Here is a 140,043-nt window from a genome sequence, read left to right on the forward strand (position 1 = left end):
GCCACCAGTGGCATCTAAGCCACACAATTTTCTTTCTCTTGCTAAAGCAAGTTTAGCTTGAGCCAAGGCTACCTCTTCCCTTTCTATTTGGAGTTGGACAGCCCTCATCCTGGCCCTATGCTCTTTTCTCTGGGAGGAAGTCATTCCTCTTTGAGATTCTCTTGAGGCACTAGAAAGATGAGAGTCCCCTGATAGAGATCTCACCCTCCTGTTGCCTGGGAGAATTTGGTTATGAGATCTGGAGTGGTGCTGGCCCTCTCCATTCCCATGTAGGTCCAAGTTGGCCTGGTTAAGCCTGGCAACCTGTACCTGGTTTCCCCCCTGATCCTGATCTTCAGGCTCTTCTACATCAGAGCCTTCCTCTTCCTCTTCCTCCTCCTCTTCTTCTTCTGGAAGATTCTCATTCTCAGGGGAGTGTATCCCTTCACCTGATTCTAAGGGAGCCTGACTCACCTTATCTAGGTCATCCTTTTCTAGGAGAGCTACTAGGGAAGGAATGGTAGGGCCTCTGCCCTTTTTTAGCCCCCTGGCTGTGCACAAGGCACTCAGGTCTTTGTGGCTAAGGTTGTCATATCTGGATGTTGTCCCTATAGGATCAACTATTACAGGAGCAGAGCCTGAGGCTCTACCTGTATCAGACATGACTGCTAGTGAGGTGTAAGTGATGCACTTACCTACACTAAGTGGTTTCCTACTGTACCTTGCTAGTGAGTTGTAGTCAGGGTGTGCTAATCCCTTTAATCTACAACTACTAAGTTCAGTAGAACTTAATATGCTAAGCTTTTGATTTATATGTACCTAGAGGTACTTGATGTGATCTTTCAATTTGATAAAGATTGCAATGGTAAAACAAACAGCAAGCTCAAATCCGCACCGCTGCACACCAATGTGAGAAGTTGGCCTGATATGTAGTGTTTCCAATTCTGGAACCACTGGGTATCAGTCCAAACAAACCCCAAAGATGTCAGGTTGTAAGTCAACCTTGTTAGACAAGCTATCCTAGTGGTAGCATGGACTAAGCAGCCTTAAAGGCTTAACTTAAGAGGTCGTGTTAAGCGAGCTGTTTTACCACATACAATCCTGTAATCAAATGAAAGGACACCACACAAGTATATATTATAAAAATATATGTATTTATTTCTAAATTACTCCCCAGTACTCTTTATGAGGAAAGGGGCACAAGCGTTAAATCAAAAGCACTGTTACACATATAAAGTTGCACAATTATGGATGAGGGCGGGTGGCCACTCAGACCATATATTAAAAAAGTGGTATAAGTAACACTTATCGAACAATGGTTAGGCCTAGGGCCTAGAGATTCGCTGGGAGCAGTCAGGACTAGCAATGATGAAGTCGGGAGTAGCCCACAGGAGACGGGTGCAGCACGGAAAGTGCGGCGCGCACCAATGCACTGTCAATGGTGCGTAAAAGTCAGTTAAAGTGAATTTAAAGATACTTCCGCTGAACCTAGGAACACAAAACTTTAGACACAGACCCTAGAGGTGTGTACCAGTGTATAGACACCGGCGTTGCAATGTTACCTCACCCACAGGCCGTGGGTGCACAGGGTCGAAGTGGCGTCGGGTTCTGTCACGCAGGTTCTTGGTGCTTGAAGCTGTTGCAGCTGCAGGCGCTGTGAAGCAGAAGTGTCCGGTGCGATCCAAGGGTGGATCGAAGTAGAAAAGTACCTGAAAGCAGAGGGGACAGAGTCTGGGTCACTCAGCAGTGACCAGGGTGGAACCAGGACGGAACCAGGCAATGTCGGGCGCAATCAGGCGGTTGTCGATAGGCTTCTCTCCGCTGTCACGTGGGCTCTGGGGCATCTGCGACGTCCAGGAGCAGGTCACGATCTGTCCCATGTAGGCTCTCGCCGTCAGCACCGTCGGCTTCAAGATTGCAGCAAACAGCACTTGGCAAAAGCAATCCACGCGGAACCGGGAGATTGCTTATCACTCGAACCAGGAGGGTCAGAGTGGGTGCTCCTTTTCACAGGAGCTGGTGCAGATCTGGAGCAACCAGAAAAGCGAGTCGTATTTCAAGTTTCGTCGGCACAGGGGCCACAAGCCAGCTGGCAAGTGACCGGGCCAACGCGTCGAGCGCACACAAGCAGAAGGGCCCCACGCAGCACTCGTCGAGTGTGGAGGGGTGAGCTTTGGTGCAAGTGGAGCTCGGGGCTGGGGCTTCTCAAACCCCGGTGCACAGCTTCGAGGATCACTCGTGGGCTGCACGGTCAGCGTCTCGTGGCCTTTTCAAGATGGCGTGCCCCACGCTTCCGGTCGCCTCCACGGGTCTCAGCTCTGCAGGGACTGTGGATCGGGCAGGTAGAAGGCAGGCAAGCTTGATCTCGTCGATCTCTGTCGCTCGAGTTTCGGCGGGAACTGCAACAAAGCAAGGGTCGAGGGCTGGATGGTGCCTGTTTGCACAGGGTGGTCACTCCTTGACCACAAGGGAGATTCTTCAGTCTTCTCACGTCGTGTAGAAAGTCGAAGGGTCCAGAATTCGTTTCTTATGTTTCTTCAGGATGATCTGAGTTCCATTGGGACTGCTCCCCCTCTTATTCGAATCTCGGGGGTTGGACATCCTGCTAGGTCCCCTCCTATGGGTGGGACCCAGGAAGGGGGTGGTTACACCCCTCTCCTTTGATCCTGGCCGCGCTGGGACAGGGGCTGGGAGGCCCCAGAACCGGTTTGGCCGGATCCTGCAAGGGGCAGCCTTGTGCTCCCCAGGCAGTGTCTGGTTTCTTTGAAACCTCCCTACTCCAATCCACTATCTCCTGTCTGGGGTGGTTTGACACCGCCCTGTGACAGGAAACTCTTTGTCCAGGCCTCCTCTGCCGAGTTTCGGTCAGCAGCAGGAGGCCAGACCCGTGTCTGTGGCAGGGGCATCCATTTTGTGGATCTGAGGCTCATTTTAAATCAACCGCGTTTCAGTAAAGTAACATGTCTTCTCCCTCTAGAAGGGTGGAATGCTACCCCCGTCGCCAGAACTGGCGAGGGGGTAGTATTCCAATTCGTATGACACCTTACACGACATGTTTTGATAAAGCCAAACCAAAGTTGCTATATAACCGCGAGGATTATAAGGCGCTTAAGAGTATATGGTATGGCGTTATCCCAGATCAGCTTAGGGAGTTGTTCCCGACAGCTGCAGACAGGCTCAGCTCATGCCAGAGCACCATCTCACATAAAACCACGCACTCTGCCTCCAGGATTGATGAGGCCTTCCATAGGAGTGGCTTACAGGCTATATATGTGTCCAGATATAGGTTTAGATATAGGTATACTATATCTAAGCAAGGGGTGATTACACCCACTTGCCCCAGCTGAGTGATCAGCCAGTTGTGTCAATTTAAGAACCGGCCAGGGGTGGCAAAAGCTATGCTTCAGCCCCTGGTAGGCCTTGGTGGCACCTATGCCCTGAGCACCTATAGTGCATGGTACAGGGGCTGACAAGGAGTCCATTTCCAATTGTGGTATGTACCTATAGCACATGTATCATAAATTTAGAGAGAGAACAGCAGGCTGGGGGTCTGATTAGCAGGCCCACAGCCTCAGTAAGTCGAAAACCAGTGAAGCAAAAAGCAAAAATTGGGGTGACCATAGGATAGCAGACCCTACTCTCCTACACCCATGTTTCCTGCATGGCTACTGTATAGTGTTCTTTCAGCTTACCCAGCCAGATTGGGTCATTTCGTTTGGCTCGAAGGCCCGCAATGTTCCAGGACATGATTTTAATATTTCTATTACTATTGTCTCCCTCTATCATTGTCTCCCCCTCAATACATGCCACATTGCATGAGGTAGAGTTGTTAGTAGTGTTAGCAATGTTACAGCGGATAGGGGTCTCAGTGAGGTCATCCAGTACAATGACTGGCTGGTTAGTTAGCGAGGGCTCTAGTCAGTCCATAACATCCTGATCGGCAAGAGCCGCAAATCTATTTGAAAGAGGCAGGTTATCTGGGTGTGTATTCATTACTGATGTGGCTGCGCCACCACCCCTGACCTTCTTAGTCACCCACTCATTTCCTATCAAAGGGAGATTTTGTTTGCCGTGAAAGCCAGGATTATTATTTGGCTGGGGCCTGCCATATCCATCTCCAGTTCCCCTGAATGTAGGTGGGTAGAAAAAACCCAGCGGCATGGCGCGCACACCCTTACCTAAAGAATCTAAAGGAGAGGCATCCCAGAAGAGGCGGCTTGTGACATCACGCGATTTAAAGTTGACTATTACACAATCGCCTGACACACATTTCTTGGTTTTGCCAACCCAATTTACCCTTCTGCATATCAATATGTTAGCTGCGACATTACTTTCACCCGTACAATTTGCATTACACCAGTTTTCCGTGTGCTTTCGCAGTGTTTCATGGTGTTCAACCTCCCCCACTTCTAGTTTGGGAACATTAACAAGTACAGCCACAAAAGGTGTTGCCTCGGGAGGGAGATGTACTGGGGGGACCCTAGCCCTCTGGTCTCCCAGAGGACCCAATGGGTTTCCCTGTAAAGGCTTATCCAATAGAACACGATTTGACACGGCTTGCGGTAAAGGTGTATATCTGCCATTTATAACTTTCCCTTTAGCTGGCATAGAGTTTTCTACCGGTAAGTTAGATACTAGGGTGATAGGAGGGTCAATTTCTATGGGTACTGAAACCGGAACCCGGCTATCCAAAAAATTGTTAATGCGTTCACATTTATTTAACAGTTTACTGACACAGTCCTTCAATGTTTCAGTAATGTCTGTTGCAATTTGGATTAAAGCTGATTCTAGCCTGGAGAAGTGTGGCTCAGGGGTTAGAGGCGGCAGACCTGGAGCTTGAGTTCGGCCCGGGACCAGGGTTCAATTCCCCGCCTCGGCGGGTCTTGGGCTCAAAATTCCACGGACTCGTTAATTCTCGCTCTGGTGCCTTCTCGACTCACGGGTTCACACTCTGCGACTCTGGGCAATAGCTTGCTTAATCTCCACAACGGCCCCTCGCGGTGGGATGCCTGGCTTTCACCTTGTGGATACCCTGCCAGGGTATCTCACAGGGGAATACCAGGACGGGTTCCCTAAGCAAGTGCTGAGATGCCCCAGGGTAAGTCGTGCGCTATATAAAATCTCATTCATTTCATTTCATTTCATTTCAGCCTCTCGGTAAAAAGTTTTTCCAGGAGATCCGTAAGACCCTCCTCGGTGACATAGGAAGCCTGCAATCCCCCAGAATGAATGGTGGCCACACCGTCTCCAACACATGTTGCCTCACTAACAGGAGGTATTACGGTGATAGGGAGTTCTGGGGAAGGCAGGACAGTAGGGGTCTGTGCCACATTTGCCCAACATGATTCGATTATGACCCTCGGCTCAAGAGGTACACAACTAATGGGCGGAGAAAGAACAGTAGTAATGCTTTCAGGAGTAGATTCCAGCCCCAGTGCACGTTCCGAGACAGCTATCTGTGAGGATAATTCATCCACTTTAGAAGTCAGATAGGTAATTATGCTGGTCGTGTATTTCGGGACCTTGGCCTTCGCTTCTCCCGTCACCGGAGTGGCCAGTTTTCTCTTACCCATGTTGTTACAGGTGTGGCCCGTCCCGTCCCTGGTCGTCCTTGGACGGCCTTAGACGGCCCGCCCTCTGCCCGGGCTCCGCCCGGCGTCGCCCGCGCGCGTCCCGCGACGCGGGAGGAAGGGCTTGTTCTTGTACGCCTTCCCGGCGGAAGTCCCAGCTGGCAGGCGGCGGCGTCCCCGTGGAGCAGGGGGCGCTGGGAGATGTAGTTCACCTGCTCAGCCCCTCTCGGCAGCCGCGGGTGTTGAGCGGCGGCGGGGGCGGCAGGGAAGCAAGCAGGCTACTGTCCGAGGTCCGAGGTCACAGGGGTGAGTTACGCTGCAGCAGAGGTCCTGTACATTGGTAGTATTCTTTTAAAAAAAATCTTTTTATTATAAACCAAAGAACAGGCTTAAGATACAAGCAAATCCCATATACAGGTTATGTCGCACACACAGTTGTCACCAGACTCTGCATTGCAATCCGCAGGTTCATTTGACGCAGTTCTGGACACAGTCAAATTGAAATAGTCTCTTACCCTTCCCCGGATAGCCTATGCGGCACCCCCCTCCCCGAATCCCATCACAAGCCTCTATACAATGTCCAGGCCCCCCATTTTTCTCCCACTTACGCAGGCATCCACAAATTTGATAGGCCACCCGCTCTGCATTATGACACCAGTCCATATCACACAGCCATGCTGCTACTGTCCGAGGCTCTGCCACCCGCATGCACGAGCAATGTTCCTTTTTGTGACCCCCCCCAGCTAAGGCCAGCCACAGCTTGGCCCACTGTGGCCATGGGAACTTACCTGTAACCCCGAAGATGTGCCACCCGGACCTGCTCGCCCACTACAGCCTCCATTATGTGGATTAAGCCCCTCCAGTACTTCTGAATCCTGGGACAATACCACAATATATGAAAGAATTACCCCTTCTCACCACATCCCCTGGCACATAACTCGGAACCACACCCATTAATACATACCTGCACCATCCTCGAGGCATAAGACCTGTAAAGGATGCGGAGTTGAACAAGCCTAAAATGTGCCCTGATGGCTATTCATCTGGGGCTCTGAAGGGCCTCTGCCCAATCATCATCCTCCAGCAGACCCACATCCGATTCCCAGCCCTCCCTCAGGGAACCCAGACAATCTGAGGAGTTGTTTACCAGTTTCTTGTAAGTGAGTGACACCACTTCCTCAATCATGGGGTCTAAGAGGAGTCTGTCCTCCAGGGGGGAATATTCTGGAATCGTTGTCCCTTCTTTCAAATGGCATTGTAGTGCCGAGCGCAGCTGTTGGTATCTGCCCCGGCACCTCCAGGTTGTAACTGTCAAGGTTGAAGCTTCGCTGCACTAATGAACGTACTATCTATTGTTGCATACCTTTGCCGTTAGTTAAACTCGTTCCCACATCTTATAATGGTAAACACCGGCTGAGTGGCCTTGGGATCGAGATAGCATGTACCCAGCTCTGTGCCACCTCTCATCCTTGTTCGCCTCCTTTGTTCATCATGGCCTGAGCTGGAAAATTCCAGTTTGGGCAGGACTTTAGAGGTGTGGGAATGTATATTTTGTGCTACCAAGCGGATGGGATTCAGACCCCTCGGCAGTCATCTAAGGAGACTGGTCAGACTGGGCTCCGCAGCAGCGTATTTTTTAATAAACTAACTGGTTTGTAGTCTCTGTTGTCTGACCCTCTTCATTATTGGAAGGGTGGCAAGGTGGTTGTGAGTGACCCGGGTGACTCTATTCGGGTCACTTCCCTCAAAGTGGAAGGTTGAACTAGTTCTCCAATGAGTAACATGAAACAGTCCGAGAATGATTGGTAACAGTGTCTTTGGAAGAGAAGAGTTTTAAGTTCCTTTTTGGAGATGTGGAAAAAGGTGGTAGAGAGGAAGTAAGTTCCACATTTTGGTTGCACTTCCTGAGAAACATAGTGACATAAGTCTTTCCCTTTTGAAAGACGGACGATCGAGCAGTATGTTTTCAGTATTCCGTGAGGGTCTCGATCCACCAGAAATTTTGAGTTTGTTAGCTAGATAGCACGGAGTGGAAGTTTGAATAGCTTTATGCGTAATACAAGCTGTCTTATGTATTGACCTGGCTTCAACAGGAAGCCAGCAAAGAATTATCAGCATTGGCACAATATGATCGTTTTTATTGCCCCTTAGATGAAGCGGACCGCTCAACTAAAGGATGGATTTTAAAGGAGAAAGATGGGTCTTGGCGAGGCCTGCAAGGAGTGAATTACAATAGTCAAGTCTTGGGAGTACCACAAATTGAACAGTGCTTTTCAGGTCTTGTTCGAGAATGAGACGACGGATGCCCCTGAGAAGGCGTAATTGGTAGCATGCAGTTTTGGCCATGGTGTTGATTTGGGAGGTTATGTCTCTTGTCCAGGATGAATCCTAGGGCTTTAGCACTGTCAACTGTATTAGGTTTGCAGTTAAGAATATTCAGATTATCCATCCAAGATTGTACAGGAGTTGGGGAGTTTGAGGTGGAGATAAAATGGGACTCAGGTTTCAAAGGATTTAGTTTTAGGTGGTGAGATGTCATCCATTCATGGATAGAGATGAGGGTGGTGGTGAGGACTGAAATTTCATGTGTGGAGGACACCTTAAGATAGAGTTGAGTGTTGTCAGCATAGAGGTGATAACAGATCCCAGTCTTTTGTAGTAGTTCTCCTAGAGGTTCCATGTAGAGACTGAATATTGTGGGAGCAAGGATAGAGCCTTGAGGGACACCATGATCGACAGCCTGTGATGTTGAGAAACAGTTTTCAATTTTGATCATTTCAGATCAGCCTGTAAGTTATGACTCAAACCATTTTAAAAATGCGCCTTCGACCCCCATTCACTGCTTTAGTGTCTTGAAAAGTGTGTAATGGTATACAGTGTCAAAGGCTGCAGAGAGGTCAAGCAGGTATATCTAAATAATAATTTCCCTCATTGACCAAAAAGTTTACTTTGAAAGTATGCCAGTACCAAAATAAGGATTATTTCAACATTTTTTAAATTAATTTTTTTATCAAAACAGTTAATTTCTTCTGTTTATATATTTCTCATTATATCATTTTGCACAAAATCCAAAATTCATTTCATAAGACAAAGATCCAATTACAGCTAATTATTGGTACATTTCTTTTATACCCACGATTATTGCCTACAAATTTATCACATACAAAATTATATATACATATAAAAAACATCCTTCTGAATCACAACCAACTACACATACCCATTCCAATCATACTCACTCACTCATCCTTATTCATTTATAACATAACATCTGTTAATGGTAAGGAAAGAATTTTTAGACAGAGAGAAGGGAAGATATTGTTAATTCTCTACTGCCAAAGTTTGGGTCTCAGAACCAGACTTCTATGAGCCCCGGCACTGGGTCGACGCGCGTTTCGGTGGAATAACCTTCCTCAGGACCACTTCAGATATAACACAATCAGTTCTCAGGGGACCTAATATGAGAGTCTGTTTAATAGGACTGACTTTTGACACATTGCCGTCGGTATAGAGCTCATCCACTTTGCCGAATAAAGATTTAATAAGACACCATTATCAATTTTCTTCTGGATGAAAGGATCACTTTGCCTCTACTAAGTTGCAGACGAACCAGTAAAAATATTTTAGCTTAGAAAATAGGTTAATACCCTTCTCCTTAATTCCTCCTTTTATTTCTTATGCTTGGCCGTAATCTGTAGTTTCCCAAGTTTAGAATGAAAAATAATGTATCGCTATGCAGAAATAGTGTGACCATCATATACTGGCTCCCATACTGCAACCGAGAAGAGGTCAAGCAGGATCAAGAGGCATGAGCTACCTGAGTTGTTTACTCAGAGGACATTGTTGATAACATGTAGCAGTGCTGTTTCGAGCCTGCAGTCTTGCTTGATTGAAGCCAGATTGAAATGCATCAAGAAGGTTATTATCCTTGATGTGTCGGGTGAGTTGCTCTACTACACATCTTTCATTCATTTTAGTGAGGAAAGGGAGGTTGGTGATAGGGCGAATGTTATTAAGGTCGTTCACATCAGCAGATGGTTTCCTTATAGTGGGGTCACCTGACCTATTTTGAGGAAATCAAGAAATGAACCACGGCTGAGAAAGAGGTTAATCAGATCAGACCAAAAGAGGAGCATGTGGGTGTAAAGGTCTATTGAAAGGTCGCTTGGGATAGGGTCCAAAGAGTGGTTTGAAGGTTTTCTTTCGATACTTTTCTTGAGGAGGGTGTTATAGGGGATGAAGTCAAAGCTGTGCTAGGAGTCTTTGGATTTGCATTCCTCATGTGGGATTGAATGTAACATATGGTCTAGGAGCAAATTAACTTTTGTATCAAAGAATTGAAGACATTCTGCTGATTTCTTGGGAGGGTCATCAAATTTGATGTTTGAAGAAGAGGGGGCATTAGTGGTAGTTCTGATTGTCAAAAAGTTTCTTTGGTCTGTTCTTGGCAGAGTTCTGAAATAATTTGTTTTTTGCAGAAAATGTGCTTGTGGTAGCGTGATCTGGCACATAAGAGACTAGAAAGATTAATAGTAGAGGGTGACTGTCTCCATTTCTTCTCCAGATATCTTAGATGTTTTCTTTTGTCATAGAGAGACTTATTGAACCATGGGGCAGAAGGTATGGAACTTTTCCTTTTGCTTTGAAATGGAGCTAAATTGTCTATCAAGACAGAAAGGTTGGTGAAAATTGGGTAGTCGTGTCATTAACGTCAGAGTTGGGGCTGATGTCTGAAAGAGCTATCTTAGCTAAACTGCTGAGAGTGTTAAGATTTATGTTTTTTTGTGGCGCGAAACCAGGTAGTGGTCCTTTTAGATTGACCCAGAGTTACAACAAGAGAGAGGTGAAGTGAGAAGGGGGTGATGAAATGGCCAGGCCAGTCTTCTGGTACAGGATCATCTACTGTTAACATGTTCATTTTGGAGATGGAAAGGTCAAGGGTAGAGCTCTTGGAATGTGTTGGTTTAGAATTATGTTGCACAAGCTCATTTCTGTGGAGAAATGAGGCAAGCTGGATGGCGGTCAAACCAACTGAGTGAAAGTCTCCTAGAATATCAGTCTATCGCTTTGTGAATATTGGCCATTTGCAAAGTCAATAAATTCCTCCATGAAGGCGGAGTTGTCACCTGGCGGGTGGTAAGTGATTGGGGAGCTGTGCTGACCAAGAAATTCCACGGTAAGGCACTTGAATGTAGAGAAAGAGATTATGAGTAGTTCTCTGCATTGAAGAGAATTTCTGAATATGATTGCGAAAACTCGGCCAACTGTGCCAAACATGTCAATCTGAAAAATAGAATAGTTAGAGGGGAGAAGAATATCGAAGATAGTGTGGGAAGTGTCATTAGACCATGTCTCAGTCAGTATGAGTGGATCAAGCTTGTATTGAGTGATGGTTTCTGAGATTTCAAGCTCCTGTTTTGTTGCCGATCTGCAGTTGTGAAGCATACAACGCATCTCAGAGGTTACTGTTTTGTTAATGGGGTGTCATGGCTTTTAGTAATGATGGGAATGAGGTTTCGATGGGTCAGTGTCTGGGTTGAAAATGGTTGGGTTTGGGTTCGTACTAGGAAGATGATAGGTATAGTGCATTGATTTGTGTTGTCAGGAGAAGAAATGGTTGGGGAGTAAGAGGTACTATAGCTAGAAAGTAGATTGGTAATTTTAGTTAGTGACATATTATGCACAGCTCTTTGGGGTGAGGGAGAAGCGAACTTCTCAAGTTAAGTATGTGGGGTACTGTGTTTTCACCAACAGGAGGAAAGAGTCAAGTCCAGTTGACATTTTAGAGCTTAAGCGGGAGATAGTGACTTCAAGCTGGGAGTTTCAAGTTTAGTTTAGTTAGTTTACTTTGTTATAGTGTTTAGTCTTTTAAAACCATTACACTAAAATACATTCATAAAAACCTTTTAAACACTTATTTTACACACATTTTAAATATAAAAATGTAAATATAGACAAGAATTGAAAATAGAATCTTATTAAAATACATAATATGCCAGGCTTGTCTCTACTGAGACAGAGTATTATCAAACAATGTCTTTACAGAATTCAGGATAAGTTCATTTGTAATCAGGATTTTTGTATAGGAGATGTTGAGCGCCTTCTATACTCCTTCAAAGTTTGGAGGTAATGTAGGGCTAATTTGATCCTGTGAAGTTCATAGTTTGTGCCTAATTGAGTAGTGATCCCGGAGTTTCTTCTTAGTAAAGTGTGAATGCTTTGTGCAATCAGTGATCTTAAAGATTGATCTTGCTATAGTCACTAGGTCATTGAGTGATGTGACTGATGTTTGCATATTCTTTAAAGAGCCTGTCTATCTTGTGCACGTTTTGTGTTGTTAGACCTTTGTTTGGTCTATTTGTTTTAGATTCAGTTTTAAAATGTTTACCCCCCTGCAGACAAGGGGTTGTGAAGAACCTCCTAACCAGGTTGTTACCACTTGCCTGCAGGTGGGGATTTTCAATTTTATAACATTTGCTTTCAATTGTTTTTTCCTTCTGTTCTAAACATTGGGCACATGGAGAGAATATATGTTAAAGATGTTTGCCTATATTTGCACAGTCAACATTCTTGGCTTTGAAACTGATATTTCCAGTTAGAGATGAGGTTTTTGGTTTGCCACATGCCAAAATGGAATTGCATAAACTGCTGTTTTATGGTCAGTGAAAAATGAGCTGAAAGGTGTTCCTGATGCTGAAATTTTTTATATGAATTGATCACTGCCCAGGAATATCGTCTTCGTGTGAAGGTGTTCTTGTCTATTATATGAGACACATTTTTGGTTGTAGTATTAATTGCTTGATAAAATGCTGCTTTACCTATGCTCGCAATCCAAACTTTTTGTACACCTAATTCCTCAATTGCCTGATTTAAATAGAATCCACAGGAAACTTTTTTGTTGGTCTGTTTTTGCTCCTCAATTTCCTGCCGGCACAGATCATCGATGGAGCCTCTTTCAGATGTGTGCAGCCTCCAACATAATTAAATTAAAGCATTTTTGCTTTGAAATGTTTGATTTATCAAACTGAACTTCAGGCGAACTTGGGCAGGTGAGGCTGATTCCTAGATGTTTAACACAGATTTGTACACTCTTGTTTAAATTTTGTTTAAGGTGGGTGCTTCATGACCCCTCATCATTTCCGTGGCATACGTCACAATTGCCATTAACTTGGTATTCATGACGGATTCAGGTGGCAGAATGACGGGCAACTAAATTTCTTTTTTAGTAGAATAAAACCATAGGTTAACAATTGAGCTTTTGCCATCATGGCTGCTAAGTGCTGTTTGTAATTTATTTGGTGTTCAACGTTGAATCCAAGGTATTGATATGTTTCTGCTACCTCATCTTTTTTTCCTTCCAAAAACTAGGAGTATAAAAAAAGTCAAGGTAGCAGAAACATATAAATGCCTATAATATAAACTGGAGGATTGTGGAGTTAAGGAGGCCTAGTTAGTTTATTGTGGAAGGTGCAGAGTCAAGTAATGTAGGTTGAAACTGAGAGTGGGTACTGCTGTGTAGAGAAAGAGATTCTCAGGGCATTCTTTGAAAGAAGCAGACATATAGGGGCCGATTCCGATTCGGGAAAAACCGCTCCGAATAGCCGTTCGGAGCCTTTTTCCCGTATGAATCGTACCCTGCAACGTCCCCCATATGTACGCTGAAGTACAATTCGTACCAGGAGCCATACAGAGACCGTACGACTCTAATCTCCGTACGATTCTCCCTCGGAAGCCGCTGTACGCGACATCTGTACGGTTCAAGGCTGGTTTTTACGACCCAGCAAGTACGATACGTGTCGGGTACGCACCGTACGACCCTTTTTCTACGGGAGCTAAAAACGGCCGTAAAAAAGCAGAGTTCGCGCCGAAACAGTTACGGAACGGACCCCCCGGGTACGGTGCGTACCCCCCATGATCGCAGGGGTACGCACCGTACCCCTGCGATCATGGGGTGTACGAGCCGTAGCCCATGTACGATGGGTGTACGAGCCATACCCCATGTACGATGGGTGTACGAGCCATACCCCATGTACGATGGGTGTACGAGCCGTACCCCATGTATGATCCATCGTACATGGGGTACGGCTCGTACACCCATCGTACATGGGATACGGCTCGTACACCCATCGTACATGGGGTACGGCTCGTACACCCCATGATCGCAGGGGTACGCACTGTACCCCTGCGATCATGAGGTGTACGGACCGTACGGTGTGTATGTGTTTGTGTGCTTTTCCATACGACTCGCCCTTACCTGACGTGGACCGTACGAATCGCGTCCTCATACCCCGGTCCGGATGGTACTCGTCGGGTCGTACAGCATGTGTACGAGTCGTACGGCATGTGTACGAGTCGTACGGTTCACGGTTTCAACCTTGCAATACGTACGGATCGCGACGATTCAGACGGATTCACGGAATACGGATCGTACTACGCGACTCGGACGGACGGGTACGATTCGTACGGAGAGGGCTCCGGATACAAATCGTACGGACGTTTTTTTTCCTGAATCGGAATCGACCCCATAGTGTATTGGTTGAGGAGAGGAAGAAGAGAGCTGTGATAGGAAGAACGTATGTGGGCTAGAGGGTAGGGATAGGAAGAAAAGAGGGACAAAGGGTCTGAGTAGTAGGGAGTTGAGAGAGGGGAGTAGAGTGGTGGCACACAAGCTGGGGTGAATGAATGTAAGCGGTGAGTGGCAAGAGCGGTGTGAGAAATTGTATAGGATGGAGGAGGGAGAATATGGAAAGTAATTCTTGATTAGAAAAAAGGGGAGGGGAAGGGTAAAGAATATCATAGGGGAGTAAGTGGCTGAGTGACAGTAAAGGAAAAAGGGTGTGAGTAGGAGTGGTGTAGGGAGTATGGGGAAGATTCGGAGAGAGAGTAGAGTGAGCAGGGTATAAAAGAAGGTGGACAAGGAGGGGGGAAAGGAAGAAGGTCAGATGGTGGAGAGGTCCCTATGTGAGCAGGGAGGTTTGGCTTTTGAAAAACAGATCTGGTTAAGTGGGTGAATAATCTGTTTGGGGGAGGGTTCTTTAAAATCCCAGGAAGATGCATGGGGGCAAAGAAAAGTACTGGCCAAATGCTGAGGGTGAAGTCCTAGTTGGAGACATTGGGAGGAAGGGTGGCTGAGGGGGATAGGTGGGAGCGGGTGGGTCTGAAGGGAAACCAGTTACTCTTGTGGGAATGGCGTTATGGAACCATGGCGGAGTGGGAAAAAGGAATGTGTAGTGAGGTTGGAGTCCGTAGAAGAGTAGGAGAGATTGGAGAGATTGGAGAGTCAGAGTGTGAGAGTATAGAGGTGGAAATGGATGGTCAAAAAGAGAGAGACACTTGTCTTTAGCTTGAATCATAACTTTGCCGTTATTATATAGGGAAATAGTGATTGAACCATTGATAAGTGCTGAAAGGGAATTTTTTAAGTGGTAGCCGTGTGGGATTTTGGAGGAGAATCTTACGTTGAGTAAGTTGTTGAAGACAGTATACCAAGATGAAATGTTGTGGATGAAGAAGATGTGGTCGGTTTTGAGTCTCCTGTACCAGCCGCTGTAGTACTAGTCGACAGAGAGTGAATCTGTAAATTATTTGAGGGTGTTGTTTTTTAACCTTTTTTTCAAGGATTTGAAGATGGTTGGGAGCGTAAATAATCTTCTAATGGTTGGCACCAGCTTCCACACAAGGATTTGAAGATGGTTGGGAGCTTAAATAATCTTCTAATGGTTGGCACCAGCTTTTACATGCTTGGTCGACATTGTTGTGACGTAGTGTGGGAGCAGAGGGAATGGAGGTAGGGAGAGAGCCAGGAGGAAAGTGGAAGCATGGAGAAGTATAAGGAGGCAACGGCACATAGCTCAGGCGAGCCCAGATTAGACAGGCAAAAGTAGAGAAAATAGAAGAATGGGTGGCATAGAGGTCAATACCATGGGCTATGGTAATAGTAGTAGAAACAAAGAAATGGGGAGGGGCGATAAGATCACAACAGTACAAGCATAATATAGGCAACATTATACTATGAAAAATAGAAGAAGGGGCAATTGAATGACAACAGTACAAGCATAATATAGGAAAGATTATAATCTATATTTTTGCCCTAACTGGTGTCTGCTGATCAGTCAACTTGATCCACCCATTAGTAGTGGGGCTTGAAGATGAAGTCTTTCAGCAAAACTCCATTGGGGGGGATTCTTTAGCAAGAAATGGGTTTTGCTGAATTTTCAGATTCCCTGAACATACTGCTTGCGAGCAGTTGCAAACACTGTACAATCTAGCTCACCTCATACCACAGCAAAGTGAGTATGTATCCCAGGATTACAGCGCCTGGTCAGTGGTGCACAGTGAGGCACGTCAAGGTTTGGGGAGAGGCAAGAGGCACCACAGAGCCGGATCAGGTAGCTGCTTCTCTAAATCAAAGGCAGGCAGTTGAAATGTCCATATCGGCTGCACATCGTACCATATAGAGATCTTAATACGGAAGATACCCATTGATTGAGGCCCCAAAAGGGAGCTCCAAGCACTGCACAGAGTGAAAACTCACAGATGCAGGACAATACTTGCAGCAGCCCTGAGCCTCTGAGAGAGCCTTTGCCCCTGCCTACAGTGCAAACCAGCCAGCACTCAAGCCGCACAGCGGGCACTGGCAGAGACCAGTGGCAACCCCACGCCATTTCGGAATGGTGAGTCACCCCTCAAGTACTGGAGCTCAGGACCTGTGTACTACTGCAGTTTAGGCGATTATCAAAAATCGCCAGTCCAGCCCGAATGTAAAGAGTCTCTGCCTTGTGATTATTTTCTGTGAGTAACTTTTTATCCCGAAATATTGCGCGTACGGGACTTGTAGATTTCTCTTTTTCCCATCATACTAAATGGGCATGATACAAATCCCAGCATTCAAAGGACACCTGGCTTCCATTAAAAAATTATTTGACTTTCTGATCATGTTGGCTGCTTCTTCTCTGCGCTACTGGAGTATGAAAAGCTCCAGGCAACACCTGACCTTCCATTTCAAGTGCTTTGAGGCAGTTTCAAGATCTTTTTAGAGCTTCTCATGGCTCAAAATAATGTCATTTCGGATGTGCATCTCTTTCCATTGACTTCATTACTTAGTTTTACTAGCCAGAAAGTGTCACTCTAAGTGTCACACACTTGCCCATTGAGCATCACTCATAGGTATGAAAGAGACCAGCTAAAAGTTATTCATAAGCAATCTGAAAACTTGGAAGCAGTGTTAGTGGTATGCTTCACCATTAGCTTACTCACCCCACCGCGGTAAAATTATACTACGGGGAGGGTGAAGGGCGGTAGTTGGCGTGGACGGCTATGCCTCAGTATAAGGGAGGTATTTATATAAGACACTGGATAAAAGTGGGATCCAGAAAAAATCGAACTAAACATACCTTGAGTTAAACCTCAAGAAGCTCCTTTAATAGCCGATACCTAGGGTATAGTTTAAAAATACAAGTGGACAAAAACTTGGTCTAATATCCAGTTCATCTGATTAAGGCCAACATGTTTCTGCCCACACAACATACAAAGGAAGGTGGATTTGCTATTAGTGACCTGCACATCAAATAGTGTCCCCTTATTGTAAAGATTTTGAGTACTAAATACAAAGCATCAAATAATGATTGCAACTTTGGTGTATGACACTCATCCACCTTCGGCGTCAAAGACTCTGTGTCCACTGGAAGTGCAACAAATATCACATTAACAAGAACATAACACCAGCGCACATCACATGTAGTAACTTTCATCCTTTGTGCAATCAATACTCTTCTCCAATCAAAATTCTTGCAGGATCACTCTTTTTCAATCCAAAAAAATCACGTGGCACAGACCATTCAGACTTTATTTCTTTTAAACCACAATCCCCCAGATGCATCAAGCCCAGATTCTGCGAATTTTAAATTGTGAAAAATACCGAATCGCAATTTAGAATTCGCAGAATGGGATGCATCAAGAAAAGCGACTAAAAAAGCGAATCGCAGTCGGCCGCAATTGCCGATTGTGATTTTCACGAAATCGCACAAAAATCGCAGAATCGCCCGTTTCCCATGTTCAAATTGCGAACTCGCAATTAACGAAATTGCAAATTGCGATCTCGCTAATTGCGAGATCGCAAAAACGGGAAGTCTCATTTCGAGCACAATGATGACATCACAACCAGGAAGTAGGCAGTTCCCTCACTCATTCAGAACACAGAGCCTGAGATTGGAAGAAGCACAACCCAGAGCTCCACAAGACACATCCTGCAGCACCACAACAGGACACAAACACCAAAATAGAATGTCCCAGGAAGCAGCAGGAAGCAGTGCACCTGGCAGAAAGCGAAAAATTAAATTTTCGGAACAGGAGTTAGAGCTCCTCATCGAGGGAGTATCCAAGGACCATGACAGGCTGTTTGGCAAGGAATCCCGGAGGGTATCTGAAGCCGACAAGAGGCGCATTTGGCTGTGCATCCGGTCCAAAGTGAACTCTGTTGGAGTGACCCAGCGCTCCATTGATGAGCTTAAAAAGAGGTGGTACGACCTCAGAGGTCGTGCCAAAGAACGCATTGCTGAGCGGCTGGGGGAGCAACATTCCACCGGAGGAGGAGACTCCACAGTAGCACCCAACACTCCGCTTGAAGACCTGGTGGAGGACACACCCAACCCTGCAGCCTGCGTGGGGGTCACCCGGCTGGACACCTCCCGACCCACCAAACAATCCCAAGGTAAGTGCCATGCAACGGCGACCCCGTCCCCTAACAATGCCCATGACTCCAGAGCTAGCCATTTGATAACCCCAGTAATACAGGCCATGCACACCTGAAATGCCCTATTGCATTGTGGGACCTGTAGTGTGACAATATTTCCCGGATAGCCACACACGCCAGTCCTGTCAAGTGAAACATATACCTAAAGCCAGTCAGGGAATGCAAGCCTGCATGCATGTTGCAACATCCCATGAGCAAGATACATATCATTAATCATGCACCCATTTACATCGCAGGTGCGTCAGAACAACCCAGCACAGACAGCGAGGCACTCCAGATTGAGGAGAACCCTGAGGACACCGAGGGAGAGGGCCATCCTTCCCCACGACCTGGACCATCACAACCACCAGCACCAGTACCACCACCTCCCCATGTCGACAGGATCAACCCTTGCAGCCACAGGAGGTCAGCAACCACCCCATGTGACACCCATAGCAGTGGTACAGGCCACACCACCCCCCAGGAGGCAGACACGGCGCACAGCCACTGTGCGATCGCAGTCCAGAGGACTGATGAGGCAGCAGCGCAACGTGTCAACACGTGCTGGCAGGGGGGAATATGTCCGAGATCCTGGGCTGGGCATAGAACGCCAGATGCTTGCTGTCCACCAAAAGCAGGCACGGCACTTGGCAGCCATCCAGCTACAGCTTTATAAGACAGCGCGAAACGTGAGCCAGCTCACGGAAAGCATGCAGGTGATGAGAGCTGCTGTCAGGGAGAACAGCCAGATCCTGGTGTCACAGCAGGACATCACCCGCCACCGCCACCGCCAGCTACTGACCTTCCTGTCAGCATACACAAGATCCAACCATCTGATTGGTAATGCGACCTCCCAAGTTTCGCGCCGCTCCTTTGCGATGCAAATTCAGATGGTACAATGCTGCCAGGACGTCGCCAGGGCCTTGGAACAGGTCACAACAGCTGTCCAGAATCAGCAGGCGTGTGGCCATGGCCAAGCAAGTGGGGGGATGATGCCAGTGAGGGCACATCAAGTCACAGCAGCCTGTCCTTGCCGGTGGTAACCGCACGCCGTCGCAGCACCAGACCCACTGCAGCATCACGGGCCAATACTGGCGTGGAGGACGTGGAGAGGCGACTGGGTGCGTCCAGCCGGAGGCGCCAGTTGTCATATCGTTGTGCCTGAGCACAGTTAGGGACAGAGCAGGCAGCACAGGAAAGGGCGGGGACTCAGACAGGAAAGGGAAAGTTAGTTTTAGTTTTAGGAGCAACACGAGTGAATAAAGACGTGTTGAGAACTGCTCCTGGTTCCTGTGGTTCTTTGGGGGAAGGCAACACTGGCCACGAGGATGGGATCCCCACTAGAACCCCACATGCCTTAAAGCCCCACCGTCTGTGAACGGCCAGAAACAGCGAGCCTGCAGCCTGTGTCGGCGCGGCGTGCAAGAGCGCGAAAAAAAGGAAGGAAGACGCTCTGCATGTTGCGCTTGAATGCTGCCCCAGAGCGCGACGATCGACACCCGCCCACAGAGGGCCCGCGCTGCCTGAACGTTGCCTTGAGCATACCTGACTCGGCAACCGCCCAGAGACTGCCCGCCTGGAAGTAAAATCGGCGCGAAGCGGCAACGACGTCGGAGAGCGTCCCAGAAGCGACTGGCTGAGGCTGAGAGTGTGAGGGTGAGTCCCGAGCTCCAGAAAAGCCTGCCTGGAACCAATTTGAATGTGGCCAAGCTGAATGAGAGACTTTTTTTTTTTCAGAACAAATGAATGAGAGACTTTTAAAAGTGGCAATTGCAAAATAAAAGGAACCCACGTGTCCCGAACGGCGGCCATCTTAGAATCAGGTGCCAGCCATAGGCACCCATCGGGTTTTTAGTGTCGGCCATTTTGAAGTCAGGCAACATTGCATCTAAGAGTCAAAAACTGCTGGAAAGTCATTGGAACCAAGCGATACTGACTCACACGCTCGCTTGTGGTAGAATAAATTAATTATGTGCTTATATAGCGCTGGAATCACTCCCGAAGGGGTACCTCCGCGCTTCGACCGCTGCGAAACCCTTCCTGGCTTCCCTGAGAGATGGTCCCTTAATGGGTATCTCCAGGGTGAGACCAGGCATCCCCGGCGGTCTGGTGGGGCCGTTAGTGAAGATGAGGCAAGCTAGTGCCCAGAGTTGCCGAGTGTGATCGCTGATCAGAGTGGGCACCGAGGCGAGAGAATTATCGAGTCCGCTGACCCTGGTCCAGAAACCTGCCGCGTCGGGAATCGAACCCTGGTCCCGGGCCGTCCTCTGCTCTCGGGTCTGCCGCCTCTAACCAGTGAGCCACACAAAACCGAACAATATCCTGCTGAGTGGCCTGATCAAGCCACGATGTCCGTCACGAACCCGACAGGCGCTCCAGGAGGAGGAGCAGCATCTCTGGCCACGCCACCACCACCACCACTTGCACCGTCTCTACACACACTCATGGGAGTACCCTACCTGCGGCCACCAGACCCTTTAGAGTTGACGTCCGGAAATAGTATGGGGCCCAAGTGGAAGAGCTGGGCTGAGGACTTCAAAGGACTATATAACCGGGTCTCAGGTGCAAGATCCTAAGCAAAAATGAATAGCTTTGCGAAATTTAGTGGGAAAAGACATTGGTCAAATCATTAAAGAACTACCTGCCGAAAATGCCACTTCCTACGATGACGTAAAAGGAGCTCTTGATTGGAGGGTTCTACATAAGCGCAACTTAGACTACGAGCGTTACACCTTTAATCTAGCTACCCAGGAAAAGGATGAACACATGTGCGATTTCATCTTGCGCATCCGGCGGTTAGCCCGACATTGCGAGATTGACGCTTTTAACACTGAAGACGCGCTGTGACTGCGCATAATTGAAGGTTGCCAGTCTGAATCACTTCGTCGGCGACTACTAAAGAAACACTACACTCTTGAGGAAATCGAGGAAATTACACGAATCAACGATCAAGCAGAGGACCATGCAAAGAAAATGGAAGTCAACAAGACTGGAAGGAAGGAACAAGCCTTCATACTGCAAGAACACAAGGAAAAAAAACACTGGACGGACCGTCGCAAGTCAAGTAAACCTACTCGTGCCACGACCTCCCGAAGAACGTCGTCACGTCACGAGTCGCGACACTCCAAGTCTCACAAGACGGCACCAACATGCTACCGGTGCGGCCAAGACTACCCTCACTCAGGACAGTGTCCAGCCATTGGTCAGCGATGTCACCGCTGTGGAAGAGAGAACCACTTTGAAATAGCCTGCCAAACTCGACAGTCAGGGTGAAGATCGTCCACATCGCGGTCAAACATGCACCACCACGATCGTGCAGTGAAAGGGAGAGATGGTCGCTCCTCAAGCTCATCTCGGTCAAGTGTCCGTTCCGCCAGCTCATATCGATCACGAAGATCGACATCTAGTGAATCATCACTGCCCACATCTGTGTCACAAGACAGTGATGAATATATCTGTATGGTCTCGGATCTGGACTGACTAAAAAGATACCCGTAACTAGATATCAAGATAGGAGATCATCCTGCAAAATTCGTATTGGACTCAGGAGCTTCTTTAAACTACATCTGTGCTCTTGAATATCAAAGCATGAAGCCACGACCGAAGCTAGAACCTGCGGCCATACGGGTATATACCTGGATGTCCAGGAAACCATTACCCTGCCTAGGCCGTTTCAGCACGACTCTGTCTTACAAGGACCGACAGATTCCCGCCTACGTTCACGTTGTGGAAGGCTCGGATCTGGCCGACTGTCTACTCAGGTTGCCGACGGCGGAACGTCTGAAACTTGTGGACCTCCTTTACATGACCGAAGATGCCCCGGACATCGTCTCAAAATTTCCAAACCTCTTCAAGGGACTGGGAAAACTTAATCAATTTAAAGTGAAACTACACATTGACGAACGAGTGACCCCAGTGGCACAACACCACAGGAAGGTGCCCTTCCACCTACAACAAGCAGTAGATGATGAACTCCAAGATCTCCTAAAAACAGACATCATTGAGCGCACATCAGGACCATCCCCATGGGTGTCACCGGTGGTGGTGGTGCCCAAGAAAGGACAGGACAATAAAGTGCGCCTGTGTGTGGACATGCGCGCACCCAATACAGCTATCGAGAGGGAACTTCATCCCGGACCACACATTAGCGACATGATCGCTCGCCTCAATGGGGCCACAGTGTTCTCAAAACTCGATCTCAATAACGGTTACCATCAATTGGAACTACACGAGAAGTCACGGTACATCACGACTTTTACAACCCACCAAGGACTCTTCCATTACAAACGCCTAAACTTCCAAGAGGCAATCCGGCGAGTGATCTTCTAAGAGATCTTCCGAGAGATCTTCCAAGAGGCAATACGGCGAGTGATTCAAGGGATCCCAAACGCTTTCAATTATAGCGATGATCTCCTAGTATTCGGAAAGGATCAAACTGAGCATGACACCGCTCTGGACTGAGTGTGCCATGCGCTACTAAACGCCAACTTGACCCTGAACTCAGACAAGTGCGAGTTCCACAGATCGACCCTGAAATTCTATGGTCACATCTTCTCCAAAGATGGCATGAAACCTGACCCAGAAAAGGAGTCCGCCCTTGCAGATACCCCAACACCACGTGATGTCAGTGACCTTCGATCGTTCTTAGGGATGGCAAGCTACTGTGCACGTTACATTAGGGACTACGCTACCATCAGCCACCCCCTTAGGGAGCTCACCCATCAAGGCCAGCAATTCCTATGGACAGATGCCTGTGAGCACTCCTTCAACAAAATAAAAAGAACTGTCAGCGCTGCCATCAACCTAGCCTATTTTGACACCAAGAAAAAGACTGAAATCACTGTCGATGCCAGTCCGGTGGGTCTGGGTGCCATCTTGGTGCAATATCAGGAAGACTCTGATCAACGCCACATCATCGCTTACGCCAGCCGCAGCCTCACCGACACCGAGAAGGCACATTCCCAACCTGAAAAGGAGAGTCTTGCGGTGGTATGGGCCTGCAAGCATTTCCACCTCTTCGTATATGGTAAACATTTCACCATCATCACAGACCACCAGGCTCTCATCACCATCTTTGGCAATCCAAAAGCTAAAATGCCCCCGCGCATTGATCGGTGGGGACTACGGCTCCAAGACTATGTGTACACAATCATCCACAAACCAGGAAAGTCGGAAAATCCAGCGGACTACATGTCCCGACACCCTCAGACACACACCAGCGAGAAGTGCTCGTTAGCAGAGGAGTACATCCATTTCGTCATTGACTCTGCGTGTCTGCCTACAGTACCCCTGGAAGCAATCCGTGAAGCATCCAGCCAAGATCCTGTTTTCCAAGAGGTCATAACTCGCATACGCAACAATTCATGGAGACATGTGAAAGACACAGCCCAGATCTCGGCTCAGAGCGTCCAGAAACTTGTAGCATTCAAGCAAATCCAGGAAGAACTATCTATCAGCGAGGATGGTTTGCTGCTAAGAGGGGGGAGAATAGTAATCCCACAAAGACTACGGCAAGGAGTGATCAACTTGGCTCACGAGGGCCACAGAGGAATAAGCGCTACCAAAAAGGCCCTACGAGAACGCGTCTGGTTTCCGTCACTGGATCAGATGGTGGAGGCCACTCTCAATGATTGCACCTCTTGTCAACTAGTGAGCCGTGATGAACCGCCAGCCCCTCTGCAAATGTCAGAGTTACCAGATGGAGTCTGGCAACAAATCGCCATTGACTTATTTGGGCCGTTGAAATCAGGCCAATATATCGTTGTCATTATGGACGAATATTCTCGATTCCCGATTGTGCACCTAGTGTCATCCACCAAAGCAACAGCAGTAATACCAGTTCTTGATGAGACCTTTGCGGCATGGGGTATTCCGCAGGGAGTCAAATCCGACAATGGGCTACCGTTCAATGGTCATGAATTCGCTGAATTCGCAAAACACCTCAATTTCAAACACAAGAAGATCACACCCCTATGGCCTCAAGCCAATTGCATGGTGGAGCGCTTTATGGGAACTCTGAAGAAAGCGTTCCAGCAAGCAGAACTGGCCTGCCGAGACATCCAGCAAGCTTTAAATGAAGTACTGCGAGCTTATCGCACCACACCCCATAACACCACGAACCAATGTCCAGCCACCCTGATGCTGGGGGGGATCCCTCGCACCCGGCTACCCACACTAGACAATGCGCTACCATCTCGAACTGTGACCATCGATCACGACACTCTGGTTAAAATAGACCACGAAAAGAAACTGAAAATGAAGGCCTTCGCCGACCACCGTAGACATGCGAAACACAGAGACATCCGATAAGGAGATTGGGTGATGGTTAGGCGTGACCGAAGAACGAAAGCAGACAGTTGTTATCTCGCTCATCCGTTGAGAGTTTGCAGCCGGAAAGGGACCATGATTACAGCAGAGGCTGATCACAAGCGGATAACCCGAAATAGCTCACACTTCAAGAAATGCAACTCCAGCGGCCACAATGAGATCCGGAGACGTGAATCATCCACTGACCCGGTGAGCCAAAGTGAGAACAGTGACAGAGAGCATCCCAGTCCAGCAAGACATGAAGAATCTGCGAGCCCCCGAAGCAGGACTCCAGAACAGCTTGGTCACCCCCGACGACATGCCAAGCGACCAGCGCGTCTCATTGAAGAAATCTGAGAGACAGTAAGACTCTTGTACAAAGGGGGGAGGTGTCATATCGTTGTGCCTGACCACAGTTAGGGACAGAGCAGGCAGCACAGGAAAAGGCGGGGACTCAGACAGGAAAGGGAAAGTTAGTTTTAGTTTTAGGAGCAACACGAGTGAATAAAGACGTGTTGAGAACTGCTCCTGGCTCCTGTGGTTCTTTGGGGGAAGGCGACACCAGTGACTCTATGTACTCTAGCAGCAGGGCCATGCTGATAAGCCAAGTACGACTGCTTCGCTATCATGGGGCTGTATGAGGAAATACAGTTGTCATGTATTTTGAAAAAAAACATTTAAAGACACATTATTGTGAAAATAACACTAAGAATTTATGTCACACGTAAATCCGACTCATCTCATTATTACATTTGTCATGCGTGAGTGCAGTGTTGTGTTAGGGGTATGGGTGCACTAGAAACAGTTCATTGTTATTTGGTTGAGGCGCCTGTGTCCTTCTGCAGGATTCTCCCGCGTGCATGATGCACAAGTGCAGGTGGGCGGCGGTCCCCTTCCGACTCACTGCCAGAGATCTCCACAGGTATCCTCCGCTTGGTAGCAATATTGTGGAGTATTGCACACACGGCCACGATGCGGCAGCAGACCTCAGGCTGGTATTTGAGGGCCCCACCAGTCTTATGTAGGATGCGGAATTGGCTCTTTAACAGCCCAAATATCCGTTCAATGCAATTTCTAGTGTAAATGTGTGCAGCATTGTAACGCCGTTGCTGTGGTGTGGCAGGGTTGAGGTATGGGGTGAGGAGGTACTCACGGAGGCCATTGGCGCTGTCACCTGAATGAAAGGAGCAGAGGGTCAGTGCCTGTTATGCGCAGCTACATGGTCTTGACGTACTGTTTATGGGCATGTGTACTTACCTAGGAGGTGTCCTTCGCCAAAGTCACCCCCGACCAGGCGTGTTTGCATGTCGCTGTGCCGGAATATGAAGGAATCATGCGTGCTCCCCGGGTATTGTGCCACTATGTCGGTGATGATTGTCTTTGCGTTGCAGACCATCTGGATATTCAGTGAGTGGTAGGACTTGCGGTGACAGTACATGTATTCTGTCTCAGCGGGTGGGCAGATGTGGATGTGGGTACAGTCAATGCATCCAATTACTTGGGGGAATTGCGCAATGTTGTAAAATTGTAGCTTTGTTTGATTAAAGTCCTGTTGGGTGGTTGGGAATGTAATGTAATGGTGTATCCGGGTCAGCATGGCGTCCAGGAAACTCCTTAGGCAGCGGGACAGTGTGCTCTGGGAGATCCCCCCTGCAACTGCAACTATACCCTGGAAGCTTCCGGAGGCCAGGAGGTGCAGGCAGCACAAGACCTGGACATAGGTGGGCACGGCATTGGTCCTCCTTGTTGGGTGCTGCATCAGGGGGTCAAGGTCCCGGATGAGCTTGGTAATCATTGCCCCATTCAGCCTGTACTTCGAGTAGATTTCCTCCTCAGTCTGGCCCAGGAGTGTGATCCGCTGCCGGAAAATGCGCTCCTGGATCCTGCGTCTGTTCCTGGCTGCAGCCTGGAGCCTTTGCCGCCTTACCACAATGTGGAGTCCTGGCATGCTCCTACTGTGTCTCCTTAAGTGTGTTTGTTCAGCCCCGCACCTGTATCTAGTTTAAATTTTTTTTAAATGTTGGGAACTTTATGGTTACCACCTGGTTTGTGTTCCCCTTAAATTGCGCCTTGCAATTTGCGATTTTTAGCTTTTTCGCTAATTGCGATTTTTCATGCATTTGGTTTGCGATTTTTTTCGAATTCTCAAATGAATTCGCAGAATCAGTGGAAATTCGCTATTTCAGAATTGCAGAGGGGGTTCCACCTTGATTCTGCAATTTTATTTACGAAGTCGCGAAATTTATTTTGCGATTTCGCAATTTGGTTGTTTTTCATTTCATGAATTGCTGTTCATGGAATTGCGATCGCAATAGCTGTTTCGCAACTATTGCGATCGAAATTTGTGTTGATGAATCTATCTGAATGTTCCACGCTAGTGCCAAAGAAATGGCATGGGGCATTTGTTAGTGCTGAAAGGATCCCTATCTCAAGTTGTCAATAGTATACATACATGCTTTGGGAAAAAGGAATTCCTACCCTAACTTTGGGGGAATAGCTTTAAAGCCTGGTTTGATTGTGGTACCCCCTGCAGTTCCAAATTCGTCAAGGGGCATACTCTTATTTGGTAAACAGTGTTTACAACGCTGTAAATTTAAAATGCGGTTGATACAACGACCGCGTTGTTACCACGCGTGCCATTACATCGTAAGTCATATCAACGACTTGCTGTAGCAGGCGTGCAACCAACACCTTCCCTACCAGCCCTGCCAAGCATCACACAGTAGGTGTGACGCTCACGCATTTCAGTGCGGTGTTCCGCGACACCGCACTGAAATGCATTGTCACGCATTTTGCAAGCCACCCACAAGCGCGCGCCACCGGCATCGCCTGTGCCCTAACTCTGCTGCTCTGAAAAACGTGCTGCCAGCAGCTGCTTGCTGAGTTGAGTTCATAAATAGTTAAAGACTGAGCCATGATCTGCTCTCTGCCCTGGAGTGGCTGAGAGCGTTACAGTGTAACAAATCTGCCTAGCGGCGCCGCGCGGTTTACGCACTCACTGCTGCCAATTACCGATGGGGGAGTGGGGCTTGCCCTCTCAGCAGTGGATGCTATTGGCTGCAGTCACTGCTTCACATGGATTATAATCCGGATGTGACCGCTCTACTCACTGTCCGTCCCGCCTGCAGGAAGAGGAAGTAAGGCAGAACGGCGGGGGATTTAATCTGAGTCAGTCCTCGCCATGTGCACAGTGCTGACTGACTTCATTCTGCAATGCGCAGTGCTGCAATAACCCCGGGCGTGCCACGTTCACGTAACTATTTGCCAGCCAGACCGGCAGGGAGTCGAGAGTTACCCAGGGAATTAATTTCAGTCACCGGCGACGACACATGACACTCACTGAGTGACTCAGGCTTTATTTGTTAATCGTAATATGTTTAAATTAATTCTGCGTAGAAGAGCAGCCTGTCAAGAGTGGTAAATAAAAAAAAAATTCCTGAGATCAGCCAAGCCCCGTCCTCCGCAACAACGTGAATCCTGAGTCTGCAGCATAAGCATGTCGGAACTATCAGGTAGTCCGAACCAGCCTGCCTCTTGTCTGAGCCGGGTTGCAAGGAAATGCTCACTTGGCCCAAAGTGTTTAAATTGGTTTCTGAGCCTGCCGGCACCTGGGCCTACTCGTATCTGCTCACATAAATTGGTGCAGTAGTGCCTCACAGCCCCTGTGTAGCAAAGTGGGTACGGATCTAGAGGACTTTGCTTTCGTCGTGGCGGGCACCACAAGGAAGTCAGGCGAGGGCATATCTTTTACACGGCTCTCGTGCTCCTGACCTCCTCTGCCCCTAAACAACATAATGACGGTGTCTCTGCTTGCTTTTCAATTCACACCAAAGTGTCACATCCAAGGAGATGAGAGGCCCTCTGTACGTCGTCAGCAGCAAAACACGAGAACAGCTGCCATCCTGGGACCGCAATAATGAGGTTAGTTAAAAAAATGATCATGTCCCAAAGAGCAGCAGTGTGTTTGCGTAATATATTTTCCGTTCTTTGTCTAATGAATTTTATCAGAATTGAGTTATCTCATGACTTGGTCTTAATGAGTGGCACTGCTTTAAAATAGTAACTACTTCTGCAGCTATCAAGAATGTTAACATATTTTGGGCCTGTAAAGGAGAAGGAATATTGGTGAAGCTTTTGTCAAAGGGGTTCTTACTTTGCACTGCAGGCAATGGGTTATGAGAAGGGCTGGTTATAAGAAGTTGTTATGAAAAAAGTAAAATTGCAAGAAAAAACTATTGATAGCTTTCTTTAATTCCTTACAACGTGTCAAACATAAACCAGTGAAATGTTACTCATAAATACCCTGAAAGCCTATAAATGTCACACATGGCCGGCAAACTGAAAACCTGTCGGCTATGCCCATACCATCCGGAAACCAGAGCACCCACCCCCTAACTTAAAGAATTATGGAAACTACAGAAAATGAGTTAACTGGCTGACGAGATCCATTTTCTCTGTGCAGGGAGAGACACAACAAACTAATCACAGGGCTCTCCCTCACACAGTTAAACAACATCCTGTAACTTCCTCCAGCGGCAATTGCTCTGACCAACTGCCATCACCAGTCAACCTGGTGTACTCAATACCAATTTTGCATAATCTGCATGGTGGGGCTGAGATTATGTTCTGAGCACCTATAGGGCCTGTCTTCTGTTGCTAAGCACTGCTGTTGTGCAGTCTATGTCCCATTAGTGTTCTTCCATTTCTGGTGCCTTGAAGCAATTTTAAGATACAATTAGAGCTTTTTGTTGCTCAGTGGGTAGCAATTTCTAATAGTTGTAGGTTTCCTTCATCTTCATTGCTTGATTTTGCTTGCGAGAAAGTGTCACTCATAGTCTTTGAAATGTCACTCATTATTACACTGAAATTATGAAAATGTCACACATCGCAATCTGAAACCTTGGCAGCTATGCCCTGCTGTTGCACAAACTGGAGTAGAAAAAGTAATTAATACTATTCCTAAGTTCAGCGTGCCCCCTACAGCAAGTCGTTGATATGACTTGCGATGTAATGGCACACGAACAACTGCATTGTAAAGGCATGCGTTGTAACGTCACATATTCACTCTATTTCCGTATGACCAGCTGTCCTCGTGTCAATTAATGGGGCAGTAGGAATTTCAATTTGTGAATGGTTAATGACATTGTGGTAGTGGAAATACAATTATAACTGAATAAAGTTCCCTTAGAGCTATTTGTGTAACAAGACCACAGGTTATTCCAAGATGGCCGCCATACCGACCAGCCCTCTCCTTCTTTGGTCGGGATCAACTTGTAGACCTTTCACGCGACCTTTACGCCTCATTTGTAGTATTAAAAAGTCAACGGATCACACTTGGGTACACCTTGCTTTTATTAGTGCTTTACAAATCCAGCCCAGGGTGCACGAGACAGCACCCCGAGTCACCCTGTGTCCTATGTTATGATCTTTGACTCCGCCCCGAACAGGCGGAATTTGTATCTTTCGATTCATATTATTGGCTGAATGGCTCAGCGGTATGCCAATGTGTGCCACTCACTGACGTTCCGTTCGAGAAGTAGCCAATGGTACGTGTGGCGTGGGATGAGCCGAGGTTCGTCCTCTCGCCAGACACGGGTGGAGGGAATATATTGCAGACTAGAGCGCTGACTCTGTTCTTATCCCGATCACTGAACATGTCTGCAGAGAAGAGTGTCAAAACGGTAACTTGCACTGCCCCAGTCAACATCGCCGTTATTAAATACTGTGAGTATTCTGTAGATGTTTAATGTCACAATTGCAGTGGCGGGAACGTCGATTTATGTAGGTTTGCCCTTTGGTACGGCTGATGTGAATGCACGTGCAATACGTGTCTGTTTTGAGTTTTACACTGCATTGACTATTAGTCTTGTGAGTATTCTGGTGTTCAGTAATACTTTTACGAGTAATATTTAGCTACGTTACTGTCCAGTACTCTGACATGATTAGTATCGGGAACTTGCGAATTCGTTATGTAGGTGATATTAAGCCTGAGGGTGTTAGAGGTGTGAGTATTGTCATTCACCTTTTATGTCCGTACTGTTTATTGTTATCAGTTAATAATACTGTCTCTCAGTTTTAGTGCCGTGATACACATATAATGAACGAGTTCTATGGCAGAGGTTATCGCTGCTGTGGGAATTTCTGTCATTGAGCACTTGAGTATTGTGTGATCTTGTGCATGGTTTATGATGTCACAGAGTGGAATGCTCCTCCTCTGGCTTCCCCGTTCACTGTTGCCAGGGTACTAGACTGCGAGGCTGAGCAGGAAAGTCACTAGCCTCGTACTGGGCCATAGACCGGTCTCTACCTATATTAACCTATATTTGAAGTAAACTGAAGCAACTTGCGTGATGACCTGTACCACCTGGTAACCTGCATTATAATAATTGCCTTTAAATGATTCCAATTAGTAGCAGTGTTATGAAAAGTGTTGTCATGGAGTACAGATGAAGTGTGTTTTCTGTCATTGAGCGGTATTGATGCAGCTGCCTTCTGTCACTAACTACTGATGATACCTGTACTGTTGTTGTTCTCTAGAGGAAGGGGGGTATGTGGCTGAGTTGTTGACCTTGAATAGGCTGAGCTCCAGCACTTGACCAACAACTGCGTCCCTCTGGACACACCACTGTACCATTTTGAACCAATAGTAAATTAATGTGCTGTGTAAGTTATTATCCCATTTATCACCATAACCACTTCTTTATGTAACCATTTGTCCTTAGTGGTAGACATGGGTAATATATTTAAGCAGTTATGCAACCGATCCTACACTGAGTATTGGAGGTTAGTGTGCTATTATTGAGTATACACTTGGATGGGATTAGGTGACAAAACAGCATAAGCCTGACTGCACATTGGCGAGACACGCTCAGCTGGTGCCAAATTACTTGTGTTTAGTGAGTGAGGGAAAAAACATTTAAATACAGAATAGTGAGGACATATTATTAAATGAGATCTTTTTTTCTGCACCAACTCCCCTTGTGCCACATACAGAACCCGTACCAAGGTTGGGATTCCTCAGAATGTGTTTATAAGGGCTGTCCTAGGCTTGACACAGAACAGACTAGGACTCCTAATGAGTAAACGATCTGTACACTCGAAATCACATATTTAAACTGTATGCCTGGATCTGGAGCTGCATGTATAATGTTGTTTCCTTCTACAGCTTACATCATCCGATTGCTTGCTATCTCAAAAAGATCCCCCCCCCTATACTCCTAAAACCCTGCATGGAAAATTGACCTTGACATACTTCTACTTGACATACTTCCTCCCTTTTCTTTTTTCAGTGACCTTCTTCTAACCTTCTGTCCTCTGCATGCCGTCTATTTCTGAGTATAATCTTCTCTCAGTCTCATACATGCCACAATCTTTCTCATTGTAACTCTGTAAATACTTGCCATTTTTTCATACAAGCACGTGACTAATCACAACCAATAGATTGGCCAGTAAACTTGGGTTCTGGAGCAACATGCTACTCGCCGTAAAGCATTTCAATGTTCAGTAATGACGTAAGCATTTTTCCATGATACTGCCTGGGAGTGCAGTGTCTTGGTGATGTAGACAGTTGGTTGTCGGGCATTAGCGCTGCAAGTACTATCATGCTTTGAGTAAGGTTTTGTTGCTTAGTCGTAATGCTGGGGTTCTTTCATAACTAATAGGACTGTGAGTATTCTGCCTCTACATATTATTTCTGAGTGTTCTGTCACATTAAGCACAGTTAATACATCAACTTTCAATGTTTTCAGAAGGGATATATGTGCTTGGGGCTTTCCTTTCCCACATCTTGAGTTCACCACAGCCAAGCCTTTGAACCCCTCTCAGATCCTTTCACACTGCTGTTTGTGTAATAATAATGTATAGGTAATGTGTTGCAAAACAGAAATTATCAAATTTTATCCCTGCGTACAGGATCAGGATACTATTGATCCCAGCACTGATCACCAATATAATAAATCAGGTTATTAGTTGTGATGGATAGAAGTTCTTCACAAGTAATAGGTCCACAGTGGTCTCCTTACTGGGAACCAAGTAGCCCATTGTAGCACTTGACTCTCTCATGGTAGCGAAGCTCAGCAGTTCAAGTCCTACTCAGCAGAAGTGGTGTAGGTTAATAATCTTCATTTGCTGGCACGCAACAATAATGTATTTAAAGAACGTTGGTTAGTAGGAAAGTGATGCACAGAGTCGAAGCTCACATCTATGCTTTCTTATTTTGCTCATCCCTATTAATTGTAGTCAGAAAGTTTATTCAACACTAGTTACTTTTAGGCCTGGTCGCTTTGCTTACTGGGCAGTCACCTCATAGGATGCATCGGAGTGAATTGATCTAATGTGTTAGTGGTATTCGTCCATGTTGACCTCATGCTATATCTTCTCTTTCAATTGGAATGGTGCTCTCCGTCAGTGGTCCAATTGAAAAGCAGCACTTTACTCAGTACAGCTTTATACCTCAAGTGAAGATAATCCCAGAAACGTTTTCCCTTTTGATGCTGAACATAACCTGTGTAATGTCTTGCAGGGGGTAAAAGAGATGAAGAGCTGATTTTACCAATCAATTCATCACTCAGTGTAACACTGCACCAGGATCAGGTAGGTATCTGGTCGTGCACATTGCAATGTTAAAGCTCCTTTTTTTTTTACTTGTGCACCCACATTCTAATGTTGGATTCTTCTATGTTTTTTAGACATCATTCACTTATCTGATTTTTTATATTTGTTAGTAATTCCTTTGTATAATAAACATGGCTAATCCTCAGACTGGATTTTGTTGGTATGTCTGGGGTAAACCTAGCAGCGTATACTGTTACTGCATAGTTATTGGCAAACCAAGGTAACAACCATATTACCTCCAGAACATATAACTGAAAGTTTCTATTGGTCTAGAAGGGATCATAATTGGCGTAGATTTTGAACAAGGTGGGAGGATGGCCTTGGCGGTGGCCCGTAAGGCTTCATGCTGCCAAGTGCAATGTCCGACACTCGGGACACAGAAATCCAGAAGAGGGGAATGGGTATGTGAGATGAGGTGAACTCTTAAAAATATATCAACTAGAAGCAGTAACCTGAGTTTGTTACAGTGTATGGCCTTACATTAAAACGTTGTCAAAGCTGTGGGGAAAAGAGTCGGAATGGGTGAGGTGGAGATATAGAGCTAGAAAAAGGGAGGATGTGTACCTCCTGCATAGAGCAATAGGAGTGTCTATTTGGAGTATTGTGTCTAGTTCTGAATCTTAAAGGCCTATAAATGTCGATACTAAGTAGATGGGCATCAAAAGTGGTCTGTTAATGATTAGCTCTTAGGTAGTTTTTCATGCTGAAGTACCTATAGTATGTATGTATTGTAACCTACACTTTAAAAGATGAGAAAATAATTAAAAAAAATAGACAAACAAGTGCACTCGCATGCAGCTGCACTGTTAACTGACTGAATCAACCATCAGCTTGTCAACCTTTACTTCTAGCAGCCCTTCGTGCTTGGTTGAAATTTGGAACTGTAACTCACTCATGATCAGCTTAAGGAGAGAATGTGGTTAATTGAGATTTGAAATAGAAGGACTCTTGCCTTCCGTTGTTTTAGGTCTTCCAAATTGTTTGCAGCATTTCCTTTATTCAATTGGGGTCGAGTGTGTTTTTGGGGAGTGAACATATTTTTCTCTTCTAGTTGAAAACCACCACCACTGCTGCTATCAGCCGAGATTTTAAAGAGGACCGTATATGGTTGAATGGTGCAGAGGACAACATTAACCACCCACGTTTGCAGTCGTGCTTGCGAGAGGGTGAGTAACGTTTGAAAGGAAGGTCCCCTTCACGTAGTGTGCAGAAAAACCAATGGCATTATTGTTAATTGAGTTACACCACGCCTGCAAAATTCAGCTAACTGTAACGGAAATGTGGCCTTGTGACTGAGTTCTCAAATGTGGGATCTCGTAACCCAAGTAGTTACCTGTGGCTGACATTAATTCAAGAATTCGATGCATCACTTTTTGTGCTGTGTATACTGCAGTCATATCCGGCTTTCGATTTGCCCAAATTGAGTGACCATGGACAAAACCCATTATTACCCTATGTTCCAGTTCTCTTATTTTCTAATAACTACCTGTTGTTCAAACCTGCTCTTCCCCCACAATTACGCATTATATAGACAAACTCTGTGCTGTACTGGCTTACTGAAGCCATTATAATATCTTTTAGCAGATATATCCTTGTTGAATGAGCCTTCAGAGCTCTATATGCAGGATGGGACCCCATGAAAGAAACAAAAGTGATAGTAAACTAGTCTGCACTAGAAGGTATTTGTATTCCATTAAACTCCTCCAATTAAAGAGGTCTTTATCAACATCGTCCTTTACATTGTTCCAGGTCTTTTCCACCTCAGTCAGCAACTATTTGTAAACCTTGAATAGTTCAACCTTGTATCAGGCAGTGTGTAGTATCCAGTGTGTCCCCATTCTCTGTATGTCTGAGCTGGTGTCCGTAATGCTGCGAGTGAATGATGTAATACAATGCAGGTGTGGAGTGGAAGCTAGGATTTGAGGATGGAGCGGTGACGGGACCTACCTGCTGTTGCTGTAACCAATGGGCCAAACGTGTAATCATACTGCGTGGCTCCAGACTCTTTTATGAACGCGCTGCCCTACAGCTAAAACATTTTGGCGTCATGCGAAGGAAGCTAGCCCTGTGACCATGGAGGACTAGTTGTTCTCTATGTATGCAAAGTTGGGGAACTGTAGTACCCTCTTGTGTTGTGGCTGATATACCACAAGCTTCACTGGAGTGTGGTCTGGGCCGAGTCATCTTTTTGTACAAATAGGAACATTTGTTAGAAGTGTGATGCAGGAGGCAGAGTATGTTTGTAATTGTTTTGTGGTGTGTTTTATTCAGTTGCATCTAATGAAGTTGGCCTGTTTGAACTGTATTGTTTGATGTAGGTCTGCTGTGCTGTACGTGAGCAATTCTTCACCTATTGACGTGCTCTTTTGTTAATTGTGGTATAGCTGGACTGCTCTAGAGTTTGATTCTTGTTTTGTGTAAATTTTTCAGTATGCATCCACTGGAGCCTGCCGTCATTGTATTCTCAAGACGCTCTGACTTTTTTTTGTTCAGTTTCCAGGGGGTGTGATACTGGGTGCCGATTACGTGCTTTTTTTGGCCTGAATCCTGGTCACGTTGATTTGACCAGCTAGTATGACTGGGTGTTAGGAGTGTTGCAGGGCGGTGCCCTCCTGGGGTTATGTGTGTTTCTTGTTGAAGATGGAAAAAAATTGAGAGTTGTCTGTGTCACCTCCGTAGTTCATTGATGTGAGGTGGATGTCCACGTACATTGTAAATGAGTTGTACATCAGAACACTTCATGCAGACTATACAACTTTCCCTCTGCTACAGTGAAAATCTGTTATTGGTTGCTGCCCTTGCTGGAGTCCGTGTCAGCCAGGGTCTACAAGCCCCAGTATGCTCTGCCAACAAGGAGACCGGGATAACTGCTTAGCACCAGTCTGACATGTGAAAAAGGCTGTTTGTCAAAAGCGAGGCGTGACTGGGCCAAGAGCAGGCCCTTCTTCCCCCATCATCGTCAGGAAGAGGCTGGGCTGGGCCAACCTGCTTGGCGCCCCGTAGGTTTCTTCATAGCTGCTCCTGGAAATCATTCAGGGTAGTTAAGTTTTGTGGCATACATGCATGGGGCTTTATGCTTTTCTTCCTCCTTCTTTACATTGTGCTGGTAGTCATGTACTAAAAGGAGTGCCATTTGTGGGTCTTTCCCCTGACACTATTTTGCAATTGAAGGGGTGCTGTGCCTGTTTTTGCTGCTGCTGATTTCCCCATATTATTATCCAAGTACTATGGTAAGTGGAAAGTTCCCCCTGCGGCACCATAAACTCAAGTCGAGAAAGCTATGGACCGCTTTCTTTCCTGTGCCGTAGGTGTTTTCTCTAAGGAAATTACATTAGCTGAACACCAACTCTCACTCTCAGTTGACAAAGTTGCTTCATCTTTGTTGCCCGCCCCACAGACCCTTAGTGATGGCTTGACTGGCGACCATGCTTGTCCTGGAGTGTGTTCAGTTACAGAAAGCGGTTCTAATGGAGGAGAGGGCTTTAACATTGTTGAATATGAAACTAGCTCTCCTGGCCCTGCCGTGGTGGCTAAGCAAAGGAGAAGAGCCCTGAAGCCTAAGAAGAAGAGCTAAAAAGCCAGATAATCTCCAACTCGCCTGGCATGGCTTCAAACCCCAACCCACCGCTGCCTACAGCATCAGATTGCTCACACCGACGAACACAAACCCCAAGCACCTGATCATCCACAGGGACCCTCTCACAACTCTAGTTTAATTAGTCTTTATTCGTTTTTTTTTAGCAGTGCAAAACCATAAAAGTTATCACAACATACAAAATACACCAATATTTATAAAAACAGTTATTACAAACATTTTTAAAACATATGACCAGATTCCGTGCAAATTGAGTGAATGGTAGAGCAATAGTAACCCTCTGAGGTTTTTCTTCTATTTCAAAGGTTAGTCCTATGTCTCATAATGCACTTTAGGAAGTTGAGTACGTGGTAACAGGTACATTCAGAATCCAACATCTGTAGTGCTAACATGGCTGGGCGACACTGTCTATAACCCCACCTTTTTAATAAAGGGATTATCCAGATTTTTCTATGGGTGTGGAAAAATTTGCAAAACAAAATTGTATGAATGGTTGACTGTTGGGACAAATCGTCACATGGACAAGGGGCCAAGTTTGAGTTCCAATTGTTTTTTTCAGGAAAAGTCACTAGTCTGTAAAAAAGATTCAGTCTGAACCTTGTTAGGAGCATCTTGTCGTATGCTGTAAATTCCAGAGTCAAATAAAGCTGGATTTTCGGGGAATGCTGTATTATATTCGCATGAATCACAGATTTTTTGGTCGACAGCAAGGTCAGTCTCAAGGACTCTAGATGGCTCAGCGCGATTAGTTTCAGATCTTTCTTGGATATTTCTTTTAGTTTTTCTGGGGTGAAGTAATACTTTTGTAGTCCCAGGTCAGAAAAGAAGTGTCTGATATAGGAGAGCCATGCTATTTTATGTGCATGATCCAGTTCCATGGAGTCCTGTAAGATGTTTTTGGTCAGCCGGTTTTTGTCCGACAACCAGACGCGCCTCCAAAGTAAGAGTGGCTGGATCTTTATTAAGTCTTCTATATATGGGATTCCCAATTCCATATGTGAGGCATAGATGGAAGAGCCTTTTGGCGTGGACAAAAGGAATCTCATGAACACATTTTCTTCTTTTTGCAGTGAACCAGTGGCTGTGTGTCCCCAAATCCCTGCCCCGTATAGGGCGATGGCTTGGCATTTTTGCAGCATAAATTTGTAACAGTTCTACTGATGGTCTTTTTCCAAGTCTATTTGAGAAATTCATCAGTGCTAGGATTGCTCGTTTGAACAGATGTCTCCTGGCCTCAACAGCTGCTTTCCAATTTAGTCTGTCATCAATCATGATGCCGAAGTATGGATACTGTGAGGTCTTTTCAATTTTTTGGTCTTTTAGGTAGATGGTCTTTGTGGCTTTTCGTTGTCCACCCGCTACCATGACAAATGTTTTTTTTACATTAATATGTAAGTCCAGGGCACCCATGAAGTCAGCATACTTGGATAAAGATTTCTGAAGCTCGATAGGAGTGCGTGCTAAAATAACTGCGTCATCCGCATAGAGCAGTGAGGGGATCAGGCGATGTTTCAGTCTGGGCAGATCCTGCCCCCCCCCCTCAACATAGTCTCCTCTAGTCCGTTGGTATACAGGGAGAAGAGGAAGGGGGCTAGGACACAACCTTGCCTTACTCCTCGCTCTACCCTAAACGGTGCAGTTAGCTCTCCTTTTGTCCCATATCTCACTCTTGCGGAGGCTTCACCGTATAGCTCCCTCAAAAAGTCCAGAAGGGGAGGATCAACCCCTAATGTACCCAGCAGAGACCAAAGCTTTGCGTGCGACACGCAGTCAAACGCGGAGGACAAATCCACGTAGACCATGTATATTGTCCCTGGCTTTGCGTGGATGTATTTCGAAACTAGCATGCTTAAGTTAAGGGCCTGTTCGACTGTTCCAAAGTCTTCCCTAAATCCAAACTGGAGATCCGAAAGGATATTTTTATCTTTTGCCCATTGCTGGAGTTTTTCCAGGACGACTCTGCCGACTACTTTGCCTAGGGAGTCAAGCAGCGATATAGGTCGGTAACATTTCGTATCTTGGCGGTCCCCCTTTTTAAAGATAGGGACCATGATGGAACATGACCATGACTCCAACAGTCCGAGTTTCGCTGCTGCTGTACAAACTCTTGTGAGTATTGGTGCCCAAAGGTCAGGAAGATGTTTAAATAGATCCACTGGGACCCCATCGGGGCCGGGTGCTTTGCCACTCTTACTCATCAATAGTGCCATTTCGACGTCTTGTAGTTCAAAGTCTATCGGTATTGGAAATACTACCGGGGGAAGATTGATATGGCGTTCTTCTATTAACGATGTTAGTTCAAATATTTTTGAAAAATGATTCACCCAGGTTTCCTCATTGATGGCAACGTCGATCTGAGGAATGTTAAGGTCCGATAGCAGGGGAGACTTAACAATTCGCCAAAATGACTGACTATCTTTCATGAGTGCACTTTTATGCAGAGCGTTCCACAAGGACAGTTTCAGCTCTTTTTTTCCTTGTCTTTCTGGCGTTATTATACTCTCGCCGAAGGTGTTGGATCTCTAGGTGATCTCTGTTTGATTTTCCGAGTGCTTTTCTTAAGTTGGTCTGTGCCTTTGTGCAATCATGATTAAACCAACCTGTGGTACTTGGTTTGTTTTGTTTGGGTAATCTGGTCAGCAGTGTTTTTACTTGTTCTAGTATCATCTTAAAATTTTCCAGGATTTGTTTGGGATCTGCTTGAGGGTCCAGGCATATCATTATATTGTTATAGGCAGTCTTTATTAAGGTGTTAGTGAGCTTGTTAGGATCCACTTTTTCCCATTTTATAGTGTATCCGTTGTTTTTGCCCAGTTCAAGCCTATTTTGTGATAGGGTATTTGCTATTGTTGCCATAAGAGATCTTGGTTGGTTCAGCTGTAGGTTCAACCTTAGAGCAGAGTGGTCGCTTAGGATATTTTCCAGAATTTTAAAGTTCCTGGTTATCTCTTTTAGACCTTCTGTAATGATTATATAGTCGACTGTGGTCTTGTGCCCCCTTCCTCGATAGGTAGGTTCTAGTTGGTTCTTTGGTGGTAAAGTTGGGTTTATTATTATTAGTTCCAAATCTGAGAGGATCTTGTTCATGGCTAACCCCGTTCGTGAGTGGAGGAAGTGGACGAGAGGGTTCTCGTATTCGTCCACCATTCCACAGGTCTGATTGTTCGTCGAAGGGCAGGGGTGTAAGTTGAAGTCCCCTCCCCATATTATATGAACATTACCCTTTCTCTCATAAAGGTGTCGATGATGGGTGATTTTTTCTTGAATTAAAAGGAGGATGTTCAAGAAATTATCGTCGTCTAAATTATTGTATAAATTGATTAATATGATGATATGTTTTTTCCCTATTATGAGTGTAAGCAATTGGAAATTTGGAAAAAGATCTGCCTCTAAAACCTTCATGTCAGTTATTGTGTTGGCTATGTAGGTTACCAGCCCCCCCCTCGGTCTACCTGAGTTGCTTGAAAGGGCGGGGGATGAATATGCCCTATATCCTACAAGATGTAGGGGCGTCGTGGCCCATGTCTCCTGTAAGCATATAATTTCTCCTTCCTCCAAAAATCGGGCGGCAGAACCATCCTCTATTTTTGGTCGGAGGCCTGCAATGTTCCAGAAGATCACCGGGAGCTGTAGGGTTTTCTTTTCTGAGTCTGCCATTTTAAGTTCTGGTGGGTCTGGGGGAGCTTTGGATAGGACCGGGCTTGCCTGTGGGGGCTTCGGGGATTCGACTCGTGGTCAGTCGACCATTTCCAGGCTGCTAAACCGGTTCATGGTCGGTATGCCTGGCCAATTTTGCCAATGTGGTGTATCTCTATAGATGGGTCTGTATGATCGGTAGGGCGGTCTGTCCCACTGTTCCCAGTTTCTGCCTCTGTTCTGTGATCCCACAGTCTGCCACGGGCCCTCTTGTTGTTGATAATTCTGGTTTGCTGTCCACCAAGAATTGTCAGGATCACTATGTCGCTGAAATTTTTTAGGCCCAGCGAAGTCTAGTTCCCATGGTTGTGGGATTGCTTTTCGCCAGATATTATCGAATTCATTTGAGTAGTTATTATTATATCTTTTTGGGTAAAAGTAGGAAAGGGATCTTGTAGCGATCCCTCCAGTTGTGCTATTATAATCCCAGGAACAGATATACTCGACTATACTAGGATCCTTGAAAGTGATCACTATACAATCTCCCTGAATGATTTTTTTTCCTGTGCCCCACCCAAGGGGTCCTACAAACTGATGTTATCCTGCTTTTCCAGGTTGGCGGAAAAGGTCGATTAGTGTTCAGCCAATACTGTACTTTGTTTTTCAACGACCAATTGGGTTCCGCCCCCTCTCCCGTTAGTTCGGGGACCCCCGTCATCACTACCACATATGGGCATGCCTCAGGTGGCATGTTTAGCGGATGCCTGTTATCAGTGGTCCCTCTCAAAACTCCTTTGTTGTTTGGGAGATTTGTTTTTTTTGGTGGCAGGAGTTTTGGGGGCCGGTGTATTGGTGGTTGGCGTGTTTACTTTAGGTGTATTTGGTATGATGTTGGACTGCGGGGGAATTGTAAGGACCTTAGGCGTGGGTTTCTGTACAGAGGGAGCCTTTGGTGCTGTAGAGGCCTTTGCTGAGGGTTGCTGTTTGGGCGACGGGCGGGCTAAAGTTATGGCTTTCTTTTGTGTAAGCAATGTAGCCGAGGTGTTTGTACCCGTTTTTGGTGGTCCCTGTAAAGGTATTACCTTGGGACAACTAGCAAGGTTTGTCAGTTGAGCCTCGATGTTAAGCAGTCTAGTTTCTATTGGGCGAATAAAGGAATCTAGAAGGGAAGCTATCTCCTTTATTAGCCTTGATGCTTCTCTTTCCATGCCCGTTGTTAGTGGGGGGGGGGGGGGGGGGGGGATTCTAAGGTGGTGATATATTGGATGTTCTGTAGTGGGTGATGAATCGTTATCAAATTATTGGTTGGGTCAGCAATTTGACGAGATATTCCTGCCGGATTTGTGGTGTCGATCAGATCTATATGATCGACCACTTTGTTATTTGCAGTGTTGTCTACCTTTTCCCTATCCTTCCTTTTCTTTATGGCTCCCTCCCTCCTCCCTCTAGCTTGCCTTACTTCTTCCGGGGTGTGGTCAGGGAAAATTTCGGGAGTTTTTTCTAACTCTTTTTCTGAGAATGTTACAGAAAGTTGAGAGGCAGAAAGATCTACATTATTTGGGAGACTGAGTCTGTTTGTGGTCGCTGTGATTTGGGTTGGGGCAGACTGTATTTCTGGGGTTCTTGCGGTTGCTAGTAGACCCATTGAGGATCGCCTTGCGATTGCGAGTTCGGTTGATACTCTACCCTCGATCAGACTGATACTTTGGTCAATGAATGTGTTTGCTTTAGAAATAAAATCATCCATTGGACCTAGCAGTTTTTCTCCTACCCCAATTTTTTTGAGTTTTTTTTTGCTTACTTCCTCTCGTGTTCATTTTCAGTAGATGGGGTATGTAAAGTCTTTTGGTAATAATGCTACGTCGTCGCTAGTTTCAGGGAGATGGTAAGTACCTGTAGTAGATGTCCGAAGATGTAATGCTTAGAGCAGGGGCCCGGACCGGACTCTCACGTTCTCGAACGGCCTCAAACGGCCCGCTCTTTGCCCGGTCTTCGCCCCGTTCTCCGCCCCGCGAGCGTCCCGCGACGCGGGTGGAGTGATGTCAGTTAAGTACTTGTAGGCGGTGGGCGTGTCTGTGGGCGTGGCCGCCGGGGGAAGAGGAACCAGCTGAGCAGCGTGGAGATTGCTGGTCCTCGCAGTCCCCCGGCTCGCAGATGGTGATTGCCCAAGCCTCTACCCAGGGGTCTCAAGCTGGGAGCGCTACGCTGGCCCTGCCGATTGCAGGGCTCGCTCACACCAGCGAGTCCTCGTTGAGGGGAGGCGGCACCCAAAAGGGCAGGTTGTGAAGTTGCACGGACTTTTGATCCGACCTGGATACAACAAGTAGCACGCTTCAATACAGCAGAGTGAGTGGCACCCGCGGAGCGGGTGTCACGAAAGGTTATGAACCGGTAGGCGGTGGGCGTGTCCGTGGGCGTGGCCGCCTGGGGAAGAAGAACCAGCTGAGCAGCGTGGAGATTGCTGGTCCTCGCAGTCCCCCGGCTCGCAGATGGTGATTGCCCAAGCCTCTACCCAGGGGTCTCAAGCTGGGAGCGCTACGCTGGCCCTGCCGATTGCAGGGCTCGCTCACACCAGCGAGTCCAAGTTGAGGGGAGGCGGCACCCAAAAGGGCAGGTTGTGAAGTTGCACGGACTTTTGATCCGACCTGGATACAACAAGTAGCACGCTTCAATACAGCAGAGTGAGTGGCACCCTCTAGTTACTATTTCCATCATGAACTCTGTGCACTTGAGTATACCCATGGACCCCTGGCCTTACCATGTCTTCAACCTCGAAAGCAAGACAATTGGCGACGAACTCAAGAAAGTCCTGAACACCTCCAACTTCATGGCCTTCTTCCCTGAGGACTGTAAACACGCTCAAGTCAGACCACATCCTGAGGAAACCATCCTCTGACCCAGCAGAACCAAGGATTTTGAGCTAACCACAGCACAGAGATAGCCCTGATTGTAGCCACCGATGACATAAGAGCCCTCCTGGGCCGTGGCGAAACAGCAGTCCTCATCCACCTGGACCTGTCAGCTGCCTTCTTCTCCCATCACATCTTGATCAACAGACTCCACCACATTGGAATCTAGGGAGATGCCCTCAAATGGAGCGCCTCATACCTCATTGAACGAACCCAGAGAATCAGTCTCCCACAATTCACATCGGAACCCAAGAAGATCATCTGCGGCGTCCCTTGGGGAACATCCCTGAGTCCCACCATCTTCAACTCAAATGAGCAGAGACTTTCTGACTCTTCTGGCCCATCTTCCAGTTCCAGCGTCATGAGGGGGGGGGGGATGAGTCATACGACGGCTCTGCCCCAAGAGGGCAAACATCCAGTTCCTATTAGAGTCGATACCTGTTAAGTTCCCCTTCTTTTGATTAATCTTCCTCCTGCCTCATGTCCATACATTGCCATCCTGGCAAATGTGCCTAGACTGGTTCCCGGGGATGATGCAGTCTATGCTTGAATTGAAAAATAAGGTGAGTCATCGGCTCGACATAAATGTGAGATGTAATTTAAACCTCCATGAGGAGATCCTTTTTGTGCATAGAGTTGAGGGGGTGGGCCCCTTACCCAAGAATTTTGATGGATACTGCATAATTGTAACTTACCACCGTCCTATGGTTGATGGCAAAATTCTGGCTCAAGCTAGGGCTGGTGCAGTAAGGTCCAGATCAATAAAGATCTTACTTTTGGGTTTTTTCTACAAGCACCTGGCTCTTACCATCTCTGTGCTGGAGGCTTAACATGCCTCATTCCATTGCCTTCAATATGTGGCCCAGTCTTTAATTGGGAATAGATTTATGATGTTATCTGGACTAGAGGATACTGACTGGCGGAGCGGAGCACGATTGTACTATTGTCATGGGCTCCCTGATGTCTGCGATAACAGGCAGCGTGTCCTCTGGTTGTCAGATTATTCTCCCCACACTGGAAACTTCGGCCAGTCTAGGCCTGCTCACTGGATATGAAAACTTGAGCAGTGAGTCTTGCCACCAGTCCTCCATATTAAGTCCAATGGAAGAGGAAAATCAGCCCCCTGTTTGTATTTCTCCCACCCTGCGGTTTAGATTGTTATGCTGGAATATTGCTGGGTTGGCATCCATTGATGGGCATACATGTTTCAATCTTCCAGCTTTCCCTCACCCTCAGGATGGGCCTGGGGGTGGCTGGCAACTTGGTTTAACATTGATTTTGGCTGCAAAATAATGAAGATACAGACAGTGGGAGAAAATATGCAGCATTTGGCTGAGTTGGGGCTCCACTCTTAGTATAATCCTGATTAGCTTGTGCAATAATTATTTTTGTCCAAGTGATAGCCAGAATTTCCACGGGCTATTCACTCTTGTGGGAAAATTAGCAGATGGGAATGTTAACCTTGGTGTACCATTTAATTTAAAAATAGCAGGAGATGTTATGTTATGTTATAGACCTTTGTAACGCGCTCTGTTACTAGCAAGTATCCTGGCGTGGAGAGAGAGGTGGCAGAAATAACGAGGGGGGGGGGGCAGTTACAGGTTCCTATTAAACAGATGGGTTTTCAGCCTTTTCTTAAAGGCGGCAGTGGTCTGGGCAGCCCTAAGATGTAATGGAAGAGCGTTCAAGGCCCTGGCAGCCCTAACTGAAATGGACTGGCCTCCAACTCTGGAGAGCTTAAATCTGGGCACTGTCATTTGGCACTGATTAGCCGAGTGGAGACAGCGCTTCGGAACTTACAGGGTAAACCATTTCCTCAAGTACACAGGTCCGAGCTGATGGATCGCTCGGAAAGAGAGAACCAAAGTTTTAAACCTAATCCGGTGCGCCACCGGAAGCCAATGGAGGCTGCGTAAGTGAGGGCGGACGCTAGACCTCCTAGGCAATTTAAACAGGAGCCGCGCAGCCGCATTTTGAATAACCCGAAGCCGTTGGATCAAATAAGCAGGTAAGCCGCTAAACAGGGCATTCGCGTAGTCAAGCCTAGAAAGGATTAAAGCACGCAACACAGTCTCTTTGGCCTCTCTTGGAAGGAGTGGAAAGAACCTGCGTAAGGCTTTGAGAGAAGCAAAACGCACACCCGTGAGTTTTTTGATGTGGTCCTCAAACTTGAGATCACTCCCAAACCAGACCCCCAGGTTCTTAGCAGGGCCGCCCATGGAATTGGGGCAAGGGAGATCTGGTGGCCATAGGAGGTTTCTAAAATTATCCGGAAAGGAACCATAAAAGAGAACCTCAGACTTGTCTTCATTGCACTTGAGCTGGGCAAGTGCTAGCCAGCGAAAGACAGATGAAAGGCAAAGCCGAACGGTCGACGTGTCCAAGTTGTCCTTTGGCCAGGTGAACAAGAGCTGGGTGTCATCGGCTTAAGCCATTATTTTAGCCCCCAACTGTTCGGCCAAATGAATCAAAGGCGTCAGATACACGTTGAAAAGCAGGGGGCTCAAGGTAGACCCCTGTGGGACACCTGTAATAAGTTTCTTAGGCATGGAGGCATGGGGTGGCATCCAGACCTGTTGCGTCCTGTCATCCAGGAATGACGTCAGCCAATCAAGAGCTAATCCAGAGATGCCAACGACAGCCAATCTGGTGAGGAGTAGGGCATGGGGCACCGTATCGAAGGCGGCAGAGAGGTCTAGTAAAATCAGAACCGCTCTGCCACCTCCATCTAGGCATTAATCCCAAGATCGGTTTGAATGTCCCCGCAATGTAACTTCGTACTATGTCTCAAATCTTTAGCGAGGGTCCTGGTTAAAATTATAACAAATCCAGAAAGCCAGGGCTAATAATGTTGCTTGTGCCTCAGGAGAATTCGGCAGTGTAATCACCCCTTAGAAAGAAGCACTGCTAGTTCTAAGCTGATTATGAAGCTTGCTCCCAGTTGACCTCAGTAGCTCTTACAGTGGGATTAAAAAGTCGTCCTGCTTATCTTCCCTTTAATAATTACGGTCGAAATTCCAATACCCGGCAAAGCCTGTCAACATCTTAAAGTTAACCACTTTGTGTAAAACAGATACAATGTAAAAAACACTGTGGCTTGAGAACCTTGCGCTTCAGGTGCCTTGTCGTCAACAAGTGTCCGTAGCTGGTAATCCAGATTCGTGAATGAACGAGGGGATAGTCACTGCCGTCCCCGGAACAACCTTGAGTGGGTTTTTACTTAGGGATGATGGGGAAAGCCCTTGTCAAAGGAAGCCTGCGAGTTCCGTGCCGTTGCCGTCATGTGACTGAGCACCTATGACTGAATGTCCTGTGTACATAAATGTTGTATGTGGTCATTGTGAGTGTGGAGACATGTGGTGGAAGGACCTCATGTCTGAGGAGATCGCAAGAGGCGCACATCTTTGACCTTTTTGCGATTGTAGTCATTACCTATTTGTAGTCTTATTTCTTCTTTGTGTGACATGAGGTGTTGAAAGCATCATGTCTTGACCCATCTCTCAGTTTCTGTGACTTCTATTTTTTTTGTTTTGTGGGTATTGAAGAGTTTAACAAGATGTGAGATAAATGTGCCAGCTAGACATGGAGATTGAGTGATTGTGAATGAATATGCGCAAGGCAATCACTGTTCTTTGTTTTGTTGCTTACAAGAAAGGGAGGTGTGTAGTATCCTGTGTATCCCCATTCCCTGTGTGTCTGAACTGGTGTCTTCAATGCTTAGAGTGAAAGATTTAATAGAAGGTTGGTGTGTGGTGTCGAGTGGAAGTTAGGAGATGGAGTTCTGACTGGGCCTACGTGCTGTTGCTGTAACCCAAGGGCCTATCATGTAATATAGAACTTTAATCCTACTTGAGTGGCTCCGGACTATTGTATGAAGACCCTGCCCACCAAGTTCGATAGGTTGCTAAGACTGGAATGGCGTTATTTAGACTCGAATATCTCTGTAAACGGGAAAGTATACTTTTTAGAATCCAAATAAATGCAAAAGATCTACATATTCAGCTTAGTTACATGAATAACACTGTGCAAGTCTAGACTCTGTGGTTGTGCTGCACATTGTGGGAGTTCAAGTTGTGTTTGTACATTAACAGCCGGGAAGCCGAAGAGGCTATGTAGTGTTGTTCTACAACACCCAGTCACCATGTCCTGTAACTCCTTACCCCTCAGCCTAGTACAAGTATGCGTCTTTTCCTCCATTATGGAGGGGCCTGAGCCATTGGTCCACAGAGGTCCTTCTTCAGATAAGTTGGGCGAGTTATCAAAGCTGGATTCCAACCTGTGAGGCTGTTAGTGGCTCACTGAGACGCTCCTGGTATGGTGAGCCACGTGCTTTTTTGGTGCCTCCTGCAGGCTAGCTGCAGCCCTCCCAACTCTGCTGGATAGGTAGAAATGGGAGTATACGTTAGTTGAATCTGTGATCGTTTATTAATTAAACCCTTGATTAGTTGAAAAAATGCATACTCTGCCCCCTGCATTTATTCCTGATGAGTAGCCTTAAGCAACATGACCGCAGAGAGGCCGAACATTTATTCAAGGTTGATCACATTAGTCATTATCACTTGAAGACACATTTACAAAGATTAGTTGATAGGAATGTAATTCCCAAAGAGTAGGTCAAAGCTCAACTACTGACTGAAATACTCTTCCTTTAGGATCATATAAGAAGTTTAAAGATCAGGTTTACATCCCAAGGAGCGAGATTTGTTGGTAATAAAGTTAGTACAGCACGAGCAAGTGCGCTGAGGCTCAGGTTGTGCACATGAGTCCTTTGTTGCATTACATGGCTGCAAACTAACATAAAACGTTGTTGGTGTGGTGGAGTCCAAGAGTGATTAGAGGGGAGAACAAATAAGGCTGTGACTCCCTTATTGCCTTAGTGTAAATTTGAAGCTCACACTGCTCCCCAGATCACCAAGCCAGTAGGACCATCCTTTTACAACATGGCACAATGCTCTTCAACTTCTCACACTGTCAAATTGTTCAGGTTGGGAGTACCTGGGGGGGGGCATTAAAACTGTTGTGGGATGAGCTATGCAGACAGGGCTGAGCAGACAAGGAAGGAGTCTTAGTGGTCTAATAGATAATTTGCTGAACTTGGAACATTTAGACTTGTATTCCAATCTCATCTTCGGCACTAGACGAAACATTATGGGATTCTGGGCAAACAACTTACGCTCTCTGAAATCCCAAGTGTATTTAACGTATGTATACGCTACTTTTGTAGGGCAAAATTTATGTAATTGAGTAGTGCAAATCGGTAAAGCCTCACTTGAGTTGAAAAATCGAAAATCATCTCCCAGCCCCTCCATTTATATACAGTACTCCATTAACACTGATTAGGTTCATCTTGCATATAAGAACCTTTAATATTGCAATACTTATAAAAGTAAAAAGGGTAGTGATCAGAAAATGGCAATGGCCTTCTACAGTCAGGCACATTGTGTGCCTACTTGGTGTGTTCAGAGAATAATGTCTGCAATGCTCAGGGCAACCTCTGCCCTATGCAAGTTCCTAATATAGTTCCTCACTTTGTTAGCTCATGTGAAGGAGCATTCTAGACTCCAGGCACAACAAAGAAAACTATACCCAAACAATGACAACTTGCCCTTGTTTGATAGGATCAGGACAATAACTCCTTCCTGCACATAGCAGCCAGCAGTGTGTTAACTCAAAAGGCCCAACAGGTGAATGAGGGAAAGAGTGACAGAATGGACAGAGACAATCCACTGGAAAATTCAGAAGACAACATCTGAGCAAACTTACAGACACGTAACTCAAGAAATACTAAGAAAGACACCATGAGGGCTACCTGCTGCTAAAAATGGACCAAGAAAGAGAAGAGCGTAAAGGATAAGATTGATGTACAGAGCACTGTCCAACTACATATGAAACGTACCTATAGGGACCAGCGTGTAAAGTTAAATCCTGGAGTGGATTTTAGCAACTATGGCTTGACCAGCGCAGAATGAGAACACTGGGATGTACATTGATGTGGAGAGCCAGCATGAGCAGGAGATGCACAAAGGGAATTCACTGGCTCTGACTGGCATTTTCAATGAGGGGAGACAGCCGTTACAAAGCAGACAGAGCAACGCATGCGTTTCCCTGCCTTAACCACACATGTCTTAACCAAGCATATGGGCAGGAACAGGAAGCGTCAGGACAGAAAGCTTGACGTGGACAGGTAAGAGGGGCAGTTTTAGATTCTAGGAGTTCAGAGTAATAATTAGGGCTCGGGGGGGGGGGGTGTTGGGTTGTTTATAGGGCACGAGCCATGGATTTAGGGTTTAGGGCAGAGGGGCTGGGGTGTGATCTTTACCACACATCCCTTTACCAATCATGCCTTGACCACAAAATTGCATGGTAAAGGAATGCGTTGTTCAGATGCATTCGTTGTTCGGGCTGCATTGTGGAGGCACTCCTGGTTTAGCCATGCATGCTTCTGTCATACAACCCTTCGTGAGTGGCAGGTACACCAGTGGCATCAGCAATAAGTGTGAAGATTGGTAGCAGCAGGTTAGAGCAATGGAAACCGGGAGTAAGACCACTGGAGACAGAAACACACCTGAAAAGGCAGAGGGGCTTTGCAAGTTCAGTGATATTTTGAATCCTGCTACTTAAAAGCATTTCTTCAAAGGGAAACTATAACCGCCTCGGGTTGTATCTAGAGAACCACTGCTGACACAGATCGTGTTACTTCGGAAAAGGAAGCAAGGTCATCAAACATCGTTTTGACTTCTCTGGACCTCCCCGAAATTATTATTCGAAGCCTGGGACCCTCGGCCTAAGCATTTTCGATGAAATATTTAATTTAATTCCCAAAGAAGTTAAAAAAGAAATACAATTTTAAATTTTAATGTGAGCAGTCAGTCAGTCATTAAGATTTATTTAGACTGTTCAAGTCATAAAGGCTACACAAAACTTATATAGTAAAACACAGTTAAAAATATAAAAGAAGAAAAATTCAAACAAGGCAACCCACAATAGACATGCAAAAACGTATACCTCAAAATTGTAATTTGACGGCAAATTACCTGCATGGCTAAAACATGTTAGATCAATGTGATCAAAATTGCATATGGAGCTCAGTTCAACTACTCACAACAGTTAGAATAATAAACACACCCCTGAAACAACCTGCAAATGCATACCTTCTCAGTTCGACAGCAGCCAGCTAAGAGTTGTACATCATCAAAATATTTAGTACATTTAAAAATCAGATTCAATAATTAAAAACGTGTGTGGAATATAAAACTAGTGAAAGATGGTAAAAGCATCTATCAGAAGAAGTCACAGGTTGACTTTAACCACATGAATGCTACAGCAATTCCCCTCCTGTGCTGCAGATCCTCGTACAACAGTGTTTCATGACGAGCTCAGCTCGTCATGAGCACACAAGCAGTGTACTGCATGACGAGCTGAGCTCGTCATGAGCAGGGAAGGGGTTAAGGTACACCTCTAGCAATACGGTTATGCAATCAATCTACAATAAAGTGCTTGTGCAATGTCTAAAACAAGTAGGGGTAACCTAGGTTTAGTCACTGGAACCTAAAAGGCAACTCAAACTAAGGGTCAACCTAGCCCTTACTAAGATGATCTCATAAGTGCCTTCCTTCTAATGCCCCAAATGTGGCTTAGGAACTTGGCCATAGCACAGGCAGAAAGGGGCCTTGCGTCCGACTTCAGTATGCGATGTGCATCCCAGTGTTACCTTGTGCCCAGTTGACAACAGACTGGTTTGAGCCACTTGTACCTGGGCTGCATAGATGCAGGACATGCAAACAACATATGGGCTACGGACTCCACTGAGGCGTTCCAACCAGGGCAATTGCTTAAACTTGAAGAGTTAGGGTGCCACTTCGCTGTTATCTCGCCCACAGGAAGGGTACCAAACCTGAATTGAATGTATAATGTTCTGTCCTGGGGACCTGGATTGTCTAGATAGGGTTCCAACGATCTAACCTGTTTATGGAGCAAAAATTCCTCTGTAAGTTTCCCCAGAGTTGGCTTGGTAAGCTCACGTTGCTCCACCCATTTCCAGTAATATTGCTTCAGGACACCTTTTCGTAGCAGGGTGGGATCTGGCTTGTCCCAAAGACCCTTGAGTCCGACATCTGACACCAAATTCCTGAAATTTTTAATCCACCCTACCTTATTGCACGTGTCAAGACGTGTGACCTCTGCCAGGGCATCCACACAGGGCAGTATCTCCGGTGTCCTCCTAATGCGTGCCCAGTAAAGCAGTGGGCGGAGCTTTGCTCTGTCACTAATAGTGCGTCTGCCGATAACGAGCATTAGTGGTATAAGCGGGATACTTTGGGAAAGCATCACAAGATCCCTGAGAAATTTATTCTCTGAGGTACTAACCTCCGGTGTCTTATCAAAGGCCTACAACTCTGCGCCATACAGCACTGCTCTAACCGCCTTCAGATCATAGACCTGCAGGGCTGCAGTGACCAGTCTACTATGCGAGGAGCGATGTTCCCTCTCTAGCTCTCCGTGACACGCTTGTGGCCCAGTAACATCTTGGTTATGTGAGGATTCCAGGACATTCTATCTGAGAGGCGGACACCTTGGTAGTTCAAGGTACTGACTCTTTCCAGGGGGACCCATCTAGCACTACATTGCCTTTGAAGGACCTATGTGGGTTAAAGGCCATGAATTTGGTTTTGGTAGTATTAATGACCAAACCCCTGGTATCACAGAACAATTCAAATCTTTTGATCAGAAGCTGAAGTCCTGCCGGAGTCTTGGACACCAGCAGGGTATCGTCTGCAAACAATAGGGTTGGTACCTTGTCTGCAGGTTCTTGTTGCAGAAAGCTGACCACCCCGTTCATGTACAATGAAAAAAGGGTGAGGCTAGGATGCAACCTTGGCGCACTCTCCTACTAACTGGGATACGCTCTGTAAGTTGTCCGTGTGGCCCCCATCCGACCTGTGCATAGTTCCCCACATGCAATCGAACTAGCAAGCTGAGGACAGGTGGCGGAATCCCCTTGTCATTAAGCACAAGCCATAGCTTATGCCTGGGAACTAAGTCGAAGGCAGTCTTTAGATCGATAAAAGTTAGATAAAGACTGCCTCGAATGATCACAACCACTTTCCAGTAGAGAAGGAGAAGAAATATTTGATCGATAGTCCCTGTCATTTCCCTAAAACCTGCTTGGTAATACAGAAGACCTTTTGGAGGGCATCCAGCAAGCTCTGTAATTTGAGGGTTTACCTCTGTCCCCTTTTTAGGTCGAGCCTAGCGTTGCAGCGCATGCTAGGCATGCTGTAGTAGGGTATGTTTTAGAAGTGGAGTAGAAGCACCGCCCATATTTTTCATCAATCAATCAGTCATTTGTTAAGCGCATTACATACCTGCGAGGGTCTCAAGGCGCTGGGGGGGGGGGGCGCTCCTGATCGAACTTTCAGGACTTTAGTGTCCTGAAGGTCAACAGGTCTTGGGTCTGTCGTAGGCTCAGTGGGAGGGTGTTCCATGTCTTGGCGGCGAGGTGGGAGAAGGGTCTCCCGCTGGTGGTTGTTCTTCGGATGCGCAGGACGGTGGCGAGTAAAAGGTCGGCGGAGCGTAGCTGGTGGTTGGGGGTGTAGAAGGAGAGCTGTCTGTTGAGGTAGGCTGGGCCGGTTTTGTGAAGTGCCTTGTGTGCGTGGATGAGGAGCTTGAAGGATATCCTCTTGCTGACGGGGAGCTAGTGCAGGTTTCTCAGGTGGGGGGTGATGTGGCCGTGTCGTGGTACATCAAGGATCAGTCGTGCAGAGGCGTTTTGGATGCATTGAAGTCGATTGATGAGCTTGATCGGGTCTCCCGCGTAGAGGGCGTTTCCGTACTCTAGTCTGCTGCTGACGAGGGCCTGGGTGACTGTCTTTCTTGTAACTGTCGGGATCCATCTGTAGATCTAGAGGAGCATGCAGAGGGTGTTGACGCAGGAGGAGGAGACGGCTTTGAATTGCTTGGTCATTGAGAGCTTTGAGTCGAGGATGATTCCCAGGTTGCGTGCATAGTCGGTGGAGGTCGGGGCTGCCCCCAGTGCCGTTGGCCACCAGGAGTCGTCCCAGACTGACAGGTTGAAGCCGAGGATGAGGACCTCCCTCTTGTCCGAGTTCAGCTTCAGATGGCTGATCTTCATCCAGTCGGTGACGGCCTTCATTCCTTCATGAAGGTTGGCTTTGGCGTTGATTGGGTCCTTGGTGAGGGAGAGGATCAGTTGAGTGTCGTTGGCGTAGGAGATTATGTTGAGGTTGTGCTGTCGGGCAACGTGTGCAAGCGGGGCCATGTAAATGTTAAACTGTGTCGGGCTGAGGGAGGATCCTTGGGGTACGCCGCAGATGGTCTCGGAGGCTTCAGAACGGAACAGGAGGAGGCGGACGCTCTGGGTTCTGCCGGAGAGAAAGGAGGTGGTCCATTCCAGAGCCTTGTCTCGGATCACTGCGGCGTGGAGGCGTGCGCGTAGTGTGCGGTGGCAGACTGTGTCGAAGGCGGCAGAGAGGTCTGGGAGGATGAGTGCTGCAGTCTCCCCGTTGTCTAGCAAGGTCCTGATGTCGTCGTCGGCGGCGGCGATGGGGACGTTCTCAGTGCTGTGGTTGCTGTGGAACCCTGACTGGGAAGGGTCCAGGAATCTGTTCTCTTCGAGGTATCGGGTTAGCTGTCTGTTAACGATTTTCTCGATGACCTTGGCCGGGAAGGGGAGCAGAGAGATGGGTCGGAAGTTCTTGAGGTCTCTTGGGTCTGCCTTGGGTTTTTTGAGTAGGGCATTGATCTTGGCGTGTTTCCAGCTCTCTGGGGAAGGTCGCGGTCTCAAGGGAGAGATTGATGACATTGCGTAGGTGGGGTGCGATGAAGCTGCTTGTTTTGTTGAAGATGTGATGTGGGAATGGGTCTGACGGAGAGCCAGAGTGGATTGTGCTCATGGTCTTGATGGTGTCATTGACGCTCACGCTGGTCCAAGGGGACGTGGTCGATGGTGTGCGGAGGGTCTGTTGTGTTGCTGTCTGTTGGGGCTGTCTGGGTGTTGAAGCTGTTGTGGATGTCTTCTATCCTGTGGTGGAAGAAGGTGGCGAGGGAGTCAAACAGGGCTTGCGACAGTGGAATGTCTACAGTGTGGGTTGGAGAGTTCCTTCACGATGTTAAAGAGCATCTTGCTTTCGTGTACGTTGTTGTCGAGGCGGTCTTTGAAGGAGGTCTTCTTGGCAGCCCTGATAAGGTGGTGGTGGTTGCGGACGGCATCCTTGTGTGCTGCGTGGCTGTCATGAGTTTGTTCACAGTGCCAGATTTCAAGCAGGCTTGCTTTGAATCTAGGAGTTCTGCGGTGAACCAGCTGGCCCTCTTGCTGGTGTCTCTGTGGGGGGGTTTCTTCAGTGGGGCGAGGGTGTTGGCGCGGTCCTCGATCCAGCGCCTGAGGTTGTGGGCCGCGACGTCGGTGTTGGAGGGTTCGGTGGGTGGGCTGAGAGCGAGGTTTGCATGTAGTTGGTCTTCAGTGATTTTTCTCCAGCGGCAGTGGGGGATCTGTTGGGTGCGGTGGTGTGTGGTGCGTTTCTGGAAGGTGAAGTGGATGCAGCGGTGGTCGGTCCAGAGGAGTTCGGTGGTGTAGCTGACTGAGACGTGCGGGCTTGAGGAGAACACTGGTTTGAGCGTGTGGCCGGTGGAGTGGGTGGGCGTTGTGACGAGTTGTCTCAGTCCAAGGTTGGAGAGGTTATCGATCAGGGTTGTGGAGTTGTTGTTCTCAAGGTGAAAGTTCAGGTCTCCGAGGAGGATGTAGTCGGTGGAGGTCAGGGCGTGCGTGCTGATGAAGTCAGCGATGGAGTCGATGAACTGGGGGCGTGTTCTGGGGGGTCAGTAGACGAGGGAGCCTCTGTGGGTGGAGTTGGGGTCTTTGTGGATCTGGAAATGCATGTGTTCGGCGGTGCTGAGCGCGTCGTCGGTGCTAGTCGAGACCCTGATGCTGTTCTTGTGGACGATGGCGATTCCTCCTCCGACTCCGTTAGTGCGGTCTTTGCGGGTGAAATTGTAGCTGTCTGGGATGGCAATGACGATGTTGGGTGCGGAAGAGTTGTTCAACCAGGTCTCTGTCAGGAAGGCAACGTCCGAGGAGGTTGTGTTGAGCAGGTCCCAGAGCTCGACGGTGTGTTTGCGTGCGGAGCGGGTGTTCAGTAGTATGCATCGGAGGGGGTTGAGGTCTTTCTTGGCGGGTGGTTCGTCGGCTCTGTGGCTGGTGTAGCTGCAGTTCCGGCAGGTGAAGGGACCGTGTGTATGTTTCGGGGCGGCCTTGAAGCAGCTGTGGGTCTGTCCGGGGTTGAGAGCGTGCAGAGTGCTGGTGTCGGTCGTCATGGCGGGTGCGGGGACCAGGGGTTCTGGCGCTGGGCACGGTCCAGGCGCAGACGGGCTTGCCGCGCGCCAGCGGCCGGCATGTATGGGGAGGTGGGAGTGAGGAGCCGCTGGGAGGCGGGGGAAGCGAATGGGCAGTCAGGAGGGCGTCGCCGCAGGGGACGCAGCAGCGGGGGCGGTGAGGGGTGACGAAGGAAACAGAAGGCATAAAGGAACAACAATTGAGGGGGAAACGAGTGGCACAGAGGGCAGAAAGGTCACAACAGGGCAAAAGTCACAGAAAAACGGGGGGAAACTAGTGGCACAGAAGGCAAAAGTCACAAGAAAAGGGCAGAAAGGTCACAAAAAATGGGGGTAAACGAGTGGCACAGAAGGCAGAAAGGTCACTGAAATGCAGGGGCAGCTAAGCAACAGAAGGCAAAAAACGGGCAGAGAGATACGGGGCCGTGAGGAGAGCAGAAGGAAAAACCGGGCAGAGAGACACGGGGGCAGCGAGGGGAGCAGAAGGGAAACCGGGCAGAGAGACACAGGAGCAGCGAGGGGAACAGAGGGAGAGAACGGGCACAGACCACGTACAGGCAGCGGGGGAGACAGACAACAGTAGTCACAGACACAACAATGAAAATGCAGTCACTACAACGGGAGCAATGAAAGAAAATACAGGCAATACAATGGAGGATGAGCAAACCTACGGCCTACCACTGGCCACCAGCGATGAAGCGCAGGGTGGAGGAGGACCTCGAACTTCCTCAGCAGCGGCAGCTGGGGCAGGGACACACAGGCGGTGCTGTGCGGAGGGAGAGCGACCTACCCGGAAGGGTCATTGGCTGGTGACATTGTCCTTGGTAAATGCTGGCTTCCGATTCAATATGAGGCTTCATAGTCCCTCCTTATTACCGCCCGTCTCCTTTTGTGACCGCCCAACAGACTGGATTTTTTACTTGCGGCGTTACATGGTATCCTTCATTTGTCGCTAAGCACTATTTTTGTGTTTATTTTTGCATCGCGCTTTCACTTAACAATAGCTGCAGCCCCACCCTCCGAGTGCTGTGTGGGGCGACAGTTATTGATAAAGTGAAAGCGTGATTCAAAAATAAACACGCGGCTGCCTTTGCGCAATGGCGACAACTTTTTTCTTTTTGTTCCCTTGCTGTCATATGAGCGTGTTACACAAACATCCTTTATCCTGGTGCTGTAGCCTCTCCCTCTGTGACACGGAGCTAATTTGCATGCCATAATGATCTTTCCTTGTGTGCATTTTAATATCTGGGCCTTGGGAGGCACGGGACGCCCCCTTTGTTCACACACAGCTTTTTACAAATAAATGTTGGAGTTTGTTTGATTGTGCAGTGTTTGTTTGATTATTCGGAACTCTTTCCAAGTCCATCTATATTTATTACCCATAGGCACCAAACAGATTAGCCCCTTACTTGACCTCCTGGAAGCCTATGGCACCTCGTCATGAAGCCCTATAAAATGTATGAAGCACTATAAAAATGCAACCGTTCAGTAGCATCCTTATGTTCGAAGTATGCACCCATTTCTGTGTCCAGTTACAGCATACTGTTTATCCCATCTTTTCAAAAATCTGGTTTAGGATGTATATCCTATGCTTCCAAATGTTGAGGTAGACTTTTCTCCCTCTCTGTGTCGCGTAAACCCCCTCCCCACAGCAGGGGATTTTCACCTCAAATCCGCGCAAAGGGTTCCGCTGCAAGGGCACGTTTCCCAAATTATCACCCCTCCCCCACCCAGAATGCACTGCATGCTGGCCAAAACCTGACAGCTCATATAGGTGAGATGAAGGGGAACCTGGGGGGATTTTTCGATTTGCCATTGACCAAGAAAAGTGGACAATTTGGATTTTTATTAGTGAGAACATGGAGAAATGTCAATATTTGGTCTAGCAGTTATATATCGCAGTCTGCTCTTAAGGCGACGAGGCTGAGCTCCCACACAGTCCCTTTTCTCTTGCCTCTTAAAACGAGCATTTGCAATGCAATAGGTCACACATTTATGTGAGTTAAAGCTATTGGCATTGTAAATGACAATGCCTTTTATTTATGTTTTAAAAACAAAAACAAAAATAAAAGGCATTGGTATTTGTAATGTCAATAGCTCAAACTTGTGTAAATGCGAGGCCTATTGCATTGCAACTACTTGTTTATAAATTGGGACCACCTCGGCCCCCTTCTATGACGCTGGAACTGGAGCACCATTGGCCAGAGCATTGGACAGGAGCAGGATGTAATTAGCCCATCTTGGAATAACTGATAAAAATAAGTCCACCGGTGTTCCATCAGGCCCTGCCGCCTTAGACTGTATTATTCTCAATAGAAAGGACTCAATCTCGTTCAGGGTAAAGAACTAGTTTGTCGAGAGCTGGATAAGGGACCCAGCTTCCTCCATAGTGGACGGTTCCCCAGAGGCCGAATAAAGCTTCAAAAAATGATCAAACCAGGCGTGGCCAGTAAAATAAGTGGGTGGTGATTGGACCTCTCCTTTATCCGTGCACGCTTTCTTTAATTGCTGCCACCGGGATTCATCCCAGGCCCGTCTTGCCTGATGCATGGTTGACGTATAACTCTTCCTAGAGGCTTTAATTAAATCACCATCTTTTACTTTGATGGCTAAAGCTAGAGTTGAGCGTGCACGTTTACAATCCTTTGTGTACCACAGGACTGTTCCCCCTTTTCAAGTGCATGGCCTTCGGTCTGCTCTTGAATCAATTAAGTGGGAGATGAGGTGAGCAAAGATACGTATATGGGTGGTATTTACCTCTTCCTCGCTACCTGGACATGTGGCCAGAGACTGAAGCTCGATAGTGCCCGCTTCCAAGTTGTTATGTATGTTCCTGATTTTATCTTCCTGTAAGACTATCGTCCGCCATTTTAGTGCATACCTGCTGTTGGATTGGTGAACCTCCTTGGTGTTACTCAATCGGGCGCCTCTCATAGAAGTAGGGAGATCATCCCACAGGGGCTTCATAATGAGACAGAGGGGATTGTGATCACTGTCTGTTTTAATACCCATGTTCATTTCCATCACATTCCTCCAAAGCCCCACGTCGAGGAGGATGCAGTCGATGCAGGATGGACCCCTAAGTCTATTGAACTTGTTCGCGCCAAATCTATCCAGGAGGGTTCTTCCATTCACTGCCCTTAGCCAAAATTCAGCACTTAGGGCATTCACTTGGAGTGCCAGCTTTGTCCATTTCCTAATTGGGGGACAGCCCATCTAGAGTCATCTTCATCCGACCACATTAAGTCCTCTGTCTAGGGGCTCAAAGGGGATGTTGAAATAGCCTGCTAATAATGGTTTGAATAGGATGGGCACCCATGTAACTCCTCTTCCAGAAGTGTGAGCGTGGGCGTGGGTCTCATCCCTTTGGTTCCCCTCACATAGATGTTAAATAGGTCGATCGAAACGCCTCCCTTCAGGACCTTTAATGCGGACTCCCAGGATATCAGGACTGGGACTTTGGAGAAGGGTGCTCTGACATCCCAGCGCAATCCCCACCCATATTATCAACACCCCAGCTGAGCGTCCTCTTCCTCTAGTGGTCGCTGTAGAGCAATAGCAATAGCCTGCATACCCAGATTTGAACAAGGGGACCAGGCTCCAGGTCTCCTGGAAAATACAAATGTCAAATCCCTCACTTAAGGTGTTCCAGTGAGGGAGTGATGTTTTGCTTCTTAACCCTGCCACATTCCAGGAGACTATTCTAAGCTGCAGGTCAAGTTCTGGTCTGGGAAGCCAATCAGATCCTGGACTAGCGGGACAGGTGCTGTTGGGGTACTGCATGATTACATGGCAGTCGATGTTTCTACCAGGGTCGAGATCTCTGGAAGTAAACCCGAATCCTCCCACCCCGGCCTCCTGTGCAGTTTCTTCCCTCGACCCTATGGCCCTTCTCTGAATGGTCGGTGGACTAGCCCTCATGATCATGTTTGTTGTCGAAAAATGCATAGCGTTATAACACTCCTCTCCCTGGAGTCAATCGTTCTTATCTAGTTGAGAACCCCAGATAGCCCCACCACGGTCAGCAAATGAGCCAACAGCTCTTTGCATTTGTGGGCTATAGCGCTTAAATTGGATTTGAGAATAATCAGAGGAGCAAGTGCGATATTCCGAAGCAAGAACATCCTCCGCCAGATCTGCGCCCTTAAGAATTAGTTCAATACAGTCATGGGGTTGATCAGGAGATGTAAGTCTTCTTACCCTGATGACATCGTCACGAATCACAGAAGACACCCCCTGATGTAACTGATCCAATGAATCACTTTGTTGATTAGTGCATCTTCTCCCTCATACCCCACTCTCCCATTAAGTTTGGGGACATTGACCATATGAATTTTCTGAGCTAATGCTGAGTTAATAGTGGGTGGTAAGTCAGCTTTGGCCTGTAGTGGTTTGAATGTACTGAGTCTTGGTGCGAGATTGTACTTCTTAACCCGAAGTGTTTGTAAGGGCTGTTTTTGGACATTACAGTGGGAAAATGGTTAAGTGACATTCTGGTAGGCTGGTCCTTGGATATGAGAAATAACAGCACAGTGTGGACAGGGTTGCCTGTGGAGAAGACAAACCCCTTCCGATGTGCCAGACAAAAGTGAAGCGGGTCCTGTACTAGTCGGATGGTTTGTTGTTCCCTGGGCGGGCTCAATGGGCAGTTGAGATCGCGTGTCAATCTGTAGAAGTTGTTTGACCAAAGTAGTAAGCCCCTCAATCATAGATCTGAAGGTCCCTACCTCGGTTCTAAGGTCGCTGATGAGCTGATCAGAGCACTGGTTCTTACACCCGTGGTGAGAGACGGGTGCAGGTACTGGTTCGTCTAGCCCATCTGGGGACTGATGGTCCAGCGTGTCATCAATCAGTTCAGAAAGGGGGGCACCTATTGGTGCACTCAGGTGCGGGCTCAAGCTGACTTATATGATGTGTAATAGAACTTAAGCGTGGCGAGTGGACCCTCACAGTATGAGACAGCTCCCCCTGTTTGCTCAACAAAGCCCCCTTGGATGGTAATCTTCTGAACATATCCGGGATGGAAGGTGGGCTGGTGAAACTGGTGGAAGGTTGACTAACGGCAGGATAGGGATCGGGCCAGGTGAGGCAACTAAGGCACCTTCGCACTCGCATATCAGGCAATCAATGCAATCCATAAAGCAATTGTTGCCTGTGTGCTTCAGCGGTTTGGTTGACTTTTTTGTTTTCTTGCCCTTTCCGGCTGGCCCCCATGTCCTCAGTAGCTTCCCTTTTCCCCATCCCTCACTGGCACGGGCAAGTAACAACCTTTACTCCAAATCTGGTCGCTATTTTATGGGATAAATATCATGAGGGAGTAATTGAGAGTGCTTAGGCAGCCGGAGTTTAGGGGTCACCAAGAAGCTGAGGCCCGTCAATATAACGAATACAAAACCAGGAGCCCATCAGAGTACACACAATAGGGAGAGAGGAGGATTAACAATTAAAATGCACACAGCTTATAATTAGTTCATTTTAGTTAATCCATTGTCCAGGGAGGGGCGAAAGTCCAATTCAATGTCCAACCTAAAAAAGTCTGCGTCAAATCACAGCTTGAGGGGCTGATAAAAGCTAGCCATGTCCCAGCAGGAAAACAAACGGGAGAGTTACAGTACACAGCAAAATAGGAAGTGAATCCGAACGCAGCTGTCCTGAACTGAACGCAAGGAGGGTGTCCCTGCCCTGCCTCTTCCTGGCAATGACGGGCAAGGATGGGCCCGACCTTCGCCCAGGCACGGACCGCGCGCGTCTGGCGTTGCGGGAGTGAAGACGCGCTTAGAATCGCTAGAGTGCTGTTCTTGGCCCCTCCTTCTGGGGCATTGCACACTGGGACAGGGAGTCCCCCTACGGCAGGACCCGGCAGCCAGGCAGTGGAAGGCAAGAGTCCCGCGGCGTCCCACGTGGCGGGAGTGAAGACGCGCTTAAAAGCACTAGAGTGCTGCCTTGGCCCTTCCTTCTGGGGCAGTGCACACTGGGACAGGAAGTCCCCCTCCGGCAGGCCCCAGCAGCCAGGCAGTGGAAGGCAAGAGTCCCGGAGCGTCCGGTCGAGGTATCTGAATTACATAGAAGCCACTCATCGTCTGTACTGTACTCTGATGCACTTACACTGCTCCCAGGAATCAATCTGGGAATACTAACTGAATTTTTAGCCTCCAATTAATTTTTTTTCCACGTTTACAGAACGTTTTAAAATCTTGAATTTTACATTTTGCTTCTTTTTATTTATACACTTTGTTAATCTGTTAATATTATTATTTAATTTCCTAAGCAATCACGGAGGCTTTCCGGCACTATAGGTTAATAACCACTGCCATAGTAAATATATTCTTTTTTTTTTAATAAAAAAAAAGCATTACACGTCTTCACAAACACAGTAAAATGCATTCTGGGAACTGTAGTCCATGTAAACCGGTGCATAATTTCCACGTTTCTGAAAGGTGTTCAGTAGCCTACACCTGCTGCAGGAGGACAATCCTGGGCTATTAGTAGTATCAAGAGTTAGGATTGTGACACTCTCCAGTGACGTCAAAGAATGCTGCTAAGTTGATAGCTAAGCACTGACGCATCACCTTACTCCAGGTAACTGTGCTGTGTCTCGGACACAGCAGCCAGTGGTTTGCATCCCACTTGTTAAGACACACTTCCCCAGTCTCCTGATGCTCTGTTGCATCCTTCTGCCATCGGTGGTCCTATAAGTTCTCATGCTGTGCCATGTCCTTCTACAGAACAGCCCTTTCTAATTTCCCATCCTTTGGTTTACCATCTAACAGACACGTCTTCTCCTGTTCGGTGCTCTTCCCTTTCCTTACTCCAAGAGCACATCGCTTACAACCACTCGCCTCTGGATGGCGGTGAACTCCCTGATCATGTGAAGCATGTCCAGACATGCCACGTGAACTAGGTCACCTTCTGGGAATTGACGATTTGCATTACAAGACTCCCCGAGCAAAGCGACTGCTCCTACTTTAGCAGCCTACATGTGTCCTGCAATTCAACCGCAAGCAGCCAGGACTAGTGCAGCTGAGCACAACCAACATGCCCCAAAAACACCACATCAGCGGCAGACAAATGACTGCAACAAGACATTTGATATACTGTGCCCAAAGCTTGACAAGGCCAGTTTAGTGAAATAAACAAATATAAGAATAAGAGATCTGCACCGTTTGGTAGAACACGCTGTTGCGTCACGCCTCCTGCTCATCACTGGATTTAGAATAGTATTTACCATTAACTATTGCCGAGCTGATCTCGCCAATATAACTCCGTGTATTGAATATGAATGGTGCACTACGTAACACAGCAATTCTGTGGCAGGGAGTGCTATGGCAGTTTCAGGACAATACAGCGTGGGCTGCTGCTAAAAAACGTGTTTATTTACCCAAAGTGCTTCAAATAGGTCATTAATCAGTGGCTCAGTTTGGTTTTTCCTCTGACCTCTGAGAAGGTTTACCTCCACTTTCCCTTTTTGCACACATAGGAATTTCTTTTCTATGTCTGAGGTCAAAGAAACACTCCAAGAAGGATAAATTGTCCATTCAATTAATTTTATTTATTGTAAATTCCACAAAAGATGCAATGAAATGTGTTGATTAAAAAAAAAGAGCTTGAACGAACAATAACCGAATTGAAACAAAAGTCATTGCTTCCAATCATGTAACAGGGCAGGTGTGTCTTTAATATTAGCAGTTTGTAAAACCTGGTGTGCTGTAATTTAGTCCCGGGCAGACAGTAAATGCATCACATCCCGTAATGGGCAATAAAAGAGGTTACTGTTGCTGTTTACGGGAGCCAGTAGGTTTGACCAATAATTATCTGCAGCCTGACCACTCCCTTTCTTAAAATGACGTACATATTTAAATTGCCTCTAAAATAAAATTGCATTCCTTTGGTAGGAAGATAGTTACATAACCGCACCTCCCTTTTTATTTTAATACAATAATTATAAACCTGATCATGAGTTTCTACTCTTGATGAATTTCTTTAACCATCTTTTAAAGCGGTGTTCTTCAGTGAGTATCATAAGCAAGGATGCTGTGGAATCTACACAATTGGGAGCATTTGTACAGCTAAGTAAAACAACGAGTGATGCTCCAATAAAGTTAATTCCTTATAGATAATGTATTTAATTGAATTAAGATCACAGGTTTTCAAAGATTCCCACATCTGCTTAATTTGCTAATAGCCACAATAAAATGTTTACCATATTCAATTCCAGCCGGAGGCCCTCTATCAAACAAATTGTCCTCATTATTAAGGAATGGTTTCAAGAAGTGCTTTCAACCTGGGATATGGTTTGATAGTGTTCCTGATCTAAACCCCTATTGTTCAGAAGAAGTAAAGCTATAGGTCATTTGTCGTTCTCATATATGGTAATTGCATTTATATATCGCTTACTACCCCTGATGAGGTGTCAAATCGCTTTTTACTCCAGAACCCAACATCAGTGGTGAAGTGGTATAGGGAAATATTAAATAAATTTGAGCAGTGGACATGTTAGTCTGTTATTTGGATTGAAACGATTAGTGGAGGGGTAGAGGGGGGAAGGGTTTGAATTTATATGGCACTTGCTACCCCTTATGAGATGCTGCAGCACTTTTCGGTGGGTAGCATGCTACTTCAGAACCCAAACAGGATTAGTGGAGAATTAGTATAGAGAAATATAAATTTTATTTGAGTTGTGGACATGTTAGCTGTCATTTGGATTGAAGAGGGAAGGTTCTAGAAAGTGTTTTTTTGGAGATCATACCAGCAGGGGGAGGTTTGGGGTGAGTAAAAGGTAGGTGGAGGGGGGGGAAGAGTCAGAGGAAATGGTTTAGAAAGGCTTGTTTAAGAGATCTGAATAGAAAAGGAAGTATGAGATGATGCAAGAAGGGAAAGAGTCCAGAAAAGGTCATTTTGGGGGTCATAGTAGTAGAATGGGATTTGGGAGGAGTGAGAGGGTGGAGATAGCGGACATATTGAGAGAGGTATGGCGAGAAATAGGTTAGTGCATTGGAAGCAGTGGTAGAATGAGGTTTGAGATGAGTCCGATAGTGGAGGTATAGCATATATTGCGAGAGGTTTAGGATAAGATCTAGGATAATGCATTGCAGATGCTGAATTAGAAGCAAAGTAATACATATAAAGATACATAAGTACATGGAAGGTCTATATGTACAAGGAAGGTAACGTGTTGATTTAAGTCTTATTTAATAAACTCAGACTTTCAAGTGTTGCTGTAGTTAATTTATTTGTTTTTATTATTATTATTATTTCTTTTGTAATTCAATAGTAATGCAATTGTAGGTAAATAGATGTACTTATTCACACAGTCACCTAAATACATGTTCATAGAATAATATAACCGTAAGTAATTTGTTAAGTAGAACGAACAAATATCTATATATTTAAAAACATATTTACTATACACTTTTATACAAAGCAATACTTGTATGTAGGTACACATATATAGTCCAAATATATGCTTATATACAGAGGGATATGCTGTATATTTATGTTTGAGTATGATGGTTATGTGGGGAAGAGCCAACTCGCGAGTAGTCTTCTGAAGATAGGGTGGTTATCCATGCATATTAATGAGCCCTTCCATGAGGGAGAATACTACGTATTTTGTCATGCTAGTGGGAGAATTGGAGAAATATTGTAGCCCATTTCACAGTGAAATTTGGATAGTCTTAGTGGTATCACATCTAGGCCTTCAGCCTGGGAAGACCTGAATGGCAAAATGAGTCTGGTAATTTTGTGAAAACTTTGAACCACTAAGAGGCCGGATCATAGTCCTGGATGGCAACATAGGATTGAATTGCTATTGATAGAGCGCGCAGTTCACCCAGGTCACCATTTTCCCAATTTCCACGCACTGGGCCCTGGCGTGCATACGAATGACAGTGTTTTGCGTGAACCGGGTGATTTTCCACACGCTACTATGAGTAATTCGGGGGGTGACTCTTACACCACTTACTATTCATGTACCTGACTTACCACAGGCACATTACTCCTGATGGATCAGGAGCTAGCAGTGGACAGGCAACAAGATTCCTAACAAAGAGTAGAACTTTTATACACTTAGTACATTTATCCACACTCGATAATGTATAATGACCACAGACACCTGATGGGTTTTCAAAGTTTATATAAAGAATTTTAAAAAGAATATGCCAGGATAATGAGGCAGATACAAATCAGTACATCAATAATCAGAATTAAAGCCACAATGTAACTATGGATTAGGGCAAGTACCATTAGAGTAATTGGGAACACTACAGGGTAGGAGCAATAAGGAACATGCTATTCAGCACAGGCCTAAACTAAGGCAAGGGACGTGAGAAGGGCCTAACATGTGCACTAATATTCTTATTCTAAACTTTATGCTATTCTTACTAAGTTCACAGCAACCATGCTAAAGGGAAGGGGAAATGGAACACACTAACATAATATGACAATTTTAATAATATCCTACAGGTAGGGAGAGAAGTGGAACATCACTAATCAACAACTGCATATAAATCGCTTTAAAGGTGATAGGGCAATATCACAGGCAAGAGTGCTTTATTAAGAAAAGGAAAGGTAAGAGTATAGTCAGACGGACACCCACATAAAATATTTACCTAGGACGGGAATAAAGACTAACCCTGGCCACGGGTCAGTTGTGACAAGTTCGGGACAAGGACCCTCAAGGAATCAGGAATACCAGAAGGTGAGCAGGTACAGCTCACGGACAGTCAGGACAGGATACCCCTCAGGATTTGGGTCAGGACTGGGCTCACCAAAGGGCACGACCAACACCTGCAGCCTCGGATGCAACGCCTGCGTTACCCCCTCTTCTGCACGGAATCCGCCAGTAACCCCGATTGAGTTTTCGAATCTCCCAGCAAAGTGCTTCGCCAGCACTTAGGACTATTTCCACCCCTTGGAGTTTGTGGAAAGTGTGGACAGAGTGCTCCGCAGCGCTCTGTATCAATCACCTATAGAGTTCGTAGGGTCAGTGACAGGTCTGCTACTCGGACAAGTCGGACAATTTCTCTAAGCTAAACTAGACTAGTTATACTCTTTTGGGACCCCTAGACCACCCACAAATGTTGCAAGTGACAAGTTCCCAACTTATGATTGGTCAGGAAAGGTGGTTATGTCGAGGTTACCACCTATAATTCTTCGTTCCCACAATGAATATTTAATTTTCATACCCGCCCCTTGCGTTCACGTTCCCAGGCATAGGAATATGGAAAATAATGAGAGTGTACAGCATATAGAAACATTGTATCACAAGTTAGGTAGATATCAGCATCTTCTCCCATGACCTAGGTAGGTTCCCAGGCGCATCTTGCTTCAGGAGCCAGCTGGCTGAGTTCTGCTTCTGCGCAGTTGGGTTTTTCCCTCATCACGTGTGCGGGGAGTTTACAGGCTTCAAAATGGATTCAATCTCCCGACCCCGGCCCATGCATGTGTAATACATGAAAAGTAAGTGAAAACAAATTAGAAACACAGACAAAATGAATACACTGTATACCAGGTAATGCTACACTGCACCCCTTACTTTATAATATCTAAAGCATTAAAGTTAGTGCGGAAAACGACAGATGTGCAAAAAGCAGCAGGAGCTGGCAGAGAGCATGGTTAAATACAAGCGGCCATTTTCAGTGACAATGCGCATGAGCAACAAAATCCCTCCAAAATGCGAGTGCGTCACATCACGTGGGTATGACCGACGCATGCGCAGACTGAATTTTCTGCGAAGCGGCCATTCAGTAGTGCAAGCTTTGTTATTACGGAAAAACACATAGGCAAGCCTCCTAGGGACACCCGCGTGTTTGGGGAAAAAAGGCGAAATAAATGATGGACAGGTTGAATTAATATTATTACAAGTTAGGCGAGGTTCTTGAGTAAGAGCAAGTCGCTTTACGTGCGAATCCTTGCTCCATCAATCCCCTCTTTGATGATATTTACTATCATCACTATAAAGGAAACAGATGCCAACTTCATTCTTCCAATTCATTCATTTCTATTACAACCAACTAATTGTTGAGTTTTCTTTCAGCTTCTCTATGAGAGTGATGATTTTTGGCCTTTTTATAAATCTGATTTCTTAATTCTTCTAATTCTAACTCATCCACATTTCTCTTCACTCCTCTCTTATTCACAGTGTACTTCTTTTTGCATTTTTGACATTTACAGCAGATGAATATGATCAGTACAACCACACCTATTCCAGCTATTGGCATCAGTATTTTCCACAGAAGACTTTTACCTAAGTTAGAAAACCAACTACCTACAGAGGAGAGACCATCAGTCAGTCTCTTCCAGGCACTGTCAACCTCTAATGGTTTGAGTTCTTTTTCCAAATTAGTTATGTTCCTTACATATTTCTTAAGTTCGATACTTTTGTCAGGTATGTAGGTGCAACAATGTTGCGCCTTCAGCATCCTGCAGACTCCGCCCTCTTTTGCCAATAAGGTGTCAAGAGCAAGGCGATTCTGTAAAACCATTGATCTGATCGCAACCATTTCAGTATTGACCAGCAGGAATCCGGCAGCAGTGTCAGTTGATAACCGATCCACTACTGTAGACAATTTGCAGATTCTGTGAGTATTCAGAACTACCCCCATTCCAGGTATCAGTGCACTAAAAATATCACCTACTATTTCTCCTACACTTTCACGTTTTCTACGCGCTAAGCCATTAGTATCTTCATTGCTTCCAGCAGCGTTGTTCACATGGTATATTTTTGGGAAAACAATGCCAAAGTAGCAGCTTCCATACCAGTGATCCGGCAATTTGAAATAAGCCTTGTTCCCACATATATAATAAATTCCGGGAAACACAGGTTCTGACCCATTTTTGAAACCCCAACCTCCAATCACCTTGTAATTATGTTCACACTCGCTGGAACCGATGAATACATTGTTATAATAACTAGTCTTTTCTCTATGAAGACAGATTTTCCCTTTCCGTTCAAAATCCAGCAACAAAGCAGGAGCAGCTTCGCCTTCTGAGGTGCTTTCCATCTTTTCTGCCCACCTAGGGGTTCTATCCTTTTCGTCAGTGGCCTTTTTCTGAAACTTTTCCCTCCTTCTCTCTGCCATTTTTATAAACATCTTTTCCTGCTCTTGTAAGGAACAGGTCAGATTAGCTTGTATAGCTTCATTTAAGTCTATGTCACCTATAGTCAGGAAATATTCTCCCATGTAACGGGTCACCTCACTTCTAATATGTACAAGGTTTAGGTTTCCACGAACAGGAAGTTCTGAAAAGATTACGTCAGTATTTGAGTAATAGTACTGTAAAGTGCTTCTATAGAATAAGCTTGCTAATATACTACAAGAAATTCCGTATGTCAGGGGTAAATGGTGATATGTCACGCCTTCAGCTACTGAAGTGGGTAGCTTCATGCAAACATAACAATCTTCTATTTCCATAGCTTCTACATAGTGCACTAAAAGGTTAGCAAAGACATTTAAGTGTGTCCTGTTTTTCATGTTGTGAAAATGTAGTCCACCCTCATCTGATGCTTCTAATTTATGTCGTGTTTGTCTCAGGCTAACTGTATTGTCACGTTTTTCTAACCTTCGTGGTGTTTCTTCAGTCTGTACAACTTCTGAGTCTAACGTCACTGGTTCAGTAGGGTACAAGTTAGGATCTTTACTTATCATAAAGGGTATAAAGACTGTTAGTCCTATCCATATCACTATCAACATTGCTACACTACATAGGCATATTTTACAGCAGGTTTTGCAACAACTAAATGTGGACCTTCCATTGCCACTTGAATCAGACATTATAGCTTACAGGTGGTTTTTCGACCCCTCTTTGTTTCTTTACACCAGAGGCTCACTTAGGTGTGTTTCAAGGAGGGTCTTCGTCAGAACTCCGATCTGCAATGGACTCTTCGTCACTTTTGCCACTGTGGTTGGGCTCGTCAATTTCTTCCAACACCAAGTAAGTCCATTCAGGGCTCCGGTACAACCTGTTCTGTTTCTTTACTCTGTCGCTTTTTCTGTTAGACTTGCCTCGGGCTTCCTTCCTTTCACTTTCAGCCCTTTTCCGGTCTTTTAATTTTTCTTCAACTGTTTTTATTCGGAGTCTCAGTCTTTTGATGTATCGGGGTTCACCCTTACTCTTGTGGCTTTCAGTGGTCGAGGAAACTTGACCTTCCTCGTGAACTCTCTTGATTTCACTTCGTTGTGGTACTTTGGTCTTGGCAGTGTCTATTTCCCTTCCTGTCTGTGACAGGATGTCCCATGACAATATTCTCACTCTGTTCCAGACTAGCGCAAGTAGCAGCTACTGCCTTCAGGCATCCGGGTAATCCAGCAGCCACTGGATCTAAAGTGGCCGAAAAGTAGGCCACGGGACGCCTGACCAGCCCATGCTCCTGTGTCAGGACTGAGAGCGCACAATTGTCTCTTGTGTCACAGAACAGTTCGAAGTTCTTGGAATAATCAGGCATTCCTAATGCAGGAGCTGAGCACAGACAATTTCGCAATTTTATCCAAGCGGACATGCTTTCATCGTCCCAACTGACTGGGTCCTCCACTCCTTTCTTGGTCAGGGGTTTTGCTAGAGCTGCGAATCCTACAATCCATTGTCTGCAGTATCCTACAACTCCTAGGAACATTCTTACTTCTTTCTGGGTTCTGGGCAGGTCCATAGTTTGAATTATCTTGATCCTTTCTGTAGTGACTTTTCGGATCCCTTTCTCTATCTGGTGCCCCAGATATTTCACTGAGTTCCTACAGAACTGTAATTTGTCTGGTGATACCTTATGTCCTCCCTTTCCTAGGTGATTCAGCAAGGCAATGGTATCAGTGACACAGTCAGTTTGACTTTTAGACTCCACCAGAAGGTCGTCTATGTACTGTACCAGAACAGACTTTCTTGGCAGTACTAAAGATTCAAGGCATCTTTTTAGGATCTGGTTGAAAATCGATGGACTTTCGGTGTACCCTTGGGGGACAAGATTCCAGACATAGACATGGCTGTCAAATTCAAAACTAAAAAGGAACTTGCTTTCAGGATGCAATGGGATGGAGAAGAATGCATGGCACAGGTCAATGACAGTGAACCATTCCGCATTCCAAGGAATCTGATACAGTATCACTGCGGGGTTGGGCACAATGGGACAGCAAGGTACAACAATTTGGTTTACCTTGCGCAGATCCTGCACTACCCGGTACTTTCCGCTAGGCTTTTTAATTCCAATTATGGGCGAATTACAGGGACTGCTCATTACTTCCTGTATGATGTTGGCTTCGAGTAATCTGTTTACTTCAATTGCAACTCCAGCTTTTACTTCTGCACTCATTTTGTATTGTCTGGTTCTTGGGCAAACAGCATTTGTTTTTATTGCTATTTTAACTGGGTCTACATTTGCCATCAAGCCCACATCTCTTCCAGTGAAATCCCATACTCCAGGTACCACCTTTAGCTGTAGTTCTTCAGGTAAGTCTTCAATGGACAAGGGTCTAATCTCGGTGTCAGGTCTTACCAAAATCAATTTGTACAGGCCATCTTCATCCGGGGTCTGAATCTCGACACCATTTGGTGTGAAAAAGATGGTACAGTTCATTTTGCACAACAAATCTCGTCCTAACAGGTTCACGGGACTGGAGTCACAGACCACAAATCTGTGCATTTCCTTGAAATTTCCTATGGAAATTTCCATGGGTTCAGTTACCGGAGTACTGATTATCTGATTGGAGACACCCACTACTTGGATTGCTTCTCCAGAGAGGGGTAGGTTAGGAACATCCACTGTTCTCACTGTAGAACGGGTAGCACCAGTGTCCAACAAAAAGGTGACTTCTTTTCCCTCAACCTTTCCTTCAATGTATGGTCCAGTCTGGTCTACCGGTAAGGAGGCGCCAAGTACGCACTCCTTGTCCTCCCCCCTCAGGCCCCGTCAATCTTGATCATCACAGAGGAAAGAATCATTTAACAAAAACTGCGGAATTGTTGCATTTCTCTCATTCTCTCCTTCCCATACCTCGGCCCTTTCATTCTGCTGACCCTGATTCTTATAATTCGGTCTAGGAGCGCGAGGCACTGGAGGCAGCTTTACCTGTTGCTGGTTCTTTCTTGTCCCCTCTTTCTGCACCTGTGGATTTAAACCATTTACGGGGGCATTACTGGCCTGCAAATGTGGACACTCGTCTCTCCAATGCCCTATCTGACCGCACCCGTGGCAGGGAAACTTTTTCATAGCCTCCTCCCGACTCATTTTTACCCGGGGTTTCCATCCTCCCCCAGCATTGGAATTTTGGGCATTATTATTATTAGTATTCAATTTACTTAACTGTTTTTCTTGCTGTTCAGCCAATTTCACCTGCGCCCACATAACCTTCTCCTTGAGGGCTTTCTTCTTGTTTTCTATTTCATCCTCACAGTACTTGGCATACTTGAGGACATCATCTATGGGCTTTCCCTGCCAACTAATTTTATTATCTCGGATCCACTGGGATATTTCAGGTCTTAATCCTAACACAAATCTATAACTGAAATGGGTCATGTCCTTCATGTCCACATTATCAATTCCACTGTAGGTTTTGAACACCTGCAGTAACCTTTCATAAAAGGAGTGGACGGTTTCATCGCGCTCTTGGGTAGTTCTATCTATCCGGGTCCAATCAGTTTCCTTTGGGGGCACCTTTTTCTTTAAATATTGTATGACTTGATCATACTTCCTCATTACTTCAGGTGAGGGAGCTCCGGTTTTGGCGTCTCTCTCATATTCATCATTGGGCCAATCAATTTCAATTTTGCACTCAGTCCATAAATCTACAGGCACCACAATGTCGAAAAACCCATCCAGGTCTTTCAGAAGACATTTCTGAACCTTTATGAAGCGTTCGACCTGTCTGTACCAGTCAACTGGTTTCTCCCGCAATTTTGGAAAGTCATTAGTAAATGACACAATGTCTTGTCGGGACCAAGGGACATGGACATATTTTCCCCCAGGTACTTCTCTCATGGGACACAATTTCTCTGTGGGACCTACTTCTTTCAGCACGTATTCTGAAGTCATGGGTTTAGCCCTACTATCTTCCTTTTTCTTCGCCCACCGGGTTTTCCATTTTTCTACATCCCCCCATTTCTGTAGGAGCTTCAACAATTCCTTTATCTGGGTTTGTTTTCCTAACACATTCATATTCTCTAAGTCTTTGTCGGAAAAATCTGCTCTGTAGGGTTTCTGAAGGACTTTGGAACGACTAATATCAATTCCCATGTCTGCGGCAGTATCCATCAATCTCTCATGGAGCAGTCTAGCGTTCCGGGTAAGGTTTTTGCTGATGAACAGTAACTCGTCTTCACTAAAGGAATTTAACCGGTCCAATCCTACGTTACCAGCCATTAGTTCCTCTATTTCTATCCTTAGTCTATAGATCTCTAAGGGTTTCGGTTGGGGTGTGTCCTTTTCTAGCTCTTTGGTCCATCTATCCAATTCTTCTGGAGAAACTACAGTGGCACTTCTGACCCCTGAAGTGGTTTCAATCAGGACTTCCTTTGTCCTAGCCTGGGTTCTTGCCCTTGGAACACTGGTCCCAGGTTCCCTTATAGGCAGATCCATTAGGGACATCACAGATTCACATTCACTTTCTTGATCATCGACTATGAGCGGCTCTTTTCTTGGGGGAGGAATACAAGGGGTAGGTAAATTTGGAGTTATGATTGGAGTTCTTGGACTGGCCAGTCTATCCCCATAAAGAGGTATAGCTGGACCGATAGTTACTGGGATAGTCAGTGAATCCGGACTGGGATTTATCTGGGCTATGGTCTGAATTAACTCAATCCGCTGTCGATTCAGGGCTTCCTTTTCTCGCTCACGCAAAACCCTTTCTGAAGAATTGTCATGCATCACTTGGGGTACCAATGTAGGATAGATATTTGGGGCAGTCGGAAAGACCAAACTTGGTCGGTCTTCCCCAAAAGGGCGATAATTTGGAATCGCGGTATTAGGTCTGCAAAACCCATCACCATCACTGGCTTTACTTTCAGTGCCAGGCACGTCTGTCTCACTGGCCCTTCGATACCTGGGATATTTAGAGAACAGGTTCTGTGGACTCATAGGCTCTGACTCTGCAACATAGGGAGGGGGGTTTTTCATCAACAAATCCTCTAGGTGTTCATCTTCTGAGTCCCCCACGGTCATTAGGTGGCGGGTTTTCTCAGTACATTTCCCTTTCTCTTGTTCGAGTACCCCCATCATTGGAAACAACCCCTCAACCATCATATTCTGTCTCCACTGTTTCATTTTCTGCTCTTTGGTTTCTTTTTGGACCCTTGGATACCATTTGCTTACTCCCTTGTCCATTCGGGGTCTATCTCTTTCCAGAGCCTCAATCTCCCATTCTTCTAGTGCCTCGTACTGGGTTAATCTAGGTCGGGGATGCAATTCATTCATTCGGGTTCTTAAGTTAAACAGGATCCTACCATTAAAGGTACCATCAATAGGAAATGCTAGGACTCCGTCATCTGCAGTATACTTTGCCCAGTTTTCTAACCATACACAGGTATGATACCCTTTTTCAAACATCATGAAGGAGGCAGGAGTATTTGGCGGGGGAATGATCACACCTTCCCTCGTTCTAATGGGCTTGTCTGTCTTAAAAAAATTCTTTATTTTATCGGAAAAAGACATTTTTCTTTTTACTCCGTACATTATGCGCGGTCTACCTCGTAGAATCTGTTCCTTATAGAAGCCTAAGTTCTGTGGATTAGGTAGGAACTCAGGATACCACATACACCTTTCCAAACCCCTCTCAAGCTCCTGTTGATTAATTTTGTTTACCTTTGTGCTTCCAATGCTAGCGCGACTTTTATTTCGCAGTAACCAATCAACACTGTGACTACAAAAATCCTTGTCCAATGGGTGCGCGGCCTTTCGTGAGACGAGGTCTCACGCTCCGGCACTCACCCCTCCCTTACAATTTCAGCTCCACTACACGCCCGCTGTCTCGACCAATACCAGCGCGGCACGGAGTGACGTCAGCGCAGTCTTCCGACTGACTCCCTCCTTCACAAGGTAACGGAAACTTTGAATTTTCCCTAAAGTGCGAGTGCAAATTTTAGTTAACAATATACAACGTTCGCCGCTGTGTCTGAGTGTTCTAAATAGAAAGAAAAATGTTCTCTCGCTACAAGTAAACCACTTCTGTCTACTTTTCATTCACTCCGGATAGACTTCTCTGTCTAACCTCCCACACGAGCAATATAGAACCTGCTACTCCTCTGACTCATCCACTTTTTTCCGGGATATATACTAAGTCAGGCTTTCACCAGCGGACTACTTTGCTTACCAGTCAAGCTTCGGAGACCCTATTACTCCTTCCGCATGTGACCCTTACTAGGTGATATCACAATGGAAGTTTTATACAAAAGGACTCGTAGCTATCATTTATTCAGATACAAAAGATCCTTAATTAGTGCTTCCGGTCCTTCCTAACCATGCACTAACAACTCACGACAAGCGACCTCATCAGCTAACCGGATTCTGCTCACCGTTAGCTATAGACTTCCCCGGGGATTCGGACTACACTGAACGCTTACAGACAATTTTGTTAATGTTACATATAATACTTATAGCAGCAGTACAAAAATCATTTACATATATATATATAAATCCTTTAAACCATTTGCGCAATATTTGAAGCAATGCAATCAATATAAAAAATCTTAGCAGCACATTTTATTTTCACGGTTTATTTATTTAACTATCTTGTCTACCTATCTGAACTAGTCCTAACCATAACTCTGCTACCAGAAAATTACTGATAGAGCGCGCAGTTCACCCAGGTCACCTTTTTCCCAATTTCCACGCACTGGGCCCTGGCGTGCATACGAATGACAGTGTTTTGCGTGAACCGGGTGATTTTCCACACGCTACTATGATTAATTCGGGGGGTGACTCTTACACCACTTACTATTCATGTACCTGACTTACCACAGGCACATTACTCCTGATGGATCAGGAGCTAGCAGTGGACAGGCAACAAGATTCCTAACAAAGAGTAGAACTTTTATACACTTAGTACATTTATCCACACTCGATAATGTATAATGACCACAGACACCTGATGGGTTTTCAAAGTTTATATAAAGAATTTTAAAAAGAATATGCCAGGATAATGAGGCAGATACAAATCAGTACATCAATAATCAGAATTAAAGCCACAATGTAACTATGGATTAGGGCAAGTACCATTAGAGTAATTGGGAACACTACAGGGTAGGAGCAATAAGGAACATGCTATTCAGCACAGGCCTAAACTAAGGCAAGGGACGTGAGAAGGGCCTAACATGTGCACTAATATTCTTATTCTAAACTTTATGCTATTCTTACTAAGTTCACAGCAACCATGCTAAAGGGAAGGGGAAATGGAACACACTAACATAATATGACAATTTAAAAAATATCCTACAGGTAGGGAGAGAAGTGGAACATCACTAATCAACAACTGCATATAAATCGCTTTAAAGGTGATAGGGCAATATCACAGGCAAGAGTGCTTTATTAAGAAAAGGAAAGGTAAGAGTATAGTCAGACGGACACCCACATAAAATATTTACCTAGGACGGGAATGAAGACTAACCCTGGCCACGGGTCAGTTGTGACAAGTTCGGGACAAGGACCCTCAAGGAATCAGGAATACCAGAAGGTGAGCAGGTACAGCTCACGGACAGTCAGGACAGGATACCCCTCAGGATTTGGGTCAGGACTGGGCTCACCAAAGGGCACGACCAACACCTGCAGCCTCGGATGCAACGCCTGCGTTACCCCCTCTTCTGCATGGAATCCGCCAGTAACCCCGAATGAGTTTTCGAATCTCCCAGCAAAGTGCTTCGCCAGCACTTAGGACTATTTCCACCCCTTGGAGTTTGTGGAAAGTGTGGACAGAGTGCTCCGCAGCGCTCTGTATCAATCACCTATAGAGTTCGTAGGGTCAGTGACAGGTCTGCTACTCGGACAAGTCGGACAATTTCTCTAAGCTAAACTAGACTAGTTATACTCTTTTGGGACCCCTAGACCACCCACAAATGTTGCAAGTGACAAGTTCCCAACTTATGATTGGTCAGGAAAGGTGGTTATGTCATGGTTACCACCTATAATTCTTCGTTCCCACAATGAATATTTAATTTTCATACCCGCCCCTTGCGTTCACGTTCCCAGGCATAGGAATATGGAAAACAATGAGAGTGTACAGCATATAGAAACATTGTATCACAAGTTAGGTAGATATCAGCATCTTCTCCCATGACCTAGGTAGGTTCCCAGGCGCATCTTGCTTCAGGAGCCAGCTGGCTGAGTTCTGCTTCTGCGCAGTTGGGTTTTTCCCTCATCACGTGTGCGGGGAGTTTACAGGCTTCAAAATGGATTCAATCTCCCGACCCCGGCCCATGGATGTGTAATACATGAAAAGTAAGCGAAAACAAATTAGAAACACAGACAAAATGAATACACTGTATACCAGGTAATGCTTCACTGCACCCCTTACTTTATAATATCTAAAGCATTAAAGTTAGTGCGGAAAAAGACAGATGTGCAAAAAGCAGCAGGAGCTGGCAGAGAGCAGGGTTAAATACAAGCGGCCATTTTCAGTGACAATGCGCATGAGCAACAAAATCCCTCCAAAATGCGAGTGCGTCACATCACGTGGGTATGACCGACGCATGCGCAGACTGAATTTTCTGCGAAGCGGCCATTCAGTAGTGCAAGCTTTGTTATTACGGAAAAACACATAGGCAAGCCTCCTAGGGACACCCGCGTGTTTGGGGAAAAAAGGCGAAATAAATGACGGACAGGTTGAATTAATATTATTACAAGTTAGGCGAGGTTCTTGAGTAAGAGCAAGTCGCTTTACGTGCGAATTCTTGCTCCATCACTATCAGCAATGTGTTTTTTATAAATCTCAGAAATAAGTGTGTCAACTCTGCACACCTATTGGCATAGGAAATTCTGCGGCTATAGTACGCTTCATGTCATAGAAGCCACACAAGACCAGAAGGATCACATGTTTCCACTACGCAGGCGCTAATATTTGTGGTGTAATGCCTGCATATTTTACAGATCTCTGAGGTACATGGAGTTAAGTGTTGGCCGTTAACCTTTTGATGGCTTCCTATGGTTAATACAATATAATCTCTGCTTAGGTTAATATTTGGCATATGATAAATGAATAATATGAGATGCTGCATTAAGTGCAAACTGGTATACTGTCAAAAACTCATGCATATCAGTGTATTGAGTTGACTGCAGAACTTTCAGCAACTGTTTCAATTTATTTTTTGAATGATGATTCCATTCAAGTACATATTTTATTTGTAGATTTTAACTCTCCATTTAATTGTGTAAGCCTGATCGGTGGTGAAATAGACACGCAGAAGGTTAGAACAACTTGGTCATGATTACTTACTACTTCTGATCTTACTTTATAAATAAGTCACCTTTTTAACTCTAAAATCACCATATCAGTGAGGCCATATGAAACAAAACATAGTGTCAGATTTTATTGGTCTGCGGCATTGAGTGGGATCTCTGAGTACATCGCCCACTAAACGACCTTTCATAATTTCTAGATTCAACGCCATAGCCTAGTCTATTAAGAGCCTTCCCACCTCTCGCAATCAGTGTTGTATACTAACTGCGAACCAAACCTACTCTGAATTCAATTGGTCTCCATTACAACTTTTGTTTATCAACTAATACAACTAATCCCCCTAAGCAAATTCCTAATGGTTTCTTCCTATCATATGATGCAAGCAAAAGGAAAGCAACACTGGACCCTTTCAACAAACCTATTTAGGCCAGCAGTACTCCAGGATAGTAACTTTATCTCTGTTGGGCATTACACCTCTGCATGTGAGAGCTATAATTGTGGTGTAAAAAAACAGTAACCCCTTGCAAAACATCAACAAAGAGCTTAGTGTTGAACACAAGCCTTTCACCACAGCTGGCAGATACCCGCCAACAGGTAGCATCAGCTGTAATGGCTTCAGGAAGCGTGTGTGTAGTAAGTGGGTGGTATTACATCTGTGACTTACAGTAGTAAAGAATTTATCAATTCCATAGTGAAGTATTTTTGACCACACTCTTGTAGATTTGGAACAGTTACTAGTACACTCCATGAGATTGCAGTGTTCCCATATGCGGTGAAAGGAACGTTTAGCGGATACAGAATTTAATGTCTTAAGTCAGTAACTTCTTATTTACTACTCTGACATGAAATTAAATGACAATTGCTTATCATGTCAAAGTAAAAATAAGCGAAAAGCTTTACAAATCTTCCCCTGTGTGTTTTGCAACAGTCTCCTTCTAACTCAGAGGCCTTCAGCTAGATTGTATATGAATATGATTTAAAGGGCACATTTGCAAGGATGAAACTCTAATATTGTCCATGCACCACTTTTCATAAAAGGTTTTCTGTCTGTGTCTGTAGCGAGTCAGTTCCACAACCTCCAGACTGTGTAGTACAATGTTTGTGATACCACAGGATGAAAATTGTTTATATACACCCTAGTAGCTGAATTGCAGTGGCTATCAAATGTTACCTTGCTGTTTGAGGTAGTTTCTACTTTTAATCTGGTTATTTCTGTAGTTCGCCGCCTGGTGAGGAAGAGACGAGGTGGTGAAGAGGATGAAACCACGCCATGGTCCATGTCTCAAAAAGTTCACATTGCCTCCGTCAACAACTTCCCAACAGCTGCTGGGCTGGCCTCGTCTGCAGCTGGTTATGCCTGCCTTGGTGAGTGACAGCACTACCCTCTGTGGAACTCCTTTGTAACAAACTAAGCCAAAAGTTGTATAATTTGCCACTTTGCTTTTCAAATCCTGGATTGGAGATTAGCTATGTTTTGCCAGTTAATGGTCTGCCACACCTGTTAGTATCAACATACTTTGATAGTGTACTTGGTTTGTATAAAGCATATTAAGCACCACATATGTATCCTTAGATGTCCGGCCCTGGCACTTTTTTCTTCCACAATTCAACTCAGTTGATAACCCAACTCCCTAACTATAACCTCCCTCCTACCTTGTCTTCTCTCATTCAATTCCTCTGGCACCTAGAAGCAATGACATTTTATCTTGGGCACTTTATATGGAAAAAACACAGTGCCAACATTTTGTCTTTCAGTAAGTTCAGTAGGATTGAGAGGCTGTCAACCATTATAAAATTTAGAATATAGTGGCATCTAACGTGCAGGGTTGCTCTGCATCAAGGATTTTTATTACTGTACCAAGCAAAGCGCATGTGTCTCCAGTCGATCGTGAGCTGCCAGCAGCTCACAGACACTTTCAGAGTAGCTCACAGCCTTGAGTTCATTTTTCAACCAGCATAGGGTCACATTATCCTTTTAAAGTTAAGGGAGGTCTGTGTTTATTTGACATTATTATCTTCAGGCTGCTGATAGCAGACCCAGATAATGAGCAGTGCTGGAGTGAGATTTATGACCCAGGGCACAGAGGTGAAGAACTGAAGCATTGAGGTATTTAAATCTTAAATGAAAGTCCTAGTTAATTCAATATTGGAACAAAAGAAAAAAATGATGCTTCTAAAGGAGAGAAAATTAAAGTGAAGAGTTAAGTTAATGATTAAGTTACCCCTTCATTTTAATGTTATCCCAAGTGTTGAATTTACAAACAGCAGGCCTCTTGCTCCCTGTGGCCAATAGACAACCCATATTTACAACTGAAAAATACTGTCATTTTTTTCAAATGGGAGAAATTTACAATGTTTTTACCACTTTCAGTTAAGCCAATTACGTCTTAATATTTTAGGAATCCTGTTTCTGCACTTTAAATTCCTCCTGTTCAAACAAATGACTGTATTTTTCTGTTGTAAATATGGCACCATGTCTACAGGGCATTTACACACAGCAGACATCTTGGTCCCAGTGGCTGGTAGACACAGTGTCATATTTATGCCTGAAAAAGACAGTAATAATTTGAAGTAAGACAAATTTAAAGTGCAGAAAATGTTCCATTTTAGGACGACTTTTTTGCAGAAGATTTTTCAGCAATTTAAATTTTTCCCATTTTAAAAAAATGGCTCTATGTTTGTTTTATACGTGTAACAGTGCCACATGTGGAGAAGGGTATGTCCTGTGCCACAAGTACATATGACAAATTCTTATTCACCCATTCACACACATTCCATTCACACGCGCACATGTTCATGCATCCCCAAAGACCGCTCTCTCAATGACACAGATGGCAGCCCTGTCAGAGTGCCCCTAGTCAAAGTATTTAATTTAAACCACAGTCATTGGCTCCATTGACATTAGGCTTAATCAATGAAGCTGGGTGTGGGGGTGTCTGGTAACACTGCATGAGTGGCTTGACCTTCAATAGCTCACAGTTATTTTCACTGATCAGAAGTAGCTCTCACTGCAGAAAAGGTTGGAGATGCCCTTGCCAGGCCGTTCTAGCCAACCTGTTTTGTTATTCTAAGTAGATCTTCCTGTCTGCGTAATTACTATATGTCAGTACTCTAACACTCACTACACCTTTAATATTGAGACCTGTCCACTCGAGCTAGTTCTTCTCTATTTAGCAAAACCATAACTGTGCTTTTTTTAAACTTGAGTTTTGGTACTTAAAAGAAGAACAAGTAATGCTGTCTAGTCCTGCTTTGTTCACCGCTAAGGTGCTGTATCGTGGCTGAAATACAGCAATCGTAAACAAAATTATGCCACTTTGTGCATTGTCATAGGTTCAGCTGTGATTATACTTTTACAACTTGTCTTTTGGAGTTGTCCTCATAACTACAAATAGATATTATTCCCAACTCCACTCAAGTGAGCCTTGACTGGAGACTATTGTACCTTCTGTAGTATGAAGATACCAAAGATTTTCTGTCTGTCTGTTTCACCTCTTCAATCTGTCCCTCCCCCGCAGAAAAATCTGTTTTCCACAAGGTGCTAAGTGATACAACAGGATTAAGAAACGTTTAATGAATTAAATAAGTTGGAGATGGTGACCATCATGATGTTAATCTCTGCCTTTTTGTGTTTTGTCCCAGTATATACACTCGCCAAACTCTATGGTGTGGAGGGCGAGCTGTCAGAGATTGCCCGCCAGGGATCGGGTAGCGCATGCAGGAGCATGTACGGTGGCTTTGTGCAGTGGGTCATGGGACAAAGAACAGATGGAAAGGATAGCCTGGCGAAGCAGGTGGAAAATGAGATGCACTGGCCGGACCTTCGAATCCTCATCCTTGTGGTGAGTGCAATACTTATTCCATTCCTTTCTTTTTTGTCAATATTTAGGCCACCAGGACCTTTCATTCAAGCTTCTCTTGTAAAACTTGTAATGTACTTGGTACAACTCCCACGTTATATGAAAAGTTGAGACACATGGGTCGCTTGTTGCTTCAAAAGTCTTGTTCTTGGGTGTGTATATTAAAGCTTTAGCATCACCAAGAGATCACTTTTTCCTATAGCGCCTCCAGTAAAATCCACTCTGTTCATCGCCTAGCTCAGGGGTGTCCAGCGTATGTCCAAGGGATATCCACATAAGATCAGATAGATTTACATAAAATTAATCTAAATGCTTTGTTCGGCTCAGCCTCTCTCCAGCTACTCAAAACCCCGGAGGGTAGTTTGACAATCTAGAAGACCAGTGAAATCTGAACAATATTTCACTCGTGGTCAGGAACCCGAAGTTACAGTGAAACCTTTACTTTGTATTAGTGCTGGCCGTATACAATAACCCTAATTTATCAATCTGAGTAAATATGCAGGCAGCCAGTATTTCTTTAGGTTACACTTTACATACTTCAATCCAGAATATGTTTCTAGAGTTTTGAGCCAATTGCTTTTTTCTCTTATTTACATATAGATATTTGTGTATTTTTCTGTTTGTTAAGCATTTCTTAGAATTATCCATTTCATAATATAATAAAGAATAAAACCGCAATTCATTGTACTCATGGAAAAAGACACGGCAAACTAAGGACTCAATGTAATCTGTAAAGCAGAAGAATTTCAGTTAATTAATACTGCCACTCTCCCAACCATGCATAAGCCTTATTTACCCGGAACATCCTTTCTGCTCACTAGCGAAACAATGCCCGGCTCCTTCTCAACTTCCCATGCCACCTGCAGATGCAATCCCTTTATCCTACTTGCTGACATTAGGCTTCTAAGAAGGAGCAAATCAGTTATCACCTTAGTACTATATTACTTACTGGGTCCAATGGCCACTGAGTGTTGCTATTGCTGGTTCTGCAGTCTTCAACGCCATTAGGTTCTCTGTACTGCTCAAGAGCTTTCAGGCCGCTTGAAACTGAAAAAAGAGTATTGACTTTTCTGACATAGGATTTTGAGCAATCGTGAAGTCACAGAGACAGTGCCTAAATGATGTTTATCTTGAACCTCTGCGGAACAAATTTGTTTTATTATCTCTGGTAACATGTTTAGACAATCCTCTTTTACTGCAGAGAAGTCAAATTTCTCTGTATGTTTTTCTTCCAGATAGGCAGCAAAAGCATGGAAAAAACTATTATTTCTTAAGTCTAGATCCTGTTTGTTGGAGGCTGTCAATGCCACGCAGTTCAGGTCGGGAACCTGGGATTAATCGAGGATACAGCTCTACCCTTTGAACCCCAGATAGGGCTTTATCCGTGACTTGGTACATGGCTACCTATCAAGCATAAAGGAGAATAGAGGAATACAGGTGTCAGTACTTGGTTGTTAAGGGCTTCTTGCAGGGGGGGCATGCACAAGTCCTGGTGTATCCAGGTAGTGGGCCTAGAGGTTAATTAGATGTCTTCCACAAAGAGAGACTTCAGAGTAGTCTTACCTGGAGCACAGGCTGCTTGGGTAGAGGATAAGATGCAGGTGCTACAAATTTGCTAGCTGTTTGTGTTCCACAGCTTGAGAAACACCTCCTGTTTTCTGGAGATTAGGGACTATCCTCTTGAGTCGAGTAATAACCTAGAAGGAGATGGTGTCCTGTGGGGTCCAGCCATAGATTGGAGCAGGTTAGCTTCTGCACTATGTGTTGGCATTTTTGATTCTCCCCTAGACGGCTAGGGCTACGAGGATTGGCCCGTTATTGGTTGGTTGAAAGGAGTTCATGGACCATTTTTTAGGTCTTGCTCGAGACCTATTGCGGTTGAGTCGGCTCTCAAGGGACATAGACAGGGGCACGCGCGGCGATTTCACAGCGTGTACGCGCATTCCCAGCCCCCCGGAGCCGTACACGCACACGCACACACACACACACACACACACACACGCACACACACACACACACACACACACACACACACACACACACACACCACCCTGCTTACACGCACACACACAGTCACACACACACGCACATCCATACACTCGAAGTGCCCATCTCTGTCTCGCTAGCCTGATGCACCAAAAAACACGTCTCCCCTACTCACCGGGCTGACTCAGGACTCCCCCCGCTGCTCTCCAGGCCGGTCTTTCCTCCTCAGGTGTGTGTCAGTGGCTCAGGCTTGGCAGCAGGCGGGGCTCTCCATGATCACGCGCCGCAAATCTTCCGGCTGGCTTCGCGGATGACTAGTTTCCTAGACGTCCGATGTGCACGCTCACGGTACACGGAAACATGCACAGCGTGACTTTGAGTGTGCGCCCCTACAGCTGAGGCGCATGCTCGCACGCTCACGACATTATCCTTTGCTTGTTTGGCATTGCTGCTGTTTTCTTTTCTCCTCTTCAGGGGAGCTCCACTCCCAGGAATACAGAGTACTGCAGGGGTCGGCCAGGAGGAAACACTCCTGCGGTCCGCATGTCTCCTCCGCTCTTTGTCTCAGCAGCCCCTCTCCAAAACCTCAGACAGCACGGACCAGCACACGCCACCTCTTCTCCAGGCCGCCAGGCTGCTGTGATCCCAGAGCGAGGTAAGGCTGGTGTGTGCGGGTACTACTGCCCTTTATGGGACCCAGTTTCCCCACTGTGGCACACGCGGGTGCATGGTGCCACCCCGGGACACCTCATAAACCACACAGTGTGTGCACCAGAGAAAAGTGTGAATAGGAAGGGTGTGGTTAGGGAGCTGCTAGCAGGCACTGGTGGTTGGGAGGGCGATTTAGCCCCTATGGTGGGCACAACGGGTCAGTTATTATAGCAGGCCTTCTTCATCAGTCTGATGGTTTCAGGGGGACCAGATGCTGCATTCCATTTTGCTGTCCCACAGCAGGCTGACCAGAGTTGAAGAAAACGCACAGTACACAACTGAACCTACATGAAGCATGTGCCCCGAACATTTCACTTAATAGGAAAAGCCCACTTATGCTCTGCAACTTGTCAGCCTTGCTCCCTTTTGGGTCACGTCCAGCGAACACTTCACACATCGCAGGAATTAAGTCAGTAGCCGTATCAACAGAAAGTGGGACATTTCTCCCAAATCCTGCGTCGGTTCAGCCCAAAACAGTTTTCTTCATGAAACTCCGCACACAGCTGCTCACTCCTGCATGCCTAAAAAGGACAAAAGTACCCTCACTTTTCAAAGCAGAATTGCACAATGCTTTTCATTCATGCTTTATATGGGGGCCAAAGTTCACTTGAGTAAAAAATATTTAGCAAGCTGTTGATAAACATCTGTTGCAGTGTTGAGTGGCTATGCACACTGGGTGAAAAGTAAAGTGAGTGGGGCCTCCACTCGAAACTGCATAGGTTGATGGTAATGTGAAGGGGAGGAGCGCTTGCTGGTTTGATACTCCCCAATACTACAATCTGCAAATGGGGTTGGGATTGGCGTTCCTTACGTTTTGCTCTCCTCTTAGTGAACGAATATTGTTCAGCAGTAATCCTGCATGGATCTTCCTCTACTGGGCATATGATGACAAGATATGATAACCGCTCCACCCCATGGACTAGGAATGGTTATATTTATGCTGTACGCTTGTTTTGTTGGAAATATATGGTTTGTTTTCAAGCTGATAGCACTGATTTTGTGAGGTTTGGTTGAAGGAACGGGCATCTGTAACAGCAAGGCTCCTATATTTTCAGCAATATAACCACCGAAGGCCCTGATATATTAAAAACAGAGCGTTGGACTATTCCCCGCTAAAAGGCAATATTTCTCTCCATGTCTTCCCATACCTGGCATGTCACACAGTTTGGTGCTTACTTTCCCTCCATGTTGAAAAACAGGAGATGTTTCACCATCCAGGCTAACGTGCTGCATAGCTAAATACTTATAAGGTCCCAAAGCCGAGACCGTTTGCATTGCAAATGCTTGTTTCTCTTTCCTCCATTTTGACTTCTCTCCAGCAATACATATTCTGAAGTTCAATTCTTAAACCATCTCTCCTACCTTTTCTTCAATTAACTTTATTGAATTTTATCACAACAATGTGCACCACCAAGACTGCTTCTGAAGGTGAATAAATAAAAACTTAATTGCAACATAGGAATCAAAATTTGACAACAGCTTGAATACAGATCAAGCAGCACATTAATCAAGCAGCATGGAGCAGGGAGCAGCAGTGAACTGTTACTACATAGACATGTAGCTTTCCTTAAAAAAGTGTGTCTTCATTTCTTTTATAAATTGGAGCAGGGTTGAGGTAGTTCTAATAGATACTGGCATCTTTTTCCACATCCTTTGTGCCTAGATTGAGTATGCTTGCCGCCTTATTTCTTTTTCTTTTTCTACACTTCTTCGTCTGCAGTATGATGATATCTTGGCAGTAGGTGTACTGAGAGCCACCAGAGATGTTGAGCTTGTCACCCAGATAGGGAAGGGTACTGCATGGGGCTGATGTGTGCTATTTCTTCAAGCAAAGAGATGTGCTGCTGTGTGTAGGATGCCATTAAGTGGATCAAGGGTGGAATCTGAGAGGCCATTTAGCAGGGTGTTGTCACCATCTGGATGCAACAATATGAAAGCTTTAACCATAGTTCTGAAGTCCTGGTGGAACGGTTTCGCCTTTATTTTTTATTGTTTCATTTAAATAAAGCTGGTACAAGGCCATCTTTGTATTCTTGGCTGTGTGTTCCTTGAGGGTGAAGTGGGTCCCGGGTGAATGCAAGTGACTAGGCACTGGGTGAAAGTTGGGGGTTCAAAGCCATCAAGATTCATGTTGTTGAAATAGTTGGACTAGTTCTTGCCTGTTCTTGTCAAATACTAGGAATTCTGTCTTGGTGGCCAAGGAGCATGTTACTGATGCTAAAAAATGCATATTATTATTTTGATCGTGTTTAAACAGAAACAACATTACATGTAAATTTTCCTTTTGCCAAATCTATCAAATTGGTACTCGGGAGGTATGTGGCGTGCTGGTCTCGAGTGCAGTGATCTTGGGATCCCATAGTTACCATAAAGTTTGTTCCGAGCTTCTTCTTTCTGAACATAGTCCTCTTTCCAGCAGCCCAACATCTTTTCACAATTCCAAAGTCATCTCACTTCAATCTTCCATTTACGGAACAATGATAAACTACCTCCATATAACGTTACATATTTACCTGCATGATGGGTATAAACGTTATGCATGATTTTAATATGCTTTTGTTATATTAACAACTTTCAAATGAATCCACAGTCCTCCATACAGGGAATAATACAACCCACAAAATGAATGTGATGAAGGGTCAGGTCATGCAGCGACCGTGTGTTTACAAATGATAAGATTCATGCAGGCATTTGGGCGTAAACACATATAATGCATTTGCAAGCCCAACATCCATTCGTGCATATCCTCCATGTTCCACATTGTACCATTTCCTTTCTATCTGCTCAGGTGCCTCTTGATTATTTTGCCCATTGTTCTTGGATTCATTTTTCACAACATGGTGTTCAGAGATTTTATTATAAATTGAAGGCTAAATAAATTCATCACACATGTAGTCTAAAACCGATGTACCAAAATGTCAAAACTTAGACTGAACGTGTTGATAGTGGGTTGAATAATAAAACAAAACAGTGGTCCCTAAACGGGGAAGTGTGAAACTCTATATCCTTGGAGCGAGTAATTTTGACCATCAAGGTATTGGTTCCATTTCTCAATTGGTCAATTTTATTTTAATTTCTTAACAAATACAAAAAAAATTGCAATTTTAAACTTAAATAAATTTATAAGTAGGAAGTAGATTCCAAATGGCTCAACAACACAGTGCAAGTGTAAATAAGTGAATGTAAAGTGTGTTGGTGCTATACAATCTATGCACGTACAATAGTGACTGGTGAAGGATGCATAAGTTGTACACACTCTAACGCAGAGTCAAATGCTCGAGAATCAAAATAAAAAAAAACACTATTATTGAGTCAAGTCAACGTTTTGACCCTAAGCATATACTTTAGACAGTGTCATCTTCAGGGCGTAGGTTTGGATTGCACCTGCCCAATTGTGTAGGATGGATGTGGAGATATTTTCTGAGTGCTATTGACGCATGCAATGCTTCGGAGAAAAACTGATGCATGGGACGGGTTTGGCGAGTGGATGGGAATAAAGCCCAATCCATGTGGTGTGATCCTCAATTAAAGCATGTGTGCCACTTAGGTGGGATTCTTGGTTAGAGCTGTGTTGTGTGCAGTGAATAGATCTACGCGATAGGTTTCTTCAACAAGAGAATTGAAATCAGGCAACCTGTGATAAACAATTGCCTCTAGGCGCTGTGCTGCAATGTACTTGACTGTGGAAATCCCACAACGATTGCTAGGCAGCAAAGTCAATCGTTTTGAGTGAATCAAAAGCACACCAGCCTGCACGTCTGGTTTCATGTGCAGTGATAGTGCGTTGAGGGTGCTTGTGTTAAGTTTAGAAGTGGTATGTTACAGCAATTTGTACTGCTTTAGGCAGAGGTCAAACCTTGTTTAGATTTGATTAGTTTTCCCTGTAATGGCGCACAAAAGCCCAAAAAGTGATGCAATGCTGACCAGAGAAGTTTTCAGCGGTTACAAAACACTGACTTAATCTTTACTGTAATCACTTTTTGTCTACCTCTGTGATCTTCCCTTAAGTAGGAACATAGCTCAGGCGTGGGTCCTGAGCTCACTGTGTCTTATGATTGAAGATGCAACTGATGAGCTCCAGTTGATATGTGTCTGGAGGTACATGTATTGCTGTCCAGAAAAAACATTTCTTTAGTAATTTGAGTTCCAAAGCTTTGATTGGGCAGAACCAAAATTGGTTAGAGGCCGATTTGAGCCATTCACTTAATGCACCAGTGTGCTTTAAAATAATGCGAAGATGCCTAAAAGAATTCTGTGCAGTTAAGAGGTACTGGTTCTTCTTTTTTATTTAAGACTTAAACTGCATTTGTTATGCTGTGGTGTACTGACTTAAACTGCATTTATTATGCTGTAGACTTAAACTGCATTTGTTATGCTGTAGACCTAAACTGCATTTGTTATGCTGTGGTGTACTGACTTAAACTGCATTTATTATGCTGTAGACTTAAACTGCATTTGTTATGCTGTAGACCTAAACTGCATTTGTTATGCTGTGGTGTACTGACTTAAACTGCATTTATTATGCTGTAGACTTAAACTGCATTTGTTATGCTGTAGACCTAAACTGCATTTGTTATGCTGTGGTGTACTGACTTAAACTGCATTTATTATGCTGTAGACTTAAACTGCATTTGTTATGCTGTAGACCTAAACTGCATTTGTTATGCTGTGGTGTACTGACTTAAACTGCATTTATTATGCTGTAGACTTAAACTGCATTTGTTATGCTGTAGACCTAAACTGCATTTGTTATGCTGTGGTGTACTGACTTAAACTGCATTTATTATGCTGTAGACTTAAACTGCATTTGTTATGCTGTAGACCTAAACTGCATTTGTTATGCTGTGGTGTACTGCTGGTGCTCTTTTGCATTGGGTATAAAACAAATGGCTGTGCTTTAAGAGCAGTGGTGTGCCCTGCAAGGAACGGTTCTTGTATAATGCTTGTCTTGTTTACTTCCCAGGTGAGCGCAGAACGGAAGCATATTGGTAGCACAGCGGGCATGCAGACTAGTGTGGAAACCAGCCCTCTGTTGAAGGTAACTAAATGCCAGCATTTGTAAACACAGCTACCTCCGACGGAGGTGTCCCGGCGCTGGGGGCCGTCGGGAATATTAAGCGTCTCATGGTGCTTGGCTAACCTGCCGCCGGAGCCGTGGATCGAACCGTGAACCCTTTGGTCCGGAGTCAGGCACCCTGGCCGCTGTGCCACACCTCTTCCACCTAACCAAGTTCATTGTGTTCTCATAGCCACTTTCTGCCTGTTGCTACTTTGCCACATCCCTTGGAGTGACGAAAGCAAATTGTTAGTCTTGAACAACTTTTTATCCCTCAGTCCGTCAATCTTGGGCACGAGCCATCTTTCCAAACTTGCCACATCTTCCGCTTGCCGATAACCATTACCTCATTATTTTATGCAGGGTTGCTCAGTCACTGTGGCCTTTGCCAGTATGTGTCCACTTCAAGTAGAGGCAACTTTAGAGCTGAATGTAATTGAAGTATTGTTCCTTTATTTTATTTTAGCACCGTGCTGAGTGTGTTGTGCCAGCCCGAATGGAAGAGATGACCGAGGCCATCAAGCAGCGAGACTTTGAAAAGTTTGGTCAGCTAACGATGAAGGACAGTAACCAGTTTCATGCCACCTGTTTGGACACGTTTCCACCCATTTTCTACCTCAACGAGATCTCCAAGCGCATCATCAACTTGGTTCATCGGTATAATGACTACTATGGCCAAACCAAGGTAAAATATGTCCGGTGGACTACTAGAAAACTGTGCCTGGAGTCTTTCCATTATATCATTTCCTTAGTCCAAAAACTCTATGAAAATATGTTCTAGATGCTGCAGTGTTAATTGGACTGTTAGACATGTAATCTATGCATTACATATGAGCAAACTAATCTACCCCATGTGCTTGATGAAACCAAGGAAATAATTTGAAGATACAAAGTGGGAAAATTACCATTTTCTGTCCTGCGTGCACTGTGGACATGCCAAATCGGTCTTTTTCGCAAGCAAAGTAATCTATGCCACGCACATTCTCACTTGCTTTTTTCATACTGTCTCTGTTTCTATCTTTCTCTTTCCTGCTCTCTCTTCTAATCTTTTTCTTCTTTTCTCTATCTAACTTTTTACTCCCGTTTCTAATTCTTTTTTTTTTTTTTTTTTTTTTGTGGAAAACCTTTATTTACGACACAGTAGTACACAGCTATTCAGCCTTACATCCCGGAGGCTAGGCAGCAAGTCGTTACGTAGCATGAGTGGTGTAAACAGAATACAGTACAAAATCACATGAGGTTTATTTTATGTTATAAAAGAGAGAAAACTGTGTGATAACGGAAAAGCACCTACAACGGTGCAAAAGGGCAAGGCAAAGGAACGTGAATGTGGCATCGCCCCACTTCAGGGCAGGATGGGCCTATATGCGGAATAGGATACGTGAACAGGTCACATGCACGGATATCGGGGGGGGGGGAAGAAGACAGGACATTGTGTATCAGTAATTCAGCTGGACTCAAGGGCTAAGCTGACAGTCACTCCTCCAAGGGCGCTGTGTCCGGCGGGAGGCAGATATCACCCCTATACTCATTCCAGGGCCCCCAAATCTTATTCCATTTTTTGGGCCTACCTCTGGCAACATACAGTCTTCTCCCGGAACATGCACCAGTCCATGTTAGCCTTCCACATCTCTACTGTGGGGGGCAGAGCCGCTCCCCATTTCTGTGCAATGTCCCTTTTAGCCACCATGTTGCCTAGAGTGACCCATTGAGTTTGTGAACTAGTATAATCCGTGGGGCCCCATACATTTAACAGACAGCGCCGGGCTTCAGCGGACAAGTCAACTCCAGTCCCTTCACCCATCACCATGTGTATACGCCTCCAATACGCAGCCACCGCCCTACATTCCCATATAATATGCATGAAGGTCGCTAGGGAACCACACCCTCGTCGACAGAGACCATCCTCCGAGTGACCGATGTGGATCAGTCGGGGGCCAGTGACATAAACCCTATGTAGGAGTTTCAGTTGTACAAGTCTCAGTCTGGCCGGGATTGCCACCTTCTTCGGAGACGAGAACGCACACTGCCAATCCTCGTCGTCCAATTCAATTCCATCACGGATCCACTGATCTCGCACCCCCAGAAGAAGGTCAGTACGAGCGTTAATCAGCTTCTTATAGGTCAGTGAGATAGCGCTATCGGGCATGTAGCCGTCCAGCAACCTGTCCTCCAGCGGGGAAGATTCAGGGATCTTTTCACCCTCCGGCATAACTGCCAGGAGGGCATGTTTTAACTGAGCGTATCTGAAGAACTCCCTTTCCCCTAACTGAAACTCTCTCTGCAGCACCTCGAAGGGCTTGACCTGTCCCTTAGCAATCATGTCTTCCACCCTGGAGATGCCTATCAGGTCCCAGCGGTCAAACCCCTTGGTATGCCACAAGTTACCCAGCAGATCGGAGTCATAGAGTGGAGTCACCATCGTGAGTTTGCCTTTCCATCCCTGCGCCTTCGTCACCGCTCTCCAGATGTGGACCGATGTCTTAGTGGGACCTGTCATTCTTCCATCCAGAGACCTAGAGTACAGAGCCCTGTAATATTTCCCATCACCCAGGAGCCATCGGTCCATGGCAAAGCCCGGATTTATGGCTGGTCCATAGAAGCCGTGATTAAGGGCTGCCAGTTGAGACCCCCAATAATACCTGCGGATGTCAGGCAGCGCAATCCCTCCGTCGTACCACGGGAGGGTCAGTTTAGTAATAGTGATGCGCGGCCTACCATCCCAGAGTAGGGTCTGCTGGAGGCCCTCAACCTCTCTAAAATATCCGGACGGGACCAGATCCTGGGTGTTCTGAAGCACGTATAGAAACCGGGGCAGGGACATCATCTTGAACAAGGCCTGCCCGTCCAAGCAGCGAAAGCGGCAACTTCCGCCACCCCTCCACATCACGCCGAAGGCGTGCAAGAGGGGGAAGCAAGTTGTTCGTGTAAGGTACTGCGGGATCAGCAGAAATGTAGATGCCCAGGTATTTGAACCCCTGCCTCGCGACCTGTATGTTACAGTCCTGCGTGAGTCTCGGGACCTCACCCCTCAGGACATACAAATGAGACTTCGACCAATTAATAACGAGTCCAGAATGTCTACCGAAGGTGCGCAGGACATCACACACAACAATAAGGGACATACACAGCGAGGTGAGATACAGGAGGATGCCATCTGCGTACAGAGACACCCTATCCTCAAAGCCCGGGGACCACTTGATACCCCTGATGTCCGGATGCCCTCTCAACCACGCCGCCAGTGGTTCCAGTGCCAGTGCAAACAAAAGGTGGGACAGGGGGCATCCCTGCCTGGTACCCCTGCCGAGGGCAAATGGAGCCGATGCGCGGCCGTTAACCGCCACTTTGGCAAGCGAGCTGGCGTATAGGAGCTTGACCTATCCTATGAACCCCGGACCAAACCCAAACTTCTCCAGCACCGCCCACAAGTATGGCCACTCAAGGGAGTCAAAGGCCATCGTGGCATCCAAGGACGCCAAGATGGCCGGCTCCTGAAGGGTGCGGACCCTCGCGAGGGCTCCGTGAAGTCTTCTCAAATTAAGGGCGGTGTTACGGTGTGGGATAAAGCCAGATTGGTCCGGGTTCCTAATTCTTTCTTAAAAATCACTTCTGTTTTGCAAGCTTTTGGGACCCACCTAGGTCAATTCTTTTTGCCAAGGGTATCACTTTCTTATGGCTTGTGGGAAAACTAAGTTTGTATATTTCATGAACCTTGGGGGAAAAACTGTACTGCTTTATTCAACATGTGTCCTTGTACAACACTGGCAAACCATTGTAGGGTACCTTTTGTTTGTAAACCAATGTAAAAGTTGTTCCACTGATGCATCGCTTAAATTAAGATTGCATTTCCTGTACATTGTAACGCGGTGTGGTTAACTCCACACTTGCATTGGGTTCAGAAAGTTGTTCTTTTTTTTTAAGGCTCGGAATTTAAAGCCGATATGTTCACGATATAACAGTGGCTGTATTTTGGCAAAATAGAGGCATTGTTCATAAAAGTATGCAAGTGTAATATTTATTCTAGGGTAATTGCAAGTACCCACTCTTTATCATCTCTCCGAGAACCCAATCCGGATTTTACGTGCAGTTCACTTTTGTTTTGCAGGTGGCATACTCATTTGACGCAGGTCCCAATGCTGTGATTTTCACTCTGGAACCAGTAATGAACGAGTTTGTGGAGGTGGTAAAGCGCTGCTTTCCTCCCGAGTCCAATGGAGGCCCGTATGTACCCACTCATTTAGCAGACTTACAATATTTGCTCTGCAGCTAGTCCAGAAAATAAATTTAGACAACATTACTTTCTGTATTTATTCTCTGTAATTTCTTTTTTAATGTTTAAGGCATGAAAGGTACTTCACAGAGTGGGATGTGAGTGCAACATGTGTCCCCTCTTGATGGGTGGGGAGATTTTGGGTCTGGGAACTAAAAAGATTTAGGGCATAGTTTAGAATTTGTTGTATGGGATAATCCATCACAAATGTGACAGATATCCTGTTCCCCGTATACAAGCGCATTATCTTCAAAGCCACTTATAGTGCAGCGGACGGGCTATATGTCATGTTTGTGAGTGAGTATCCCAAACACTAAATGATGCTCCCTTATTTCTGTAACTTTTGTTCTTCTCCAGGAATGCACTTAGAAGGGTTCTTTTCTTGCAGTTTAACATGCAGGACACTAAATACAGTTTCCCGAAGCAGACACCATTCTTATGTGAAGCCTTCAAAGCTGAACATGTAAATTACATTTCTTCTCTACCTTCTGAGTAATATCTCTATATCTGTACCTGTGACTTTGGTTGATTAAATATACACTGGAATCAGCAAAACCCAGCATGTTTCAGCTACAGCCTTCATCATGGGTTGCAGCTATCAATTTTCCAACGTGACTTAGAGGTGAAGGAAGTGTCTTAAAAACAAAGTGTAACCTGGTGTTTCCAACTATGTGTAACATAGCGGCCATCTTATGAAATGCAGTTACAATACGAGATGCATAGTAAATTCATAATATCAACCACAAAATTACAAAATATAATCCAACATAACATCTATGTTACAGATATTATTTATTTATTTATTTATTTATTTATTTATTTAGGAAGTTTTCTATAGCGCTGTCAAGACCCGGAGGTAGCAGAGCGCTTTACAGTAATAGAATGACAAAAATCTGTATAAACATATGCATGACATAAACATGAGCATTGACATAACATATGTAAGGTATAAGCATTCAAAGGGTGACATTGTAAGCGGAACATAGGTGAGTTGCCGAGCTTCTTTGGATTATGGGATTCACTGTAGTCACATAGTTCAGGGGTTGCTTGCTGACCCCGTTATCAACGGCCAAGGGAGCGGATCAGGCACAAGGATTTGAGTTGCCTTTTGAATTCCACAAAAGAGGGAATAGTTCTGATGTGCGGGGGGATGGAGGTCCAGATTTTGGGGGCGTTTCCAGTGAAGGAGCAGTCCGCTGTTCTTTTCTTTCTGGTTTTGGGTAGGATGAGCAGGAAGGAGTTAGAGCTTCTCAGATTCCTGGCTTGGCCTGCTTTTTTGAGTTTATTTGCCAGGTATTCGGGTTTGCCGGTATAGAGGGCTTTGTGTGTTAAGCAGGCCGTTCTAAAGTTACTACGCATTTCTACTGGGAGCCATTTGAGTTCTTTGAGTGCTGGGGAGATGTGATCCGATTTTTTGATGCCGGTAATCATTCTAGCTGCAGCATGTAGTGTTGTTTTGATCGGTGCCAAGTTCGATTTTGGGATGCCTTTTAGGATTGCGTTCCCATAGTCTAGCCTTGACAGTACCAGAGATTGAGTGGCCAGTTTGAGATCTTTGTTAGGAATGTAGGGTTTGATCTTGTTCAACAGTCTGAGGTTAAAGAAAGCACCTTTGGCTGCATTCTTGATGTGTTTTACCATGTTTAGTTTGGGGTCTATGATGATGCCAAGAGGTTTAACAGAGTCGGCTAGAGTAAGATTTCCTTTGAGCGCATCGATAGCTTTTAGCCATTCGAAGATTTGCGGGTTGTCTTCCTTGTTCGAGATGAGGAGTGTCTCAGTTTTGTCTGGATTCAGTTTCAAGTGGTTGTTTGTCAGCCATTGTTGGACCTCTTTCAGGACAGCATTTAGTCTATGTATGTCAGTGAGAGAGGAAGTTCCCAGATAGATTTGTGTATCGTCCGCGTAGAGGTGAAAGCGGATGTTGGCTTTTCTGAGTAGCTTGGAGAGTGGTTCCATATAGATGTTAAAGAGCTGGGGCGAGAGCACCGAACCTTGGGGGACGCCCTTATTGACCTGTTGGATTTCGGAGGTGAAATTCTTGATTTTTATTATTTGTGTTCGGTTGCGAATGAATGAGGAGAACCATTTGAGTACTACTTCGCTGAGGCCTGCTCTTTCTTGAAGAGCCTTGGATAGGAGTTTGTGATCCACCGTATCGAATGCTGCAGAAAGGTCAAGGAGAATGAGGAGGCAGCATTTGTCTGAATCCAGAGATCCGTGGAGATCGTCTATGAATTTATAATTAGGGCTCCCGGTTTTATGGTATTTATTTTTTTAACATTTCCGTCTGTATTTATCCATATTTATTTTTGGTGCATTTTATCTGTATTTATCCATTTTTATTTTGTGTTTTGCATATAAATGTAGTTGAAAAACGGTACATTTCCATATTTATTTAAATGATAGACCCACAGTCATACTTAGATGTCTGTTGTGTTTTAGCTATTTGAGTTGCCAAATATTACATAAAAGTACACCCACTGGCAAATATTAGCATTATACCACAAATGTATGTTGACAAATGCAGTTATTTCAAGAAATGTCATCCAGTTATCTAATTTTCTATGCTGTCATCTGCTCAGCTGTTGGGCTGAATTCATGAAAGATAGCACAAAGTATTTATCCATGTTTAAAAATAAATGCAGACAGAAAACATTGTTTTCTGTCTGTTTTTATCTGTAAAAATCCGTTAAAACGGAAAACAGGGAGCCTTATTTATAATGGCAATAGCTTAAACTTTTGTAAATAACTTTTGTGAAGATTATGTTCAGTGTATTTTATCGTGACGAAAATCCAAGAACAGAAGTGAGATATTAACATCTTTTTGTGACATTTGTAATAAAGCTTGAAACATTGAGAGAACATAACAGTTGTTGTTGAATGGTTGCACAGATTGATGTTGTGGTGGCACTGAGTGATGTTGTGGTGGCGACGAGTGATGCTGTGGGGTTCAGTGATGCTGTGGTAGCGCATAGTGATGTTGTGGTGCCCCTGAGTGATGCTGTGGTGGTGCTGAGTGATGCTGTGTTGATGGGATAGAGTGAGTGCGATAGATAGAGTGTGGGCGATAGATAGGAGGGAGGGCGATAAATAGATGGAGGGAGGGCGATAGATCGAGGGAGGACGATAGATAGATTTAGTTAGGGTGATAGATAGAGTGATGGTGATAGAGTCAGTGCGATAGATGAATAGAGTGAGGGCGCTAGAGTGAGGGCGCTAGAGTGAGGGCGCTAGAGTGAGGGCGCTAGAGTGAGGGCGCTAGAGTGAGGGCGCTAGAGTGAGGGCAATTGATGGATAGAGTGAGGGCGATAGATAGATGGATGGAGTTAGGGCGATAGATAGATGGATGGAGTTAGGGCGATAGATAGTGAGGGCAATAGATGGATAGAGTGAGGGCAATAGATGGATAGAGTGAGGGCAATAGATGGATAGAGTGAGGGCAATAGATGGATAGAGTGAGGGCAATAGATGGATAGAGTGAGGGGGCAATAGATGGATAGAGTGAGGGGGCAATAGATGGATAGAGTGAGGGGCAATAGATGGATAGAGTGAGGGCAATAGATGGATAGAGTGAGGGCAATAGATGGATAGAGTGAGGGCAATAGAGTGAGGGTGATGGATAGATAGAGTGAGGGCAATAGAGTGAGGGCAATAGAGTGAGGGCAATAGAGTGAGGGTGATAGAGTGAAGGCAATAGATAGAGTGAGGGCAATAGCAATAGATTGATAGAGTGAGGGCAATAGATTTTTTTTTTACAGTGATTTGAAAGGATTATTTCTTTGTATACCGTTTGATTATTGTATGTCTTTGTTACCATCCAATCAGGCTCCTGTAGGGCGGAGTCTTGTTTTTTGACCACTGCACAATTGTCTAAAAAAGCAGGCTTAGAAGCCATGTGTTATGTTACCAGTAGGGATGCTCACTGCCTTTCCAGTGAGGTTTGTTTTTTACTGCCCTTTCCAACAGAACAGCAACATTATAAGAGAATTACCTCATAATCCCTGATTTCTCTCAACTGCAGACAAGTCAGTTCAGGCAAACCCTCGCATTGTACTCTTTTGTTTCTCCTTTGGGAAGATAGCTGCACTCTAAATGCCTGATGGCCTTCTCCCACTGTAGTGTTCAGGACTGCCCAAGTCATCCTGATGTTCTCACTCCTCAATGGCACTAGAGACCCACAGTATCTCTTTTCTCAGAAAGGTTTGCAGTTTTTAAAAATTAAATTGAGAGGTTGCCAGCCTCCAAGAGACCACCCTTCCCTCTTCCTTGCTCCCTCCCTTTGTCTCTTTCCACTGTGCTATCCTTTCCTCCCACCTTGCTATCCTTTCTCTGTCACACTCATTTCAGTCCTTCCTCATTGTTCCATTCTTTACTTCTTAAATACTTATTTATTCCTCACCTTTTTTCTTTTCCCTTTTTTTCTTCCTACCTGATCACTTCATCTCTCCTCTTCTTCTTCCCGACATCATTCCCCCTCACCTGTCCCTCCTCCCTTCCATTTCTTCTTCCCTTTGTCCTTCTTTGAATCCTCTCAAAATTCTTTCCTCTTTCAGTGCTTTTCCACTCTTTTTCCCGTCTGCCCCTCTGTTTTCCACTTGTTTCATTTCCCACCTTTTCCCCTTATTTCACCCGTCTAATCCTGCTCTGTCAGTAGGAGTTTGCAGCAAGTATTTTACTAGGATGCACCTACAGTTTTTAGGTCTCACCTGCGACAACGTGTGCTCTGTCACGTGTGAGACATTTTGTTTACTTGCTGGGGGCTCAAAGCCCGCCCATTGCTTACCATTCATTGACTTCCTTGTCAATCTTATTTGCTGACTTCTTTTTGGTAGGCGTATGTTGGCTTCACTTTCTGACAGTGTGTTTCCCCTGGCACTGGCGCATGGACCAAGTACTGTTTCCTTTTTTAGGAGTGTCCTTCTGTCCACTTTCTGTCTCAGCCTATTTTTTTCTTCTACCTGCAGCACTTCATAAGAGTGTATCTGCTATCGCATTTGCCATGTTCGTCCTCTTTTACTTTTCATCCACTCCCCTTCTACTTTTTGGTACAGCATAACAACACTAAGCAGGCTACAGGTTGTTAGCGGAAAGTCGTAATTTATTTTGAAATCCATGTTAAAGTTATCACTATTAAGTAATCACTTGTTTTATTTGTAACAAAGTGCTTTTTGCTACACGTTTCATGATTTATAGGATGCCTTGGGCATAATTAAAACGGTTTGTGCAAAAAATAGGGTGTGGTCTAAATTGGTTTGTGTTTGCATGAATATTAGTTAGATAGAGCATTTTAGCGTGAAAATAACATTCATATTGGAAATCTCTTTTTTTCTTGTTTGACCGCTCCTGTTGCTCTTCCTTTCCTTAGTTTATTGTGTACATTGTGACAAAGATTACCATACACATTCATACTACACAATGACGGGCCATACCATACCATACAGTGTCAATCCAAACTATACTATACAATGGCATAGTATGCTATACAATGACAGGCCATACCATACTATATAAACAGATACCATAATATACTATACAGGGATAGGTCATACCATACTACACTACAGACCATACAAAAACGTACTATAAAATAATAGGCCATACTATACCATACCGCTTCTAATGGGTTTCGCCATACTTTCCACCAGGATGTTTCGCTTTTGAGCACCCTGTTTTTGGATCTTTACTGGTGGGGGCAGTCTCACTACCTGAGTTGCATTTACTGGGGAAGTCATAGTAATTGGACTGAGCGTGTTTACTGCCAGTGCCTGCCTTTCAAGAAAGCGCCACTAGAGCAAGACTGGCTGCTTCCATAGGGAAATATTAGGCTACATTGTTACATTTAATAAAAACTTTTCCAGCGGATACCAAAAGGAAATTGTGATTTTGTTACAATGGGAGCGGGTTGCGGCGCAGGAGAGATAGGCAATAGGCGTGCTCTTGGTAGTTTAGGCTTTAATGTGGCAAATAGTTGATCTGTACAGCTTTTACGGGCCGGGTGTTTCCTTGGTGACCGGCTTCTGCTCCGACGTCGGTGGACGGTCTTTTCCTTCTTCCGTGTCCCTTCCGGTCTTCGGACAGGCGGCTCCTCCTCCTCCGAGTCCGTCCCGACTGTCGGAGTGGCTCTCCAGCGATCACCCAGTCCGAGGGAAAGATAGAAAGAAAGAAGTGTCAGGTGCTGTACCACTTCGTACGCTGTGCAAGGGGGGGGTAAGTGAGGGGACTCCCGGTGCTCAGTTTAACACGTGACCGGCAGTGAAGGGTGAGTTCCGTATCCCGTTAAACTAAACGTCCCTCGGGGTTGTACCTAAAGTACGCTGCCCTCCTACCCAGCCCCTTAAACGATCACGTACCTGGAGAAGCCACGCACCTCCCCTGGGTGAGTGGCTGGGCGGCTCGTGGAAACGGTGGCCTCCTGGCTTTCCTCCGTCCTGGGCAGGCGCCGACTCTGCTCGCTTTTCGTCTCCTGTCGTCCGACTCTCCACCTCTTCTCCTGCTCCTCGAGTCTCAAGGTCTTCCGAGTCGTCTCGCGTTCTCTCCTGTTGCTCGTCGATCTTCCTACGTTCGAATCCTTCCTCCTCCCGAATCTTCGTCCTCCTTCCTCTTTCGCCTTCCGTCCTCCAGGTGAACAAGCACCCCTGAGAGGCTTCTGGTTCCCCTTTTGATGGGCAGGGCTGATATGCTGACTCCTCCCACTCGGTGTTCTCCTCGCAGTTAAAGGGCCAGACCATAGCGTTCGACTCAGTCCATGTCGTCGCTGGTTCCTGTGGTTGAGACAGAGAGAGGGGAGGGGAGGGGACAAAAGTTAAGTCGGACCTCCCCTGGTTCGTTCCCGCGTTGATGGGCAGTCCCGTACCGACATCCTGATGACCCCGACTGTACACCCCGTTACACATTTAAAATCCAATTCAATGGTACAATCAATTTGTGTCTGACTATTGAGCAAAAGGCACTATGGAAGCCTTTCTTTAAGAATTCGACTGTCACCTAGAAGCAAGGTGGCTCCCCTGTAGAGAGGTGTGAACTGCTCCCAGGACGGGGGCAAATGGCCTTTGGTGTGGGGAGGCTGTGCTCAGTAACTTGATTAGCTTCAAAGGGCCTTCCCTGTTACAGGCAGATGTCCAACACTCAGGCCTGCCTTATCTTCTTTTTTTTTTTTTTGTCAGGCTGGCTCCAATTCCAGAGGGAGTGGCCATACCATAGCATACCATCAAATAGCAGGCCATCCCATACCACACAGTGGCAGACTCTACCATACAATTAAGGGCCATACCATACCATACCATACCATACCATACCATTCAAAGATAGGCCATACCATGCCATGCCATACCATACAATACAATACAAGGATAGGTCATACCATAACATACTAGACAATAACAGGCCATAATATACCTTACCATACCATACCATACCATACCATACTACACAATAACAGGTCATATTGTTCCATACCATACTGTGCTTTTCAATGACAGGCTATACTATACTATACAATGACAGACCATACCATACCATACTATACAATTAAAGGCAGACCATGCCACACAAAACAATGACAGACCATAGCATACCATACTATACAATGAAGAGGGCATACAGTAACATACCATACCATACCATACCATACCATACCATACCATACTATACAAAGACAGGCCATACAATATCATGCTATACTATACAATATTAAGATGTGCCATACTGCCTGTACAAATACAAGCCATACCATACAGTGATGGGCCATAACAACCATACATTTACAAGCCATACCATGTAGTGATAGGCCATACCATACTATACAGATGACAGGCATACTGTACCGTACCATACTTTACCACACAATGACAGGCCATACCATACAACGACAGGCCATATAGTTCCCTACCATACTGTACTTTACAATGACAGGATATACCCTACTGTACAATCACAGGACATACGTACCATACTGTACAATGACAGGACATACCATACTGTACAATGACAGGCTACACTATACTATATTAGACAATGAATGGCATACCATACCACACTATACAATGACAGGCCATAGCATACCATACCATATATACAATGATGAAGGCATACAGTACCATACCATACTATACAATGACAGGCCATACAATACCATGTAATACTATACAATAACAAGCCATAACGTATCATACCAAGTATACAATTATAAGCCGTACCATACTATAAGATGACCGGGCCTGCCATACCAACAATACAATTACAAGGCATTTCTGACAGATAACCTGTACCTGCCAAACTAAATGCACCTCTCTCTTTTTTGCTTCCACTAGTACCAGGTGCATTTGCACTTTTCATATTTTCGTTGCTGTCCCTAATACCATGCTGTAAAAAAAGTGTTCTATGATTAATAAAGTCTCTATTTGAAGAATGCATACTTTTGGATCTTGACTAGTTGCAGATATGAGGTCTCCTCCACCCCCAGACTCCCAGGGACTGAAACAGAGTATTTAACTGTGAAAAGATCCTGCATCTAATGTTTCTCTGCTAGAGGGAGTGTATCAAGTACCCCAGAATGACGGGAGACCTCCTACCTTGAGCATTAGGATCACCCAGGCTAGGATTTGAGTGCTCTAATATGTCATGGCCTCAAAAGATACAGTGATGTCCCAGCACCAGACGTCTTGGTGCATAGTCGAATTTGAAACTAATGCTGGTGGCGTAACTCCATAAACTATTGCAAGGTTTCAGAACTACTCTTGCACTAGAGTTCTCTGGTTCCCACTTTGGTTAAGCGCTGACTGATGTTACTTTTCTCCAGGTTCTTGAAAGGCCTGCCGGTCAGCCCAACTGACCTCTCAGATGAGCTGCGATCTGCTGTTGAAACTGAGCCGACGCCAAGGGGAATTCAGTACATCATCATCACCAAGGTATGTCTACACCTAGGAGAAACATGCTGGTAGTGGCAGTGTGCAAATGAGGCAGAATACTAATAAAAAGGGACACAAAACAGAACAGGGACAAATAAAGTGACCAGGACCCAGCTTCCAGAAGGAAGTCCTGGTAAGCTGGTCTGGGGGTGTTTAGTACTAATTCACACACGGTATGCCATATATAGGTATAGCCATATATAGGTATACTCTCTTTGCATGTGTTATTTTCATCCTTTTGTTTTGTTTATCCCAGTGACACGGTAGGTTGCATCTGGACTACATTGAGGTTCAGTTAAGGTACATTGAGCGGGGAAATGACTAGGAAGATGAGTGGGAGAAAGTATTGGTGTGATTGTGTCCCAATCAGGGAGACACTAAAAGTTCAGGAGACATTATTGTCTTTGTATCAGTTTAATTTTTATTACTAGCTTTTGAAACTTAAAATGCTGCATACAAAGCTATGAAAGTAACTGTTTTGCCTTGGTGTTTTGATTTGAGGATCCCTTTTCCATCCACCACTGCTTTAAATACTGTTAGAGCGCGCAGGTCACCCGACTGAGTTTACCATACTCACCTGGGCCCATAAACAACATATGATGAGATTTAATCAGGTAACCTGTGCACTTTTACTCTAATCAGTGATTTATAAACTTTATTTAGGACCTATACCATTGTCTTACCAATCTTCATCATCGGTACCTAAAGTCCTAAGGGATCAAAGGTGTTAGAATAATAGGTAGAATAAGAACATTTGCACTCATAAAATAACCACAAACTCGGAAAAAGTTTAAACTCTTTATCTAGATTTCTTAAATGTCTTAATCCAAATATTAAACATCAAATATTTTTCTATCCGAGAGATAACGATTAGAATGAAGATATGCAAAGATTTTATGAAGCAGTCATTAAGCATTTTATTTCAGGGAGGGTAAAGAAAAGGAAACAATATAATGACATCTACCCACACAGTATAATTACCTAGAATAGTGTGAAGAACTAACCCTGGCCACGGGTCAGTTTAAAGGATAGAGCCCCAAAGTCCAAGTGCCAGCGAGATAACAGGTGCTGACCAGAAAAATCAGGACAGCTGCAACCAGATTTGGATCAGGACAGGACCACCACAGGCTAAGACCGGCGCCCACAGTTAAAGTTGCTACGCCAGCGCTACAACCCTCTCTGCAGCTAACAGCCAAAACCCCGATTGGGTTATCGAATTCTCCGACAGAGTGCTCTGCCAGCACCCTGGCTCCCGAACCCCGATTGGATTATCGAATCTTCTGACAGAGTGCTCCGCCAGCCCCTCTGCTCTTGGTCACCTATTGAGTGCGTTGGGTCAGTGACAAGTCAGCTATTCGGACAAGTCGGACAAAATAACTAACTATGCCTACCCTAGTTATACTATTTTTCAGGTCAGTGCACCACCCCCCAATGTTGCAAGTGTAAGGATCCCCAAATTGGATTGGACAAAAGGTCATTGCACCATACCAAATTGAAACTTTTAGAATGAATATTAATTTTAACGTTCCTGCCCATCAATTTATTTTTCCCATGAACTTTTTTTATTCCACCCGGCAATTAATGTATCAGATTTGAAACAATAGTATTCAGTATTATACAGTCCAGTTCCTTCTCCTGGGGTCGAGAGTTCACACTCCCAGGATCATCTTCTTGGCTGCAGTTCAATGTCAATGACTCTGATGCTGGTGGAATCTTGTGCGCATGTTCAAAATGGGTGCAGTGGGGTTTCATCAGGCCCAAAAAAATTGCATGTAAAAAATAGAAGATAAACAATTTTAGAACAAAGAATAAATGAATGCACTGTATACCACTAATCTCTATTCTATTCCCATTACTTTATTTTAACTATTACGTTAATGATTAAGCAGAACAAACAGCTTGGCAAAAGCAGCAGTGCAAGCTTCATGCATGCTGTAACACAGAGCAGCCATCTTAGTTTTAATGCGCAGAAGCAAAAGATTCCCTCCAAAGCAAAGAGTACGTCATGTCACATGAGTGTGACAGACGCATGCGCAGTAAGAAATCCCGGTAGCAGCGGCCATTATATAAGCGGATTAGCATTAGTAAAAGCACATATGCAAGCTTCTTTTAGATACCCAATGTGTTGTGAAATGCAATATTAATAAGACACACATTTTGGTTAGTGCATTAACGTTATGTCGAGAGGACTGAATTCAAGCAAGTCGCATTACGTGTGAATCCTTGCTCCATCAATGGGAAGTTCAACATAGGTCAAAGACCTCATGTGGGTGCTGACAGACCAAACCTCTGATACGCCTGTTGGCTAGCAGGCAAGAGACACCATATTTTTTCAAAGGTTGTAAGAACACGCTTCCTCCTCCATGACAAATTAAAAAGAAAAACCAAAAAGCATAATGAAAACCAAAAAGCAGAAGTGGTTGGTGTGAAATTTCCCCAAAGTCAGGGGTGATATTTCGAAAAGCACAAGGCGGGAGTAGCAGTTTCATGTAGGACGTGTGGTACGAGGAGGACACAGACCGGAAATTCAGCTCAGAGAGAGAGCTCGCAGAGGAAAGATTTTACACAGTGTATTGTTGAGTACAAATAACTGTATTTCCCCATAGTCCTCGTTTTCTCTCTACCACCTCTAAACAAGAAGTACATGCTGACATCTTTAATTTTACGCGGATCTCGCCTTACATATTGCTAGTGTTATAAAAAAGGGTTTTGCCCCCTTGTCTCATCTCTTGATGGTCTATTAACTTTTCATTGTATTTTTTGCCTATAGTAAAATATTAGTATGCAAAACACTGTGGCCTTGTCAGCACTATGTAAAATCTCAACCATAAATAAATAAATCATTGTAAGAAAGGAATCTTCTTCAACACCATTGAATGAAGTTACCAGCACAATATGTAATGTAACTACAGGTAAATATGTTAATGGTTTATGTAACTAAAAAAAAAACTATAAATAGGGATCCAATATAAATTATTTAAAAAGTCACAACGTATTGGGGATATTGCCTAGCTCCACATGTTTTTCATACTTAAATAAGAGAAATAACAACTGTTGCTATTAATGTATTGGAACTCACTTTGCCAGTCTTTGAAGGATGAAAGGTAGATTTGGTCCTGCAGGGATTCAAACTCAATGGATTTCGGGTCACACTAGATATCAGTGGCAAATATTGAATTCACTGAACTATTATGACAATATTTTGACATATGTGACTAGTAAAGGGGAGGAAAAGCCACTATGGTCTTTAGAAGCAAAAAAAAGCAGTTTGGACTTATTCTAGAACAATAGAACATGTTCACACGCGACCACAAACCAACTGGGCCACTGTAAGTAACAAATGAAGCATTGGTGGGGCAACGATGCCAAGAACTGTATAGACAAAGGGTTGTTTGCCAGTGACAAGAGCATGCTCATTGATATTTAAGGTTAGACCTTAAACATTGAGGCCAATATAAATGTGAGGATTTTATCATTGGGTGCCTTCCTCAGCTGTAATCTTAGCACTAAGTGCTGCCAGTGAAGCGTGTTTAGTCATATGAGGGCACTTGCCAGCTCCCATCGCCAATCCCATGTTGGAATGTTCAGAATGGCTTTAAAAGGGGCATAGCCTTGGGGGACTCCAGCCACTGATGAGCTCCCATTACCTACCATGGATAGACCCCTTCAACAGATTCAGAAGCCATGGCAGGACTCTACCATTTTATTCTCCTCAGCCAATCTAACTGGAATTGAGTAGAAGAGATGTACAATATGTGGCCTTTGCAGACTAAGCTTAGAGCTCGGAACAATAGCAATTGGTGTTGTGTAGTTCCTACTAATATATATAGGATCTGCGCGTTCAGGCAACATAAACTGTGGGATTGGTGTCCAGACTGATTCCAGGCACCCACAAAGGATATGTTAGTCTGTAGACCAGATAGCTCACAGTGCCACTATGAGCCCCTCTTACCAAGGAGCGAATAGTTTCTGGCAACTATCGAACTTGAATCCCCTGACCCTGCAGGGATCGTGGAAACAGTACAGTACTTTTCGCCCAGTCACGTATGCTTCCTTTGTCTCAGAGAGATACACAGAATAAACGGGGGGAGGTTTTCAATAAATATTTATTGAACCAGCGTCATTCTAGTATAAAATAGGTGTGCTGCAAAAACCATGAAACAGAAACAGATCTATACGATTATGAGCACTAGTAGAGTAAAGAAAAGGTAGAATTCTACCTTAGTGCTAAAACAATGAAGATATGCAGGCATATAGATACTTAACAATAAAATGCGTGCGCCAATGTTGCAAACCCTAACTAGATGTACTTAGCATGTATGTAGGTGTATAGCCAAGAATCTCCTTAGGATCAAGCCAACCCCATTACCTGATGTGGGAGAGCGAAGGACCTCGTCTTGGTCACGAGATGGACACCTCGCAAGGGATGTCTGACCACTGCGTACTGGAGTGCCTGCGTGCAGGGACCTCAGTATCTTGTGTCAGTGTGTCAGCATGGAAATCTTTCTCCTCTGGTTTGCCCGGTGAGGATGTAGTGCTTATATACCCGAAAGGTACCCTCAGGGGTTCTACCTAAACAATTACTGAGAGCATGTTGGGCAAGGATGACGATAGAGGTGACCCTTATACAGAGTTATTATGCAGAAGGTGGTAATCCTGCAGTGATACTGAGAATCCTCATGCATAATAAATTAGGCTAGTTTTCTGAGAAAACCACACAGCAGTCAAATGTAGCACCTAACTAGGTAAAAGGTCAGTGCCAAACCCGCTATGTAGAACAATGGTAGGACAGATGTAGGTAAAAGGCCATGCAACTCCCTAGGTCTTTATTGGGGTTCATAACAATGGTTGTGCTGGATGGGCATTCTGAAGGACAGTGCATTCTAAAAGTGGCTCCAGAGCCAAAGCTGCACAGAAACGGTATAGACCTGAGGGCCGAACAGTAAGAAATCGATTTTCTGGTGTTTGAACTTTAGGCGTTGTTAAACTCTCAAGTCCTCAATGATCCAAAAGAGCCAGCCAACAGCCTCCCTATGCATATACAGTTGTAGGAGTGAAATGCAATTGACCAATTCTAGTCCTAAATAAAACTTTTTAAAGTAAAATACATTTGAGCTCATCTTGTGGGCTACTTCAGTGTAGAACCTGTTCTTGCCTCAATGCAATAGATCGGTCTTTAACAGCTGTAAGGTAACCTCAGGTGGGGCACTCCGAGAGGGGGGTGTATGAAGTCGTTGACACCTTTTTGTATTAATGAAAAATCTTGTTTCTCATCACTTAGTAAACATTCCATTATAATGTTTGTGTTTTCTTTCCTCTTGCAGCCAGGTCCCGGCCCGCAGCTCTCTGAAGACCCAAGCATTCACCTCCTAGGCCCAGACGGAGAGCCCAAGTCTAGTGCCTAAATCTTGTTTCACAACCGATGCATTCTTGCGATGGTGTCCTCCCTTGGCTTGTCCTCTGAGGTGTTCCTCCCAGCACTCAATCACCTTTTTAACCAGTACCCTCTGCACAACAGGAGTTTGAGCTGCTACCTATCACAGGAAACACTTTACAGCAGAGGAAGGCCTCCATGCAGATTTCACTTGAATTCTCTGGGACAGTATTCAGTGTGGATTCAACCCATCACACTAATAATGAACGTTTACACGGTGCACAGCGCACACTGCACGGTCTCTTTTCTGGTAGTTGAACAAGGACCGCTGTTCTCAACCAATTCAGTGAACTTCATTTTACCAACTTTAGAAGGTAGAAAGGCATTAAGTGTTGTGGCAAGACTTTAACCTATGATCTGTAGTTTTGATTTCTACATTGGGAAAGAAGTCATTGAGTGATTATCTGCAGTCTCTGACTGTTTACTGTGCTTGACACAAGCCTCCAGGAAGTATGGCTGGTGCTTATAGTAAGATTCAATTGTCCCAAGTTAAAAAGAACAGCAAACCTGGTCTTTCATTTCCAACACTTGTAAAGCGCACTGTCACCTAGCAGGCATCCTGGCGCTAACATATGTGTGCCCAACTGGGCTCATGCTGAGGGGTCTGGTCAGACTTTAACAATAGTCAATTGCTAAAGAGAAATGTATATCAATTGGTGTGTAAGGATCTGAGCTAATTGGAAAAAATATCACAGCAGGGCCACCTCCAAGCGGCGAAACACCCTTCACTGCTAGTTTGATTTGTATTAACCATCTTCAGAAAGTTCGATTATGTTCACTTGGCTATGGAAATGTCAATGTATGTATTGTATCATCACAGAGCTCAGGAAATAAGGGCTGACGTGTCGGAGAAATCATCCCATGGTTTTGCAGTTTAAAGTTTTTGATATCAAAAGTTAAATCGGAAAAAGTGCCAACATCCATATGAAAGCTTGTTACCATTTTTGTTTCACAGCCAGGGCTTCCCTTTAGCTTTGGGTGGATCACAAAATCTCAACAAAAGATTTTCCTTTTTTTCAGGTCTATAGTTATGATGTATCGCTGGCACCACTGTGGTGTGTATAGTGTTATTTGTCTGAAGATGTATCTGGAAGCGGGCCTGCTGTTTTAGTAGAGTCAGCTACCAGCTTCACTAAAACCTTCCAAAAATGTAAGGCTTATGTAGCTGTAGATAAACGTGGCGTGCATACTCATGCCATCTAGTGTTATGCTCGGACTTGTGCATGTTGTTTTTTTGTCAATTAAGTTTTCAGAGTCATGAGGTATAGTGACTCCTACCATTAGTGGTAATGCTCATGGGTATCGACTCCATTGTTCGATTGTTTTTTCTTCGTCATCGGATCAGATATGTTCCTTCGAGCTCCAGTTTGATGGTGCGTGGTGTTTCGCAGGGCACTTTCGGTACCATTTTATTGTCAGACGAATTAACCGCATATTTTAGCGTCTGTTCCTAGCTTCATCTTTCTTTTGCTCTAGGTCTGCGGTCGACCAACTTCGACCCCCTCTGTGAGGCCTCTGACCTTTCTGGCCTTCATTCGCCCCTCGACACCGGAAAATGCACATGTAATGGAAAGGACTCCATTGCGCTACTGCCCAATGTGTCGGGCGAAGTACTTGAGAACAGACCTCCATTAGGTGCGCAACCTCTGTCTGTCCCCTGACCACCAGGAGGTCTCCTGTTCCATGTGTCACACCTTTAGAAACAAGAAAACCTTACTGTACCATCTGAATCGTTGCATCCCTTTCAGCCTCTGCCACACTACAGTTCGGAGGATACTCTGGATCCGTTCGGACAACAGGAGACTGAAGGGGAACCGCAGCCAGAGGCTTTCAGCGCAGAGGCTCAAGAGTTGGATGAAAGAGTTCTCGGGTTCCGATGTGGAAACGGTAGAGCCTCTACCTGCGAGCGTCGGCTGAAAAAAAAACCACAGTGAGTACTATCATCCCACCTCCCACCCCCCACCCCATGAAACCATCTGGAAGCCGAGCACCGCCTTTGAGAGGGTGAAGCATTGAGCTCACCTCACAGGCCACCCATGAGGCCTCCTGTCCACCACTGCCACTAGGCCATGGTCTGCACTGAGAATCCGAGTCAGACCCGACACACGCACACCACTCCGAGTCAAAGACCGCTTCTCAGCCACACCCTTCCCCTTCCGGCAGCTCATCGGTTCTGGCAACAAAGATACCCTAAAAGCCGAGCACGGAGTCCAAGACCTCTGACCCAAAATCTGGCTCAGTGCCAGCAGGACAATGGCTATCCTCTGCACCAAAAAGGCTGATGTCCAGGGCAGCATCCTCTACCGCTTCAGAGGATCATGAACCACCAATCCTCTAGCGCCTTCAAAAGGAGATTGATGCCAGACAACTAAAGATACATGTCCAGCCTGGGACTGGACGAATTCTAACCAAGCCAGCTTCCCAGACAAAATACTCAATACCTTTAAAAAAGAAATTGACTTTTGTAAGATTCCCTAAATCCACCATCTAAGTTGATGCCCAAGAAACCTGCATCATGACATGGGCACATCTCCACCACCTCCTCTGCCACGGCTACCTCAGCCTCGCACTTCACCTCCTCCATCTTTGTCTTCTTCTGCACCACCCCCACTACCACCAGTAGACTCTCCCGCACTGTCACCTAAGGGCTCCCCTGCTTCCAGTGTTTATTTGTAAAATATTAAGTGCCAGGGCTCTGACCAGGAGTCCACTGGAGCTTGCACCACCCATCACCCTTGTCATCACTGCCAAAACAACTGCTAACCATCTCTCTTGTCTGCAAGTGCGACAGTTCCGATTATTCCAGGTCCCCAAAGTTTAAGGTATGGCTGGGAGGCAGGTATTAGTAGTTTTTTAATGTATATTGTTTTCATAAACAACTGTTATACTGCTCATCTCTAAATTACATGAGCAGCCCTACCTTGTGTCAGACTGCCCTTAGTGTGTAGTTGACAATTAGGTGCCGGTGCTGAGCATCGGAAACCAATTAAGTACCGGTGCTCCGCACCGGAAAGCTCCGGCTCAAATTAAGCACTGCATGCTTCTGACTTGCATGGGGAGGGCAGCAGTCCAGGCACTCCCTGTGGATAAATTTCACCTATGACTCACAACCACACGAGGACCCATGGGAGGATTATGACATGGAGCCCTCAGATGACACCGACCCAGGGCTACATCCAGCTAAGCTAACCAGATAACAATACTGCTTACGATGAGGTACTGCAGAGGGCAGCGGCTTTCCACAAGATGGAAATGCATAAACAGGCAGAGGAGGATGACTTCCTCATGGAAACACCATCTTCCACCCAGAGATCCATGTAGTATTTGCCATTGTTAAGAGGGATGTTAAAACCGCCCCATGATATCTACAAAGAGCCATTCAAGGCAAGAGCCATCACGCCTCCGGTAGACAAAAAGTTTAAGGCTTCACCCTCTGACACTCTTTACATCTGGGGACAACTGCCACCTGACTCAGGCAGATGTATATTGTTTCTATCCTTCTTTCAAATGTTTTCATGGTCGTCTTTTCTGTATCTCTGCTCCATTTACATTCTCACCCTCTGGGCGGGAAAAAACAATCTAACAATGGAGCTGATGCCCATGCACATTAACACTAATGGGTGGAGTCACTCTACCTCGCAACTCCCAAGACTTCTTTGAAGTTCATCAAACTTGCACACATCCGAGACCAACACTAGATGGAAGGAGTATGCACAGTTTGTGAATCTGCAGCACTACATGCCACAAACAAACGCTTACCGGGTAAGTAACATTCCTCCCCACTCCCATTCCATGTGACCATCCACTTTGACGATCTAGCAATCACAGTGATTCCTTTGGATTAACTTACAGGCACAATAAGATCTTCTTTGGTGTCCCTTAATGAGAACACCACAGATCATAAATGCATAGAAGAGCATAATGATTAGTGTAGAATCAAAATAATTGACCTGAGAGACAGCTACATGACAGAATAATTTAGATGTATACGGCCTTTCTTGAAACTTGGCTTTCTAAATTTGAACGGTGCTACTTGAAAGTTTATCAGCTCATGTGAAGTGGACAAGTGAGAAAATATGAAAACAGATAACACTAGAAACCAATAGGAAACCATTTTGGCTATCATCAAAATTAATTAAAGTAGGATGGAATTATGATATATATTTCTACTCATGGCTTAGGATAATTATTTTTGTATTCTAAAACAATCTAAACTCACCTGTTCATATTAGACACCAACTATTTTTAGTACTTCCATTTTCAAAGAAACTTTCAATGTATTATTGACATATTGTACTAGGTATTTCTGTTCCCACCTAGTTTGTACAATTCACACATCTGAATCATTATTCTTCAAGTGTTTTATTAATTTACTCAGTAGTAATGTTTCTAAGACTGATTTAAAGCTGTGCCACTAATTAGCGCTTCTGGTAACCTACATTTCAGCAGTTGTCAAAACATGTCCACCTTTGAGCTCCAGTTGGTATTTTGTGTAAATAAAATAAGGATCTCTTGTCTAGCAGCGTGAGAAATATTTTTTTCTCATCTCTGATTTACCTGCTTCTTTGAGGTGATTATTGATTATATAATCATACCCCCCTTAAATCAAAGATCAGGTTCTTGATTCTATGTGAAGCTTCCCTCATTGTTTTGTGCGACAGGGAGCTTGGCATGGTTGTAAGAGGACCCTGGCTTGCCTTGCTGATTTACCACACTGTGGGCGGAAACCTGTTTCTATCTCGCAATGTTTTTATTACTGAGCATTACCTCCGCGTTCGTCTTCCTCGCCACAGTAATTAACACATGAGCTTTAGTCTACCACAGAAACTCCAAGCAAAATAAACTTAGCAAACTAGTCTCCCATCCATCCAACATGGCCCCCACCTTCTTCCAGTAATGGGATAAAAAGGGGCACCACACACACCAACGACCTGTTTTATAATTTCTGCACTACTCTGAGTGCTGTTTACAGTTTTTACGGTAAGTGGGTTCGAGGTCCTGCTCTAGCGGACTCATGGTGCCCCTTGGTGTCGAGGTGTGCTAGGCATACTGGGGCGACCTCTCTGTTTTTATTTTGGTGGGTTGCACACTCCGTGTGTCCTGCTTTAGCGGACTGCCAGGGAGCATGGTTTCGGCATACTCGGCGGCCGCCTAATGTGCAATAAGTAACGCCCACTATGCTCTTTTTGTCCTGCCTGAGTGGGCTTACCGGTGGTGCGTGGTCTTGGTTATTTTGAAGTTGACCAGACCTCCCTGTCTGCCCCCAAGTTTAGTTTGTTTTACATTGTTGTGCTCACCTTATTTCATTCTCCTGGGTTTCCTCCTACCAGCGGGTCAGATCCCGTCTTTTTTATCTTCTGCTTCCTGTCGGAGGTGTGGGGGCGTGGTTTATTGCGGACACCGGTTCCCATTCGCTGTGGCCCTGGAAGTATTATTTTGTTGGTTGGGTGGCGTGCACGCTTAGGAGGTTCTGGCTTCTGCCATGGTACATTGTGGGTGTGTTTCCCTGGCAACCACATTGTTTTTGTTTTTAATGTCATGTGTTTGTAGGCTCAGCGGTTGTTTCTTCCTGTGAGTACTATGGTGGTGTAGTGTGCGCTGCTATGGAGTCAGGTGGTAAGGCACTGGGGAAATCACATAATGTGGAAGAGGTGGAGCATCCGGAACCTCTACCTTCATTGGCAGTTATTCAGCAGATGATCCAGGCTGCTGCTTTTCTGGAGAGGGAGGCTGTGTCTCCTTCTAAAAAGTAGAGGATGGATCCTGGTATTTCCCATGACTTTGACGGGGTGGAGGATGTGGAACTTAAGGGGTGTTATGTATGGGGTTCGGACTTGAAGGAAGTGCTGCAGCACATTTCCTCTAATCTGTTGTTTCATGAGTCAGGGGTGGCTGAGGAGGACACAGATTTCAAAAGAAAGAATCTGAATAATTTCTTATTCGCTCTTCGGTTCTTAAGGTTTTGGAGGATGAATGGAAGGATGTTGATAAACATGGGCTTCCCTGGTTTCTGGCGAGGCCTTAGCCCTTGCAGGGCTTTGCAGATAAGTTTCCTGCTTCAGTTAAGGTAGATTCCTTGATGGCTTTAATGGCCTCCCAGGGCCCTATTATTTTGGAGCATGCTACTCCAGCTGACCCTGTGGATAAGAAGGTGGATGCAGCTGTGAAACGTACTTTTGCTGCTTCTTATTTTGCTGTTAGGGCTGCAGCCGATTCCTCTTATTCTATTAATTCTTTAATGAAAGACTTCCAAAATTTACCGGAATTGATGAACCAGGGCGAGGATATTTCTCCAACTCTAGCTCTGATGGAGCAACAGGTTCGGCTCCTTTCGGACATTTCTTTTGATTCCTTAGGTGTGTCTGCCTCTACGGCTGGCTCTTCTGTCGCGGCTCGCTGCCAGACGTGGTTGCGTTCGTGGAAGGCAGATGCAGTTCAGAAGGAGTTTGTTGATGAAGATTCCATTTTCAGGGGTGAAACTCTTTAGGCCTCCTTTGGAAGATCTGGTTAAGAAGTCTACGGAGGATCGCAAGCTTCTGGCTCCGGAGAAGTTGGCCCATCCCTGGTTCTTTGGTACCCGAATGGCCTTTGGTCCAGACTGCCAGCCTTTACATGGAAGGGGGCGTGGCCGGGGTGCTCCTTCCACTGACAAATCCTGATTCCCTACCTCTTCTTCCGCCTCCTCTGCCTCTTTAAAACCCTGACTATATGGCTGTAAGCGTGGTAAAGGTGGAGGGTCGATGGTCCCTCTTTGTGAACAATCTGAGATGTTCCATTTCGGATCAGTGGGTCCTTCAGGTGGCTTCGGAAGGGTTTTGCATTCTTTTTTTTGGTAAAGCCCCCCGCCAATTTTTGGTTCACGCCTTGTCCCCAGGATGGGTTGAGAAGGGAGGCTCTCCTGGTAGGTGTTCCGAGTCTTGTGGAAAAGAGTGATGTGGTTCCAGTGTCCCCAGAACAGGTGGAGCTTGGGGTTTATTCCTTTCTGTTTCTGGTCAAGAAACAGACCTCAGGCCTGAGTTGGATCTGAAATGGCTGAATTGGTTCATCCCCCCTGTCAAATTCAAGATGGTTCTTCCCTTGATCAATCAGGGAGATTTACTTGCTTCCTTCGTCCTGCAGGAAGCTTATCTCCATGTCCCGGTTCATTAGTAGTCCGCAAGGTTTCTACGCTTCTGTGTGTTGGGCAGTCATCATCAGTTCAAGATATTGCCTTTTGCTCTTTGTTCCTCTCCCCAGGTTTTTACTAAAGTGCTGGCTCCTCTGATTCGGCTATTGAATGGGCAGGGGATTAAGATTTTTCCTTACCTGGATGATCTTTTGATTCCTCCTTCTTCTTTCCCTAAGGTGAACTGTCATGTCCAGGAGGTTGGCCAAATGCTGGGAGCCCATGGATTTCGGGTAAATCTGTGGAAATCTTGCCTTGTTCCGACTCAGGATCTCACATACATTAGGGCTCGATTCATGACTGTTGGGGATAGGTTTTCATCCTCAGGTTCGAAAATTGACTCTGATGTCGGAGATTTGTGCCTTGTTGTCCATGCCCTGTCCTCCTGTGAAAGTTTTATCAATGGGGCTACCAGTACTGAATACCAATGGGACAGGCGAACCGCCTCCCTCGTTGGAACTTGTCCTCTTCAATTTGTCCAACCATCAACTGGCTTCCACATAAAATTCATTTCTAAGTTAAGGACTATCCTATGTACTTACAGAGAAACCTGATTGGTTTACCCTCCAAACCGAGATTTTTCAATTCTTTAGAAAAATAATATTAAAATCCTTTTTTCATGACAGAGAGTACCTACCCAACCACGACACAACAGGTCTATGTCCCAAATCGACTTTCAATCCACCATCTGGCACACTACCACCAGAGGTCATCACTTTCCAGAACCTAGTCCTGAAAGGCTCCGATAAATTGAAAAACCAACATGACTTCATTCCTTACAATATCAGTCTGGAAGAAAAGAAAAGTCTCAAAAATTTTAAAAACATGGACAATATCATAATTAAGCCCTGTGACAAAGGAGGTGATATCGTCATCCAGGATAAAACATCAAATGACTATCAGATTAAACGGTAACTCAACAACAGGACCCATTATGAAGTACTGAGACACAACCCCCCTAGCTGAGATAAAAATCCACATCCAGACTATAACTAAAGAAATATCAGTCATTATAGGTTTCTGCTTCTTGACAACAAGAATCACAGGACTCCAGTAATATATACACTGCCCAAAGTCCAAACAAACTTAGATAACCCTCCTGGCAGACCTATTCTATCAGGCTGCAGATCAATCCTCGAGCCACTAGGGAGATATCGACTTCTTCATTCATGACCTAGTACTTGACACCATAGCGTATGTTAAAGACACAACACACTTCATCAACCTGGTCGAGCGTGAACAATTCGACCCTGCACAAGAACTTCTGGTCACATTGGATATAGAATACCTTTATACCAACATTCCGCAGGACAAGGGCACTACAGTCATCAAAACCCACTTGAATAACAGACCAAGGCCACACAAAGTACCGACCGAGTTGATCATCTCTCTACTGCAGATAGCACTGACAAAGAACTATTTCATGTTCAATGACAAGTACTACAAACAGTCTAAAGGCACCAGTATGGGGGCAGTTTTCGCCCCGGATTTCGCCTTTCTCTTTGTAGACGACAGAGAAATCATTTGTCCTCAACCAAGCCAATCCACATCATGACCACATTAAAAGCTGGCACCGATACATCGATGATGTGTTCATGATCTGGCATGGCACCGCGGACAAATTAGATTCCTTCTGCATTTGACTTAACAGCTGCCAACCAGACCTCCGTTCACCTAAAACTGGAGCAATACACAGGTAGACTACCTTGACGTCACTGTCAAACCCTCTGAGGGATGGCTCTACACGACTCTGTACAGAAAGCCCACAGAGCACAACACCCTACTACACTACAAAAGTGCCCACGCCAGGGCTCTCAAGGATGGCCTCCCATATGGCCAATTCTTAAGGATACGCAGAAATTGCAAACTGAAAGAAGATTACTTCAGAGAAGCAAACCTCCTTTGTGAAAAACTCTTGAACAGAGGCTACCCTAGGTGACTGGTGAAAAGATCCTTGAAACGGGCCTGGTTTTCACATAGGGAATTCTTGCTCGAAACCAAACCCAAAAAAAACCATATCTCACATAACTTGCGTGACCACTTTTTGCCCTGCCAGCAATAAAATAACCAAACTTATAAAAAAAACACTGGCCGTTACTTACCTCTATCAACATCACCACTGAAGCCCCCCTATTCTCCTTCAAATGTGGGCGTAACATTAAGGACCACCTGGTCCGAGCATACTAACCATCCCAAATTGAGATCACCTTGCAATCTTGTTTAGGTCTCCCACCTGTACTAGGCCATTTTAAATGTGGAAATTGTCCTGCATGCCCACTCACTAAAAAACCCAAAATATTTGAATATGGCACTCTCTCATACAAACTTAATTTCTTTTCAAACTGTAACTCAATGAATGTGATTTACTTTATCCACTGTCCTTACGACCTTCTCTATGTGGGGCAAACAACTCAAAAGGTCAAAGCTAGGATTAGCAAACACAAAAGCCGAATACGATGTCAAATCACAACTGCTCCATTAGTAGAGCTCTTCCTGGATAAAGGACACTCTGAGCAAGATCTACGCTGGCAAGTAATTGACATCATTCACCCCTACAAAAGAGGTGGTGATCCTCCGGCGCTCCTTAACATACTCAAATGCAAATGGATGTTCAACTGGCGTTCCATAGCAAATGGCCTGAATACTCTTGATGAATGGAACATGATTCTGTAATAAGCGACCCAGCTTATATGTATCTCGTTCACCTATGACTCTATTTCTCTAAATGGGCACATACCCCACATGGACTATGCTATTATGATGGACCTTGTCCCGTGCCAGTTCTCAGCCCAATTGGTATGCACACTCAAATTTGTTTCTGATTTTAGGCTCACAGCCATGAGTTGTAAGTAAATATGTCATTTTTGCAAAAGATGGGTATACTGCGCGAAATGAGCATATACCAAACTTGAACAATGCACGTAATAATACTTTAAAATTTTGTATCTATGCTGGCATTTACTTATCTATATCTATATTATGTCTGTTGGTTTGTTGGCACGAATGTTCCAGAAACCATGGCCAAGACAGGCTTCTGTATCTTCATCACAGGCCACACTACCTTTCCAACATTGCGGCAACCTCGCAGCCACTGCTGCTAATAGGTGCGCCGTCTAGCTCCCAATTGCTCGCGCTGTCGCCACGCATGCACAAGACCCTTCGAGCACCATTAACCTCGCCGACTCCCTTCGGTCCCTCACTCGATGAAACGTTCCCGCTCCGCACGGACTCGCTATGCTCCACGAAATAACAGTAAGTCATTCCTACGCTCGCTCCTTTCCCCTGCCCGCTACCCTCCATCTCCTTCTCTCACCCGCCGCAATTTCCTTTCAGGGATTCACTCCTCCAATTTCCGATCCTGACGGATTCTGCTCCCTGTACACAAGATCAACTCAAGTTCACCCCAGCGACTGGGCTATTACAATCACAGACGCCTCCCGTCCCCGACTCTGGCAAGTAACTGTTTCAGATTCGCACTTGCATAGCTGCCTGGCAGCCCCGCACTCTGGCAAGTAACTGCCTTAGGAATTAACCCTGGTAGCCACATGGCTGCCCCGCACCCGGCCCAGCGCTTCACCCCATGTGCACTAACTGAGCGCCTCACCGTACGCGCTTTCATCATCTGGTCTGCCTTGCCCTCAAGCGTGTCCTGCATTAGCTGCACCCCACCGAATACTCTTGATAACAGGTCTCCGACCTTTTCATGCGCTTTATTCCTCATTGTGTGGATTGATCTGTCAATAACCCTCTTCCCACCCTGCCTGCAGCGATGCTAGTCCACCACCCAATTTTCTTTAAACCAGGAAGCTCCTTCCACCTGGTTAAGATTAATTCTAGGCACCACAATAATTTATTGTTTTTCCTAGTACCATTGGTTGATTTTTGTCTTTTCCCCCATTAGATTCTGCCTGCTCACACTTGTCTCGTCCTAATGATGATCTCAGATTCATGAGATCGAAACGCCGTCGACCCCCATGACCAAAACTCTATTACTGTTACTAAATAATTGGAGTTTTGCCTATTGCTGTTAACAATGCGATGTAATTTTTAATGTCACAAACGCCCCTCACTTCACGCACTTTTCACTTGTTGAGTGAGCACTTGGACTATTATCAGATGCTATAACACTCCGTTTATGCTGTTAATAAATATGGGTTCATACTAAAGCTTGTGTCCCAGCATATATTGCACTTCCAGCTCTGCCTGAACTACTACCAGTTGTTCATATCTGACTAACGCTGTTCTAAGTCATTTTGTGGCCTATGCCACATGAAGACCTCAGCGGCTTCCCCTTGACCATTGTTTCCCTCAAATACGTATCTACCCCGGGTCATAATACTGGGGTTCCCTTGTGTTTTGAAATACACTTTCCTCCTGTGAGACATTAGTTAATGGTGCAGGGCCTGATGTCCTCTTCCTTGATGGTGGCTCCTTGGGCCCGCCTGCATGTGTAACCTGTTGTGAACCATATTTTGTCCCACTGGCTCCCTTGTGGTCTGGAGTTCCGTCAAGGGGTGCCGGTGACTGCCCAGGCCAGGGAAGATTTGGGATGGTGGTTGGACAAGGCAAACTTCTCCAGGGGTAGTCAGTTTCTGGTTGTTCGTTCTAGTGTGGTGGAAACAGCTGCTAGTCTGTTGGGCTGGGGTGCTACCCTGGGAGAATCTTCGATCCAGGGCAAGTGGTCCAGGGCCCTGGTGGCTTGTTTTTCAAATTACAGGGAGCTGAAGGTGGTTCACATGGGTCTCTTTGCCTTTGCAGCTCTTCTGAGGGGTGACCATGTGCAGGTCAGGACGGACAACCAGGTTGTCGTGTCATACTTGAATCATCAGGGGTTGCAGTGCATAGGTTTGCGGTCTCTGACCCCAGAGGCATTCCTAATGTTGCAGGGGAGGTTTGGGTTTCCGACTATGGACTTGTTTGCCTCTCTGGAAAATGCCATGGTCTGATGTTTCTGCGTGATTATGCCTTGCCAGGGGGCTTGGAAGGTGGATGCAATGTCCTTCCTGTGGCACCAGGGTCTGTTGTATGAAGTTCCCCTGATTTCAACAGTTCTGCAGAAAATCATGAGGGATGGGGCTTCGGTGCTTCTGGTGGTCCTGGGTTGTCAACGCCAGCCGTAGTTTCCTCTGTTGTGCATCCGAGTTGGACATTTCCATTTCATCCGTATCCTTTGTTGGTTTCTGAGGTTCCCTCCCAGTGTTCCAGTCTATGAGTCTTCAGGCTTGGCTCTTGAACGGCAATCTCTGATCCAGAGTGGTTGTTCCCAGGTGATGGCTGGCCTCATTCACCAGTCCAGGCAGGTTTCTACTTTGAGAGCTTATGCTAAATATTGGGACAATTTGTCTGGTTGGTGTCTGTGCCAGGGGTGGTCTGTTGATGTGGTGGATCCGGCTTGTGTTCTGGATTTTTTTAAGGGTTCTGATCTGAGATTGGCCCTTTCTACTCTTTGGGTTCAATGGGCGACTATTGGGGTGTTCCGAGGTACCCTTTATGTTGATATTGAGCCTCTGGTAGCTCACCTGTTGAGGTCTATGGCCTAAACCTAAACCAATGTTGTCTCCCCCTCCGTGGAAGCTTCCATTGGTTTTGAGGGCTTTACAAGGGGTTCCCTTTGAGCCCCTGGAGTCTGTAGACTTGAAATTTTTGACCTTGAAGTTGGTCTAATTGGTGGTGATTGCCTCTGCCAGATGTGTTGGTGAATTGGGGTCTTTCTTGAGATTTGCCCCATTTTTGCAATTTTTGGAAGATGGGGTGGTGTTGAGAACACACCCTACTTTTGTGCCTTAAGTGGCTACTTTCTTTCATGAGACTGCGGAGGTGGTCCTTCCTGTTTACTTTCCGTATCAACTGTCTGAGGAGGAGTCTCTGTAACATCTTTTGGATGTGAAGCATGCTTTGTTGGTTTCTTTGTCCTGCACTGCTTCTTTCTGTAAAGTGGACAATCTGTTTTGTCACTTTCGGTTTGGCTAGACGGGGCTTAAATTGCTCCCTTTCTACTCTTAGTAATTGGCTTAAGGAGGCGATCCTTTTGGCTTATGTTGTCCAAGCCGGGGTACTCACTCATCCGGTCCAGGGGCAGTCGACTCTTTCAAGGGGGTGTCCATGGAGGCTAGTTGAAGGGCAGCCACGTGATCTTCTCCTCATACCTTTATGACTCATTACTGGCTTGAGGTTGGGGGTGGTGCTTCAGTTGCTTTTGCCACTTCTGGTCTGGGTACTGTTGATTCTTGAATTTATGTTTGAGCCTCTTGTGTGGTCAGTAAAGCTGTTGTTGCTGACTTCTGTGTGTGGGCTGTCTTCTGTTCTACATGAAGCTGATGTTGCTTTGGTATCTGCTCATGTGTTAATTACTGTGGCGAGGAAGATGGACAAGGAGGAAATACCCTGGTTATTTACCGGTAATCTTCATCACTTCGAGTCCTAGTCTTCCTCACCACAATGTAGTTTCCCATCCCACCCTTGCCTTGGTTGGGGGCTTCATGTTCTATGACTTTGCTTACAGGTCGTTGGTGTGTATGGTGCCTCCTTTTATCCTATTGGTGGAAGAAGGTGGGATGCATGTTAAAGGGATTGGAGACTAGTAGAATAACTATTTTCTTGGAGTTTCTGGGGAGCCTAAAACTCATGTGTTAATTACTGTGGCGAGGAAGACTAGGACTCGGAGTAATGAAGATTACCGGTAAGTAACCGGGGCATTCCCTATGGATGCAAATCTTTAATTTCCTACCTATGTTTTCACCAATCTTCTCTTGTTAAAAATGCAGTTTGAGACACAAATGCTTCCTGTCTCATTATTTCAGGCTGACACTGGAGGAGCGCTTAGAGGTATATCCTAACTATGCTGTAAGCAGCGATCCGCATTTGTCATTAAAGCATAAATATACCAGCGTGAATTTACAAAAAGTTCCAGCCACGGACCTGGGAGTGTTTGTAGAAGTCTGCGATTTACTCACCTGGGATCAGAGGCTTGGTTGGCACTGCCAGAAGTTGGAACACTTTGCTAAAATTATCCACTCATCGCACAGGGTGTGGGTGGCTGCAGGGACACTTTTTATATTCAATGGCATCAGCTCTGACACAAGCATGATTTCAGACCATTCCCTCAATAAAGAGCCAATGTGCTGCAAAAAGTGCTTTCAGTCTTAAAGGACGTTTGACACACTCTGATCCTGGATTGATGAAGTGGTAAGCTGAGGGTGTGGGAGATTATCTGTGTCCTGCTCACACTAGCTGTAAATCGGTCTAGTCATAGACTGGAATGTTCAGTCTTTTGTAACTTGATATATTGTCATTCTCTGTACAGTTGTAAATTATTAAACAGAATACCATTTAGATCTTTCTCTTGTCTATACTGCTCTTTGGAGGGGAGGTTGGATTTTTGATCTGTCCTGCCAGTGTTTCTGCAGACCGAGCTATGTTGGATTCATCATCTTTTTATTCACTGCACTCGCCCTCTCAAAATGGGAGCTACCATTTCTGAGTGCATACATCAGGTTGAAATACTTTAAAATAACAGGACATTGAAGCTGCTGGTATGCATACTGCATGTGAGACAGTGTGCAAGTGCACATGCAGCAAGCCAGGATAAAAGGAAAAAATGTCACATGGGAAACCACAAATCTAATGAATTGCACACAATAATGTGAAGAGCTGAGCCTGCCAGGGAGTTTGAACTAAAAGTATCAACTCAAACACTGGCCCACCCTTCGCTAGTTCTAAGTAGTCATTTGTTAGAGGGGTGTGGCCTTCACAAACGGATGTATGTCGTTACTACGCATGCTTTTACAACGCATGCCTTTACCACGCGGGTTTTACAACGCAAGTCGTTACAACGACTTGTGTTGGGGGGCGCTGGATAGTGAATAGTTTCATTTACTATTCCAACTCCAGTCCCCGTGGATAGTAGGGAAGGTTTTGGATAGTAAATTAAACTATTCCCTATCCTACAGCGCCCCCCAGCGCAAGTCATTGTAAAGGTAGTGCGTGGTAAAAGTTGCGTTGTAAACGCTGTTCCCCTTCACAAACACTTCTTAATTTCTCAATGTTGTATCTATCCTGCATCTCACTTGGTTCATTTCACTTATTCGTATTTATATGTCACAGATTCATTGCTATTCTTTACCATTGCACCAGTCTTCCGCCCTATTTATCTATCCGTCACCATTACTCTTATTTTTCACTAGGACCATCTAACCTTCTGGTACTACTGCTTCCAATCTCCAGTCCTACAGACTCGGCCTCCTCAAGGCAAACATCGTTTTTGGGATCAATGTACAAAGAGATCATTAACAATCCCAAATCCCTGCCTCCTAACAGCCAGTTCTTTTACTTCTTCATCAGATAATTGAATATTGCCCCACTGTTTACTGTTTCTGATATGTTGTCAGTGTTTACAATTGTACTTCTTCTGTTTTCCTACCTGTGGGAAGGTGTCTCCGGTTTCTTCCCAGTTCTCACTCTGCCTAGGACTACCGGAGTCCAGCAATCTCACGCATGTCCGGATAATTTCTCTGAATTGACTGAACTAGCTGTGCCTCTGCTGCCTTGAGCCCATGAGCACTCCAGCCCTGAGTGCATGGTGGCTGATTACTTGTCCTTCATGTCTCAGGACAGTAGGATTTTTTATCAAAAAGCCTAAGGAAACCCCAGCGGTCCTCTTTTGTCACAGGCCCCCTTGACTTGTAGACGTGCTTTGCCTGCAGTTTCTCTTGATTGTATGGGAAGAGTTATGAAAGCCACAAACTAACCCATGACACTTCCACCTGGGATAACGCAGAGATGCATTTTGCCTACCCATGAAATTGGTTCTCACAAAGTGACCTGTGTCATATGACAAGCACTGGAGGGTGTTCAGACGTGCCCATTTGGCCGAATCCTATTGACTCCATGGCTTCAGGGGGACCAGAGACTGGTGTTCCTCACAGCCCTCTGGTATCCACAAACCCTATGCTTACAAGTGGTGGTCCAAGTGCCAAACAGGCCCAGGTTCTTTGGGGCTTGTCCAAAGGACTTACAACCCCCTCTGCCCCCGAGTTGTAAAGACCTAAAATAAGACTATTTTGCAAGCTGAACCAGGCCTGGTCACTATCTACACTGGTACTGGCGCAAGCATAAAAATGGCCCAGGACGTCACGTTTGCTCCGGTTCCGGAATTCTTACGTTTCAGAAACTAAATGGTCCATAGGACCGAATTCTAGCTAGCAGCCTGGCTCAAAAGAGGTGAAGAGGTCTTCGTCTATATCTGTATTCATTGCTGGTGGAAATGGGTAGGAGGTCTTTGAATAACGAACATAGGAACGGATTATTCTTCCCATGAACAGGTTGGTGGTACCACCTAACTTGGAAGGAGCCCTCGAAGGCCAAGTAGGAAGACTCAGGTGAGGCATTCATTTACCTGGAAGGACTGAAACAGAACCTAATTCTTGCCACATTCAGGACTGGTCCATTGTGTTGGTCTTGCCAGGGAGATTCCACAGAGAGTTGATCTCTTTCAAGTATTTGGCTGTACCTGCACCACCCTGCTGTACCCTTGTCAGAGGTACAATCTTTAATCTGTTGTTGCTTATGGATCTAGTTCAGCTAATGGTGCTGATCGGCGGTGCCGCTAAGAACCATTAGAACCTACGTGCTTGGTAGTCTTATTTAGGACTGGCCTCTTCTGTTCCCACAACAAATGCAGATTTGTTTCAAAGCTGTGTGTGATTTGCACTCCGGGCCTTCATCTAATTATCATTACTTTGAATGTATCATTTCATATTTTTTTGTATCCAATATCACCTATTTAGGTGAATCGTTACATTTGTCAGTATGATGCAAATTATTTTGAGAATTTGTGTCTTCCATGAAGAAGTCCTTAGTTGCAAATTTTGTGTAGGGCTGAAACGTGTTATTTAGCATTATTGTATACACTACGCGTGTGTGAAGGAATGGTGTCTCTCTGCATGTTGCTACAACATTGTATTTTACCACCACCACTTCAGTAATGTGCATCCTTTCAAAATACTACATCGCCTCTCGCTCCGAGACAGCCAAAAGTACAACGCCTGGCACAAAGTGTGTGTGCGCACTCATTTTTACACTTACTGTCAAAAGCAGATGAGTGCAAAAACTGCTCACTCTTGTGTTTTAGGCAGGTAATTCCCCACCAGGTCCTACCTGGTGATAGCACACCATGCACATTGAGCACTTTTGTGTCCACAAGTAGATTTAACCCACAAATACCATTTGTGCATCTTATTAGTCATTTTTTCACCTTGTAGGACAGCTGTATAGTGCTAATTGTTGTTCCGACCAGCCATGTCGATGTTTACCTCTGACACATAATAATACATAATAGAACTGCTAGGGTATATCAAGGGGGCTCAAAAGAGGGAAGTAAAAACCCTCCAAGAGCTTCCACGGCTCATCAAACCCCTCCAAGGAAGAAGAAGCAGACCTTTGCCCTCTCAGTGGGTCTTTGGCATCCCAGGCTTGCAAATGAAACATTTTCTCTCACCATTCTGATGATCCACCATTGCCTAGGATAGGGGTCTCCAATCTTTTCTGTAGTGAGAGCTACTTCTGATTAGTGAAAATCATTTTGAGCTACTGAAGGCCAAGCCACTCATGCAATGTTACCAGACACCCCCCACGCCCAGCTTCATTGACTTTAAACCTAATGTCCATAGAGCCAGATGCAATGGCTGAACAAAATACTTTGGCTAGGGGCACTATCGCAGGGCTGCCATGTTGGTCAGTGAGAGTGCGGTCTTTGGTAATGTATGAACATGTGTAGAGTATGAATAGGATATATGTATATGATTGACTGAGAGCCTTGTTGTATGTACTTGTGGCACAGGATATAACTTTTGCCATATGTGGCACCGCTACATGTATAACACAAACCTACAACCATTTTTGAATGAGAGAAATTTATAGTGCAGAAAAATGTTCTAGAATTTTTTTTTAAAATATGGAGAAAAAGAATTGCACTTTACATTTCTCCCATCTAAAAAAAAAAGACTATTTTCCCCAAAAAGTTGCACTTTAAATTTCTCCCATCTAAAAAAATGACTGTATTTTTCAGTTCTATATATGGCACAGTGTTGACTGGCCACTGGGAACAAGAGGTCTGCTGTTTGTAAATGCAACGCTTTGAAATGGGAGAAAATTTTAATGATAAGTTAACTTAGTCATTAAGGTAACTTCTCGTTTTAATTTTCTCCAATTTAAAAGCATGCTCCAATATTGAGTTGACAAGTACTTTTATTTAAGTGTTAAATACCTCAGTGCTTCAATTTTTCACCTCTGTGACCCAGCGTGGGTCATAAATCTGACAGAGCACTGCTCATTATTCGACTGGTTGGAGACACCTAGCCTTGGACCTCGCATACTTATCACTGGCAGATCCTGGTTAAAGCAGCAAAACTACTCTTCTTGCTTCAGCCCCACTCAGTCTCAGAAGAGTTTTTGGGCTGGATCTAGAAACCTCTGGTTATGAGAGCAACCTCCAGATCATGCCCCCCCCTGAGGAGACCTGGGAGCTTTACTGTTGGCTCTTTGCATTGAACAGCTCTTTTAACTCTTCCTTCTAAACAAGCTCTTGAAAAAGGTGACCTAAGGTCACATACTCTGTGCTGTAAATAGAAAAGTTGTTCAAGACCCCTGCTTAAAGGACTTCTATTACTGAAGCAGTACTGGATAAACAATTGGGGCTGATGTTTCTACCATCATAGATGTAGTGGTCCCTCCATCAGAAACTGTCCGTACTCTTTAGGCTGTTCTGTGAGCACGACCTGATGTGCTCACAGCACTCTGCGTAATATTTGTTCCTTACGCCTGTTTCTTGTTGAGAAAACTTGATTTCCATTGGTCTGTCAACTATAATCCAGAATTAGAGCTTCTGTCAACTCTGATTGTAGTGCCTTAACGTCCTGAAAGTCCTTCACGGTTAGTCCTTTGAGGGCAGTGTCCTGTGGGTCACGTCTGTCTCAGTGAATGGTTACGGCAGCAGGGGTTTTCATCAGGGTCAACACGTGGTTTATGGCAAACACATCCCTATATGTCTACCTACTGTGGTTAAAGGCAGTGTTTCTGGTATTAATGGTCTCCCACTGTTCCCCCATGGAGAACAGAATGATCATGTTCTATGTCACCGAGCAGGGAGCTGTGCACTCCCATTGATAGCGTCATCTGGCCCTCTGTGTGGACTGGGCTCTTGACCAGGGTATGTGACTGTAGGCATGGGCGGAAAATCCGTTCCGCTCGCGGATTTTGCGGATTTTCGGGAAATCCGCAATCCGCGAGATTTGCGAATTTCCTGAAAAATCCGCAAATCCGCGAGCAGCGGATTTTGCTCGCACTGCTCGCACTGTTCGCGTGAGTTCGCGCCCCGCGAATAAGTGCGAAATTGCAGAAATACGATTTTAGCAAAACTGAAAGTAACTACTTACCAGGTTCAAAAGTTCAGGCTCATCATTAGTAGCCATTTCCTGTAGTGCTTCCTGAGGGGCCCCTCCAGAGTTCAGTTGCCAGTTGCAACTATTATGTGACCCTGCTCTGAACCTCAGAATAGTTACACATATGCCACAAAGGTCCTGAATTACAGCTAAGGGAGACAAGCAGGAGCCAGGCTGGAAGTTAAAATCCATTAATCAGCCCCTAATTCATTATTGTCAGTTGGGGCAGGGCAGGTGTTGTAACTAATTTTGCAACAATGAAAGCACTTAGCAAGTGCAAAAGATCACTAATCAGGGCGCACTAAGGAAGCAGGTGCCAGCTAAAAAAATATTCTGTGACACATTAATCAGCCCCAAATTAATTCAGGTCACTTGAGGCAGGGAAGGTGTGCTTTGCTTTGCCAAAAATAATGTACACTGGACAACCAGAGGGTGTGGTGATGAAACAGAGGGTGGCATGGGTGGGCCAGAGGGTGGCATGAGTAGTCAGAGAGTGGCAGTGGTGACAGAGAGTGGCAGTGATGAAGAAGAGTGTCCCAAACAGGTTGGACACGTAGAAACAACAAGTTCGCAAAACTTGCGACCCGACAGGTAAGTTTGCAAATTGCGAAATTGTAAAAACCCTCGCGAACTGGCAGAAACACGGGCGAACACAAAAAAAAAAAAAAATCCGCAAATTCGCGGGAATTCGCGGATTTTGCGGATTGCGAGTTTGCAAATCCGCAAATTCGCGGATTGCCAATCCGCAAAATCCGCTCATGCCTATGTGACTGTCCTTGGTCTGGACGTTGTTAGTCCACAGTCACAAGCCCTCAAAAGAGGATGGCTGCATGGATTTTAAGGGCGGGAGCTTCACAAGGTAGTACTTTTTCTACTTTTCTGCCGCTGGGACCTGTTTGGGTTCAGACCGTGCTGTGAGTAGACTGTGGATCCAGTGATGCATTACTGCTGGTCTGATCTGCAAAGCTGAATACCCCCCACTTGGTGAGTCTTGAATGATTCCCCAAAATAATTCCCAGGAATGAGCTTGGTACGCTTCATCTTCTTGGGTTCAGTTGTTCATTTTTTGTGGTGGAGCGGACTCGCCCCGATCTGGACACGGTGAGCCTCTTTTTTCAACAGCAGAGTCTGTTGTATCACCCGTTCGCTCCTTGGTATATGAGATCAGAGGCCCTGGCTAAGAGGGAATAGCAGAGCATAAAGTGGATGTGAACCAGGTGTCCTTGGCCTTAAATTCTGCTTTATGCCCTGGCATCCCTGGAAGTATTGCAGTATTAGCACATTACTTTAAATCTGCATTAATCCGGCTAGGCTCTCCTCATTAACGTATTCGGCTGAATGTCATGCTAATAAGGAGGACTGCCTCCGTTCATATATTGCATTTTCCATTTGTGGAGCACATTCACACTCCTGGCAATGTAGGATTTCTAATGATGAACTAGTTACTACGGGCAGATCATTTTTGTAAGTCTCATACATAGCTCAAAGGTCTCACTGCATTTGCAAGTGGAGATGTAGCTTGTTCCAAGGCAAAATGTCTGTACCGAGGACAGTCTTTCCCCCAGATGGGCACCAATAAAGGACAGAAGAGGCAACCTTATGGAAAACAAACTTAATTATTTGTATGTTGGGCAATCCAAGGCAAACCGCATTATTAGAATCGTGTTTTTATGGATAAACATTGAAAATAGAGATATTGCATGAAAAGAAGTGAGCCTGCAAAATAGAATGTTCACATAAGGAAAGTCAAAAAAATATCCAGCCTTGATTGGCAGGAGTGGAGATCTTTAAAAAGTTGACCTTACCCATGTAAGACATTCCGACAGCAATAAACTATAACTACATAGTTGGCCGATTGTCTTGATGTGGGTGAAAAAAGACAATCATAATTAATCTCACTTTGTGTTCAGCTTCCTTAGCATTTGCCACTTCACTCCTTCTAAGAATCAAACATGAAGATAAAGCAATGCTGTCAATGTATGTCTGCCTTCCCGCATGACCAACCACCGACTCACTGGCTAGCTCTCTTTTAATCCCATTCATCCTTCTGATCTCCTCTGCTTCTTCCATCTCTCTATTGCGAATAAGTTAGGAAGTAAACTGTCTAATATGCATTGGATCAATCTTCAATGGAGGATTTGTAGAGGAAGGTCTCTGGGTTCAAGACAAGTCCATCCCTTTCTTCTCCACAATGTTTTCCTATTCCTACCCGTCCCCGTTTTCTTTCCTTTAGCCTAGCCTTTGGGCAAGAGAGATCTTGTTTGACACTAAGATCGTAAGAATTTCTTACAGACAGTCCTAATACCCATAAAGTATATATGCTCTACATATCTCGGCTCAGGGCAGTGCCTGAAACCAACATGGGCAGTAACAAACACTGGCTGAGGCATAGAGGGTTATGCAGTTTCTGCAGCATGACCCATTTACATGGAATTTTAGTCTGTGAACTTTTTTTCACAGGGATAGTTGAGGAACCCTCTGACCGGGCTGTCTGGCACAGGCAGCCATTTTGCTGTCTCCTACAGAGTTGTTACGCAGTTTCAATGTCATCGGCCAATAACTGTCTGTCTGTAGGTCTCTATCGCTCTGACACATCATAAAATGGTGGGGTAAAGGCCATATTCTCCTGCTAGGGAGTGGTCTGAGAAATTAAATAACCCCCACTTTGAACGATATCTCTAGTGGCACTGAGTAAGTGAGGCACGCAAGCTCAGCAGTCTCCCATCTGCTTCTCCAGGGGAATTCTGAAATAAGTGTTGCAAATGGTACGCTTTAACCCGTCATTCTTAATGAGATTTGCCCTTCTTCCTTCCTTCTCGTCATCCATCATTCCTTCTTGTCATCTACCCACCCTTCTCTATCCATCCTTACTTTTTTCTACCCATCCTTTCTCTTTGATAAATCAATCTTTCTCTTCATCCATCCTTCTCCATCCCTATTTCTTTCACCCACTCAATCTCAAGCCTTATCTCTATGAATTCTCCCATATTTCCATCCATCTCTCCTAGTCAATCGTCCTACTTTCCATCTTCTCCTCATCGCTCCCTCCTTCCCCACCATCTCTCGCTTTGTTTGCTATTGTTGCCCGCCCCACTCCAAAGCTCTATGCTATTGTCTTGCAGTGGGTTCTACAAGCTTGTATTTGGCGACCAGCATCACTGATCAAAGTCAAAGGAGCAATAAATAACGCTTTTATGGTTTTATGCTAAAAACACTTCCCAGTAGCACCCACCCCTACTGAAGCTGCCCCTGCTTCCCTGGACGCTGCCAACACTTTGGATCTGTCTTCAGTTGGCCATGGATGATTGCCCGCAGCACAGCATTTTTGATGAGTCAGAAGAAACCTTAAAATAGTACAGATTGAATGTACCAATTTTGGTTGTGGCAGTATTCTTCACACCACAAGCCTTTGAAATGTTGATGTTTGAGGATTATTTCCATATCTGACATGAGCTTTGACGGCTTCTTATATGTGTGGAACTGGTAAGTGCCTTTCTTATTTCCGATGTTCTAGACCGCTTCACAAGATGCTCTACCTTTGCAGTTGTGTGTGCTACCCACAATGTCTCTTGACCTCTCGTCCTAAGGAAGACTCCGGCATTTATTAGAGAAATGGGTCGAAACATCACCTAATGTAAGTGTTTGGATTTTGAACATAAGTCACTCATCGGACCAAACACAGGTATGCCCTTAATCCAACCAATTGCTATACAGCTAAACTGCTTTCAATTTGTCATTCATTCTTGTATCATGGATTTAAGCACTTTGCCACCACCTAATTCCCTTCTGTACCACGTGCAACCGAATCCTTGTTGCGATAATAATACTGTCACATATATTTATATATTCTCTCTTTTCCTCTTTAACGTGTAAATAGATTTGTATGGAATGACCATGATGATTTTAATGGCACACATTTGGGATACAGACCCGTAGAGGGGCTGTTAACCGCAGAAGATATTGAAAATGTTTAAAAAGTGACTCCTTAGGAACCCCTTTGCTTTGACATAAGTGTGCCAATGTGCCATGGAGTACATGGAAGCCCATTTTATGTAGTCTTGGCTCGGCCACCACAGGTTCGAGTCTCGTTCATTCTGCACTGTGTGTATTAATCCAATCCTGTTAGATACTCCAAATGTGTAACTTACACCCTGCAGTTAGCTGGGGGGGCAGTGATTCACACACTCTCTGTGGGCTATCATTATTTTGAGTTTGTCGGACAGGGTGGTCCATCATAAACATGCCAGAGTAGTACCCTGCCTATAAAACTGTTGGTGTGCCCGCAAACCATCATGTTTCCACCGTGTAGTGTCTGAATGCCTCAGACCGTCCGCCCTTCTTATGGTGCACTTTCTGACATACTTTTTTTTTCTCTTATTCATTTTCATGTTTTCTTATTCAGGACCACTAGGTTTTCTTGGTGGACTTGAACAGAAAAAAAGTTAAAATTACCCCCACACGGTGGTAGAAAATTCCCAAAGTGTGAGTGCTGTGGCAGTGGCACCACAGAGGTAGAGAGGTCTTCCAGGCAGGCGGACTTCACTGAATATGACAGGTGGTCATTTACCAGGGTGGCAGAGGTTATGACCTCTGCCACCATCGATGATGCCAGGCAGCCCTCCAAATTCTAAATGGGCCGAATGTCATAATTTCTCCCATTCTCATTGGTAAATGGTTGATTATCATCACTGTTCAATCAACTCTGCAAAAGCACTTGCGCTGTCTCTGACATTTCTTTTACACAACCGCCAAAGACTGTTCATTCCAAAAATGTGGGTTTGTTTCCTAAATTTTGGGTCTGCATTTTTAGGACTAACTGTGAACAATTGGGATATCTTGCAAAACTATAGGGTGGGGGTGCGAGGGGATGAGGGGAAACTTGCCTCTTCTGTTGCAAAGAAAATTGTGGATTGTGCCTCTTTAGGCCATAGCAAAGTGCACAGCTTCTAAGTACCATCCTGGCCTACGATCATTATACCTTATGATGACTTTATTAACCACTAAACTTAGGCTATGGAGTAGCGTGCTACCTTCTGTAAAGCGCTTCAAGGCCTCGACAGTAAGCGCTATGAAAAAGAAAATACCCAAAACATGTATGCCATTGTCCTCCAACTGCCCTTGGGCTTCAGCCCTTCCTCCAGAGTGCAGGCCCAGGGCCTCATTTATGAGGAGTTGGCGTAGGCAGCGCCGTTAGTCTTCTTGCTGCACTGCCCTACGCCAATGTGAAAGGGCAGGAATGCACAGTATTTATGAAAATACGGTCCATTCCTGTACTTTCCCATTGTGCTGGCACACAATTTGGTACCTAGTGCCAACGTAGGGGGCAAGGGTGCCTCCGTTGCAAGCAGGTTTGCTTTTGTGCAGGAAGGGGCATCTTGCTATACAAAAACAATCCATATAGAGGCATTTTCCTCTTTCCATGTGTGCCGCAAAATGCAGCACTCATGGAAAGAGGAAAAAACGAGGAGAAATAAAAATATTTCTCCTCGTTACGCCTGCTCTGGGGAGGTGTAATGTTTTGACGCTGCCCCAGGTTGATGTGATTAAGTAAATTTGGCAGCATCAAAATCCATGGGTGCTGCATGGGGAAACCCACTGCAACGCCCTTGGAACGCCTGTTTAATGCAGAGTAAGGCAAGGTAGCGACTAGCGCTGCTTTGGCTTACTGAGTATTTATGAGGCCACTCAAAGCCACGCAGAGTGGCTTTGCTTTGCCTCATAGATATGGTTGAGAGGCTTGTCTCTGGAGCATCAAAAAACGTGATACTCCTGCGGCAAAAGCCTTTCCTAATAAAGCCCCCTAAGTGCCCACGACAGCATCAACGGCTGGAGGCTGAACTGTGCCGCAATCACCAAGAGGAAGTCCTTGTCTTACACCACGAGATGCACCAACTTCCCCTGCTCCCCTGGAGCTCGTTGCGCAGCACAGAGGCATAGTGTATCCTTCCAGTACAAGAACAAGGAAATGCAACCACAAAATGGCGGCTGGAAGAGGTGCCCGCACCTGGAGTTATCTGCATGCACACCACCGCAGGCCCGGCCGGCTGGCCGGAACTACACTCAAAGAAACCTGACAACCGAAACGCCTGTTTCTGACGCTTTCCTTTTCTTCTCCTTTTAATTTTACATCCATCTTAAGCCCCCGAGGTTTGTTAAAGTGCATCGGCGTGTCCAAAGCGCTGTGAAGCTGCATTATCACATGTCGAGCAACACAAGCGTATTCAATAACTAAATGATGTGATACTAATAAGACCTATATATAAATGATGCAATCGGGCCCCACAGATAGCGCCTTAGACCTCGCAAGAGGTCAAGAAAGCACTATATTAGTTAAACAATACTTCTACTTGCGGTAATCTTTTAGGAGACCCTGCTTAAACTCTGCCCCAACTACCAAAGCGCACAAGCAGGTCAACTTTAAAGCGCTCCTCTGGTCCTCCACTGGACTCCACGCTACTTTTTTCGGATTGCTTTCTGTTTTTCGTGTGTTTTTATAGCGCTAACATAACAAACATGCCGCCTTCCGAGCGTTTCCCATGCAGGCCTCCATCTCGGCATTTTTTGCATCTTGTCTCAAGCGGAACCCTGCCTCATAAATATTGATGAGACAAGAAGTTCGTGAATCCCTAAGACCGGAATGTTTGCTCTTTGCAACGGGCAAAGCAGTGGTGGCGTGCGTGACGGATGCTGTGCAAACAGCAACTGCGGGGCACTCATTCCAATGACGTGTCTGGCCTCGACTCTCATAGCTGTGAATGAAGGGCGCTGCCAATAGTGTGATAAGCCCAACTTCCTTGTCCATTAGGATGAAGCAAAAGGCCTTGGGCGGACTGTGAGGTCAGCACGCGCTTCTCAAACACTTCCGCCTTGCACGTGCAATGCCACACTAATGTCAGCGCAGACTCTCACTACCAAGAATAAGAAGGGTCCATTCAAACAATGCACTTTCGTGTTTTTTGTGACCAAGAACTGACCACCGGAAGTCCTCAACTAGAATCCTATGAATTTGGTTCGATTGACCTAAGCCATTCAGTCCGACGTAAAGATGACGCAACCCTCTCCAAAGGTATCAGATGGCGCGCGGCGGGGCTACTGTTATATCTAAATTTGATTGCTGTACTGGTTTTTTCAGGCGCTCCTCAAGTAACTAAGTAATGCAGTTACAGTGGGCAGAAAATACTTCAAGCTTAAAGGCAGCCTGAGGGAAAGAGAAGACGGACCCAGTGCATCGGGCCTGATTCCCAAGCTGAACTTTGTAGTACGTTTTACTACAAAGAACTGTTCACGAACTATGTGTGGAGTTTATTGTATTGTAATGCAATTGTATTTGTATAGCGCTTACTACCCCTGACGAGGCGTTAAAGCGCTTTTTCGGCGAGTAGCACGCTACTCCGGGATCCATAGAGGATTAGTCTTGAATTAGTATTGTGAAACATGCAAGTAAATTTGAAGTGGTGGGTAGGGTAGTCAGTTATTTGGATTCGTAAGGATAGCAGAAAGATAGAAGAGAAAAGAAAAAAAGGTTTGTATTTATATAGTGCTTGTTACCCCTGATGGGGTGTTGAAGCACGCTACTCTGGAAACCCATTAAGGATTAGTGGTGAATTAGTATTGTGAAATATGAAAGTAATTTGAGTGGTGGATATTAGTCAGTTATTTGGAGTGAGAAGGATAGCAGGGGGTTAGAAGGGGAAGAAAGGTTTGCATTCATATAGCACCTGTTACCCCTGATGGGTGTTGAAGCGCTTTTCTGGCAAGTAGCACGCTACTCCGTGACCCACAGAGGATAGTCTTGAATTAGTAAAGTGAAACATGCAAGTACATTTTAAGTGGTGGATAGGTTAGTCAGTTATTTGGATTCGGAAGGATAGAAGGGGAAAAAAGGTTTGTATTTATACAGCGCTTGTTATCCCTGGTGGGGTGTTGAAGCACGCTACTCTGAAAACCCATAAGGTGCTTGTGATGGGCCATAGAGCTTTTTATGACACAGTGCAAAAATACTAGAGCGAAAGACTTATCCATTACTGTCTCACAAAGACACTGACAACCTTCTGAAAATATCCAGAATTAGACTAGCAAAATCGAATGCTCCTTCATCTTTTTGGCCTCTAAGGCTTCGAATCATCTACCATTAGATGGGAACACACAGCATGATACAAAGGTCTTTGGTAGACCCGTGTGGGTCAAGTACTAGTGCCGCCCACCGGGAACCACTAGTTAAAATTCAGTACAGGTCTGAACATTTACGACACCTTATTTCTAAAAATACTCTACCTTCTACCCACCGTTCTACCAGAGTACCAAAAACATTCTTTGGGGATCTGAGGGTATTAAATCCCATGATCCCGTAACATTTTAATGATATTGTGTGGGACTGTGAGAGGTGCATTCAGCATCTTTTTTCGCGTCTAACACAGGATCTCCCCCCACCAGAGATCAAATGTTGTTTTCCACCTTTGGGAGAGCTAAGTTTGAATAATCAGGAATTTTAAATAAGCCCTTTCCCTGTCCATAAATCTACAATATCTGAGTATACTCCTTCCTTCCTGTACACTCTTGGCCCTGTGTTCTATGTGTGTATTTGTAGGTATCTTCATACAGTCTGTCTTCCCCCACTGCCTATGGTAAGCGTTTGATTGTGCTATAACAAGCACACAACGACATGTAACCCTTGCGCTCTGTAAAGCACTTCACAGATGAACGCAGCTACCTCCTCAAGCTTCCACATCCTCTGAATGCCTCGTAAGATCTCCAGGTGGATTTCACCCGGCACCAGGACAACAGTAACACAGGCCCTCATCACCAGTTGACTGGACTACGGCAATGCACTCAAAGCCGGAATCCCAAACCAACTACTGGCACGCCTCCAGACTATCCAAAACACAGCAGCATACTGCATCTACCAAAACGTTCAAGCATATCCGCACTCCCCAGAGACCTTGCCTGGCTCCCAATCAAAAAGAGATGCCACTTCAAACTACTCATCCACGTGTTCAAGGCCCTCCACAACATTGGACCAGCCTACATCAACCACCGACTGACCTTCCACCAGCCCACAAGACAACTCTGCTATGCACATGTAGCCCTTGCACACAACCCACGCATCCGTCAAGCCCAAGGAGGGGACCGTTCCTTCTCCTACCTCGCTGCCCACTCCTGAACCGACCTCCCCTTCCACCTCCGGAACTCCACCACCCTCGCGGATTTGAGAAGGGCATCCAAGACCTGGCTGTTCAACAGGCCTGCACGTTCCCAGTGCCTGGATACCTCCTGGGTTGATAAGCAGCGCTTTACAAATCCGAATTGAATTGACTAACTCACAGACCTAGGTTTGTGCCAAGTAAATGCCCCTAATGAAACAAATAAAAATAACGCTAGAAAGGACATATGCAGTCTCTAGCTTTATAACATTTAATCATATAGTAATGATAATGGTAAATTATTCTCTGAAAAAGCATTTACTAGCAATGAAGCTATCTAGCCAGGGACTGCTGGTCTGGCAACAAAAGTTATTAGGAGTCTCTTTCATGATAGTGTTAAGCAACTTGTTTCAACACAACAGCCAGGCTAGGTCTTCCGGTTTGCAACTTCATTGAAAAGCACGCCCCACTGCAAGAGGGTTTTTGTGGCTTCCATGTGAAGGTTGCCATCCTTCGTCCATGCCACACGCCCATGAACCCGTGAAGATGCAGGGGTTTTCACCAGACTAACAGGCTAGCTCAATGAAAGGGAATATTGGGGTACAAGCAAAAAAAAGATAATTCAGCAGAAAAATGAGGGTTGGCCTCAATTTCGGATTACACTTAACTGGCGAGGTCTCAAATGTATTTGGGTTTTTTAATTGTCATTCTTAAGGTCACACTTGGGAGTACTGTGTCCAGCTCTGAACTTCTCAAATGGAAGGTGGTGACCAATTCTCTGTGTCTCACATGGGACTAGCAAAGACAATGTGCACTGGTCCAAAGAAAAAACAATAGCTGGCAAAGCCAATAGTTGTTTCCTTAAATAAAAAAAATTCTTGTATGCCCATGTGGAACAGCAACGTCAACAACATAAAATAATGCTGTACAAAGTATAAGAGCCCTTGTGTCACCATTCAAGCTCACATATACATAGTGACGCAGGATGGCAGATGCCAATCTTGAAGCGGTAATTGTGTAAAAAATACGTGAGCATCAACGTGACAAAAGTAGCCCTCAAAAAGAAAACAAAATGATTGTAATTTTAAAAGTGTTGGGAAGGGGCGGGTGAGCAATAGGGGAGCAGGAGGAGGAGATGATCTAGAGCTACATGGAGAGTGCATGGGTGAGAACTCGAAGGGAAAGCAGAGCGTAAGAGAGCAAGCAGGAAAACACATACCCTTCCATGGAGGGTGGACAGAAAGAGAAAAACGCAGTTCTCTGAATGTAAGCAGTGGAAGGTTACAGGTTGTAAAGTCAAGAGCATGGTAAAGGAACTATTCTCCAGGGGAGGGACCAACACAAGAAGAGGGAGGCAAGCCGTCAAATAAGAAGCAAGCAAATTAGATTGACAAGGTAGCCAACCAATGCTAAGCAATGGGCTGACCAAAATCCTAAGTATTTATACTGTCCACAATAAGGCTTCGAGACTTAAAAACATTCCAAATCCATTTTCACCATTTATTCTGTTTGTGTAGTGAGGAATGAAGTAAAATGGTATTAGCACAAAATATGGAGTCAACTTATATCACACCATGTTTGATGAATACCTAAAAGAAGTGGAACATTCTGCAACTATCCATCTGTGAAGTATCGGTCCTCTTGTTATGTTGTTTTTTATAACATACATAGCAGAATTTGTGTTTAATCAATTTGCTTAATTTTTAAAGCTTTTTTTGTGATTAGGATGTCTTTGTTATATCTGATGCACCTAAAATTATTCATAAACTATACCGGTATTGCCTGTGATTTCCCAGCGCAATTTGCATTTTTTACCTTTTACTAATCTCTTTGTGGGGTGTGGACTGAAGCAAAATCTCTATTCTATGTTCTGTGATACCCAAACATAAAAAATGGTGCAAATCGATTTTGACTGCTTTTTCTTAGCACCAGTGCAAAGTTTCTGTGATATGGTCTCTGGCGAATTGTGTCCAGCCCTTGGATGCCACAACGAAAACATTGTGAGCAGTTCACAAAGCGCATCTGAGTTTCTGAGCCCACTTTTTGCTACCGCATTGGAAGTATTGTGTCAAATTCTAAATGTGAAGTCTCGAGTAGCATGTAAGTTCCTCAGGCCATTTTGGGAATAATGTGTCCTGTTCTGAGGCCTCGTACTGTGTACTACATCAATTTTTAAGTTGCCCACTGTTGTAGCAAGCATTTTCCTACAAAATGGCTCTCACCTTCCATGGCTTGAAACATGTGGGGTGGGGAAAGTATGTGCCGGAAGGTCCATCATGTCATGCCTTGGTGGCATTGTTGTCACTTATCTAAGTCTTGGAGGTAGATCAGCAAGACGAGGATCCAATTATAGGACTCGCGTAACAAATGTCTCCCATGAAAATGGAAGTATTCTCCCAATGCATATTGGACATTTGACCGTGTTTCTCTCAATGGCAGTCCCAAGCGGAAGGGACATCTGTAGCAATGGCATCATGGGATCCACCCCTAATCGGACACACCTCCAAAGCCATTTAAATCAGCAACGAAGTAGGGTCATTGAGAAAATAAAACTGCAGGTCTAAAAGGAGTGCAGATGGGACTTTCAACAGTTTTTGATACTAGTACTGTTATGCAATATATATATATATATATATATATATATATCTATACTAATATAATAAAGAGAGAGCACAATCCCTTTGAGGCGGGTAATCTCAGGAACCACAGCACCAATCACAACACCCAATACAGCGTTGGAAAGGGCAGTTGCAGCAGGCCATAGGCTATGCAGACGCCCACCATATACATTTAAAAGGTAAAAGAACCGTGCCGGCAAAGTAGTCCCTTGTGGGAGTGTCTGCATTGTGCTGTGGGCGTGTGCTGGGGGCGTGACAAATGCTGGGGGCGTGTGGTACGTTGCGCCCTTCATGCCATGTCTCATATCGTGTGCTGGGGGCATGGGCGCGTGCGGGCGCGGGATTACGGGAAAAAAAAGCGAACGTTGTGCCCAATATTTCATTGTTTTTTCTTCCCAGGTTCT

General features: G+C 45.3%; 2 protein-coding genes across 2 annotated transcripts; both read left to right on the forward strand.

The window, feature by feature from the left end:
• The first annotated feature begins 17,831 nt into the window (after positions 1 to 17,831).
• On the forward strand, positions 17,832 to 18,955 carry LOC147677924 (uncharacterized). Its single transcript, XM_086945596.1, has 2 exons — positions 17,832 to 18,258; positions 18,537 to 18,955. Exons 1-2 carry the CDS (start codon positions 17,832 to 17,834, stop codon positions 18,953 to 18,955), a joined length of 846 nt encoding a protein of 281 aa, XP_086801722.1.
• An 11,195-nt stretch (positions 18,956 to 30,150) lies between these two features.
• On the forward strand, positions 30,151 to 112,801 carry MVD (mevalonate diphosphate decarboxylase). Its single transcript, XM_086945814.1, has 10 exons — positions 30,151 to 30,309; positions 33,107 to 33,177; positions 34,250 to 34,364; positions 79,272 to 79,418; positions 81,696 to 81,895; positions 89,574 to 89,648; positions 90,133 to 90,351; positions 93,772 to 93,887; positions 102,737 to 102,845; positions 108,170 to 112,801. Exons 1-10 carry the CDS (start codon positions 30,240 to 30,242, stop codon positions 108,248 to 108,250), a joined length of 1,203 nt encoding a protein of 400 aa, XP_086801940.1. The 5' UTR covers positions 30,151 to 30,239; the 3' UTR covers positions 108,251 to 112,801.
• Positions 112,802 to 140,043: the final 27,242 nt, after the last annotated feature.

The sequence above is a fragment of the Lissotriton vulgaris genome, chromosome 12 (assembly GCF_964263255.1).
Source record: "Lissotriton vulgaris chromosome 12, aLisVul1.2, whole genome shotgun sequence".
NCBI lineage: Eukaryota > Metazoa > Chordata > Amphibia > Caudata > Salamandridae > Lissotriton > Lissotriton vulgaris.

Bases quoted from the DNA above. Each gene is read 5' to 3' on its own strand.
- LOC147677924 (XM_086945596.1), top strand. From the start codon at position 17,832: ATGTCCCAGGAAGCAGCAGGAAGCAGTGCACCTGGCAGAAAGCGAAAA. The intron at 18,259-18,536 runs GTAAGTGCCATG...TTTACATCGCAG, and splicing joins ACCCACCAAACAATCCCAAG to GTGCGTCAGAACAACCCAGC.
- MVD (XM_086945814.1), top strand. From the start codon at position 30,240: ATGTCTGCAGAGAAGAGTGTCAAAACGGTAACTTGCACTGCCCCAGTC. The intron at 30,310-33,106 runs GTGAGTATTCTG...AATGTCTTGCAG, and splicing joins CATCGCCGTTATTAAATACT to GGGGTAAAAGAGATGAAGAG. The intron at 102,846-108,169 runs GTATGTCTACAC...TTCCTCTTGCAG, and splicing joins AGTACATCATCATCACCAAG to CCAGGTCCCGGCCCGCAGCT.